Consider the following 144,179-nt stretch of genomic DNA (forward strand, 5'->3'; position numbering starts at 1 on the left):
TTGTACCATATTTATTCAACTATCTCTAGGGACTTGCCAAATGTATACCAAAATTTCTTGGTCTTACAAGAGAATCAAGTATACATTGCACTTAGAGACCAATATATTTAAATCAGATTTGGTGAGCTTAAATTTGACATAATTGTGTTTTCCTTAATTGTTTTTTTTTTCCCATATGGTATGATCATTGGCATCTGTCTTTGTTTTTAATCTGTTTAAAACTTCATTGGTATGGTCATATGAGGCAAGTAAATATTTTTTTCATGAGCCTATAAAACATCATTAGTTTATTTTTTCATCATGTCAGATTGGATAAGTATCTCTCAGTGCCTGCACATCTTCATGAGGCTTTTACTATTTATTTTGATTTAGACTAAACTAAAATGAAGACCTGTCCCAAAGCCCTGGGCTTTTTGACAGTCTTTAAAATACACAGTAATAAAATAGAATTAACAGGCTCCCTCAGTGATTTCCCGATGGCAATACACTGGTAACAGCAGAGAAACCACAAGATCATTAGTCCCTTCTGTTCTGCCCCAGCATTGCCACAGACACATCCTTTGCATCTCTCCCATCCCAAAATGCGAGGGCCAGAGGGCAATGGAGCAAGTAAGGATGGGATCCAATTGTCAAAATAATAACCTTGTCCATTCCCAAATGTCAAAGGGCAACATGAGTTTTGCAGGCTCATTCTGGACTTTGCAATTTTTGAGAAAAAAATATTTCCAGAATAGATAGTTTAGCATTTTATCCACACAGAGAATTAATATAGATTTGCTTCAGTAATGCAACCATTGTGTTGCTAATTCATTCTCTATTTTACAGAGTTAATGTCTCTGTGTAAACTACCCTGTTGTGAATTAACACCACCACAAAGTAGGCAGTTTACCCCAAATCTGAGGAGAGAAGGGTCTACACTGGGAGCATCAGGAAGCCCAGCACAGATCTGCCATAGATTAATTTTCCAGCTGATGAATCTTGAGTGCTTCAGTGCAAACAGTTCTGACTTGGACACTTTATAATAAATCTCATCTTTTGTCCATTTGAAATAACCTAAACCATTTCTCTCCAGCTTTATAAACTCATTGAAATAGACAAATTGTTTTCTTTGAATTTATTAAATGCCAGGAGAAGCAACAACAGAGGAAAACATTGTTCTGCATGGAAACATCTGCACAACTTTGCCTTTGTACACCCAGTTAATGCCACTATCATAGAGAGAAGAAAGCCACCACCAGAAGCACAGAAATTGTTTCTGCCGATGTAACCTGCACAAGAAACTCCAAAGAGTGCAGTAATGTGTCCACACTGAGCAAACCTGATATGAGATCTTAAAATGCATTGCCCCTGCAGTCTTTGCTAGCCAACACTTCACAGAAATAGGGAAATTTTCAGTTGCAAATAGGTTAAAGATTGATTTTTGTCTTTGAAAGCAACTGTTGTACCTATGAAAGAGGTGACTAACCTTGCCAGAGCAGCCTTCTGGACTGAATTGGACTGGTGATCTGCAGGCTTGAACCATTACAATTAGTGAGTCCTGAACAACAATAGTAATTGTAAGGGCTCGGTAGCTGCAGGACTGAGGCCACGGTTCTACAAATAAATGGGGTGCTGACAGAGAATGAGCAAATTAAGCAAGCAGAGTTAAATACTTTTACTCAAGTCATTTTTCTGTTCCACCCAGGTGATTCCTCCTTTTGCGTCCATGGCAAACACAACATCCTTTTTGGGTATGAGATGCACCTTGCTCACTTACATGCCTGCTCCTCCCTGTCCTCCAGCCTTCCTCACAGAGCCCACTGGAATGCTCTTTTACAGGAATTACGGTTTCTTCAGTGCAAAGATGACATATTCAGAAGAATCCAGAAATGAAATGAGGGTTCTCCCTCCTTACCCCAGCAGATCTTGAAGCCAGAGGGAAGACCCTCTATTTTATCTTCAGTGAAGTTAAGCAATACACATTAAAGATATCAACAGGTAAAGCAATTCAGTACAATCAAAATGCTTCACTCCTGCTACCATTGCTCTTGAAGTACAGAGAAACGGTGCTCTGGACACTATCATTACTTAACTAAGGAGGCTTAATAATTTAACAGTTAAACAGCCCCACTGCCAGCAGACAGCATCCTTGCCCGTGCAGGTTTTCCTCTTGTCCCCGTGCCACGCTGGAGGGGAGCGGGTCCCCACCGATATACAAGACAGAGATGGAGAGTTCACAGCTGGGGCAGCTGCCTCCTCATGAGAGCTGGGGAGGCCTAGGAGCTGTGGCACACTCTGTGGTGGGGAAGAGGCCTGAGAGTTCCTCCCCTGTGGTAAAATAAGGAGACCCCTGGGCTACCCTGCATTGCATTGGTGCCAGATGGTGGTGGATCAAGGAGCTGTAATGAGGTCTCCGTGGTTTCCCTTTTCCAGTATATTCCCCTTCTTTCTCCATAGCATCCCAAAAGTGAAAGTCAAGCACATGATCCACCGTCTCAGTTGGAAAAATGCCGGTATGCAACTTCAGTAAATATAACTCAGTGGTACCAATAAAATTGAAAACAGAGAAATGACATTAAAAGAAAGTATATTATTTTAAATTAAAAGAAAGTACATTATTTTAAATTACAATTTTTATATGTTCACTTTTATTGCCTCACTCTTTAAAATAAATCCAGGACCTGATTTACTTTAATAAAAGTTTAATTTCACATCTTGGTTTCAGTTGTGTACTCTTAATTTATTCTATGGCCAGCCTTCCAACAGGAAAAGAGCTAGAGCAGCTGTGGAGTTTTACAGGCAGGTTATACCCAAGTCACTGTAGTACAGTGGTTAAAAGCAAATTCAGTTGTAGCTTCCACTGCAGAGGAATGGTTTCTGTCTTTTGTCGTATGTATTGTTTTGAAAAAGTAGCAAAGATTGAAATGGAGCCATTCTTTACATCCAAAACTGTTAAGCAAGTGCATCGACATTTCTCAGTCACATTTCAAAGCCAACAGCAATGGCAGACAAATAGGGGTGTTTTAAAGCTCAAACCCAGAGTACATAATACACAAGTGACCCACAGCAGCACCAGAGAAGCCTCCTGCTTTCGGAAGCCCCAGCATACCAAGCATTTGGTATACCAAAATTTGAATTAAGCTTCTTTTAACTGAAAATTGTCAACTAATTTCAGAGCACAAAGGCAAATAACAATTACTCGCCTTGCTCCACAGCTGAGCAGTTGCTAACCTCAAGATCAGCCAACACACAAAAAAATGGATCCATTAGCAAAGTCAGGTTGGATATATGTGGGGTGACTGCTTATAAACAAGGGCAGAACATGACTTGAAGAAAGATTATCAGAAGCAACTAATATAACTACACGGAAGTGAAATTGCCTCTTTAAGCTACTGAGGATTCATAGGTCTCATATTTAAACCCTGCCTCGACACATCTGAAATGCAAGCAAAAGCCAAGAGATCCCCATGGACACACAGATGCACCTTGAGAGAGGCTGGACTCCACACAGCTATGCTCAGGGCTCCACATTTTCCCAGGGAGGACCTGGCAATCCCAGGCTGGAGCAAGGACTCCCCTCAGCCCCTCCCCAAGGGAGCACTTCATGCAGCTTCACTTTGGCCCAGTGAGGAAAGGCCTTTCTGCTCTGCTGCCACCTCCAAGCCCTTTGACCCTTTGACCACAGGGTCTCCTCAGGGCACCCTGTCCAGCCAAGGGCAGCCCACCATGCACTTCTCCCTCCCTGACCCTCACTGGCTCCAAGCCCCACGTTACTATCAGCAAGTGGCCAGGAGACAACAAAATCACCGGCATCCTCACAAGAATGCACTCTTACCTCAAGGAGGAGTGTCCTGCCAACCTCAGCCTGCTGTGGTCAGCAGCACTGCTCTGTGGAGCCCCTGCTCCAGGGGCTGCAGCTCCCCCCCTCACCACACACCTCAAGCAAAGACAACTCCCTTCCAAACACCCCTCCAACCTGCCATGGCTGGGGAAGAAGGAGCTCAGGTGAGGGCCAACCCCCACCTCCCACCTGGTGCACCAATCTCCCCCTCACTTGACACAGAAATACAGCTGAGACCTATTATTATCATTGGGGATGGGGGAGAAATAGGTGGTGTCAGAAATAGGTGAGGAAAGGGCCAAAGTCTTTCAAATGGGCAGCCGTAGGGCAGAAATTCCTGACCTCTTTCTCCTTTGTTTAACTATACTCTCTCCAGAGGTTAAGACCTATCCCTCAGTGGCTGCCAGGATAGGGGGGTGTGTGTGCCCACGTGTGATGTGACTGAGGCAGGTGACATTTGCTCAGGCAGGGCTGGAAATCACGTGAAGGACAAAGCTGCCTCTCTCAGGACCAGAATACACACAGCCAGGGCGGGAAAAATATATCTGGGATAAAATGGCAGGAGTTTGCAGATGCAAAGAATGAAAACAGCCCTTGTGAGACAGCTAAGCTCTTCATGTGTCAAACACCCACACAGCCCAGCCTGGCAGGAGACCAGCAAACCTCTGCCGTCTTGGCGTGCGACTCCCCAGCCAGCTTCATGAGAAGTCAGCACGCATAAACATCTTGTTTCTGAAGGGCTGATGTGCAAGCAATGAGCAAATCCCATCCTCCAGACTCACGGCAGAAGAGTAACATCACAGATATGACTTCAGATGCCAAATGTCAACATGGAACACACGGCTCTGCATGCATAGGGGAACAGATGCAAGCACAACTACTCCTGGACACTAGTCCCTGTGTTTATAAACCCGCTCAGCTCTCAGTTCAGGGAATCTGAATTCAACTCCAGGGGTGAGTACTTGTGCTCTGGCTGCTGACGGTCTTGCTCATTACCACAGTGTCTCTGCACTTGTGTAACTCATTACTAATGTATCATTCACAACAAGGTTCCCTATCCAACCACTCACAGCTGGTTTAGCTTTGCTGTGTCCTGACTGGTCTGCAGCTGTAGCATATCGGCACATGATTTTAAAACAAACAAAAGAAAACCAAAGCAACCCTTTTGCTCTTCTTTCTTCATTTTTTTTTGAAGGAGTGGATGAGAATCAGCCTATTCTTTCTGCAACAGCAGCAAGGATAATTTTGGTTTTAGTAATGTAAATCACGCAGTGATAGAGGTCAGGCGGAAGCACCCAAAACACTGTAGTACGGCTGTGCAGGCAGCCCAAAGACTCAGCTGTAAACACCTACTCAAGCCCAGATATGTAGTGGAGTCTTACATGAGCTACTGAAAAGAACAGGAAATAACATTATGTTTTATTTGTGTCTGCAGAGCAGCCCACAGCTCTACAAATGAAGAGATGGTGATTTCCTCTCATCAGCCTTAAAAAAGTACTAAATTGTAACCAAGGCAGCAGATTTGTTACCATCTGAAAGTTATCATTTCTCTATAGCAACCAGGTCCCTTCTGTCTGGCGGTTGCTGCCAGATGTTCATTTCATTGTAATTTAGCCATACACACAAGACACTGGCTTGCACTGCCCTTGTTCTGTTTTCCCTGTTAGCAATTCTCTTTGCTTCCTGGTCATGATTTCATTAGCAGTAAGTCATACAGCAGACAAGTGAAGTTGTGCAAAGCAGTTTTTATAAAGTGTGCTGATGGGCTGTGCTGCTTGCTGAAGCTTTGCAGATGGACAGCCTCCATGTCCTAGGTTGCAATGCTAACCTCTGCACTGGAGTAGGAGCCTTCTTGAAAGCTTTTTTTCCACTGCCCCTTGGGCAGCTGTCACTCATCTCCTCCATCTAAAGCAGTAAACCCTGCTTCCCCAGCCACACCCTGGATAACAACATGGACAGACTCCATGCTTGTAAAGCTAGAGCAACATCTTCTTCCAACATCTTTTGTCTTTGGCCTTCTCTCTCCCCAACCCCTTTTCACTGCTTGTTCTTGTTCCCTGCAGACTGTTTTTAATGCTATGCTTTAAAGGGATCTCACCTCTTAAGGAGAAGGCTGACAATTACAATCCATTTGAGACACTTCTGCATGTATAAACTGAGCTCTGATACCATCCCAAAGAAGCCAGCAGTTTCTATTCCTCATGTTCCTGCACTAGAATACGCTAACCTGTAAAGCTGAGCACAGCTTCAAATTTAGGCTTTACAAGCATGAACAGAGAAAGACAAATCCTTCATTTATTACTAAAATCCTAATTAAAAAAAAAAAGACTGGAAAAATAGTCTTGCCCTGTACTTCCAGAAGCAACAGTGCTAAGAAGATCAGTTTGCCTTATAGCTTACCAACTTATCAAAGTATTCCATTCAGCTCACCCACATCTTGCTTTCTAACATTAGCCAGATTTACTTTCCTTAATGACCAGCTTTTATGGCCTCATCTCTACATGTATTTACCCAGCTGCTCTGTATTTGCTAGGTGAGCATGTGTGTCACTTCATGTTTCAGAAGGGCTTTTAACCCTCGCCTCTGGGCAGTCAGGATTTCCTGCTCTGCAGCAGCAGGAACAAGGCGAGACAGGAAACACTGCCGGCTGCTGCCACAGGCTGGGAGGGAGAAAGGTCAGCGGCTGGGTTTGTGCCTTCTCATTATTCCCACATCCTCAGGATTGCGCCTAGTCAAGAACTGAGCTTAGCAAAGTGCCTTTTTATATTTTCAATATTTGCCAAACTTGAGTACACAACACCAGTGATATTCCTTGTCTTTGAACTTCTTTGAATACCTTATTGCTGAGACAGCACTGACTGATGCAACGGCAGTGCCGGATATCCACATGCTCAGAGTGTCTGTGTCACTCATGGGAATAGAGCCAAGCCCTTCCAGCTCCTGAAAGGGAGCAGCTTTATCATAGCCCTGTCTTGAGACCATCCATTTTATATTTTGCTATGTAGAAGTAATGTGGGAAGTCAGCCACTCAGACAAGCTACATGACATCGAACAGCAGAGTTGGGACAATCATTTGACATTCTTCCTCATTTAAAAATAGTTTTAAAATATTATTTTTAAACAAAAAACATTTTTCACCTATTTCCTACTTTGATCTGAAGTTCTAGAAGCATTGACTTGAACTTTACTTGATTACAGTCCCATCATCAAGTTTTGTTCATAATCTTTCTGCACACACACAACTCCATTGCTGTTTTATCCTTTAGAAGGCTGCCATGATACTTTATAGCACTACAACAAATACATTAATGTAGAAGCTGCTATGTCCCAATAAGGGGGTGGGACACTACTGCATACTACCATGAAGGTAGAAACAGGGAGACTGCTACTCAAATAAGGGGACCCCTGGTGGCCTAGTGGTTAGCATGCAGGACCCTCACCTCTGCGACCCAGGTTCGAATCCAGCCAGTCCCCGGGGCAGATGGAGCCCATTAGCCCTGTAAGGCCATCCATCTATGAGAAGGTCACTCTAAACAAACCTACGTCCTGAGGACCTCACTGCCATTGTCCAAGCTTGCTTGGCCCCGGCAGATGAACCTTAGGATTAAAGGGTGGGCTCAGTTCAGCGCAGGCTGTGTCTCACCTAAAAAATCCATTGCGCAGGCTGGAAAGGTAAAAAGACCTTTCCCCAAATCTTCGTTCGCGAAGACTGGCCATTATAGGCAAAGCTACTCAAATAGGAATGTTACACTGAAATTTATGAACAGCCAATTGAAATAAATTTAGCTTCATTCTGAATCAAAATGAAACATTCATAAAGTTTCCCATAAAAATATCAATGCTTTGTTTTTCCAAAGTGCAAAACCAAATTCATATATGAAACATTTCATAGCATTTTAGTAAAGGTATGTATTATTGCAACTTGTATTGGTAAAAACTGCAAGTAACAGTACAATTTAAAATATCATAGCCCCCCTATTTTTAAAAAGGAATATTCTTCTTTTAAAATTTATTTAAAAACTGACAGCACTACTATTTTTCAGAGACAGCATGGCAAACATCTTTGAGCAATACCGCCTCTGCCCTTTGAGCAGAGCAGACCTTAAAGATGAACATGAAAAAAGCAGCCACCTGCCAATTCTGGTCCCAATAGAGAGCCTAAAGAAACACATCGATTTATGGTAAAGGTAATATGAATTCAAAGTCAGTGCTGGGACTATAAGACCATAAACAGTGAAGCCTATAGTATTTACACAGCTGCAAGTTCAGATCCAACTTTTTATAAAATTTATGTATTACAAACAAAGAGAACACTTGTGGGGTCTGGCTGTCATCCTGAGACAAGTATATCATCATCTAAGGTCTTCAAATTGAGAATTGCTGGATCTAAGTAAAAATACTGCATTTTAATGCTGTTAATAGAAGGGAAACACAAATAAAATGCTTGGCTGTCAGGTAGTTTTCTCCCTCCTGTGAGCAAGCACACAAAAAAATTTGGATCATACTGAGAAATTGTGATAGTTCTACAAGGTGAACTCATCATTAGCTCTTCTGTCCCCTGCATACTATGACTTCTGCAGTTTTTGTGCAATATGTTTCAAGACTGAATTATGATGTTAAGACAAGACAGTTCAACAGCTCTTTCAGGCATTGTGGGATTTCAGCCATTCTGGCTTAAAAGGCATAAAGACTTTATAGCAATAATGCAGATAACGGAGAAATACTTCTGCTCACAATGGTGCATTAGTGCATGCAGAACTTTCAAGCAGATTCCAGGACCTTAACACGGAGGTTTTACGTAAGACATGAGCACAACAGCAAGAAATGAGATGCCTGTTGCAACAACTCAATACAACAGGTCTTTGAAATATGGGGAAGCTGAATAAGACAAGGTATGCTCCTGTGTTATATTAAAAGAACTTTCCAAGAGCAGTTGAATATGGTCACTGTGCTGCCCAAACAGGGAGTACTGAGGAGGTGAAATTTCTGAACCAAGTAGCCTTGGTGTTCAGGTGTGGTTTTGCCCTTCCTTCAGTGAAATTCTCTCACTTTCCTGTTTTGCAGATGGGACAAAAAAGCAGAGCTCCTATTAGCATACATTTACAAATTCAATCTCTTCTCTCTCTCTCCAAGTGCCAAAGCTTTCCTAATAGTTTTCCTTAGGTAAGAGTTCATCACCAAATTAAAGTGAAGCAATATGACAAGTTGGTAGAATGTATTTGTTTAGTTTCATCACAAAAACCACATACTTGTTGAGGCCAATTTTCTTTTTATTAATAATATAAGGTTCTGTAATCTCTTAACATTACAACTGAAGTTTTACAGTTAATCTCACACTAAAATGACAAACACTGTTTGGCTTTATTTGCAGAAAATTAAATTACAATCTTGATAAACATACAGTTCCAAGATTGAGAAGCAATTTGTGTTTTCTGGATTTCAGTGCTAATGTATCCCTGCCTTTGAGATTTGTTTCAGTTAATTAACATTGCTACGGAAGAACTATTTGGCCTGGCCTCTGTTCACAGCTGTAAGGCAAAGATGACATCTCTAACTTAACCAATATACTGTAAATCAAATCAAGACATGTTTTTCTTTGACTGCAAGATTTAGATCCTGGATCAACTTCTAACAGATTTGCTTCTTTCCCCTCAAAACTTTTATAAAGGTCTTTCTAATGTAAACATATTTTACAGTCAAGCCATAGTCAGTCTGCACCTTTCCTCCTTCAAAGGGAGAAGAAGCTATGTAATTGGAAGTAATTACAAGCTTAATTAAAACCGCTTGTAACTTACATATGGCCAAAATAGTCAAGCAAATGCAAAAGTCATGTGTTAGGCATCGACACCTCTGATCTGCATGGATCAAACTCCATCTCTGAACAGGCTGCAGCTATGGGAAGTGAAGTCTGTGGAAAGAACGTAGAGCTACAGAAGGAAGAGTGGTGGAAGACTGTAGTATCAGAGAAAGTAGGATTTCATTTAAATGGTGAATGATCTGTGTATATCTAGGCCTTCTGAAATTGCATTACATTTTTTTCTACTCTCACTAGGAATTTAAAAGTGAAGTTAAAGACAGTAATACATAAGTTTCAACTGTAGTTTCACTAAGCTCTGACTGGTTCATAAGACAGAGAAATACTCAGGAAGACAGTAATAGGGCAGCCAGTAGAAAAAAATATCCATTACATTTGTAGTTAATCTTTTTCTCAGAGCTATCCAGTGACAGTGCTTTGGGACCCTTATAGCCTGTTATTTCACTTTCCCATATGACAATTGACATACAGTAAAAATCTTTACTGCATTTTAAATCACTTCAGAAGTCATGTCTATTTAAAGGTTAGAGAGTATAAGGAGTTTTTACCTGTGTACATTCAATACAAAAAAGGGATGAGCAAACCATAGTGAGAAAATTAAAAAATGGGAAGGATATTGAAGAGCTGTGTTGTACTTTAGTCAAAATCTTAAGAGACCAGTATTAACTACGCTATGAGTACTTGTTCTAATTCTCTTTGTGCTGTCATTCTGCAAAAAAGCTTCACATACTTTCCTTCAAAATTAATTCTTCATAGTTAGACCTAAACTTTCACTGAGGCACATAAACACCCTTCATATTTACCAACTCCTAGAAAGGTCTCCACTTCAGAGAGATACAAGTCATCAGCAAGACACCAGCTGTGGCCCTGTGGTCACCACCGTGCAGCAGGTGAGATGAGGGAGCGCCCTGCACAAAAATGTGCAGATTCACTTTGCTGAGACACCTTTGTTTACTTAAGGAACACTTAACCACAGTGTGAAGGCTCAGTTTCCTGAAAGAGACTACACCTATTGTTTTGGTTACTGCTGAAATATGAACTCTGGGGGAGAGAAAAAATAATATATTTTTATGCTGAAATGTTGTGAGACAAAGAACATTCCAAATAAATGTAGCTGCATTGCAAGTATCACATGAACATTCTGCCTTATGACCTGCAGATCATAAAAAAGTTTAAATACCTTGACAGCATGCGTTTTTAAAGTGATGATTTGAGTGTTCATGTTTTTCAGTAATTTTAATTATAGCATTGAAATTAGTCTTTAAACAAGTTCAGAGTTGTCTGGTATGCAGTATTTTTTCAAGCACTTTAAACTCTTTTTGGTATATTACCAAAACTGAGAGCTAATTAGACAGTATTCTAAAATAGTTTAAAAACAAAAATGCAATTTATCTTTTTCTCCTCATTAAGGGCACTACCAATACAAAAGGTGTCCAAACTGACACTACAGAGCTGTGAAGCACTTGGCTAGAGAGACAGTGTCCTCAAAGGATAGTCTGTATTTCTTCTATCCTATGCATTTACATTAATTATCAAAAAGTTGGATAATTTGCTTTAAGAAAGAACCCACCTTAAAAATGGATCATGAGTACTGACAAATTCTTTTAGTTTATTTTACTGATTAATATTCAAGTTTCAATGTAAAAATGCTTACTCTCACATGATACTGATCAAGAAAATATTTAATTTTCATAAAGTTCAATGGACAATTAAAATTGTTGCTACTTGTGAAGTAAATAAATGATTCATAAAGGCCATAGGAAACTGTACAAAACTTAAATGGGAAATCTCACTTCCAGGATAACATTAGGTTGTTCACTTAAGTGTTTTATTAAACTGTTGAGACTGTTTCAAAAGACAGTGCTGGGCAGTTTCATTTGAATAGCCAAAACTTTTTTTTAGCTGATAAAGATATTTTGCATCTGTGCAAAACAAACAAAACAGGATCAAAAACCATACACACTAGGACTGAAGTACAGATGAACGCAAAATTTTGTTACAAACCTGTTTTCAACATACAGTGAGAAATGTCCATTGTACAAAACTTAGTGACTGACCTACAATTAATTTAAGATTATCCCAGCAATGCAAATACAACTCAGAACAGTTCAATTGTGTATAATTTTCAAGTAGTACTACAGTGAGAGACTACTGAGTTTTTAGTAATTTGACTTACACTGTCTCTTTGATCAAAGCCTACATTTGTACTCTAAGTATTTGCTGGTTACAAGTCTGTTACATACTTAATCCTTCAGTACAGTGAGGTACTCCTTGGTGTTCTCTCATCTGTCTCTTAGCAGCTTTCCTTTAGCAAGAGGCTGGGTTGAGCAGCTGCTTCTGTAGAAAAAACAGTTGTCAGTCTTTGTCCTCCTTGCAGGGGATTCTTTAAGTAAGAAACATCTGGCAGTATCCAGCATTGAAAATACTGTCAGCTGTGTTACACCAAACTTGGAAAATAAATTTGCATTTCCTGGTTGGTACTTCGTGCCCAGTGGGTTGTTTAAGAGCATTGTAAGTAAAAGTCCATAAACATTAACAGTGATGTTTACACTTTATTGGGGGAGGGGGAAGGGAGTAGCAAAAAATCAATGTAAGTTACTAGTTTTTAAAGTTTAATCTATGTTATATTTGATTACTGGGATATCAATACAATGAAAGTGGAGGAATTTCAACAGTAATTTTTAATTTTTAGTACATCATTTGTGCAGGGCTTTATAAAAGATTTTTGTTTCCAAAGATATTATTGGGGTCCACATATTCTTTAACAGATCTCAGCATTCCCAAGCCAACATCAGAGATGCTCTCCTTCATCCAGCGCTTCCGCAATTTGCCTACTGGAAAAACAAAAACAAAGTGTTTCAATATATGGCAGGATTCAAGGAGCCAATCAATCTTGCAAACATGAATGAATAAACACTGTGTGATAAATGCTTTTATTCAAAAATGAGAAATGTTTTGCTTTATTTGATTTATTGAGCCCACCAGACTATCAAGCTCATTAAGCTCAGCATACTCCCAGAGGAAGACTGTGTTCCACAGTCTACTTTCTTTAGAAACTATGAAATTTAGATGAAGCTTAGGCTGCAATCACATGTTCTATTAAGACAGGGAATCAGTATAAGTTTTAAAAAGCCATGAACTAATTTTAACTAGGAAACTGTAGAGGAGATTACTAAAAAGCAGAACCCCGCATTTCTTGATCTCTTTAAACTGAAAACAAAACTCAATAATCAAGCTTAAACCAGTATAGGTTTAAATAGCAAAAAATCGTTTCCTACAAAGGCTTAATATTTAATTCAAAAACTTCTGTGCTGGCTGGTAATTGCTCAATACCATTGCACAAGAGCTTAGTTTTTCATGTAAAAATATTCACTACTTATAACAAATAAAAAGCAAAGCTGAAACAGTCTTTTAAGAACTCCACTGAATTCTCACAATAGTCCTGTTAAATAGCCGAGTGTTCACATGCTAATTAACAAAATAGTCAACTCTGATTAGCAGATCATTCAAAACTAAGGACATTTTTTCATTAAACACAGTCTAGCATTTAACTTGTCAGCCTGAAACACAATTCATTTGTCAATACGATACAATATAGTAAAGGTTTGAGAGACAGAGGCTTTAAGAGTATCTGAAGCTAAATTCAAGCCATCTTTTGTGCCCTGTTTTCAGGGTAACCATCAAACTGTCATCAGAATAATGAATTACAGGGACACCTCTGGAGAACAGAGTATATTTGTTTATACCTTAAGGAATATGAGCCAGTCACAATGCCAACAGAAAAAGCAAATAATGTGAGACAGAATGAAATGTGCACTTTGCTAGAAAACAACTATTAGCTGCATGTGTGTCAAGAGCAAAGACCACAACTGAAGGACAAAAGAATTTGTTATGTGCTATATTTGTTATGTGCTAGGATCTGTGCTGTATTTTGTGGACCCAGCTCAGGAAAAAATCCCCATCTGTAAATATACTATCGCTACAATGTGACTGCCTGAGCAAGCTGATGTGGTTGAATTTTACCTCAGAAAATTTTAATACTTTACAAAAAAACCCACATCATGGATGTGGCTTGACCATCACCTTAAGTCACTCACACTGGCTTCTTACACAAGCAGCTGAAGAACAGTCATTACTATTCTCAACTGTTATCTGTAATATAGTTTCAGTGAATGTATTCTGTGGTTATGGATGTAATTGTCCTGAAAAGACTGCAAACAACTGCTCCAACAAGATGGAGCACATTAGAATCACAGCAGGATGCCCAACAGCTAGCATGCCTGCCTCTTTTACACCTCCAGTAATAATGTAATTCCACAAGGAACTGAACTACTGTCTGAGCAGCACCAAACAGTCGTTGCATATTTAATGAAGTCACTCACCAAGTGCTGGAAAACAGAAGGTGCTTGGAGTGCATCATTAGTTCTGTCAAAGTGATAATTTACACATCTATCTTGTCAAATTTTCTATGGTTTATACTTTTGAGATAATAAATCTAACATACATCTGATTAGTGAACTGGAAAGAAAAAAAGCTGTACTACAGTTACCAGCAGTCCTTCACAAACATGCTCAACGCAAAGATTTTAACCCTTTATAACAGCAAAGCTGATCCTCTGCTCCTACTGTTCATGTCAATAAGATATACATGCATTTTTCAACTACTCAAGTTTTCATATTAGAGTTAAAAAGTATTGAAGCAACCTCTCAGAACTCTAAGCTGGCCCATCAGACAAAACGGAAAGTAGACCAAGTGAAGGAAAGGCTCTACGCAGATGAGAGCAGCACTTAAAAAAGGCATTTATATATTGTTTCACTTCAGGTTAGTTCTGCACTATAAATATTCTGTTCCTCCTCCTCCACAGGACAATCCAATTAGCTTCAAGGATGAGAAGGGAAAAGGAGGAAGAAAATGCCATACTAGTAAAAGATGTTACTGTGAACATAAAAGTAATTCCAAGTGACCAAGTTGCTTACCTCCACTCCAAGGCTGGCCAAAGAAAAGCTTTGAGCCAAGGAAGCCTTAACTTCCCTAACAATAAGGTCTCAGTTAAACCTTATTTTATCACAGACTAGAGAAAGCCAACTTCCCACTTCTAGCCTAGAGAAAGTAGACTTTTAGTTTTAGCCCTATATGATGCCATTTATCTAGAACTGACATGAGACAGTGCACAGAACAAGAATTGATACAAGCATCTAGCACTTATAGGCTTTCAGCAAAATATGCTTTTCTCAATTAAAACATGAGATCCAAATCACTTGATTCTATAAGCTACATCATAAAATTATTAATAAGGTTCTCAAATCAGCATAACATTGTACAATCAATTTCTAGTAGCTTAGAAAGTTACTACTTGCCAACTCAGCTTCACACACCATTATGCACACAATCCTTGTTGCCCCAACTGGAAACAAATACAGCCCTCCCTTCTTGGATCTTCTCCTCTGGAGAGACTTAATCTTGCACCTGAAGGGAGGGTGTCAAGAGGATGGAGCCAGGCTTTTCTCAGTGGTGCCAAGCAATAGGGCAAGAGGCAATGGGCAGATACTGATGCACAGGAAGCTCCACCTGAACATGAAGAAGAACTTCTTTACTGTGTGGGTGACCATGCACTGGAACAGACTGACCAGAGAGGTTGCACAATCTCCCTCACTGAAAATATTCAAGAAGTCCTGTGATGCAATCCTGTGCAATGTGCTCTAGGATGACCCTGCTTGAGCAGTGAGAGTGGACCACTGTGGTCCCTTCCAACCTGACCCATTCTGTGATTCTGTGATTTTAATTATCCAATATGAAGTACAACAGAATTAGTTTTCAAGTTTTACAAGTGGCAGGTGGCCTGTTCCTGAGGTGTGCTGAGCAGTTGAATAGTGCCTTAAAAAATTCACTGCCAGGAAGCCAGAAATCTCCAATCTGAACTGCAGTCTATTACATACAGTACAAACACCCTGGCACGGCAGGGAGCCTACTTCACACAAGGTACTTAAGATCAGAAAGCCAAGAAGCTTGTTCAGTAGCAACTCTAGAGAGTCCAACACCAGTTTTATTTTTAAGTTTTACCTATCATTCTAGTCCACATATGAAAGAGAAACACGTGAATTGGCTAAGTAACTTTTTCCCAGCTCTGATACATGCTGGTCCAGCCCTTAGCTGGTTTCACTGGCAAAGTTGTTCAAGCTTCCATTGCTCTTTTCACTTGATCATTTTTGAAAATGCATCTGGATGGCTACAAAAGTCTGGCTGCTAAAATGGAGGTAGCAAAGAGCAGGCAATTGTTTTTCTCATTTTTGGAATATGAAGTACTAGGGCACACATGAACAGTCTTGTAAGGAAAGTTTTCATGTAGCTGACTGAGTCCAGGAATAAGTCTACACCCATGCAGAGTATAAATTTATAGCATTGTGTGGTCCCCGTGGAAATAGGCTCTAGTGGCACTGCACTTGGCTCTAGACTTCCTCTGCTCCAGCCCTTTCAACTTGAAGAGGCAGTTACTGCATAACAATAGCTTTGCAAAAGGAGCAGCAGTGACAGGTCCTAAGAAGGATGGGGCTCTCCAGCTGTTGCATGCTCTTCCTGAAGCTAGTAGTCTCTACAGGAAACAGCTCTCTGCTTTTAGAAATTAACACGTTGTTACTCTTCCAGGGAGAACTCTGCAGTATTGAGAAAGGTCAGTGCAGTAATGTAATGCATGGTAGCACTGGAGTATATTGGACCAGTGTACGTACGTCAAGTCTACTACATCAGTAACATCATCACCACATCATCTTGCACATTTTTGCTTGGTATCTTAGTTTAAATACTTTCAAGTTCTGTGTTGATGAGTCAGGAAGTTCTTTGCTTTTTCATTTTTTTGAAAAGGCACTGAAGATGACTATTTAGACTTTCAATAGACCAAGGAGGAAAATACAACTGTGTTATTATATTATTTCACATAAAGTTACTCCATGTCTAACAAATGTAACAGTTTCAACTCATTCTAATTAGTAGAGCAAGCTCTAGCATGATCAGTCTGCAGTGCTTAACCTAAGGGTAGAAATACTTTTCCTGTTTAGAAAAGAATGTGTTCAACTCCCCCCAAAAAGGAATTTTATAATTTCAGATTTTGTATAGTTTGTGTGGGTTAGTTACTGCAGTGTATAACTTAAGCCACAGCTTCTTATTGATGCCAAAGAACTGCAGTGTCAAACATGCACCTGAATGCAAATAAGGTGTAGGGTTGTTTGGTTTTTCCTTTGTTTTCTTTTCAGGGTTTTTGGGGTCTGTTTGGATTTCGTTGGGTTTTTTTTTAGTGTTGTGGGGTTTTTTTCCTTTTTTTTTTTTCCCCCTCTATAAACTGCCATTGATTCTATAGCTAAACCTATGCAGGGTGGACTACATGGTTAACCTTTACTCTAGTCAATCTGTCTGGAAAGGAGGAGAAAATTAGTTCCATTATGTTAAGTGGCTAAATGGGGCTATTTTCCTCCACCCCCCAGTCTGATAATTGTTTCCTTAAGTAACCACTTTTAATTTACACAGTCCCTGAAAGGGAATCAATGTATCATTAATTTTTACCCTGTTCTTTAGTTTTATAGGGGTCCTTAGCTTGGTAATACAAAAGGGATTGGGTCCAAATGCAACCATCTCCCTTCTGGTGCTGTACCCCAAAGGGGTTATAGTTGTGTTTATATACCAGTCATACCTACTCAGCATATGTTATTTCATACATACAAAACTAGGCATGTTTAATGAAACAGGAATTCAAGAATGAAAGGTGTGACATCATATGGGTGTTTTTAGGGCTTGCCATAAATGATTAGAGTAATTATTTATCTACACCTAAACTTGTATCTACAAGAAATTATCATTCGAAGTGGTGCTTTTTAAATGCTAACTTTCTAAACACTAACTGTGGCTCTCTAGCAACCCTTACTTACGTGACTCTCAAATCTGAAGATGTGCAGTGTCCAGAAAGGCAGAAGGATCAAAGCTGTGCTTGACAATGTCCACTATCCCTTTCTAAGTGTAGGACATAGGCCAGACAAGGTGAAAACCAAAATGGGGAGGAAGGAAGATATTTCCAAAGTTAAGTCCTTCTGAAGCTACTCTTTGTAAAGTTAAGAGCATCATGATCAGTACTCAACTGTGAATTGTAGCCACACGTCTACCTGTAGTTCGCCCTTCCCCAAATGTAAAGTAATGTAGAGCTTTACACAACCCAGACTGTCATATATGGCCACTTCTTCACTAAAGGAGTATATGAAGATTGACTTTAGCAGGCTTTGTATTTCCCATAGCCTCGAGTCCCAGACTACATCTGCTTTCTTTGATACACAAACCCAGAGCTAAAATAGCTCCATTTATCACAGTATGATTGTAGCCAGACAAACCAGCCTGTCTGTTTCCAGATAGTGAAAACAACTGTTATTAATCACAATTACAAGATAAATACCAAAAGGAATTGCACCAGTATTTTCTTATACCCCACACAATAGACCAGTCTTAGTGCTAAGAGTGACAAGGTCAGTAAATAAAACTAATACTATGAGGCTAATTCTCAGCAGCACATCTACTAAGCATTGGAAAAAATTAATCTTAGATATTGTACACAATGAACTGCCAGACAAAAACACTCAAGGCAGAAAATACTTATCAGTATCAGAGGCAGTCATGCATACAACAGGAGCATAAGAAGTCAAACAGAAATCCAGTTTTCCATAGCTGTGAAGTTATAAAGTTCAAGCGTGCGAGAATTTGGAAATGCTACATAGTATTTTTTTTTCTTGTTCAACACATGCTGTAAGCAAGGTTTTATATAGTGAGTGCAAATACATCCAAATGTGTGACAAGCTCCAGCTGCATGTGAGTTAGTGGATGAAACGCTAGTCACAGTAAAATACAGCTGCCACAGCAGGGAGAGCACAATAGCACATCAAGTGGGTAATTCCACATCACACGTGCGAGAACTGACAGGTCCACTACACCACCATATTAAAGATTTAATCAGAGGACAATAAGAGCATATCAAACAAAAAATACTGAAACTGTTTCCACTCGTTATCACCTACACATCCTGGTACTGCTAAAGCAGACTCCTTTGTGTGTTTCCATCACAAAGCAAGATGCCTGAAAACAGCCACACCTAAAAGTTTCAAGTCTAGGAAGTCACCAACGTTTTAAAGCACAGCTTCTGCCCTTCATATTTTTCCCCAAAGAGAGCTTTGAGAATTACAAAGGTTTTGTCTAGTTTTAAACCATACACTTCCTCTTTGCCCTTATATCTGTGGCCAGGCAATGCCCCAAGAGAACAGAGAGAAGAAACACAGCAAGTTAACCAGTTTCAAGAAGGCAGTGGCACAAATCAAACTGACCTCACAACAAGTCTTCCTGACATCCAAGGTTACAGCATTACAAAGGACACGTAGTCAAATTAGGCTATCAAAGTTTGTGGGAAAAGCATATGTAAAGCATCAAGTACATGAAGTATCACTTATACATGACTTTGATTCTTAAACTTAATATTGAAGCACAAAATACCTTGTGAAGACTCTAGCAACACAGGACAAGTAATCCCCAAACTCCACGAGAAGAAACTGAATAACTAGAACTTATCAGACAACAAGCCAGTAATATCAACACTTCCATAACATCAATTATGCAACAATGTTAGATTGCAACATAGCCCAGTTTAAAGTCACTATCTCTTTTATGCAAATACTTTGCCTAAGTGCTCTGGAATTTGGGCTAACAGCATTCACTGAGCCACAAGGGACTCTAAACTGTCTTAAAATTGCGGAACTTCCATTTGAAGTCTTTATAACTGAATATATATCTGCACAAAGATAAACATAAGTTGCTTAAGACAAACTGATCAAACTAGCAAAGGAGTAAGAAGTTTCTAGAAAGAATCCCAAGAGATGTCCTTCTCCCTTGATCCTCCCCCAGTAATTTCACTAAATGCCTGTGATATATTTTTCAAAGTTCTACTATAAACTATTTTATGTACTCACGAATATTTAGCAATATCAAGGAAACTAATATTATACTGAGAATATTACCTCCATGGTGATGTGAAAGACTTCCTCCATTGGCAAGTATTTCTTCTCTAGCAGCCCTCTAAAATTTGAAAGATATGGTATTTATTCAACAAATTTGCACAAGATGTTTTGATTTCATGAAATGTTTGCTATTGCAGTCATACGCACAGGTGTATGGAAAGTTTCAGAAGTAATTAGGGCACACAATACAGGCAAAGATCAAGTCTGCAAATAAATGTAAGTAAGAATTTTCTAAATACACGTTATCAAAGCCACAATATCTCAAGTTGCATCGCTTACAACAAACATATTACTCCCAAATAGAATATTCTGGATTGCTTTCCCATTGCTAAAACTAAAGTAGTCCAGTGGCTGGGATGCTCATTTGAAAGACAATTAAGTTTCAGCAAAGAAGCCTGAAAACAGGCTCACCAGAGTGATTCAAGATCCTTATTCAGATTAGAGTTTAAACTCAGATCTCCAAGATTCCAGTTGAGGCAGTAAGGTATTTTACAATTGACAACCCTTTCATGGGTGTAGTTTATGGCAGAAAACAAAATTTAGTTTTTTATTGTAAGAATTATACAAACACTTTAAAGTTCTAGAATCTTCTTTGCCATCCACCTCTGATTATGAATGGTTGCAGAGATCAGAAGCTGTAACAATGAAAGCCTTCCTAAGCACAAGCACTACGTTTTTTTCAAATAAGTGTACTTTTTTAGGAATAACATATATAACTGCACCTATGCAGTTAGAGATTTTTTCAGTCTGCCACAGAACACATATACTTGATCAACAAACTCACTTTATTAGGTTAAATTTAGTTACTATAATGGAAGACATGCATCCAGGTAATCACACTGCTAAATAATTCCAATAAAAAGTAGTATCTAGGTATTAGTAAAGTTTCATTAAATAAGCACTCAAGTATTACATTCTTCAGTGACCTACACGCAACAGCATGGGAGCCTCAGAACTTGTAGATAAAACTTTGCTTGCCAAATTCAAGAGAAATTTCTAAAGAATAAGCATGAGAAGAATGATATCCTAGTTATAAATATTGACTATTTCTCCACAGTCCTATTAGCAATTTTCTGGTGCTGAAGTTTGAGCATATGAAACAGAAAATAGGACAAAAAGCAGTTTGGCCATAGTCCTTCTAAGAATTTACATCTTCAAGCTAACAAGGATACTAGTTTCCCCTAACTAGGTAAGTATAACATTTCATCAGCCAAAGTGTCAAGCAGAGTTATTCCAGAGCTCTTTGGAAATGTTGAAGCAGCTTACAACTGGTCTAACGCACCAGACTTAGACCAGCACTTATCTGGGCCTAACAAAATAGCATGAGACACTCCCATTTCATTATGCTCTACATGCAGCACTATTAATAAAGTATGATCGTGGTAAGTTTTACCACGCATTTTACAGACTGAGTATTAAGAAAAAGAAGTAGCTTTGTAAATAATGGAAATAAGGAAGACTAGGTTCCCATGGATTTGGGTTTTAAGGTTTAAAGTTTCTGTCATGCAAGAAACTCCAGGTCAAGCTTTCCTATACTTCAGTCAGAAGTATTCATCTACTGATGCCTAAAATAGTCACTTGGTAGTCTTTTCTCTCCTTGATGTACTATTAGCATATACCTCTTTTCCTAGCTGCTAATGATCAAAGCTTTATGAACAGACTTTTAAGCTCTTTCCTGCAAAATTCCGTTAGCTTGGCCAATTGGTTCAGCATATATTACAGGACATCAGCTTCTCTCCTGTAACTACTGTTCTTTTATACATTACCTCAATTTGTTCATAGACATGAATAGGATCACTAATTCCTCTGTAGTTAAAGGCAAAGTAGAAGTAGACACATGCACCTGCATCATAAGTCTGTGTCACCCTGTTGAAGAGAACTGTATTACAAACAAAACTTTATGATATTAAGCCAATCACTATGTGACATTACACAATTTATCACGTCACTTATCTTATTCAAAAAGGTAGCATCTTTTTTTTTTTTTTTAACATTTTTACCCTTTTTGGTCATAATTCATGAGTTGACGCTCTTAAATCATTAAACTTGACTCTTGTACATATAAGCAAAAGTTTAATCAAGTACTACTAATCACTTGAATTCCCCATTCTACATGTAATCCACTTGCAGTTTCAAGAGGAAGGTCAAAATTACTAACATTTGTGATATCATTACTAGATCTACTTTACCTGCTAGCTAGCAAGTTTAATGACCTCTTCCTTAGTTCTCTTACTAATCAAAGATTCAAGAAAAATTGTTGAGATTGTTGGCTTACCTACAGGTGGAAAGAGGAGCAAACTGAACACCCTTTTCTTTGCATTCTCTTACTATCCTTTCCTTTACATTTCTACAAAGGTCCGAAACCCTGTAACAGAAAACACATTAAAACATAAAATTTTGATATGTGATTTTATACAACTTCTAGAAAAAAGAACCTCAGAAATCTTTTAAAAATCATAACCTAATACAACATAAGACTATCTTCTAAAGTCAGAATGAACTAGCTCTGTTCTAATAGTCCTCATGAAGACCACTGGTACTGCTTTTTCTGCACTTCTGAAGAGCAAGTTTACTTTGAAACAGAGTACCTAAAAGCTCTTTTTCATAACGAAGAGGTGGTAAAAGTGTTCCAAAAAAAGGAGGTTACCTACTTCTGTATGTTTTTACTAAGTTTCTTAGCAAAATAGCCTCAAATTTTTGGCAAAGTAGTTGACAAATACAGTAGAAAACTTGAGAACTCGGAGGCCTTTTAATGCTGCAAGGCCAAACCTGGAGATTCTTCAGCTGTACACTAGTCTGCCAGCTTGAAATGTTATAATTCTAATATGGCAATGAGCTATTAAACCTTGTCATAAGCCATACTTGTTCTGTTTTTTGGGTTTTTTTTGAAATCTTCTAGGACAGTCCCAGGTGCAACCAAAGATGCAACTAAAAGAAATCCCTGTTTTTCAAATCACCATTTCTTCAGTAATATGCTCTCCTCTCCCACAAAGGTCTGTAGTGGTATACTGTACAATTCAGATTAAGACATTTTTACACAGATTTAAAACTACTTTAAAGATTAACAGAATACAAGAGAAACTTAAATCACTTAATGAATAAGCAAGTCAGCTAAATATGTTATTCAAATATCTGCTACCTGTAAGGAACAAGTTAATCAGTATATGGAAAGTTACATGGGTCTTATGAGTCAAAGTAGAGAAAGGTTTTCAAAGCATTTCCTTTGGTGAGGATAATTTTAAATATTTTCTTATGTTTCAGATAAAAATAAGTTCTCTTCTGAAACAAGGGAGATGCAAAACAAATTGGTGACTAAGCAGTTAGCATGCTTCAAAATCTATAAAGCCAAACTAAAATGAAAACCACTTTTGCTTTAAAATTGCCCTAAAACTTCTTCCACTCACTTAATATAACTTTGCCAATTTTCAAACAGGGGTTGGAATTTATCACTGCCACTAAATTCAACAGCAAGGATACAGGCTTGCCAGTTTAAGTCATCAGACTTTGCACTGAATGCTGTAAAGCTTTGATTCAAATCACCTTAGATCCTGCTTAAGAGACTTCCAGCTTACCAAATGGACAGAAGCATCCAAACTGATTTTGTATATTAAACTCTGTTGCAGTCAAATGTTTCTCAACCACAGCTAACAGATAAAATAAGCTTAGGAAAAAGATCTTAATCTTGGGCAAAAGTTACCTTTTCAGTTTTTGTTTCCCTACGTTACTGGAGAAAGAAAAAGCTTATTTAAATACACTTAAAAGTTTTTTTTATCTTCACTACAGACTTCTCTGTTTGAAATATGCAGCTGATTCCACACACATGGCTGCTCATCACCCACTGCAGTTATTGTCACCAATGTGCAATTTCAATTGGCAAATTCAATGTGCAATTTCAAGTTCTAAATTTGTTACAATAAACTAACTTATGTAGAAATATTACTGAATGCTTGACACATTGCATTTACAAAATCCTGATAGGTAATTTACTAGCAACTTTAGCAAGGATGCATAGGTGCAAGACTTCAGGCACATCAGGGAGCATTAAATAGACACAAGGCCTAAACTAAGTATCTCCATGAGCAACCATGAGTTAGGAATAATTTGAATGAAATCAGGTTTTAAGAAATTCTAAAGAGTAATCACAGTTTACCTATCCCAAGGAACAGATGTCTCAAATGATTCTCCTATTATATAGTAATCCAGGCCCAAGTCCTAATAAATAGAGTGAGGAAATTATCAGTAACATTCAGCATCAACATCCAGTGTATGCAACACAGCTAACAATTGAACAACTTTTTAGTTTCTATGAGAAAAACAGAAATCCTAATTTAGCAAAACCACCCATCCCAGAGACGTAAGTTTATTATTATGGAAATAGGGAGGCTCTTTAAAGACAAAGACAACAAACATTTTGATGTCAAGGCTATAGTGAGGCAACTTGTCAGACTGTCAGTATGTCTACACTAATCAAATACTTGTACAACTACAGTATCAAGCCAAGAGCTTCACTGTGCTAACCATCATAACAGCTTCACTGTGCTAACCATTTCATAAGAAATATTTATTTAGAATGTAGTTACTATCTAGGTAGAATAAAGACAAATATCTTCCCATTTTACATACAGCCTGCTGCAATAGAGGGAAATTCAGTGATTTCTCCCTGACTATAAAAGACAAATAAAATCAAACACTTGGGATATGCATATTATTCTGAAAAATAAAAAATCTCAAATAGTAAGACTAACATTCATAAGAACAGCTGCAGCAGTTTAGATAAAAGGTCCATTATGTTGGAATTCTGATTCAAACCACAGTCATAAGCAGATCTCCTAAGAGTAAAAAGCCAAGTGAGCACATGAGTATTTCAAGTACTCTCCAAGACTGATTCCACTCAACCTGTGGATTCTTCAATCTAATTTTCTCTATCCTTTATGAGAAACTATTTCTTTAACAAGAATATAAATTAATATCTTCATGGTATTTTCTAGATGAAGTTCCATGAATAATCACTAATCAGAAATGGAAGATATATAACCTCTAGGAGAAGTCTGAGATATCATCCAAGGCAACCTGCACTTTGATTTCAGAGAAAGCATCTTCAAAAAGACATCTCTATATTTTGTTATAATAATTAACAGAAGTTTCAGCAGACAAACAAAAGCTGACCTACCCGAAGGTACGCGATGACAAATGTCAGCATGTATCCTCTCTGTCCATTATCTTCTCCTGCTGCCAAGCCACTGTAATTTACAAGAATTTAATTAACTTTACAGCAAAGTAGTCACCAGTTTACAAAAATAATTATAAAATAACTTTGATTATTAAACACTTGTGCTAGTTTAGCTGCCTAAGATGTGTTACAATAGTTGAAAATAGTAGGGTCTCTTCACTAAAAAACAGAACTTACTTCAGACCAGACTTTTAACTCTTTGCATTTGTCTTTTCATTCAATAACCAGAAGAGAGATGAACATAACAAAACATTTGATTAAATGTTATGTGATCTAAAATAACAGTCTTCAAAACTCACAAAAGAGCAGAGAAACACAAGCTAGTATATCCAGGATATTAATTTACAGGAACATGTGTAACTACATTTCTAAGCATGTTGTTGTGCACTTGTATGCTCCCAGGTCATGGGAGCAAGACTCCCGACTTAAGATCCCAAAAGTGTAAGAGATGTAAATGAATTAAAAAAAACCCCAAAACACAAAAGCCATAGCACTAAAGAAAAAGGAAGCCTTGCTTTCACTAGTCTATCAAGGATCATTATGAAAGCATTTGTTTTTAACTATTGGTTTCTAAGAATAAGAAAGTGCTATGTATCTTAATCAGTCTTTCTAGAAGCTCCCATAAATCCCAGAAAGGTGTGTGTGTGGGAAATCAGATATCCAGAAGGATAGACCATCCTGAAGAAGGATAGACACATTAGACTATAAAAGCCTTAAATGGTTTAGCATTTTAAACCAGGTTACACCATTAAACACTTAACTAATAGCCTTAACTAAGCAGCACAGACAGCACCATCTTCTAACAGATCTAATACAGACAAGTGTCCCTTATCAATACACCATCACCTTGAAATACCAAAATACAAAAGGATTCGTGGTTGAAGTGATAGAAAGAAAGCACAATGAAAACACAAATTTCAGAAAGGATAGCCTTGAAATGGATAAAACAATACTTATATGTACATTTGTATAGCTGAGACCAATATTAGCAAAAACTTTCTTAAAAATAAAAAGTACATTCTTGACAAATCACACTTTTGATGATGGTTTTCATCAATCATGCTTAATCAAAGCAGAAGGAAAGAAACTACCTGATCACTACTCAGCCTGCCACTTCAATGAGTGTTTTCTGTTCCTTTGTAAGGACACAAAACAGTCTATGGGACAGAAAGTCACTGCACTCCTTTAACCAAACAAGCTTCTTGTATTCATATGCTCACATCAATTCTGCAAAAATTTAATATTACCCTTATGATTTTGCCTCCCCCTTCTGTAGTCAAAATGTAGAGTCTAGTATTGCAAAACAAGCCACTTCCATGACAATAAGCAATTAAAAGGGCTAGTTTCCATTTTAATAACATCAATTCTATATTTAGTAAAATATTGTATTGCAATACACAAAGACCTGAAGTTTTACAGTACAGTTACCTAAGAGTTACTGCAAGCCTTATTTATCAAAGAGAACATTCAATAGCTAATTGATTGCTGCCACTTCAAACTAGTAAACTGAGAACATATCCATACGGTAATCACTACAAAAATACAGCAGACCTATTTCTTCCTGGAGAGTTAATTCCCAGCTTCACACTGAAAAAGTTCTTTGAAAAGCATACCCAAACTTGGTGGCAATATCATAGACTTGTTTTTCATGTTGAAGAACCTTCTCTCTGTCACCCTCAAAGAGCAAGGTAGCTACACACAGTATGTTGGGATCAAATCCTTTAAACTGCAAAGAGAGACAAACTTTGCATTATTCATAGTCTATGTGGTAGAATACAAGCAACAGTTTTTTAATTTCAAATACATGGCATGTGCCCTGGCCAGTAAGTGTTGCTGCAACAAAGAGGAAAGACTGGGAAAAAAAAAATCTTTCAAAAATTTACTCCCAAAACATTTAAGTTTTTCCTTTACAGGACACAAGCCAACTGAAATAACAGAAATTATCTGTCACCTTTTTCCTCCTGTTAAAAAGCAGGATAGACATAACAGCTGTCTACCTATGCTGTAAAAAACCCAGGTCTTAAATGTTTTGAGCAATAGAGACATTTATATTCTATCAACTATTCATGTATTAAAGCAGGAAGATGACTATGACCACCATAAATGTCACAGCTCTAAAAATAGTTGTATCAGCCGTGTGCCATAGAAAATCCCAGTACCCCAATAAAACATTCTGAAAACTACTGCAAAGCTGAATATACCTCACCAGGCAAAGGATCTGTCTTATGCACTAGTCCTACAAAAACAGCATAGCTAATAAACAGAAATACTTTTACTATAATGATAATAGACCTTTATTTCTGTCCTTGGAGTTTAAGATGCTATTTACAGTCCCTTCTTGTCCTAGAACCACTTGTATTACATTTAGTATGAATCCTTTCATCTATTCTGCCATCTTTTGGCTGTAATGCTCAGTTAACACCTTATAGTTGTCTTTAGGAGGCACTGGAGGAACTACAGTTCCTAGCAACACCTAGCATTCTTCTATCAGTGAACATTCCCAAATTCACAGATGAAATAAGATATAAGATGGATTTGAGTATATTGGTCCCAATAACACCTGCAATAGTAGTCTCAGGATCATTAAAATTATTCCTTTTGTCTACTGCTACCTCCCATCCCAGCTGGGAATTTCTCTTAAGTAGCAGTTGCTCATATGCACCAGGGGAGTGAGCCCTAACATAAGAGCCAAGGATTGGTCACCAGCCTGGGATCTATGCATCAGCATAACATAGCATTTCTCTTGTTGCTCCATAGTTTTTTTTCTCCTACAGAGCTGAAAGAATTGTAATTGGCATACAACATCCCTTTGTGATACAATATCCCAAGAAGCAGTGATGTTTGTTGCTGACTGCAGAAGCAGTAGATACTGCCGGCTTAGGATTGCTTCAACCTGACAACAATCTTGCTGCCAAAACCTTTACTACTTAAGACATTCCTGCACTACAGCTGGTCAGGGTGGAAGGCAAAATTTCTAGGCCATCTCAAAACCTAATAGGTATTCCCTAACAACAGAAGTCCCAAGACACGTGTTATTTCCCACTTCAGTAGTCCGAGAAAAAGCTGCAGAATCAACACTAGCCACTGTATTTCAAAAGTAGAGCCCGCTCTTTGAAGACACTTGGTATTATCATATCGCTTCATATGAATATCTCTTCATGTTATATGAATGGAATGTTTACCTCCTCTTATCTAACAGTCATTCAAATCCATGATAATGCTATTTTCTACATTTGAATACCCATATTTGCAGGAACTCTCTAGTTAGTTAATTTGGAGGAAAAATCAACATTAAGACAAATTATTTAATACAAAAGCCTAAGTGGTATCATTTTAGCACCAAATTCTAGGTTAAAAAGGGATGAATTCCAGAAAGACAAAAAGCCAATTGATATGGGCAAATCGAGACAAATATCTTGAGATTCTCACAAAATTCTATAGTTCATTGTTATAACATGGTAGATCATGCCTTGACAAAACCTGTGAAGTGAAAAATAAACTATAGTGTTAGCCCCACTCCATCAGTATTAACTGATGATCACTGGTCTGCAAGCTGGATAAATTGGTTCCAGTCTCCCACTGTCACCGATTTTCTGCCAAAGAAAGGCACACTAATCTCAGGTACAGGTATGACCAGTGACAACAGCTCTCATGTAATAACTCCTCAAACAGATAATCTCAGTTTGAATTAAACCACCTTTAGAACCTCAAGTTAATACATCTCACACTGCAGTATCAGTTACAACAAAGTCAGCTGCATTAGAAGCAGCTAGGCAAAAAATCTTGAATTTTATGAATAGCATGCAAAGTTTGAAACAGTATTAAACCCCCAAATTACCTTTGTGATGTAGAATTTTTTCAGTCCATCCAAAAATGATGTAAAAATGGAAGCAACTTGTGGTTTAAGAGCATGACCTTTGGCAAAAAGCAGAAAAAGGTGCATTAAGGCAAACAGTGCACTTAAGATTCCTACTTCAATGGGCAAATAGGAAATGGCTTGGTAGTCAAAATTGCTAGAATTGCTTGGAGCACTTTGATTATCAAAATCAAAGAGAATTCTCTTAATCATTTAGAAGATGATTTAGGAAAAGGTTTCATTACTTTTTTTGAAGACATATGTTCAACTGTGCACAAATATTTGACACTTTAATTAAGGCTGTCCCAGATTAGATTTCACAAGCCTATGGCACATGGAAAATTTTTAAAAGAGTACTTAATTAGTTTTTACATTGCAAAACTCAGCAAAAATCAGTAACCTTTTTTTAAAGTTATGCCAAAACCACTGAAACAAACAGCCAAAAATGGTTCAAGATAGAAGTTAAGCAACTTTTTCCTTAACAGTTATGTCACTTGTGTGAAGTTTTCTACATAAAGCTAGTAATTGCCTCCTTAATGACAAACGGGGAACTAAAACTACCAGGATATATAAATGGTGTCTTGGAGCCTGTTAAATTAACATCTCTGCCTCAGGACTGGGTTTAATTGAGATGAAAGTCTTTTACTGTTTGTTCCATTGTTTTCAGTCACAAACAACTTCTGAATTCCCATTACTGCTTCACTCTAGCAGCCTGGCATCTGGCCTACATGCTGTGAGCCCAATTCATAAAAAGTTATGCATCATTTACATGATACTTCCTTCTAAAATACTTCACAAAGTATTTCCTCCTGAATAACACTTGAACTTCAGCAACTGATTACTCCACTTTCCTCTTCAGTAAAGAGGAACTCTCTCTGCTGATACAAACCAAGGAATATACCTCCAAGCACACTTAACTAAGCACACAAAAAAGCACCAGATAATAAAAGGACATGAATTTGTTAAATCACAATCTAAAAAATTACTTAATAGTGACTACAAGAAAAATCTATATTGACACACCTGAAACTATGTTTAAAGCCTGTAATTGGTCAAATTGTGCTTCCCAATGAAAAAGAAAAAAAAGATGCATCTGCCTTCTGTTGGAAATGTCTGAGTGAAATAGCGTAACACAAAAGAGTGAGCAAAGCAAGCAGCAAGGCTTGCTGGGCTCTTGGGTCTAACAAATCCCCATTTCCTTGGTGAAAAACGAAATTCATCTTTCTCAACATCATCATATTAATACCACTTGAAGCTGAGATTCATTACTGAGGCTTCTGTCTAAAAGAAGTTTTGGAAATTCTGATTTGTTGAAGTGGTATTAAAATGGGGGGTTTCAAGATCAGTCACACTTCACATTTTCATCTTCTGAGTACAATCAAAATAGCATGGTCTCAGCAAGACCTTCAAGTTCTGCAAGCTATTAGCTTTTGGGTAGTGGAATTTAAGGTCGCCACAAGAGCATCTTGAGCCAGAACACATCTTTCGTCAAATTTACTAGAGTTAAAATAACAGCATTCCTAAGAAATGCTAAAAAATGATTGTTCTGCATGTCTGATATTGTCCTACTTAGGTGTTTGAACAACATGAAATTTCACAAAATCTTTGTCTTGAGTAATCTTCTAGTAGCTTCATTGACTTAAAGCCCACAGCTTAGTTGTATTCGCACACAATTACAGCATTTACTACATCAGAGCTTCTTTTGAAAACAGACAGCTCACTTTGGACAAGTATGTCATTGCTTCTCTCCCACCCAATCAAACATTGTCACATCAGAATATTTTCAAAAAACCTACTACTTCTAAGGAGTCTGTGTACCAATTGTGATGCTTTCACAAAATTTAAAGGCATCAACCCACTTACTTTCAAAGTAAGGTGCTGGCATTCTAATTTTTTTTCATATCCAACTTCTCATTAATACCCTTAGGAAGCTACTGTACTTCAAAACTATAATCTCTGCTCCTTTACAGCAAAATAGAGGAAGTGACTCCAGAATTTCAAACTCACCAGGAGACTATGTCAAGAAAGAAAACGTAGCAAAAAACCCATCTCATGTATTTATATGCAGATCATGGCTCTTTACTGACTCAACTAGTTGATACTGTTTCCCCAGGGACAAAGACAGGCTTCTGTTTTCTGAAACTACACATTATGGCACTATCCAGAGTTTGAACTTTGGATTCATTGCCTTCTTTATCTAGTTTTGATCAAAAGAATTATGACCCAAAACAGACTTAAGCTACTAAAAACCCCTTGGAAACAGACACTCTTCCAAGATGATCTACATACTTACCAAACTGAAACTGTGCGTTGTCGACAAGGCGAATTGATGCAGGAGCACATCTCTTGGAGGCAAAGTTAGGGGAATAAGAGGGAGAAAGAATAAAATGATTATTGGTTTTAAAATTCATTACAATAAAAATTTCACTTTAAAATAGCATATAAGAAAGCACACTTTGATACCAGAGACCTATGGCCATCATCATCATTGAAAAGGGGTGACTATAAGCTTGTTTTCGCTTGAATAGCAACACCTCTTAGGTATGGCTGGATGTAATGCATTGAGAATTTTCACTTTAACCTCAAGTCAATATAGCAACAGGAAAAAACTTTGACCTTCAAGTTCTGAGTGTTTTTCTAAATTGGCATACGAATTAAAGATACAATACTCGTTTAGTGTATTAAGCTTATGTTGCTGTGTAATCAGAGATACACATAAAATACAAATCCACCGGAAAAGTCTAATTGTTGAGGGTTAACCCTGGCATGCAGCTAAGTGCTACACAGCTGCTCACTTACCCCTCTCCTCAGTTGGATGGGGGAGAAAAATCAGAAGGGCAAAAGTGGGAAAATATGCAGGTTGAGATAAAGACAGCTGGGTAAGCAAAATGGGAAAAACCCCACAAAATTATAATGCAAAAAGCAATCAGTTACCACCAGCTGACCAATATTTAGCCAGTCTTCAAGCAATGGCAATCCCTGGGAAACTCCCCCCTCCAGTTCTACCTCTGATCATGATTTTTTATGGTATCTGCTTTTGGTCAATTTGGGTTGCTTGTCTCAACTGTTTTCCCTTCCAGCCTCCTGTCTGCTCCCAATATACTTGCTGGCGGGAAGAGTAAGAAACAGAGAAAGCCTTGATACTGTGTACACACTGTTCAGCAATAGCTAAAACACTGGAGTGGTTAACGCTCTACTGGTCACAAATACAAGAGCTAACACCACACAGGCTGCTATGAAGAAAGTTAAATCCATCTTGACTAGACCTAGTGCACTAATGCTCTGCCATCAGATTGCAATTAAAATCCATACCTGGGTCTAATCTAGATTCTGCACTGTGAAGAGATCAACAACAGTAAGAACAGCTGCCTTCAATCAGGTAAGCTTCATGCATATGCCTATATTGTATAATCTCTGATGGTTGTGTCCAGTCATACTGAAATGTATGACGAGAGGAATGTGACAAAGTCTCGATTTTAAGCTAGCTATCATTTAATCACATGGATATGGAAGTACTTATCTTTCACTTAATTTCACAAGTTCGCCCTTCATAATATCGTTAATATATCTTTGGTCACACAACAAGAAGAAGGAACATGAAGAACTAAGATACCTCACCAGGCAGGTTGACAGAAGGCTATATGAGCGGTTTTAAATGAGACCAACCCACCCACAACCTGCAGGTTGATTATTCTTACATTAAAGTGGACTGCTACATAAAAGAGACAGCTTTTCAGATAGCAATCATTGTAATATTTACTGAGATTGATGCAAGGGGCAACAGAAGAGAAGAATAAGTAGTTCAGGCTCAAATAAGCAGTGAAACAGCAGCAGCAGCAACAGAAGCTTAGAAATGGAGCAACATTAAGTGGCAAATCGTGCCTTTTTTTCCCCCTCTTCTAACTAAGACAGGGAAAAGACACTAGTTCCCTAATTGACTTTAAATGTTTATCAGCCATATGATTAAGCATTCCCGAAAAGTCTGCTTAGGTACCTTTAACAGGAAGGACAAGCACTAGCAGTAGAAGCACGACAGAAAAACTGGCAAGTGCTGCTGACTAGCATATACATGTCATTCACATACCAGTTTGAACATCTGGCTTGGAACATTAAGCCATTAATTTAGACCAATCACTGGAAAAAATGTAAAGCTGTGTTTAGTTTGGCATTAATTAAAACATTTCTGAAATTACTTCCCCAATTCGGGGTACATTCTACCATATATACAACTTGATATGTTTTGCACAGAGCAAAGAAAAGTTAGTCAGTGGAGAAAGAGGCTAGCCAGTGTAAGATCTGTTTGGAAGCACAGCCTGGAGAAAAAGTGTTACAGAATTTGGGTACCGTGTATGAGTTTTGCTACCTGAAACCACCTGACTACACTATTCTCTATCTAAATACTACAGTGTAAGCAGAACTGCACCTTGAAATATCCCCCTCACCTGAACATGTCACTGTGCTCCAGGAAGTGATTTCTAAACACAAGCCATATCCTTTCATTGCATTCCTTTTGTTCCATTGCCACTTCAGAGCCATAAATTTCACTGCCTTTTACCTGTATGCTGCAACTTAATCCCTTTAAATATTGGTCCCTTTTACACAGTCTTAATTAACCTGAGGGTAAGGTTCTCAGTTGAAGGAGATGCAAAGCCAAATTTTTTGTGCTGCAATATGCAAATGACTCCCACTGAAACAAGCCATTACAAGGCCTGTCCACATTTTGGCTCAGAATACCAAGCAAACTCATAAAATGCTCAATCCTCAACTGCATAATTTCCAAAAGCCTCATGTACCATACACTCTGTTTTCATATATGCTTACAAGATTCCTATATCAGATTCTTGGTTATCAAATGCCAGAAATACTAAAGCGTCAACACACCCCTACTGCTAGAATCCATGTCCTTGAGGGAAGTCAACATTCAGCTTTTCTTTACCTGCTTTGCCACTTCCCTTAAGCAGGCCACCCCTCGTTCAAAGTTGGGGAAGACCACAGAGCCATACTTCTGGTATTCAGGGACTGGACGAATCTTTATCGTAACTTCAGTAACCACTCCAAGAGTTCCTTCAGGAGAAAAGAAAAACTGAGCAAAATTTTGCAGGATGAACTTCTTGCAAGTTACCCAACTTAACAACTGCTTATCAGGATGCTATAAGTTAACATAAATCTGAAATCCCAAAAATTCAGTTTGCAGTAGTAGGGGATTTATTCCTGACTATCTACATGGTGAATTCTTACAAAAAATCCTCTAAATCATGATGTTTGTTACTAGACTTGTAGGCTAACTCCACAGGTCTGTTTAAAGCACTGTTAAAAGCTGCTAAACTTCACAGTCCTAATTAAGGTCTCAATGTATTATCCTAACACAAGAAATTCTGTCTGCACAATGCCACCCATCAACACACTGGAAGCCACAGCATTAAAGATGCTCAAACAATCAAGCCACTACAGAAGCTGAATTAAGATGCAGTAAGTGAAGATACTGTGTTTATACCTTCAGATCCCATAATGAAGTGATGGATATCAGGTCCCGTTGACATGCGAGGTACTTGACAGTTTTTTTCTACTATTCCTCTAGGAGTTACCATTTTTATATGAATCACCTGTTCAAACAATATGCAATGATTAGAAATACTAGCATTAAGCACAAAACATATTAAGCTTGATACAGTTCAGCTTTGCAGATTTTAGGCATTCTATAGGCAACCCCAAGAACTTTTGGGTAACCCAAGGATTTTTACCAACAATTATTTATAACACAGCATGGTTCCCCACACAACAGATCATTTCCAGTTCTTTGGCAAATCATATCAGCTGTTGGCTACATGCAGGCAACACCAGTTAAAACTGTTTTGCTTCTCTGTATAGACAGAACTTCAAAAATACCAGGATTTTAATGCAGAATATATATAGTACTTCAGAGAAAAAAAGTGAGGGTTTAAACTTTGCTTAAGTTTTGCTTTAGAACTGCTGCTTGTTCAGGCTAATATAATTCAGCCATTGATTGCTACAGAAATATTTCCATTAGGAGGAAAGACAGAAGTAAGCTTTGTGAAACAGATTATCAATATAAAATCTGTCATAAGACTGACACATATGTAGGGTGAGAAGGTTGTTTTTTAAAAAATATTTTTCAATATTTTTGCTTCCAGCTTTTTTCAGGCACATGTAATAGAGCCCAGATGTGGGGGCTTTTTAATCCTCTATTCAATTATTTTATACCAAGTGAGGGTGGGGTTTCAGCTTTGTTTTTTAGCGATGCCTTTAAATGAAGCAAAATTACTGAATTTCAACTAATGGCTTTAAAACTTTCAAGCACAGGTAGCTAAGTAATTTTCATTATATGCAATTTATGAACCATTGATTCTGCAGTAAGTAGATTTTAGGCAGCTTATATAACACACTGTTTCAAGATATAAAAGTTTCCTTGGAAGGTAAACACTTTCCTGAAACATTCTCACTGTGCCATTTTGAAACTCATGAACTGTTCTGAATCAATTTTCAATCCTCTTTCCTCCTAATGAAAATTTCAGAAGCTGTTTTAGCCTGAAGTTATGCTTCCATAATAGAAAAGCCCTTTGCTTCACAACTCCCAGTACAAGCCAAACTACACCATTCAGTAACACTTCAGGCAACAGGGGAACAATGACACCCTGTAAGTGCTACTAGTTTTAGTTCAGCCAGGTCTACTGAATAAAAACTGTGTAATTCCTGCCAAGCTCAGTCACTGACTGTGAAGTGTCACATCTGTGCACAGAACAAACAGGTCTGAACTATGAGCTGATGAAAAGGCCTGAGGTGACAGGGATACATTACCTAGAGTGTACTGCAGGAAAGGAGGAAAAAATTCACATGTGGAAGGGTTATTGTACAAACTACCAGAGAAAGCTGGAAGTTTTTGAAGAAAAAATGCAGGCAAAGTCTGAACAGTGATGATTTAGCTTCAATATCTTCAATATATTTATTATAACAGAAAAGGTGGACTTTAAAATCAAAAAGTGTGCTTAAAACCAAAAAAATTACCTAATATAAAGATGAACCATTTTGATGCTTAAAACAAATTCAAGAGTAGAATACAGCCATTCCCAGTGTATTGCTTCCTTCCTCTGGGTTCCTACAGACCGTGTGGTGGCATTAGATTTCACCACTGTGCATCCACATGGTCAATTAGATCAGCCTACTGATTTGAGAAAAACTACTAGCCTAGGGGGATCCAGAAAGGTGGAAAGAGCTAGCTTGCTGTCAGAGTTAGATAGTCCAACTAGACATCTTCAGGTACACACAACAGGTAGGAGAACACACGGGAATTCTGGAATCACCCCAAAAGCTTGACAGGATTGTTACACTGGATTAACAGAGAGCACAAACTGGTAGAAGACAGCACCAGAGTCAGGACGGGGTAACGATTCCTTAGGCTAGCCTGTGAGTACCCAAATGAAAATTACTTTTAGATCAGTGACAAGAATTATTACCATTAATACCAAAAGCAAGCAAAAAAGCATTTGTGTCAAGATTTGATGCCAAAACTGTATCACACAAAGAACCACAATTTACTCTTCCTTTCTTTTATTGTGAGTCATTATAAAAGTTAAATCTCTGAACAGAATAACTAGAAAAAGTATTAAAACTATTTACCAGATCTTCAATGTTTCCATAGATGTTTTTTTTCATGCCTGATGCTCGTGTTGCTACCCATCCTCCTAGTGAGCTGAACTCCATGGAGTCTGGTTCATGGCCTGTACAGAAGCCACTTTCAGCAAGCTAAAGAAAGGAAAAAACACATCCTACAGAGTCTGCATTGGCTTAGTACTCCAAAGTCAATACTCTGTATTTGTTTGGTTTGTTTTCCATTTTTTTTTAAAGTAAGTATTCTAATCACACACCAATTTATTCAAGCACAAGTTTTATCTTTGATATGTACATAAAATGCAAACAGATTTTAATTCTGCTGTGCACGCGCTGTGCCACATATCACCCTATAATACTCCTGCCCCATATTTTAAAGGACCTGTATTGTTCAAAAGAAGGTGCGAATTCAAATACATATGGAAAAAGTTATGACTAAGTAAGTGCCAACTTTGCACAAATGCTGCCAATAAATAAGACACTTAATCTCTTGTTCTTTCTGTCCTAATTTCTATGCAGCGGGTCTGCAGAAAATGCAAGTAAATTGCCTGAACTTAATTCTCTCAAGGAGAGATGTGTTTTAATACACAGCCATCTGGTTGGGCTTCCTGTATGCAACGTTGTCAACTATTTGTGATGCAGATCACACATTCCTGTACATTAAGTAATCACTCGTTTCTCATTTTTCTGTATTAACTTGGCTTTGCCATCTGCACAGCACCTGAGGTTGACTGGATGCCCCCAGAATTACAACACTAAAGCTGTCGGACAGCAAGAAGTAAAGACCAAGTAGACTCACATTAAGTGATAATTGCATTAATCCATTTGAGATAATCAATCTGCACTGACCAACTGATAACAATCATGTTGGACAGCTGTATTTAAGTATACCACATAATGTGGATCATGAACTATGTTCTATTGTACAAAGTGGTTCTAACTTAAAGACTGAAAGTCACTTCTGTGTACCGTCTATGGTGATTCATCTAGCTCATGGTTCTCTCTCATATTAGAGGAACTTGTGGCTTTATATGTTTACTGGACATATACTAGGGAAGGTTGGTTCATAACCAGTGCATGTAATTCTTACCACACCAGCTGCATGAAACACACAGGGATTAAGCTAGAATTCAAGGTTTTGGAAAAGATATGAGGAACACCTAAGAAAAATACGAAAAAATACTAGCCAGTTAACCAGTTGAAAATACCTGTTTCTCCAGATCTTGTCCAACAATGCCAGCTTCTACACAAGCAGTTAAGTTTTTCTCATCTATCCAGAGAATCCGATTCTGTTGAAAAGCCAATCAAAAGTAAGAACCAGTGTTCAAGATTTTTGTTTCTTTCCCTCCCTAATGTTAGGATCAACATGCTTGGTCATACAACTTACTACTAATACCACTCCAGTCATTACAGCAGTGGAAGCTGAGCCTCCTTACTCCCTCAAACAGATACACAACAGGTTTCAATTTAAAAAGTCACCAGTATAAGAGAGTAAGAGACTTATTAATCAATTTATACTAGGAACGTTTACAGAAACAAAGCAAAAAAGCCAGAAATAATTAAGTCAAAACTCTGAACAGGAGTTAAGCAATACAGCAATTTCCACAACTAACATGATTGAAGGTACCTGAATCTGACTGTCTGGACATTAGAATACACCAATAAATAGAGATTAAATAGAGTGCATTAAGTTATTCCAGTTCAGCTCTTGGATTTTGACACAGTACACCAGAATGCCACAGTAGGTACATACTTTAGAAGTTTAAGATACTTGGAAGGATTACATCATGTTACCTGACAAGACACTCACTGTCCCATCAGCATATTCTACTAAACAGGAAAAGTAGCAAACACTGCAAGTTACATGGTGCACTAAGCACAATTCTCCATGAGGACAATTCACATGAAGGAGAAACTTAATAAATATGGTTAAGGAACTTAACAAACATACTAAGGACACTACAGAAGTTTCTGCTTCCCCTCTTATTCTTTAGTACGCTTCTGGTGTACTTTGATAATTCTCTGTATTAATATTATATGGAAGCAGAACAACTGTAACTTCCCTCTGCCTTGATTTTTCAAATTAAAGAAATGTGGACATCTTGTAGTCTAACTTAAACTGGGCTTTAAAAAATTGTCTCCCCTTCATGAAGTATGGGCTAATTATTCAAAGGAAACTACTTCAGCTCATTCTAGACACCTTCAGTTTCAACATAAAATGTATAAATTATCTCAGATGCTTACACAAATCAGTTTTTATCTAATATAGACCCTACATATATATATATTAATATATATACACATATTAAAAAAGTAAAGTTCATGCAACCGTCTTAACTGCTCTGACATACACAGGTGTTAACTCTGACAATGCTTCTTTTCACCTTAATTTCCTTATTTTCCCTCTTCATTAATGTTTACAAGAATTGGCTGGCAGTCATTCAAGACGGTTGAAAAGTGGTCTATTTTCTAACTCAGTGCATACTTACATATCTAGCTGACAAAAAAACATGATACTAAGAATTGACAACATTTCCTTCCCACTCCGCAACAGAAGTCAAAGCTTTGGGCTATAAATCAATGAGTTCAAATGAAGGCCTGAGTCACTACTGTACTCTTTGGATTTCACTCCACACAGAAACCCAAAGAGCTTCCTTCAATATGCAACTAACACCTCTGCAGAAAATACCACTTTGTAGCTAGAAACAGAGAGAAACAAGTTTAACTGAAGGACCGCTGACTAAGTGGAGAAAATGGAGCCAAAACCCAGGTCTTACCTTCAAGGCTAAAAGAATTAAGCTCAGCAGGTATTTGGAGGCAGTAGAGCCTTACATCAAAGATAAAGAGCTCTTTCTGAAGCACCTCATTACCATGTAGCCATAAAGCTATCAGTTTAAAAGCATAAAGCTTCTTCATAATGGAAAGATGAAAACTAGCAATAAATTTTACAGAATTTCATTTCTAGACTGCCATAAAGCTATGAACTTCACGTTCTCAAGATGTTATCTCCACAAAAAAAACAGAGTTTTTTCTTGAAAGTTTATCGTTCAAGTTGATTTATAGATATTAGGTCACCTTACTAATCTCTGTTTTAAGTAATTTAAAGTCTGCAAAAACTAGTGAAATTTGCAATAGCAACTTCCTCTTAGCCTTTCATCTAACATCAGATGCAAGTTCCAATACAGAAGATGAGTGGCTTCCTCTGATTTTCACTTAAAGTTGCCATAAGAAGGCTTAGCAGTGACTTTTTTCTTATTAAATACATACAAGTCATATGAAGCAGTATAGGGCTAAGAACGGAAAAATATCACTTAAGCTGAAGGAGTATCAATTTAATCACGCATGGTACAGATTAATATTTCCATCCCTACTTTATTTTGGCAAAGAAAGAAATGTGATCACCAATGTAACTGTAGGATAATTTAAAAAAAATTAAAACAAAACATTAAGAGGGGCATACCATTTGTGATGTATCCAGCGAGATAATTGTTCTTTTTTCTTCTTCAGGACATTCAAGGGCACTGGAGACACTTGTCCCTCCTGCAAATATGGCAATGATATTGTGATCATAAAATTCTCAGGTAGCTTTTCTTCCAATACAATCCCTCTCTCCCTCCTTTCTGATATGGAACTTAATAAAGTAAGATCATTGAATGAACTGTTTGAGGCTAGTGATTAGCCTTTTAGGGCCGTCCCTTCTCCCAAACTAGGTTTCACAAAATCAAGGCAGCAGTGGAGCTGGATAATGCTTTAACAGCACTACGTAAAAAACCATAACATTCTGTGACCATCTCAGCTGCTTCTGTTAAGGTCAGCACAGCGTTTTAAAACAAGGAGGGATAAGAATTTACAAAGCCTTGAAGAAACAGGGAGCTATGGTTTCTATATAGTGTTTAGATACCACAACGGAAGCCACTACACTTCAATCTACAAAGCTGTCTTAAGAAGTCTACCTAACACAGGAATGTAATACTTATCTGAAAGTAAAAAATAAACCAAAAGGGTTTAAGTATAAAAAAAATGGATGAAGTCAAACGTCAGACTTCTCCAGTTTTCTAATGTATCTTTACAGGATGCCAAGAAGCCTTTCATTTCTCTAAGACTGCAAAAGCCATTGGAAAAGAGAGAACAGAATGCTAAGGAGACCTACAGCAGGCTACAAGAAGAACAGTCAATGGCAAGTACAGAGACAGTGCCAGCTAATAAAACACTCTTCAAGAGCAGTAAAGCCCATCACCTTTGTTTCCAGTGACATTTTCCTTAAATACCAACCCCTATTGTAATAACTTCACAAGCTGTTTACTATAAACAAATCTGGAAAACAACCTGAACACCTTTCTGTATCCTGGTCAGTGAACAAGAAATAGTCAATATTGCTGCTTTCAGCTATACCAGTTTACCAGTACCAAGGGTGCCTTTTAACAGTCTTGCATCTCTCCAGCTGCATCTGGCAAGGGTAAGCCTGTTTCATGGAGGAACCAGCTCCACAAATCTGGTATTGCCATCAAATGACCTGCTCATCCTCTCAAACAGTAAATATCCTTCCTACAAAGGCTATACTCCTACAGCATAAGCAAGTACCAAGTAAAACACACAGATTTATACCACAGATTGAAGAGTTTTTGACAAAAACCTTCCCACAGACTGAGCTCACGAAAGCCAACATCCCATGTTCCCTGAGCTCTATGTCAAAATGAGGTAGCTCACAACTCTACTTCAGCAGGCTTAGAGGAAAAAGCATCCACAATTAAAAACCTGAAGTCCTTCAGAAATTCTTTAGGCTGAGACAGACACAGATTATACAGGCCTTTACCTGTACTCTGTCTGTGGAACACTTCCTGAAAACCTCTTGCCATAGGAGTCTCTACCTTTCAAACTGAAAAATGTCTAAAGGGAAATTAGAATTATTTTGCAGTACAGTGTTTGACCACAATCCTCCCTGAAACTATGAGTTTCAACAGTACAACAAAAAAACCCTAATTTATACATGTTGTGGGAACAGAGCACAAGTAATGCATCCAAAACCATGGTAAATCTAATACAAATATTTGAATCTCCTGACTTCTAGGAAATGAAGATTTCCAAGGCACAGAGGGAGATTTCAGCTTCATATAGTCATTCCTCTTGTATATTCAATATTCAAGGCATTGACACACTTTTGATGACTTCCACTAAACATAGCTGCTTTTAATACCTCAAGATAATAAAAAAATTAAGACCACATTTAAAATATTACTAAAAAAATCTAACTATTGAATTATTGTTATACTGTATGACTAAGAACACATATTTAAATTGAAGTAGAATACATTTTCACTAGTGACCTTAAACAGATATGAGATTTCATAACACTTACCACCAAATGGTATTATGCAGAGATTGTGTTTGCAGGCTAATTCCACAATTTTAACTACGTCTTCATGGCAAACTAAAAAAGTCCAAAGAGTTAACAAAAACAGGAGTTGTGGTTAGTACTATTATTTGCTTATTACAAAATACCACGGTCTGAATAAGCGGCAATTCCTTTTCTGACACCAGGAAGGAAGGCATTTCAAAGTTAGGCACTAGATAAGAGCTGAGTTCAGAACTACAGGAGTTACAGAGTAAAGTGCAGACCTCAAACAATTCTACATTTGAAAAACTAACCACAGTCTTAGTGTCTTGCTCTACTCATGGATTGAGACCTCCTACAAATTCTCAGGGCCTGATGGGCTACCAAACAGTTAACAATTCATCAAATCAAGATTAGAGGTTTTATTGAAAATAGGCTGTCCAATTTATTTTAAGTGAGAAATAAGTCTCTTCTAAAAGCTGAACACCACATCTTTTTCTTCCTGGCTGACATTCAGTTTCAGAAGTGGAGCTGCTGGTGAAATTTAGTTCTTCAAAATGCATTCTGTACCTGGACAAAGAGGGAAGCAGAAATGCTTGCGCACAGACAAAGAAAAGGATCAAAAAAGAGATCAAATACAGTTTGTACATGAGTTTGTAGAAATAGCAGAGAATGAGCAGGACTAAATAAATGGTTTTCAAACTCTAGCTACTTTGCTCTTGCCATACAGAGCAGTTTTAAATAAAGTGGTTAATCATTTTGTTTCAGCTGCTTTTGGAGTTACACAAAACACAAGCTGTGGCAAGTACTGTTCATAGTCACCAGTGCTGTCATGCAAGTACCTGTTCTCAAGCAATGAATTGCATCTTACAGTGCTTCTTTGTACGCTTCCCGTATGTGATTTTTTCCTCTAAATAAAGGAGGTGAAACTGAGCTAGGATTAAGTTCTTAATAAGAATTTTTTGGGTAATGCAGTGCAGCTATCAAAGTTATAAAAGATAAGGAAAGAACTGGATTCATACAGCTGAACAGAAACTGACAGGTATTTAGATCAAATGACCTTTTGGTTCTCTACTAAAGAATGGCACATGAAGTAGTTCCTAGTGACCAGAGGCACATGATTGAAGTAAAAAAAGTATTTGTCTCTTTCTACTAGACAGAAACAAGCACATTTTCTGCTACAGATTATCTGCAACAGCATTATTTATTACTCTAATTAAAGTGAGTCTAGCCTATACTCAGATTGCACTGCTCTGTCTTCAAGTCAATGATCCTCTGTAAAGTGCTCTGATAGGAGTTTTTACTGAAGTACAGCATGTCATAAAACAAAGTTCTTTAACACAAACATTTCACTACCCTTCTACCATCATGTATGCCTTTAAAAATCAAAATTTGGATTGCCATTTAGACAATTACTCTTGGTGAACATACAAGTTCACATTACACTGTGGTTACTTAAGTCATGAATTCATCTGTTAACAGAAGCCTCAGCTATATTTACTAGTAAATTTGACTTCCCCACAAAATGATGGGATTTCACAGACAACCTGCAGTCCAGATGTTAAATAATCATGATTACCATTCATGAGAAAACTCCTTCAGTTTCTGTAAAGATGAGTAAAGTCAGTGAACCAAGAGACAGCTTCCCCATGATTACAAAGCACCAGACTTTAGTAAACAATGGCCTCCCAGATCAGAAGGGAGAATAAGACAATTAAAGCTTACCAGGCCATACAACTATATCAGGAATTCGCTTAAACATTCCTTCCCTGAGTACAAATATCTCATGTAGGCAGTGACCTGAAACACAAACAATAAGTTAACAAGTCCAAAGAAGGAAGAATCAAAAGCAGCACAGTTACCTAAATGAAGTTCTCTTACCATGAGCTCTGAATACCCTATCTTCTGCATCCTGGGAATATGAGATTTTAGTGGCTATAAGATCCTGAAGAAATTCTTCATTTACAATGGGTGGAGGTACATCGTTAACATTTAAGGATGCCTACAATACAAGAAAATAAGTTCATTAAAGATAGGTTCACTCTTACAGCATTTCTATACAACAGAAATAATAAAAACAGGCTAACACTGATACCCTAACACAACTATTCCAAATCAGAAAGAAATCATTTCTCCTCCAGATCTTCAACCACCAATCCAACTTATCCTACCCAGTACTCAGCTGACTATATGCACAAAAGAAGTTTTATTTCAGTAGCACACTCTTACCTTTCTTCCTCCTGACAAATTCGGAGAAACACACTAGCTTATGAGTGCATACTGAACAAAATACCTTTTTTAAGACTTCCCAAAACACTAACATACATACTAAAGCCACCACAACTCTGCAAATTCTTTTACTTAAGTGTTCAGTTTTCACTAACCCACTTTCCCATCTCCTGTCATGTACTGGAAGTTAAATCCGAATTGGACCAAAGCCTAATCAGAAATCCAGTGCAAGGCCCAACTAAGTTTGATATCAGACACAACTGATACCACATAACTGGCATGCTTTAAATAGACTTCACCCATAAAAGTTCATAAAATCCATGCTGAGTCACAAACATGCAGGTGTTTCCAGAAAGCCTCCAGGTAGAAGTCCTGATCAACACCATGGAAAAAAGTTTTTCTTTCAAAGAAGCTACACGGGACATTTTGACTTACCAACAGGCCTTGAATAAAGGTTCTGTAAGTCCAGGGGGAGAACCCCTGCTTAAGGTTTTCTAATGACCCAATCTCCCAGGTCCTTCCAAAAGATGTCTTGTCTAGCACTCTTATGGCTTCTCAAAGTGCAGACCTAGCCACTTAACTCTTTTCTGAAGTCCACTTCAGATTATTGGGGACATAAAAATGTAGCTCATGTGTCAACTTTTTAAACACACATAAAGAATTTACAGGATCTGGTTAAAAAAAAAAAAAAGTCTTTTCAGAAATTAACTGTAACACTTTTATGTGCTTTGAAGGTTCCAAAAAAGAAAAAAAAAATCCCATGGGTTTTTTTCTCCTTAAAAATGGAACAAATATGGGTAATCTCCCTAAAGGAATATATCTTCTATTACAAATGGCCTCTAATTAAAGAGTTCTTTAATTAGATAAAAAGTTTGTCTTATGACTAAAATCGAACTTCTTCACTTCAAGTCCTATTTCAAAAGAAAATGTTGGTCAAGAATCTTACTTCCTGTTAGCAAAGTCCCTCAAGTTTGAGAGCAGAAATCAAAGGTTTTTTACCACATCTCTTTAATTTTAAATACAGTTTCAAATATCTGGAGTTGCAGAGAAATTAGTTAAAAGAGTGCATTGCTTTCATTTCTCTCATGAGAACCTTGCTGGCAAATTAACTGACATCAACCCAAAGAGAGGAACGCGCTCATGCTTTTGTTATAGAGCTACCAGGAAAGACTACAGGCTGCCTAGGGATGCCATGAAGAGCTGGCTTACAGCCCTACCACCAAAAAGTATTTTGCAATGATGTTCCACACAGTCAAAGAATTTTTTTCTTTCCTGGAACAGAGTTTTGCCTCTTTGCTCTACATAACCTCCAGAACAGCTGATACTTTTTGCCAGTATGTGTCTTAAGATAAAATCTTAGAAGATAGTACCAGTTAACAAGCTAACAGCAAGGAAATTGGAGATTAGTAGTATCCCATATGTCACAACAGCAGCAGTCTATTCTGAATGGGTTGAGTCTCAAAGTTGTGAAAGCTGAAGAAGGAAAGATTTAAACTTCCACAGGAAAGTCTTCAGATAGTTAAAAGATCCATGGTGATGGAACTTGCCTACCAGTGTCCACCAACAAGGAACTATGTAAGGTTATGTAGAAATTAAGAGTACTCACAATAATAATTCAGAAAGAAACAGCTGCATGAGATGTTCATTACTAATAGCTAACATAATTTACAGGTTCAAAAGGATAGCCAAATGTTTGGTTTAGAATTTTCATATGGGACACATGATGTAACGAAAATAAAGTTTTAAGAAGGATTGGACTTTTGGAAGAGGATATGTGCCATCCTGACTTGCTTTAAGGCTAATGTTGTAGTTATTGAAATAAGGTGTCATACAGATGAGAAAAAGGCTTGCCTCCAGTATGTTCACCTTGTCACCTAAAGACACAGAAGCTGAAATTAAGTGTTGTTAGGTGAGAGGCACACCACCACCGAGAGATCATGATTTTAGCAGCCAGTTACAATAAGTACAAAGAAAGTCAGGTCTTAGATTGCTGCTCTTACTGTTCTGCTACTAATGTACATTCACACAATGCTTTTTGCTAGCCCAAAGAACAGAGCTTCAATAGAAACTTGGAAAATATGAAAAACAAACAAACAGGTACCAATTAAGACCTTTAAACCACTTTTAAGAAAAATCCTTGCTAGCTGTGCTTACATTTCATATTTTAAACTTTTGTTTCTTCACAGATTTCCTTAGACAGAACTATTTCCTATCATTTCAAGTTGAATGCTACGTGCTTGAAGATCTTTGTTCTCTATAAGTGGGACATAAACTACTTAAAGCTGTAACAATTCCTTGTAGATAGTTTTAAGTATCTTGATTTTTAACTCTTCCACAAGTTTTTTAATCCTTTAGTTTTTATCGTCAAGATTAAAAAGTTAATATTTATTTATAAAAATCTTATGCATAATGACAAACAAAAATACACCTTTATTTATTCTCACAGGAATGAGACATTTTAAGATTTGTGCACTGAAAGGCTAGACAAGAAGCCTATGTGAACTAGGCCTAAACTTCTGTCAGTGTTCAGTCTGGTCTGAAAAAAGAAAAAACATCAACAGCCCTGAGCGTGACATTACTGTTGTTAATTAAACAGAAAAGTCACATGCAACAGGGAACCCTCCAATCTTATAGGATAGAAGCAGGAAGAGAAAGAGAAAGACATATGAACCAAGAGGTCCCTTTCCTACTGCTTTTCCTATATCAGAGTTTCCTAATGCTTGGATGATAGTAGAAGGCAAACACCCTACATAGCATGACAAACTGAAACATAAACTAAGAGCTACAACAGACATGAAAATGAGGGACCTGTAGAAGTACTTGAGACTAACTGTGAGAAGTCTAGATAGATACTGGAGACTCCAAATAGTCCTGTTCTGTGTCAAGATAGTCAACCTGTTCCAGATCACAAGACCATCAGAACCAGAGGGGTACAACAAAACAAAAATGCATTCAACATTGCTGGCAGAAATCCCGTGAAGCTGGTTTGCAAAATGTACTATGGAATCAGGGCATTATTCAAAAATCTGTAGTTGTCCTTCAACTCTACTTTTTTCTATACTTTCTCTACACGTAGAAAGGGAACAACAGTTCTCAAGACCTCTGCTCACAGCAAGTTAAAGAAGCTGCCAGTTAAGACCAACTCTGGTCAACAAAAACACATCAAGAAGAATTTTTTCAAAATACATAGGCAGACGGAGATCCTGTAAGTCACAGCAGATGAAAGAATGTCTTTATGAATATTCAAGTTTTCAGGCCCTAGGAGGCTGCATTTTCTTTGAAGCAGGTAATCTTGAACTCAATCAAGAAATGGGTACAACTGTTACCCAAAGCAGCATTGCTACAGTCACAGAACAAGCACAGCCTGCTTCCAATACTGCTTAAGCAACTGTCTAGTTTCTAGGAACCTGAAGCTTCTAGGAACCTGAAGCTTCAAAGGAATTCTAACAAGAAGGGAATCAGGTCTCCTGACACTAACATAAGATACTCTTTCCAAAAAGAAAAATATGTATGATTTACAAAACCCAGAACATTCCCAATGTGTTATTTTTCAAAAAATATTCAGTTTGATCCTGAGTATTCTGGTAGCTGGTTTTCAGCACCCAGACATATAAAAAAGAATTACTGTCAAATAAGAACTTTGACACCTTTAATACACTGAAAACACATCACAATTTAACTTCCCTGTATCTTCTGTCTTTGTCATCATGAACAAAATTGATGTTGCATAAACAACTCCCTCTAGGCTAACAGTTTCTACAATCCGGAAATGCAAGTTACCAACAGGGACAAAAAACTTCTGCGTTGGAAACTTTAATTCCAATAAACGTGTTACCAGTAATCCTGAAACCACAAGTCATGCTAAGGCATGAAAGGTTCTACATATTAATTCTACATCAAGTATTTTTTTTTAAAACTTGGAGGTATTAATACACTATATTTAAATCAATTATGTGCAACAGCTGAATCATCTTTAACAGTGTGGTCTTGATTATCACCAAGACTAATGCCCAAAGGAACTGGTTCAGCTATTTACTTACTCTAGAGGTAGTTTTGTGCTCCAGACTTGCTCCAAAGGTTTTTTCTATCCATTCCTTAAAAGTTGGTAATATCATACCACCTAATCTGTACCTGAAAAGTCAATATTACATAGGGTCATTTAAAATTAAAATAATGTATGTCAGATACACTTCTTTCAATTCTATGTATGCACAAACAAGTTTTAAATCAAATTCTTTATCTACAAGCCTGCAAAGCTTCTGCACATTTACTTTTCAAGCAACTGCACATTTTATTGTATTTAACTGTTCTGTACTTCACACAGAATCAAATTGGTTGTCAGCATCTTAGGTATCACTTTTCTTTCAGAATTGTGGCATAAGGCTTTATGGATATCCCACCCCACCACTCTTAAGAAAGGTCTCTCCCTTTCAGTAGTGTAGAAAGCAGTGCCACAGTTTACATGCCATTTACGGAGAGAGGATGTGTGCACGGACACACTGCAATGTCAACAGCAGTCTCAGACACACAAACTCATTTCAGTATACCTTATGTTTTCAAGCAAAAAAAAAGAACCAGTATTAGAGAGTCCTCTCTTATCACCAAAATGTATCAGAATCCATCAAGCAATGTGAAATTATTTCCAGCACAAAGTCTATGGCAAGAGCTTAGCCATGTGACAAATGCAGATGTACAGACGAGAGACAGAGGAACTGCTTGTTGACCATAGGCACCACATGTGAAAACACGTAAGGGGACACACTTAAAACAGCTAGAAACTACTGCTATTAATTGTATACATATACACACTTTGTGCATATTTATGTATGCACAAGTATTCTCAGAGAAGAAAAAAAACATCTTTCTTTGGGATTAAGAGCTTTCAGCAGCTGAGAATCTTTACCATAGCTTTCACCTGGGTCACTGCATTAGGCCTAATGGGTCTTCCCTCTAAAATTATTCAGTCACTGTTAATCCCATCATGACCCTGTCCTTCATGGCTGATGCAACCAACTCTACAGCTGAGTTACCTATTACACAGAAAGATCAATTCCTTTTGTTTCCTTATCTCAACTACCCCTCAGCTCTTCTATTGACAAAAACCCCTACTCTATTCCTAGATATAAAAGGCCACAACCTTAACTCAAGCTAAACTGTTCAGCATGGAAGACGGGGTTCAGTCATTCCTCCTGTGACAGCTGTTACTGTTTCATCATACCCACATGAAAGTTACGTGAATTCTATGACAAGGAAATGAAATAAGCAATGAAAGTTTAATGCACTTGCATCAAGAATTTGCAACGAAGGTAGAGACCCAAGTCAGCTTGGTGTGTTTTCTTCTCCAGACCTACATTTTGGAGTTGCCAACCTATCACTATAGCTAGTTTGCAAGGGTAGTCTTAGTCACTTATTCAAAGGACAAACTAAAGCTATCAGAAACCCTGAAACTTTTAAGTCAAGACAGAGACAGAAGTCACAGCATAGAAGGAATTACTGAGTTTACTGCACAGAGTGCAGTGCATGATTGCTCAGGAAGCAAGCTCTGTATATATATGTTGATGGTGCAAGAAGCCCCCCAAAAGACCTTCTTCCCGCCACAGACACACTCCAAAAATAGGTTTAGTTGCTCAGACTAGCAAGTAACCTCTATCCCCAGCGAAATGGCAGTCTGTAATAAAAAGATCATTTGACACATGATAAATCAGTTTGTAGGGAAAGGCAACATGGCTTTCATAAATGGAAATCTTGTTTCACTAATCCTTGGAGTTCTATTAGGGTGTAAAAACAGAAAGTGAAAAAAGGGGATACAATGAACATGAAATTCCACATTCCTTTATACTTCCACAGGTGCTCACCCCAAAACTTATTTAAGAAAATACATTACTACAGTGCTGAAGAGGTTCTTCTCCAAGCTGAAAGATAAGATAAGGTTAAGCTAAGAAGGAAAAGGTATGGTTTATTGATCATTGGCCAAGACAGACTCAGGAGTGCAGTTTGCCACACACTGGTACTGGGACCAGCTCTACTTAATGCCTTCATCAGCAATCTGGATTCATCAGTGGACTCTCCAAACAGGTGTATAATGTTAAGCTCTTTTGGGGAGACAGATACTACACTGATAGGAACTCAGGATCTTAACAAACCAAAACAGACAAAAGAAGATGAAAGGTAAGGTAATTGCAAAAGCCAGAAAAAAAAAAAGGCATTATTTGGTAACTGGTAGTCAGTATAGAAAAAATCATGATATCTTCACTGACAACATACAACAGCAGCCAAGAGTGCTATGCATCAACTGGGCAGGCATAAGAAAGAAGACAGTTCCTCTCTTTTTGCTGCTCTGTAGAACATTGGTGTATCCTTGAGTTTTTGTCCCCATCTCCAGAAAGATTTAAAAAGATCTAATGAAGCTAGAGAGGGTGCAGAGAACAGCAACTGTAAAGATCAAGGAGCCTTACAAAGAGAGACTAAAGGGCCTGGGACTTAATATGGAGAGAAAGTGCAAGAGAGGATATGACTGAGTCTTATATAATCAATAACACAGTAGATAGGCTGAAGAACTATCATTCACCTACTCCTGCAACACAGTATGGGATACTTGGTTCAAAACACAAGTACTTTACAACTGCAACCTGGAACTTGCTGCCGTGAGATGCTGTACAGGAAGACAGTAGGAGCAGACTTGAGGTTATTAGACAAATTTATGGACAACAGATCTGTAAGTGGGTAGTGAAAGGACAAAGCATCTACAACACCTTTGCAGGTGCCTATTCTCCTATTTTCACTTCAAACACTCTCCTTTTGCCACTGTGACAAACTATTCTATAGAAACTATACTGGTGTGGCCCAACAAGGCATTTCTAATACTATGTCTCAGTTAGAGAGAGAAAATGTAGATGAGGGGAAAAAACCCACCATTCTCCTCCCATTCTAGAACAGCGACTGGTAGTCATCAGTCACACAGCGGTCAAGCAGCCTTGATGGTTTCTCCTTTATCTTTGTTTATTCTATGTAGTGTGCTTTGATTTTCTGTGCAGCATCTCCCTAAATATCACCCAGTAAACTGCCTAATAGAAGGCTTTGCATTTTAATTTGAGCCTGAAAATCAAGACATTAACAATTGAAGTGCTCAACATCCCCCTTAGGTTTCTGCAGCTTAGATGCAAGCTAGTTCATGCTAGTTTACACAAACGCAAAGACCAGGAGGGAATTTTTATGAAGGAGAGTACTTATTTCAAACTTATTTCTCTTCCCCCTTCTTTTTTTTTTACTCTTACGGAAAATGTATTTTTAAACCAGGAAAGAGACTGCAAGATTACTTTCCACTCAGGCAGAAAAAAAAACCAAAAAACAATAAGATGTCAAGTGACAGGTTTAAATTCCACTGGAACAAAATTAAGAGATCCCCAAGTAGACTTAATTTTAATGTCATTTCTCAAAAAAACATATTTCTCAGAAAAACAAGCTTACTGTACAAAGGGTCAGTGGGTAATTAATCAGAAGTGAAGCCACTACAGAACACTGAACCGAAGAGCAGTTTTTAAGTTCAGAGGATGAAGTAACTCCATATATAATGGTTAAGAAACCCAAAACAAATCAGAAGTTTAATAAACCAGCTAGTTGATGCTCAAGATATTCTCAAAACTGCACTGACCTGCTGTATGTTATCTAAAGCTTTAGAACATGGTGCAGATTCTCAGTCTGATTTAATTCTCTAAGAAAAGTTTAATGCACGAGTATATCAAGTTACAGAGAAGACTCACATCGATTTGTCTTTATAACACTTTTAATAAACCTTTTAATAAGCCACATATTCTATTTTATTACATTAGACTACTGTGTATAGACTTCAATAAACCTGTTAAATGCAGAACTAATAACCTATTCTGTGAGATGAAGCAACTTTTTTGCCTTCTTTGGATTAACTGTACTGTGCAGCTTTTAAACTCTTTTCAATAAAACGACTACTATAAGATACTTCAGTTACATAAATTTTCAACTTACCTTTTTCCTGTGAATTCTGCTTGACCCTTCTTATTGAAGATGAATTTGGAGTCATTATATCCCCATCCATTCCACTTCAAAAGTTCTTGCCTTAAAGGGAGAAAAATATGTGAGAATATTAGCATATTAGCATACTGCAGATCCAAAATGGTTTTAGAAAAAAGTTTTATCAGAGAGCAATTCAGGAAATTACGTACATACCAAAAGCACATAGCTTAGAGCTAGAAGAAATTCTGAAGCCACAACCATTACTTCTTCAGATTGCATCCTATGACTTGAAAGACCAGATGGTCTTTAAAAACCACCACCAGCTTAAGTGAATGCATACTGTATAGAATCATAGAATCATTAAGGTTGGAAAAGACCTCCAAGGTCATCAAGTCCAACCTCTAACCAAACACCACCAGGTCAACTAAACCATAGCACTCAATACCACATCCAGTCATTTCTTGAACACTTCCAGGGATGGTGCCTCCACCATCTCCCTGAGCAGCCTGTTTCAATGTCTGACTGTGCTTTCAGTGAAGAAATTCTCCATGATGTCCAATCTGAACCTCCTCTCACACATCTTGAGGCCAGTTCCTCTTGTCCTCTCACTTGTTGTCTGGGAGAAGAGGCTGACCCCCGCCTGGCTATAACCTCCTTTCAGGTAGCTGTAGAGAGTGATAAGGTCCCCCTAAGCCTCCTTTTCTCCAGGCTAAACACCCCCAGTTCCCTCAGCAGCTCCTCATATGACTTTCTCTCCAGAACCTTCACCAGTTCCACTGCCCTTCTCTGCACACACTCCAGCACCTCCCTGTCTTTTTCGCCGTGAGGGGCCCAGAAGTGGACATAGAACTTGAGGTGTGACTTCACCAGTGCTGAGTACAGGGGGACACTCACTTCCCTAGTCCTGCTGGCCACACTATTGCTGATACAGCCCAGGATGCCACTGGCCTTCTTGCCCACCTGGGCACGCTGCTGGCTCATGTTCGGCTGACTGTTGACCAGCACCTCCAGGTCCTTTTCCACTGGGCAGCTTTCCAGCCACTCTGCCCCAGCCTGTAGTGCTGCATGGGGTTGTTGTGACTGAATTCTTTTTCTTCTGTTTGTTTTTTTTTTCTTCTGGGTAGAGAGGAATAAACCACTGGTGACATGGTGATGTTCTCTAATTGGCAACAGTAATGTGTGAAAGATGCTTGTTTTTACGTCTATACATAAATACTAACACACAAATAGGTAACATCTAAATATTTACAGAATATAGAAGAAATTTAGCATTTATTTTCTAGACAGAGAATAACGATTTTAGTTGTTTAGTTGTACTGCAATCCTACAGCATTCTTAGCATTCAGTTGATGAGGCACTTTGCGATATATTTGGATTGAAAACATATTTTGGAAAGCCAAAACCAAACAAACCCCAAGAACTGCAGGAATAACATATCAAATACAATCTCAATATGATATTGTAAAAAAGCAAAAATATAAAAACCAAACCCACAACTGCCAAAATACAAGCAGAAAATTGAAAACACTGAAGCACAACCATATCAGAGGTTCTCAATTATGATGAAGTCATCAGAAGTATATCAGTGTATTTAAGACTTAAGAAATACACTAAGAATAATTACACATTAATCTAACTTTGCTTTAAAAGCTTGCCATTTATTTACATTACAAATGAAGTTACTAACCTAAAAACTGAATTTTAGTTAATACAAAATCTTCAGATAAAGAAGTCTGACAACAGATCATTTACTTCCCTCCCCTATATACAGTGAATGTAGCTTTTGCTCTTTGACTGTGTAATATAAGAGTAAGATGATCAGGAGTGACCATTTCAGAAAGACCTTGAGATTCAGAGAAAGCACTGCCTCAAGTCACTCCCAGCTCCAGCATTACACACAAGATAACTGTGTGATGATTTATTACCAAAGGCCTTCATTATAAAGGCAACATTAACACAGATGCTGACATACTGTCAGTGTTGTAATTAAATAGCCTTGGCTTAAATAAAATCCATTTTCTTCAAACTGCCTTCATGCAAGGTTTTAATTAATCAAATGGAAAAAAGGCCATGGTCATGTATTACAGTTGTTGGAATCAGACATTTCAACAAGCCTTAGACAAATCTAGCACTTAAAGCAAACTTTATCAGTTACTGAGTACTGAAGCTCTATACAGTTTTGTGAAATAGCCAGTCTATGTTGTTCTTCCATACTGAGGAATGGATTCTAAAATTTAAGCTAAAATTAACTGTTTGAGCAAACAGTTGTCCAGATACAGAAGCCCCTCTGGCTGCCTCATCTCTCAAAAGACTTGATCTTTACACATGTAAAGTTCACTCCAGAAAGGGCAAGGATCCACTCGTGTTCCACTGCCTGGGAATGCCTTGTGCTGTCTTGCTGACATGACAGATTATCAAAAAGGGTTCTTAAAGCATGTTATGCAGACTTATCTATTTTTACACTTATTTCTACATAGGTATATTTATAAATATTGCATATATTTATACCGAGTTCCACAAAGATACTAAGTCATACACAGTGGAGCTGTTCCCAGCTGAGAACAAGCTGACCCAGAATTGGTCAATTCAAGTGGCATTTATTTTATTTTTTTAAACTAAATGTTCCACTCAAATGCAGTCCTCCTGAAGGTAAGATTTCTCCCTCTGCTGACTAAACGTAGTATTTCTATATACCTGAACTCTGGAGTTGGTTGAATCCTGTAAAGTCAGACCAGACTTGACATTAATAAGCAAAATTTGAGGAAAGCTCGAACAGCTTTCCCCCTAATTTAGAGAGGGAAGTCCTCTTGCAAAGCAGTGCCAAAATAAATATGCCAAGTATGATGCCTGAAACAGGCTAGAGAAACTAGCTGCAAAGCTGAAGACACAAAAGGTCAGGCCCTAAAGAAACTGGTAACGTGAGATAACCTGTACATTATCAGTTTTGAAACTATCATTAGTCCTGCTGTCAGTAGAGATAGATACCTCCCAAAAAATTATGGGGAGGTACTATTAATTAAGGGACCAAAGACAGACCCAGATATGAGGTCTGCTAAGCTTCTGCTTAGCTGACTGCAATCCCGGTTGTTTGCCTTTTCTAAAGGCTTCATTTCCTAGGTTGGTGTTAAACTACCTGGCACTTTCATCAGGCTTTAAAATACAGAACAGAGTCTGAGTTTTAACTCCAAAGAGTTTATTTTCAGGTTGAACTATTTCTGAATAAAATAAGTGCACAAAGCTTTACTCTGCCAGACAACACAGCTCCTGTTATTGGTGTGATAAGAATAACTAAATTAAAATCAAAAATAATGGTTCGCATGTTTGTACAACAATAGCTGACTCTAAAACGTCTTGGCTACCTCATAATGCAAAGTCAGGAGATTCCACATCACCACACACAATGGGCAGTATTATATCTTGTGACAGGTAAACACCAGAACAAAAAGCTTATGCATTTAATTTTTATATTCAAAACTATACTGAGCAAGTCTGAGGTTTCTTTCTGGAGACAGGAAGGGCGGTTTCTGGAATGAGTCATCTTACATTTATTCTTTTGTTCCACCATACCAGAGTACTGTCAGTTTAAGAACTGTGGTTTGATTTACTTACTGCAGTTTCTAGCACTTCATGCATACACACCAAGAACAAGTCAGAGGAAATACTGCATGTGGCTCCCTAAAATAAAGAAGCCTAAAAAGGCCAGATTTTAAAAGAACGGCTGATCGGTCAGCTCTGATCTGTAACTGACACACCGCAGGAAGACAAAGCTGTTCAGATCTTCTTGCATGCCATTTGAAAGGTATGCTCTTCACAGGCAAGAGCTGGTGAACCTCAAGACTCAAGAGAATTACCTTCAGTACAAAGAAAAGCACAAGACATTCAGAGGAGATCTGCAGGCCTCCATGACTACTGAGGCAATATCAGTGTCATACTCATCTAATTCAAAGACTGACCTTTTTGGAAGAGTGTTACATATTAGTTGATGTATTATTCAGAAGAAGTGCAAGCAGCTCTGCAAGATGAAGCCAGGGGTGTAGGTTGCTCTTCCCTAGGTCTGTCTCACTACAACAGCTCCTTCAAGTAAGGCTGTAACACCCACCTGCTCTACATTTCTTTGTCTTTCCATCTCACATTTGGAAATTAAAACTGTAATTTGACAACATAATAAGAAACAGAAGGCAAGCAAGAAAACAAAGTTTTTAAATATTGTAACAGCACTCTTTCCTTGGCATTTTCATACTGCCCTTATTCAGTATTATTTATACAGTTGCCATTCCTTAGAAAATGCTTTTCACAGCCCAGCTCCAGTGTAGCACTCCCACTGCCCTCTAATGCCCTAGTGCAGCAATCAGAGCTGCCTGCCAGATTAGCATCGTGCATCATGTTTACCTTGGCTCTCAAGAGTGACCCAAGCTGCAACTGAGCAACACACATAGCCTTCTACATTTGCCAAATTTTTTATTCCCAGTATCTCATTGTTAAATTCATATTCCAGACAAATATAAAGGGCAGAAAAAACTGCTGAGCATCTGCAGACTTAAGCACACATTAAAAGCTTCCTCCATGTCCAAGTACTCAGTGTATCCAGGGCTGTCTCTGAGACCAAAGGACTTCAACACATGCTGATCTGCAACCGATACGTGCCATCATTATACTTAAACTCTTACAAATTATGTGTCTTCTAACACATGAATATTTTGTACCATCTGAAACATCTTGCTGTAATAGTTTCTATCCTCATTCTTCAAAAATTCAAGAACTTGATTGCTAAATGTTAAAGTAACAATGAAAGAAACCTAACCTGAACACCCTGCATAATATCTGAATGCTCTGAACAATATCTGAATACATCAAAACACGTTAGGAAGTTTCATGTTCCAGCCCGGAAAAAGAAAGATGCTCAGTTTGACATAGTCAAGTGACATGTTCACGCTACACATGTTGTATATGTAGCAAGATATAATTTACACTTCCCTCTGTTTTATTTCCCAAATTCCTTTCCAAGAATATATATATCAAAGACTCTCACCTACATTTGATATTATTCTTGTTTTAAACTAAATGTTACTCAGTATTGTACCCAAACCATCTTATTTAAAGACAACACCTTTCCTATTCAATACACTGGCTTCAACAAAATATCAAACTCACCAACTCTCTCATTTTTAATAGAAACATGGAATATTTTAGCCAGAGATAGTAAAAAATGACCAGTTCTTGCCTTCTAACTTAAAAGACAGAAATTCACTACTGAAATGTATGAAGTAGTATAAATCAAACCTTGCTTAACTTTTTTAATGTGTATATATTTTTATATAGACATACATGAAATTATATTGCCTGAGGGAGAAAACCTGAAAGAAAACAAGTTACCATGGAAACAGTGATGATAAGAGATTAACACAGCGTAACTAGTTTAAGTGAATTTAAACATTTCACTTTCATTACAATGCCCAACACTGAACTATTAGTTTGACTCAGTGCAATAAGGATTTTTACAGTCAGGGAGGCAGGAGGGTGTCCCCTGGCCCACCAGCTGAGCTAGTGCTCCTGAAGCATCCAGTCACACAGCTAGGCAGGAAGAAGCCTTCGGACCTTCACTATTTCAACACAACTGAACCTGCCAGCACGGTTCAAATCTCACATTTTTAGTGACCAGCACAGTGACAGGATGAAAAAGTTCTTGTCTCTCCCTAGGAAACTGAAGGACAAGCCCAGGGTCTCTCCACAGGTATCCAATGCTTCTTCAGAGAAGCACGATGAAACTGCAGTTCAACCCAGCTGGATAAATACAGCTTAGGCAGAGCAAAGTGAAGATGCTCACATCAGTTTCTTCAGGATAACCACCGACATTTTCAATTCAATCATCAGCGCATGCTCGGCATTAAAATCATATATACCTAAAATACTCACAGGCACTTCTGTTGCATGATGCAAAAACCAGCAGATTCTAGGAAATTAGTTTAAAATGGCAGTTTTAAGGGCTACCACATGGGCTTAAGCACCAGTATTTGCCTACTGTAACAAAGGTTTTAGAGTTCTTGCAAAACTCAGTGCATGAGTGCAGTAATGCCGAGGCAACATTATGGCGATAAGACATTAGCCAAAGAGCAACTTGTCAAAGCCCACCTCAGCCGGAGTTTGGGTCACCAACTCAGACCCCCAGCTGGAAATTCAGAATCCTTTCCACAGGTGATACCAGATCCCTCTCCCTCTCCTCTGGAGCACTCTCTCTGTTTGGATTATACAGTGACACTTCTCAACCAAGTAAGCAACACTACAGAGTGTTTCTGAAGCCAGTAGTAAATTAGTATCAGGTGTCTGGAATAAAGAAAGAGAATGCAACCCCAGGAATCCCTTCAAGAACTGCTTTGTGAAAGCATCATTTATCTGGAGAAGAATGCCATGCTGCAGGCAGAGGGTACCTACTATGTTTGTCATTCTTATACTTCTTCCTTCTTGGAGGATCTTCCCTGAAGCAAATCCAATATAATCATTTTCAAATCTGAAGTCAAATAACATCTGTTTTATAACCTTAGACACATTCAGGTTCTGTAGCCCACACTTTGAGATAAGATTCTGCAGCTGCACATACACCGATTAAGTTGTTATTCTGTTTGCTGAACATCCGATATGACAACACAAACCTGCATTGATATTTACAGTTTAAATCTACAGTAAGCAGCAAACACAGACAACAAGATTTTAGGCATAAGACTTCAGCGCTTAGGTACTCAAAAGCAGTGTGCTTTCTTTAAACTACTCTGACAAAACAAATGTTCACTTTCCTTACATTCATTCCTAGCCTTGACTATTTCATTACTCTTCATTTCACCACATTGTAATAAACAAAGCCCCAAGGAATAAGGAAATTGGTGTTTCTCTAGTGTTCTTTCATAGAAAGCTTAAGTCAATTAGGGAAAATTAAAGACTGAGGAAAACCAAGACATTATAACCACGCTTCTCAGCACACACTTAGCCAAATGATGATTCTTATGCAACAGAATACTTTACTAGAAGTTCCATCTATTCCACCTACTACTTCAGTTGACACTAGCTTCATTTTTATCTTTGAAGAAACTGCTCAACTACAAAAATGTGTACACATGGCTACTTCCAGGCAGTAAATGAATAAGCACTTAAAGATTTTTCAAACACCAGAGATCAGCTCTCTGAGAAGGATTTCCTGAAAACTTGCAAAACTAGGATATCTGCTTTGCTATCTTAAAAGAAACAACTTAATGAAGGAATCAATTGTCTGCCATTAATCTGCAAAAGCAAAATAAGTTCAGTTCCTGGACAACATTGTTTTACCTATTCCACAGAGGATTTTTTAGCATGCTCTGTAGCAAATATATGAGATAACTACCAAAGAAAACTTTCTGGCCTTCGCTATCAACCCTGAAGACCAATTCATTTTTAATACTCAACATTATTTGTTTTCTACAAAGAAGTACTCTAACAATTCAGGAAAGTCTAGTAGGCTGCAACTTCTTACACTACTGATCTCCTTACTTTACTTCAGCTCAAAGTAGCTTCTAGTCCAAGTAATTACTCTAGTCTATTGCATTAACAGATTATTCTAATTCTATTCAGTTTAAATAAACACATCAAGGCAAAGTAAACAACTATATATACACATTCATTTTCTTGTACATAACGGTTCAGATTTCAGTAGACATCAAGAAGCTGATCTAAAAAATTCTTTCAGGTTTCACCATAAACTGCTACTTGCTTTCATACAATAATCCATATTGAACTTTACATATTAAACATACTTTACACTTTTATTTAGGTTTTTTTTCTAATCAAACTTAACTAATGCATATATCCATTTTGGCTTACTTGGTATCAAATGACCTTACCATAAATATTGTATTACTTAAATTTTTACAGATTTCTTACATTTCATCTGCCTGACATGCTACTACTTGGACCTAGATGCCAGACAGGAATTGCTGTTGCATAGGAAGTCACATTTGCCATCAGATTATGACACTTTTTCATCAGAATAATGTCTCCATATGAGAATCTTTATCTGCTCCTCTATTTCAAGTATCAACCTCAACTAACAATTAACTGCTTTGATGCAATCACAGAACCTCCTGTGAACTGCCACACCTTCCCCAATGCAACAGGCTCTTTTGATTTCTTACTCTTCTAATTTCTTAAGACTCTGTAGTGGCACCAGCCCTTTCCTTCCTTGCCCTAAATTTCCACCACCTTAAGCTCAGAAATCAGCTATACCAGGATACAGTTCAGCATCAAGTGTTGCTTAAACACTGCTGTCTAAAGAGTTACGTCTTTATAATAAAGATGGGTGTGAATTTTGGGAGTAAGATATGAATGCTCTTTGATGTCACTTGTTAAATTCAAGTAGTACCAACTCTTTAGGAGTTAATTCATCTTTCTGCTTAATAAAGTCATAATCATTAGCAGGAACTACAGCAAGAACTGCAAGAGTCTATATGAAGGTATGGTGACATTAACACATTACCCTGAACAACCTGTGAACTTCATACACAGCAGTCAGCTGGCTATACCTTAGTTTACCCTGGATAACAGTATGCCCATAATAATTAAAAGATATTCATGAGCCTCTCTTCATCCCACAGGAAAGCAGCTTCTACACAAAGAGACAGGATAATCACGAGATCCTGTCCTGCTTTCTTTTGCTCCAGGGCAGAAAAAAATTTTATGCCTACAGGCTACTGAGTTAACATTTCAACTAAATCAATTATCTCTTTTAACAAAGACCAAATTATTTAAAGTTTGACTTGAATAAGTTATAACACAAGCTATTTTGACAAGATCAACATCAGTGAATGCTCCATTTCTGCGGCACCCTTACTTTCCAGCATACCTAACAGTTACTCTGGTACAACTGTGTTCTAGGGAGTTGTAGCACCTGTTTCCAAAACAGTACAAGTTGAACACTTCGTGTACATACAGTTATTTTGAAGATTAAATAAGTTTAACTCAAGTCTCACCAGCAAAGTGAGCTTACTAATAACCAGTCAACAGAAGTCAACAGCCTACCATGAAAGTTCAGAAAAAGTAATTTCAAGGAAGAGTTATTTTCCAGCTCAATTTTTTTAATAAGTGTTTCAGCATGCCTATTATCCTGTTAAGGCTTCAACACACATTGTGTAACTATGATCCCCATGTTTCACTGCATCACTCAATTAAAATATTAAATTCAAGCCAGGAATGCCACTACAAAGTAACATCTCTTTACCCTTATAGTACCTAAGGTTTCTCTCAAGAAGATACTCAGACAAGTAGATATTTGCTTGTCTTTTGAGGAATTTTCCCATCTCAATAATCATAATTTTAAAGATTATAATACACTTTCTACTTTTTAAACACATCAATTTGCAAATGTATTGTTCAGAGGCATTTTTATTTGGAAACAGGAACAGTTTGATGAGACCCACAGACTTTCAGTCAATTCCACATACTCTTCTTCCCCTTGCTGGTGACAAATAATGTCTGGATAAGATCCTTAGCACTTTGGTCTCTGAACTATCAACAAGAAAGCCATGTTACTAGAGGTCACTGTCTAGTGACTATTAGAAAAGCAGCCAGAAAAAAATGTCTGTGATCATGGACCTGAAGTACTACAAAGGGTTTTTTTCATCAAAGAAAGCCATCTACCTTGCAGAAGAAACGCAACATGACGAGAGTGCACCTAAATCTGCTAAAGTAGTGTCTGTAGCTTTGCCGCTATTTCAAACACTACAGGAAAGATGCAACAGGTGTAATGAACAAAAATTTTGCTTAAGGTACTTTTGGCTGTAGCTTTGCTAGGGAAACAAAATAATAGTTCAAAAGAGCTAGAAGAGCTGACTCAGCATGCAGAAGACTGCAAGAAAACAGCATCTGGATTTGGATGGTCCTAACACTGCTGATAAAAGCCATGCATTGCGTCTACATCAGTTATTTTTACTAGATTTTTCAATCAGCCTTCTAGGTCTCACAAACAAAAAACAACTCCAAATTAGCTGGTAGGCACTAGAACAGGACTCAGGTGTTCATCACTTGCCAAATCAGTGTAGGTAACAGAATTGTCTTTATCCCCCATCACTCCAAAACCTTGATATTATCCTCAAACACAAACTCAACCAAGATCCTCACATCTTAGCTATACTTAATGATCAGAATTTTCACATGAAACATCTTAAGCATATTTCAACCACATCTCAGATGTTCAGATGGAACCTCAAGACAGAGCTAAAACTCCCTTTTAGTTTTTCTTGTTTCTATACATAAAAAAGGGTAGGCTCTAAATACAAGACAGTTGTACCTATGGCACAGACCAAGCTTTCCAGCATCTCCCTTACACCCTCACAGCAAAGTATCCAGCAGTTGTACCATTTTGATCCTAAGTTCCTTGAAGCAACATAATTTTTATTCTGAGTAGAGTAAAACCAGTAATCCATTATGAACCTACAGAAAATCCTACTGAGGAGAGCAATGTCAATATCTTGTAGAAGTACAAGTGTTAAATTTCCTAAGTCTGTGTTTCCATGGAGAAAGAACCCTTCCTTCAGGTTACATGCATATTCACAAAAGCTTGCTTCTCCTGCTCTTCATGGATGCAATAACTGGCCATAGAAATTACACAATAATCAATTTAAAATAAATCTCTGAAAACTAGCTAAACTGATATTTTTTCAGAAACAGTGATTTCTTCCTAAATTCAAACCAAAGAAAAACTCAATATGGAAGACATTATCTTTGGAATGACCCATTTGTCCCAGTGAGCAGCACTGCAAGAGCAGAATTCCCCTCAGTGAGAATTAAAAGCTTTCAAAACTGTTCAGATTTGACTACATGTGCATGACATCTCAGTCCTATCAAAGCAGGCAGATTCTGCTTGTGGCCCTGGGCCACAGATGGCCTGTTAGAATAACTCAGGCTGTTTCTTGCTTTTTTCTTGACAAGGTTGAGAGCAAAGCATGGCCTGCATGGGTTTTCCTCAAAGGAGGAACAACTATCCTAATCAACTGCTTGCCCAATCTGCCCCTGGACAGTCCCCATGCACTAACATACTAGTCCCTGTCCACAGCTCAATGGAAAGCAATAGGTTGTGTACAACCTAAATCTTAAAATAAGATAGCAAGCCAATGCCTACATAGAAAATCCACATCTGAGAAATGGGGGGAAGAAAAACTAGTCACAAAATTAATACAAGTCCACCCCAACAGAAAGAGAGCCTCATAATAAGTTACATGAAATTATATCATGGTATTATAACTGTATCATTTAAAAACAATCTAGTAGAAAAATACATCCAAGAGCCAGTGAAACAGAGAATTAGAACTAGACCTAGAACAAACTAGGGAATTTGACTATGTCTTCTCTTGGTCTCACATGACCTCAGATTCCTTACTGCTCTGTATAGCAAAACCATGAAAAAGTAGTTCATGTGTTTAAAATTATTCATATCTAAGAAACTTTGACAGCACTCACATCAGCTGAAGGTTTCACATGCCTGAGAACAGGGTGGGACTGAGAGCCCATACACAGACCTTGCTCTTCACACGTGCTGCATTCCTCATTAGAGCAGCTTCAAAAGTATCTCATAAAAACAAAACTTCTCCATCACATCTTCAGTTATTAAGGTGACCATGACGACTTTCCATTTTAACACAAACCCACTTACTACAGAAGCAGATAAGGGGCTGAAGACCACCTACCTCCGGTTTCCACCAGTCCATACAGCGGTGAACAGCGTTAACACTTCACCCGCGACTGGGATCAGCCTCGTCCCCCCCGGCCGCCGCCCCGACCCATTCGAGCCCCGCTACCCCCGCACGGCCCACGCGGGGCCTCCCCGGGCCCCGCAGCCCGCGCCCGTCCCCGGGCGGGAGCGAGACCCCCGCCCGCAGCACGGGCTGCCCCGGTCCCGACCCGCACCCACCGCCGAGGGCCCCGGGAGCCCGCCTGGCCCGGCGCGGGGACCCCGCCCGCACCCACCGCTTCTTCGGGATGGAGCCGGAGGCCGGCCCGGCGGAGGCGCCCTGCGCCTTGCAGGGGCTCGGGGAGAGCGCTCCCCGCCCCGGGGCCCGCGGGGCGCCCCGCAGGTGCCCGGAGATGATGCGCAGCCGCCGCCGGGCGGAGGACGGGGAGCCGCCGCCGCCTCCCGCTGCCTCCCCGGCCGCGGCCGCCATCGCTTCCGTGTTGTGCCGCGACCGCCGCCGGGTGAGAGGGCGCGCGGGCGGAAGGCGCCGCCCGGCGCTCCCCGCGAGGGGCCCGGCGGGCACCGCCCGACGCGGCCGAGCCGGGCCGCGCGGGGTGAGCCAGCACCGGGCTGCTCCGGCACCGCTCCGCTCTGCCTCGCTGCCTTCCTTCGCTCCTCTTTTCCTGCCTTCCTCCGTATTGCTAGAGCTCCCTGCCTCAGCAGGGTAGGGCTTGCGTGAGGAAACCGGAGAGAGAGAGAGAGAGAAAAGGCGTTTGTTAGCGATATCTCACGTCTCGTGGGGTAATTACAGCCCCGCTAGATCGCTGAACACACCGGAGAGAACTCAAAGGTGTCCTTTAGAGACGAGGATTGCCTAAATTAATGATGAAATGCTAATTAATGGCAATAACATAGGTGGGTTACTTAAGAAATAGGTCGGTGAGGTGGCAGATAATCCTACAGGAGTTACAGATTTTATCGTAGCTGTTGACAGGGGCAGAAGGCCCTGCTGAGTGCAGGGCTGCTGAGCCAAGTGTCTCTGCCTGTATAACTTGCCTGCTCTTCCCACGCCATGGAGTCCTAGAAGGGATGCTCCAGGCTCCCGATGATCTGCTTCCCCCAGTAAACACACACCATGAAATGAATGCTGACTGACTGCTGGGAATATACCCCTTCTGTATCTGGGATAGCCATCACTGGGTCAATCATGTCAAAACCTCAATCCTGACTGTATTTGGGCCCTGTGGGAACATCTGGGATTCACCTTGTAGCATCACTTTGAAGAGGGAAAAGAATTGGGATTTAAGGGGAGATGCAGATTTCATGCTAGCCTCAGGTGCTGTCTGCTACTAGGAATTTGCCTTCATGCACCAGAGTGCTTTGGATTTCCACTCAGGAACAGATGTGGGAACTGGAAAAAATTTAAAGGAGAACAGATGATAAGAGGGGTTTTTTTTTCTATCAGGGAATGAAAAAAGGCTGAACAAACTGAATCCCTTAAAAAAGACCAAGGAAGATAGGTTATCAGTCTTCAAATATGTAAAAGACTGCTATGAAGTGAAAGGAAGCAATCAATCTGCCCTTCATGTCCCAGCTAGGTTAGTGAGAAATAATGAGCTCAAACTGCAAGATGTAACTTCAGTATTAGCATTAGAGTGCTTTCTAATGGCAGTGAAAATGAAAAGCTGTTGTAGTTTGCCTAAGTAGAGGCCAAGTTAGAAAGCGTTAAGAATAGACAACATACATCTATCAGAAATTATATCATTATAAGCAGTTCAGCTCAGGACACAGAGGTGGGCTAGATGACCTCAGATTAATTCCACCATTTTCTCTGTGACATGAAGTAGGTCCCACTGGTGAAGCCTACTCAGTTGTCACACAGGACCTACTTTCATGATCAGCTTTTGCAGCTGACTGGCACCAGCTAGCTTTTTGGAAGTCTTGAATGGAATGCTAGTATCTATGTGATGACTGATATTTTCATAATGACATTTTGTCAATAATTGCTGATTTATTTGTTCATTCCTTCCTCATACATTTGTTATGTATATGAAATAAAATCACATGAAAATTCATAAAGCTCTTACCCTCTTTTGAACCTTGATTAGGTACCTATTCCTCCCATGATACTTCAACACAATACCTTTCCTTTTGCTAAGCAACCAGCAGGAAGTTCTCCAGGGAGCAGTATGGAGTGCACAAGCAGTGAGACTTTGGTTCAGTTCCCTACCTTGCATGCAATATTTGTGCTTCTCGGAGTCATAGCTCCCCATATATAAACCAAGGATAACAGTATCTCCCTAGAGAGACTGATCTGAAAATACACTAAGGACTGTGTGACAATGTAGGACCAACTTCTGTAATGCCTACTGATAAAAAGCAGTACATAAAAGCCACCCAGGTGTTATTACTATTTGTTTTGCTTGTATTCTCACTGTTGTTAATTGATTTTATGCCCTTTGTATACTTTGACTAGAAAGTAGCTTGTAATTTTCCTAGGGCAGTGATTGCGCTAGTTGCAATGGGATCTCAGCCTTAGGTTAGGTTTTTGGTATTACTACAACATAAACAGCTGTTCTGGCAGTTTGTTAGTTTGGTTATGGAGTTAAATTTCCCCCCTGTGAATAATTCGTATACAACTTTCTGGATTAACTCATGCATATCCACATTTAGCTGTCTGATGCTGTGGAGGCAGTCTGCAGGGAACAAACACGGATCTCGACTGAGTTTCCATTCACACTGTTTACTGAAGTTCTGCATATAGCTGGGGGGACTTTAAGTCACAGTTATCTAAAACTTTCCACATTGCTGAATGCTGGCAAATAAATACTAAATCCATTACAGTGGGCTTCAAATTTTCCTAGAATGTTTCTTTGTATCACAATCACTTGTACAGAACAATAACGAGACCATTGCTCATTTATTTGATCCTAGTCATAGAGGTTCCCAGTGAAAAACTGAATTCAACTAATATCTGATAAGCAATATTTGTCACCACCTCACAACTTAATTTCAAAAAAGTTCCCAATTAATTTTTAGGTATGTGTGTGGGTGGAGATTTAACTGGGAATGGTGGAGACATGGTGGTATGGTTTGGAAACCATAGAGAGCCCTTGTCTTACGCAAAGCAAAGGTGACACCTTGTTTTTGCGCAAGAGGGGTCTTTTCTTACAGTAAGAATGCTGAGTTCCTATCAGCGCTCTGCATGCAATCCCTGGCTCCCTTGGAATGATGGCAATCTTCACAAAAAGCAGCAGTAACATAGTGTGCTCTTGCATTGTGAGGTTGCTGTTTCTAACTCTCCTGAAGTGAACCACTAGCATATTTTCAAAAAATATGTATAATTTAATCATATAAAGCCTGTCTCATAAGTAAGAGTGCTGAGAAGAAAACTTAGGAAACACAATTTTAAAAGTAATATGGTTGTGACACCAAAGAGAACGAGATGATGTCAGTAAAATTACCAGCAGATCTACAAGGTGGTAGTTGGAAGTATTCTACGCGTTGTTGAGCCAAAGCAGCAGCATTCGTCATTCCATGAGCTGTCCTTCCCACATACCCGAGTGCATCTGCATGAGTGAGATGCCAGATCAATGTAACACTCCTCATGTCATCAAAGACACTCATTTCCAGAATTCTTAACATTGGCATATTTAAGTAACATAGTTTAAAGACAATTTACAGTGTAATACAAAATAAAGTGGCCAGAGTACTTTAAACTTTCAGAGAGGTCTTCATAACAAGGTGTCTCAGAGCTCTATTATGCAGTGGCCCCATGGGAGACTACAGAGGAAACTTGCTGCTCAAGACAAACACTACACTCTTGCGCAACCCGTACACAGGTTGTGGAAAGAAAAGACTCTTCTGATAAATCTTGCCTTGAATGAAGTTCTGCAACAAATTTTGAGAATTACCTAATGTAGCCCTTGAGATGTAGGTATCAGATGTGGAAAATTAATTGATGGGATACAGCAACTTACAAGTGGCTGAAATAGCAACTGTACATGCATCTAGAAGAGAAGGTAGAGTACTGTGTTCAGCTTAAACTGTAAAAAGAATTTTGAAACATTTCAAAGAAATTTTATTGAAACATGAGAAAGTTCCCAGTTCCAGCGGAAGCTGGCAGGAATCGCAGTGCTGTAGTAAACACCTGTGCTTTTTCTTTACTGAGTAAGTAGCAGAAAAAAAGTTGTGGGATTTTTTTTGTTTATTTTTCACTTTACAGTAGCACAGCTTTGAGTTATAATTCTTGCTTTGCCTCACTGCTTCTGAGGGCAACAGAAGAACAGTATTGTATGACTAGCAATTGAGAAAATGAACATAAAAAATCCTTTGCTTCCTTGAAAAATGGAAAAGTAGAAACTATTTTTTTTCAAGACTCTTCACTGAGTTGCAAGGTTTAAACAGAAGGAAGCACCTGCTTGAATAAGGGGTGTTTCAGATGTTCTCGCTTTCTCCAGTTCAGCTGCTATTCAGATGTGATTGACACTAATGTATTAGCACACCTTTTTGCTCTGTACCCCTGAACAAAAACCCCACCTACAGAAGAGGTGGGGTTTTGGCTACCCTAGGTAAAGGATGGGCGTGGGACATCCACAGCTGAATCATGAACTCAGAAGAAGCTGTTTAGGCAACAAAAGGGGGGGAAGGCATAAGCCCTTTCAATAGCCTTTGGATTAGTCATTTTTTCACCAGAGGATAAAAAAAAAAAAGAAAGCCTACACACATTCATGAACATGTCATTCAACACCAAGTAATTCATGCTCTGGGAGGAGTTTTGTTGATATTTGAGTGGGCCAAGACGTTTTTCTGAAGTAGCCAGTTTCTCTAAGGCCTACTTAGGCATTGTGCCATTTTTATAGCATCAGACCATGGGGAAAAGGCACTGCATCCATCCATCAATTCATCCATACACTACCAGCTTATGAGCTCATCTTATAGGCAGCCTCAGTGCCATGCCACAGAAGAAGAAAGGCCCAGGTCTCAGAGCTTAGAGCTAGGGAGAAGCCTGCAGGACCTCAAGCCATTGGCAGGGATCAGCCAGGATTTGAAAGGTTACACAAGGATAGGAGTGAAACTAGGAAAAAGATGATAAAAGCCTTCAGAGCATGGATCATGACTGAAACTTCCTATTTAGAGATCTCCAACTAGAAGCTGACCTTTTTTACATGGAAAAGGTTAGTAGTTAGTGGGCAGCATGTTCTCTCTTTAAACATACAAAAACTGCAGATGTTTTTGAACATGGTGGTCAGCTCTGCCCTGTTAAAGAGAGAAAGTATAAAAGATGATCAACTATTTCAGCTTTCAGTCAATAAGGTAACCTGAACAGCTTAGAAAAGCGAGAGCTTAAAAGTGAGCCTGTAAACAAGAGCTGATCGCTGAGAATCAAGTATTAAGTCTTTGTCCATAATATATTTTAAAATGTATATAGACTCCTCTGTGAAACTGCTGTGACTTCACTAAGCTTTCCACTGGTGTCCCAAGGCAGAGCTATTAGTAATATATTGCTATTATCTATGTACTAGTAACTCCAGACCCGACTTTTCTGTATACCACATTTTGCATGAAAGAAAAATACTTACTAAATTGTTATCTGTATGCATGGATAAGTTTTTACATCTGTCAGTTCAAGGTTGGCCTTTGCAAACATAATGAGATGCACCTCTGTTAGTTTCTTCTGCTTACTTCTGGTAGTAAAACCAGTTATGCCCTGTCACTGGTAGCAAGTGGCAGATATGTTTATCAATGTACATATTTGCAGGTTCCCAATGAACTCATTTCACCTTCTTCATTCTACTGTAATGACAGTCCTGCTGCATCCAAATAATTGAAGAGAAGAAAAGCAAGCTTCTTAGAAAACTCTGCATAGAAATGTATATCCTTGCCCAGTTTCCACTCTTCTGCAACATATGTTGAAAGCCTGTCAAGAGAAAAACTTTCATATTTATTTACTGAGGCAATTCTGTAAAACCAAACATAGTTACCACATATGGCTTCTCACAGCGTGGTCAGTGAAATTAAGCATAATGTGACATTTACAGACAGCTTTCAAGGTGCATGTCCCACAGGAGCTCAAGTGTGGATTGCACACTCTTTTATAGTGCCCCAAGTCTTTCTCTCTTTCCTCTTTTTTAAGAGAGCTCTCAATTAAAGTGAAATGTAACTGCCCAGCCTGACAAGGGAGCTTCTGTAGAAACTATTTGCCTCTACACTTTCCAGCTCCTCTATACCTGCATTTTGTCTTGGTGACTTCATCTCATAACTATTCTCAGTTCTCTTCTTTTACTTTCAGAACCCCTGTGTTTTCATTCCAGCTTTATGCCCTCCTGTGGAAGAGTCTGGCAGGAAGTGTTGCAACACTGAAAATTCTCATTTGAGAAGGAGCGTTGCCTTTCTTAGCCCAGTTTATGAATTTATGAATAGAGTTGGTAGTTTCCTTTTGAGATATTTAATTCATATAATTATGTTACTCTCCTCATTTGGATAGTTACATATGGTTGGAAAGATTTCCTTCTATATTTTCCCAAAATACATCGCTTTAATAGCCAGCAGACAGTAGAGAAACATTCTGTGGGGAATTGAGGTAGAAGAAGCTGGATGTAGTAAACACTAATCAAGTTCAACAATTTGTGCTGATAATCCTATATCCTGGCAATCTCCTGTCCCCTGTGCTCTAATGTGTATGGAGTGTCAGATCAATTCAGGATCCTGCTAGGATCTCTATGTACATCCAATCCCCTGGGGAGATCTTAGAATCATAGAATCACAGAATAGTTGGGTTGAAAGGGACCTTAAAGGTCATCCAATTCCAAAACCCCTGCTGTGGGCAAGGACACCTTTCACTAGACCAGGCTGCTCAAAGCCCCATACAGCCTGGCCTTGAACACTTCCAGGGATGGGGCAGCTTCTCTGGGTAACCTGTTCCAGTATCTCACCAGCCTGATAAAAGAATTTCTTCCTAGTATTTAATCTAAACCTACTCTCTTTCATTTCAAAGCCATTACCCCTTGCCCTGTCACTACAAGCCCTTGAGAGAAGTCTCTCTCCATACTGGAAAATAGAATATATTATAGCATTTTGTTAAATAATCCAGTCTAATCATGTAGTTTGATGCACTAAAATTTTTACACTACAATTCTCTCAATCTGCTGCAATTTCTCTGAATTTAGAGGAGGAAGAAGAAATTACCTAATAATAGCATTTGCTTAATTCTATATTTTCCTTGTTTATGTCCCTAGACATATTTGTTGTAATAACCATTGTTACTACTAAGGGTATATAACATATAAACTGTATTGTGGAAGAGAATGCTGCATGTGTTTTACTTAGAAACTCAATCCTTGTATATCCTTTTGAGAAGATTATAGGTATGACAAGAGCTCTACAACTTCTGGGTGAGAACAGCATCTCAGGAGGAGGAGAAATACAAGGCTGTGAAGAGTGCTTGAATGCAGTTTAAGTCAGTTGGATTTTTACAAGCTTAACTAAAATATGAAAAAGGCATTGATGAACAGCCGAGTGTATTTGTCCAGTTCTTGACTGAATCTTATTACGGAGTTCTTTACTGCTAGAAAAGGACATTTATCAGATAACTTGGCAGAAATGTTTGACATATCTCAGTTAAAACTGTAACACTTCAGTGTTGTGGCTAACTCACAAGAACCCTTTCCTGGATCAGATAGCAAGGCAGCTTAACAAACAAATCAGCTATTGCAAATCCTTCCTCAGAGTTTAGTGAAAAGGAACAATTTCTTCTAGTGTTTATTACATTTTAAGACAATTCCCTAAGTATGCTCTGGGGAATACCAAGGTATGCAACATCAGACACAAAATTAAGCAATATAATTGTGTAAACACCATGTTTGGGAGAAGCAGAGTGTTTGAATAGACCATGCAAAAACTGTTCCCAAATGGACAAATAACTATGTGACTCTTTAAAATTAACAAAACACACCTTAAATATGCATTGTATTTGACTGAGGTATTTGATTCTACTTCTAGGGTCCCCTTCACAGTGCCATTGGTTTGGTCACTTTTCCATGTGAAACAATTTATTTTTCCTTTCTTAAAATGATAGATTTTTCATGATCTTGAGGGAACTAGATGTCAAAGCAGAACAAAATATCTACAGCTTAGATTAACTCTGTCTCAGTAATTGTTATATCATCTTATATTACTCCATAATTATCTCCCACGCAATAGTACTATTGTCCTGTAAAGGTAGCTAAAGGTAGTGGAAAGTTAAGATTTTATAACTAATAAGAGAGAATTTTATTAGACATCTGAATTTCCAGTGCTTCATGAAAATGAAAGGCAGTTTACAACTACTCTGAGGCATCTGCATTTGTTCTGATATGCAGGCACCCATATCCTTTTATAATTCAGATCCATAGTCTTTCAACACACAGCTAAGAGTGAAGACTATTGCTGTCATTTAAGGTCTGATGGGGAAATGGGTCATGATCAGTCCTGATGTCCTGCAGCAGATTTGCAGTTTATGCACTAAGCTACATATAGTCTTACCCAAACAGCCACTTTCTCCCAATTTCCTCTACTTCTATCTTTTTTCAGCCCCCTGGTGATATTCAGTCCCTTCTTAGGCTGTTCCCCCAAAGTTTCCTGCAATGCCATATTATTCCTTGTAGTTTGGCCCAAATTCCCTCTGCACTGACAAATCAGAAGCGCTTTCTGACAAACCAAGATGCTTTCCTTGTAAGTACTAAGGAGATAGAGTGGACTAACACAATTAATTTTTCAGAATGAAGACATTCAAGAATACATTCAAAGATGATGAGAAAAGATTAGATGAGAATCAGGCAGAGTGTAAACAAAAATGCATGGTGATACTGGGCATTTAATGGTCTCTTCCTGTGCTGTGCCAAGGGGGGATTGAGCACCCAATTACATGGCAAGACAATGGAGGCAAACTGAACATTCAGCAGTGGCTTTTTTGAGCTTGTGCCACAGAAAGCTTCAACAGGAGACTGCCAATGCCACGAACATAAGATTTTCTGTGTCCTTGTACCATGTTTGTGTTGTACCTCTGCTGTTCCTCAAGGAATAGAGAAACAGGAAGGAGGAATCACAGTCAGCAGAAGAGGAACCAGAGTCACAGAGCTGTGAACAGGGAACTTAACCACAGGCTGGTGAGCACCATCCACCGTGTGGTGTTGCACTGGTGGCCAGCCACAGCAGAAAGGGAGTGATTTAATGGTTTACATGTGGATAAATTATCATTATGCCAGTACTATACCATTTGCATTTTGTTTGGGGCAGAAGCACGCAGCTGACATACCTCATTCTCCTTTTCCTTGGAACTGAATCTAAGTTCTTCAGTTTTGCCCCTTCTGAGAAAGAAAAAACAGAAGGAAGAGACATACTGAAGTCTAAATAATGAGATCAGATAGTAAATCAAGGAGGTTTGAACAAATGTAGTTAATTCTGTCATTATGTGAAACAAAACAAATGTTGATTCAACTCTAATTTAGGCTGGGGCAGTCAGAGGCAGCTGAACAGAATATTTGTACGAGTAAAAGCAATATTTCTGCTCAGATGCAAATCTGTTGCAGTTTTTAAAACAGTTTTAGCACGAGAAATGCTGGTAAAAAGGGTTAATTTTCAGCATTTTTCAAATTACAGCACAGTATATTAAGAGAAATGAGTGGCAATTTATCTGAATATGCAAGGCTGTAAACTGGAGCAGTTCAGCAGCTGCTCCAGAGGCAGCTAAACTGTCTTTGTGAGGAGAGAGAGACCCTCCTGGAGAAGGGTAAAGTGGACAGTCATGAGTAGGAACCACTAAAAAGCAACCTTGCCTATAAGTAAGCAAGCACTGCTAGAACAGACCGAATAGTGGGAGTCACTAGCAGGCAACCTGACAGTTTCTCTCCCTTTCATTTTCAGATATATTGGGTATTTGTTGATTTTGACTTTTTAAAATGTTGTTTCCTTCTTGATGATGATGTGATTTGAATTCATCTGCATATTTGATTTTCTCCTTGTACAAGTTTAATTAAGTATATACAACTAAAGGCTGCCATCAGTTTATCCTGTGGAATTTGCACCAGCAGGACACCTTAAATGCTCCTACTGCTGCTGCCTTGCCAGACCTGAGGACTCCAGTCCCGGGCACTGTCAGGCCAATGCTGTTCACCAGTGCTTTGTTTCAATAGAGAAATGTGGCGCATAAAAGGGACAACAAAGGCAGCTCCTTTTTTGAAGAACACAAAATAGATTAAGCTGGTCTCAGCTGAAAAGGATGCCATCAATTTAGACAGCAGCCTGCTCTTTCAGCTGAAAACACGGGAAATGGAGCAGCACAAATGGGTGAACTGCTTGATTCTCCAAAATATTTGTGAGATAATTAATCTCTGCTGCTTGCTTTGTTTGATAGGGGACCAGCTTACTGCTCCATTACATGCAGTGATGTCACTGAGGAAGGTAGGCATTTTCAAATGAGAGAGAAACAGAATTTATTTTCTCTTTAACACAACGTTCTTTGTGTGTTGAGAAGTGAAAAAACAAGCTGTCCTTGTGTTCATGGCTCCTCGGCACTGCAGCACTGGAAGTTTAGAGGCAAAGGAACAGTTGTAAAACAGAAAGTGAGGGCAAAGAAAGCAGTGCCAGACTTTGATGGAGAAAGTACTACTGTAAATATACCTAATGACTAGGCATAAAAAGAGGTATTGAGTGATTCCTCATGCTCTTGTGAGCTGAAAGCAGCTTGGTGAGAAACCTCAGGGCAATCATTCCCAAGCTGGCTGGAACATCAAGTCTCTGGGATAATAGTGTTGGCTCCCCTGCTAGAGCACTCCCTCCTGGCCAATGTATGCATTAGTTGTAAGAGGGCAGTTAAGGAAATTAGTACAACCTTGTGACTGAAGGAAGAATAAACCCACGATAATAAATTCAGCAGAGGGATTGTCAGGACAATTGTCTTGCTGTGACAATGGTAGCACTTACCTTGGACATTTTGGTACAAGGCAGCTCGGACCAAGAGCATTAAAACTGCCTTACTCCTATTAGAATGCCAGCTCTCAGCTGAATTGGAGAGGGTGAGACTCCTGGTACACAGGAAAGTAAGAAAGACAGAGCTAAAATGCCTGTTTTTGAGTCCATAATTTGAGTTTTTCTCCTGTGTTTGAATTTTCCCTTAAATGGCTAGAGATCATTTCTGTCTTATTCCCCCAGAAAGTTGTTTAAACTCCTCATTTACTGCTCAGTACATCATTCAACCTCTCCAGCTCTCAGAGCAGAAAGCACTGGGTTTGGATCTTTAGTGGCTTTTACAGAAAGCTTTTTAGCAATTATTTTGTAGTCAACTAAAGTGTGTATTTATATATCAGCTGAGTATTTTCTAAACATTTTGTTATAGTGTCTAAACAGACTTCATTGCAGCTTCTAACCGGTTTCTAAAAAGCATTAAAAATTAAAAAGACAAAATTATTTGCCTGAAATTCATTTTCCTGGTGATACCATGTATCCCAGAATTGCCAAGTGTTCCCACCTTCCATAGCTCTTGCTTGACTTGTATGACACTGTTGGCTGTGTTAAAACAGTCACACTTAATCCTTGTCAATCTTACTTGAGTTTTCAGTCAGTTATGTTTTGACTGGATTAAAAGAAAATATTTCCAATTTTTTATTTTTTTGCCCTGTCAGCCTTTCATATCTCACACCATCTTACCTTGTGCTTGCTCCTAGGACTCTTCAAAATGTACTAAGTGATGGAGCAAGACTCTAGAGGCAGCAGCCCAGCTGCTCAAGCATCTCTCAGACTTCTGGAGTGCTGACTTGCGATGAGCTGATTTGATTCAGTCCCTCTGTAGCAAGTTTTGTTGCAGTGTCCTCAGCCCTGCAAATCCCTGCAGGTAGTCCCAGCACAGGCCAGACAGGGTCAGCTGTGGGTCCCAGAATCCTCACCTAATGCAGACATCCCTGCCTCATGTCCTGGAACACAGAGGCTGAAGCTGTACCCTGAAACCTGGCGACATCATCTCACTTGACCTACCACGTATAGGGACAGCAAAAATCTTACATAGACAGCATCTCTATGTGAAAGCCATTTCAAATTGCACAATACTGAGTTCTAATCTAAGGAGAGCTGGTAAACTAAGCAGGGTGGATTAACAAGGCATTTCCTGGTCTGACACAGCCTAAATGTGTCATTGGCAAAGGACTAGAATGTGCTGTTTGTGACCTTTGCTTCCAAATGCACCTAAGCACAGCCTTCCTTTTACCCAGCAGATGGCCAACTGTTCTTGCTAACACAAAATAAACCTAAGCAGAGGCTTTCTCACTATCATTTATAACCCTGCAGATGGACACTTTAAAGGAAAGGCAGCTTGGTTAAAACATAAACCAAAAACCTATGAAACTTTAAATTTAAGGCCTGTTATTTTGTGCTCTGTGGTGGATCTTCTTTTTATTCAGACAAGTATCCTTGAGTAGTAAAATACATGCAAGGCCTCTGGGGAAGTTTAGCCTGTGCTCCAGGGATATAGGGTAGTTTACTTCTACCAGGAGTGGCAAAGGCTGCAATAACAAAAGTGGTAGGCTTTGTATCCCTGAAAAGCTTAGAAATATTGAGCTTAATTACAGGAGAAAACATAAATAAATGCTTTGAAGTTTTGTTCAGTGAAACTCTATCTGCCATTCCCTGATGCTTTCCTTTCTCTGAAAGTTCTTTGATATTCCCAAGGGCACTGGTGGTTTAGCTAGACCCAGCTGTGCCCAGTGGTTGCAATTTTGCCTAGTGTCTGTGACTTTAGGTGGTCAGAGGATACCCCTAGATGGGAATGTGAAAGTCTAAACTTGAGCTAGTACTTTCTCCAAAATTTACATTCAGGATTAACCCAGCAGCTCAGACATGGTGCTGCTGTAACATACTGTAACTCATCCAGAGGGGATAGGTGCAACTCACGTGCTTAGAACTATCCCTAGTGGTTTGTCTCCCACCATTAACTTGTAGACAGTGGGTAGTTACCAGCATGGGCAGGCTGATGGACAGGCATCTTCTAGCATCAGTAAAGGTCCCACAATGACCAAATGAACTAGCTAATGGAAAACAAACGGGGGATGGAAACAACAAACTTTCATCCATTGCGAGGACATTATACAGTCTAACACAGTATGGGAACTGTTGGCAGATGTTCAAAAGCTGGAGCATGGGGTGATTGAGAGGCTTAGGCTGATCAGTCACAGGCTTTGTCAGCTGACATCTCCAGGAACTGAGGACACAAAAGACATCAGTTCTCGTCCCAGACCTGCTCTGTTTGCAGTACTTTTCCCTCTTCTGCTTTTGCTGTAACTATTACAAGCCAGTGTTATTCAATCAACAGAGAGGTACATGTACATCCCCTCAGAGGTTACAGTAGAACAGAGATTACAAAAAACAGTTTCCTGCTTTATTTTGCATAACTTCTATAATGATTTGAGTTACTGTTTTATTATTCCTCATATGTAGCCAGTTAGCTTTTTCTGTCTGAAAATCTCTTGGATAATAACACAGCGAAGAATGTAAATTAAGAAATTATCACTCTCTTCTAGAAAACTAAAAAAGCTGGCATGAATCTTAGGGGCAGATAAAGTAAATAAAATAGCATTAACAATCTTAGCAAAGCATTCCAGATTTTGAAATGACAAAGCCCTTTTTAAGTAAGCTTTTCTCATTACTTAAACATTGACTGCACTGTGTTGTGCAAACAGTTTTAGTGTTCTCCTCTTACTGAACAGGAGGTTATGCAACCAGACCGCAATACACACGTTACTTTCTGAAGACAAGTTTAAAAAGCAGTAAAGTATTATACAAGTATTGTTACAGAAGCAAAAGCCCTTTCAAATCATTCTAACTGCTCATTTCACAAGAAAGGGAGGTTGCTTAAACTCTGTGTCACGGTATATTATGCATGTAAGGCATTAAAAAATAACCTTGAGAGACAGAAGGCCTCCCTGCACCAGACAATAATGGGTGCCACAAGTGTTTGCCTTTCAGAGACGGCAAATAATACTGTAAGTTCATGTACAAAAGTATGTGCAAGTGAGCTAACAAATGCCAAACAGGTGGAAAGAAAAGTTTTTGGCATGGAAAGCAACTAACCTGAGGGAAACTTCTGAAAGAGTAAGGCCGAGTGTGCTTCTCTCCCCTGCTAATGTTCTCTGCCATTCTACCTTGGCATCTGTTACCTTGATTCCTGCCCTGCCCCAGGTGTCTCTAAGCTTAGTATTTGATTTTTGGCACCCTTTTCCCTATCTTGCTTATGCTTGTTTCAGGCAACAACAGCTGCGTGGAATAAATCCTTTGGAGTTTTATAGAGCCATTGTTCCTAACTCTGTTTGAGAGTGCTCCTACACATTTGCAATATTAAACAATCAAAGAAAGAAGCTAAAATTAATAAAAACATAATAAAAAGGCAAAGCTAAATACTGATATACAGTGAAAGCAATTGGAAGTATGCAGGTACAAAAATTCTTCTTTGATTATCATGTTAAGAAGGAATGATCATTTTCAGAGGAAGAACATGCAGTACTTATTTCATCCACCAAGATCAGCCATTGTTTGGGTTTTTTTTAATCCAATTTTGAATAAACACTGTGGACCAGAGATGTTAGATTCACTTTCTTCATTTTGCAGGTAAATGTCACTTTAGGTCCTCTTGCAAGCAAGTGACCAATCCTCTGGTGCGTGCTGGAACAGCCTCAGCAATGATCTAGTCTGTAGTTGCTCCAAAGGGAGAGATTCCAGCTAAAAAACCAAGTCCTCACTCTTTTCTATCATACCCCCTTTTTGCAGAGGAGAAGCCTTTGGCATACAACTCCTCTGGCAACTCCACGCCAGCTCAGAGGCTGCCTTGCAACAGAGCTATACCTTGGAGTCCATATTGGACCTTATTACTAGAAAAAAAAAAGATAATGTCTTGGCTATAGCAGAATTTTCTCTGTAGTATTTTTTTTTTTAATTATTATTAATTGGGTTACCCACAAATCACTAACTAAAAGGAATAAATTCTTAGAACAGATGAATTCAGAGTGACCAGTCAAACTTGCTATTTTAAATTTTATAAGAAAGACAAGAAAATGACAGAAAACATCTTTTGATAACCTTGCAGATTCCACTCATATAGCCAACTCCTATTTTGTGAAAAGCTGTATGTAGAGTGTGCATTTTTATATTATCTAGAACTTCAGAACACAAGATGGCAGTGTACATTCTAGTGATTCAGGCTTGGAGATGCTACTTAAACTGAGCACATAACATTTTATTCAGGCCTATATTAATCTGGTCATGTAATTTTGCTATGAGAGATAAACATAAAAGTATTTGTCAACAGCAGAAACAAATGCAATTTGCCAATAAATGAGTATTGCATGAATAAGTGTTAGGTAAAACTTAATTCAAGATTTTATTGTACACAACAACACTCTGGAGACATTAAAAGTCTCTTATGGAACTCCTGAATTGCAATAACAAGAGGGTATTCCTTTATGAAGGAATGGAAGTTGGCTCAGTTGTAAGAGCTTCTGAGCAAAATTGGCTGCTGGGGAAAAGCACATAAGAGAGCTGGCAGCCTGAAATATGTGAAAAGCTCAGGGCTCTCGGAGGGGTAGTGCAGACCACTGACGTGGAACAGGCTGAACAGTATCTAAAATTGAACAGGTGCCTTTCTGGGAAAAAACTAACACAGCAAACAACTGTTTGGCATGACAATTCAGAAAAAAAACGTCCACCGAGAGGCATCAAATTAGAGGATAGGTCTGTGGCTGAGTAGAAAATTGCTTAAAGAGCTACAAGGAGTTGGACCTTTCCATGTGTAATTTCTGAGAAAGTTCACTCAGAGCCTTCCTGGGTACCAGTGGGCAAAGAAAACTGCAGTCTCTTTTGTTGGGTTGAGTTGAATATTGGAATAGTAAGTGTAGCTGAAAAGTTGTCTGTCTTTCTGCTATTGGTTATGCAAACATGGCCTTGCTATATAGTAAAAATAGCCCTAGGAAAAATAGTAATATTTCAGAGTATAAAATAATCCTAGAAGTCATTATCCCTGTGGGGTGCCTAATGCTGACAGAATTCTAGGCAGTCCTGCTTTCTCCCTGGGGAACGTTCAGGTGACATTGCCTCCCTGTACCTAAGCTCATGGCACTAATGGGCAAGTCAGACTGACCCAGGAGATCAAAACTCAACATCAGGGTTCATAATTTCTGGATACAGCTCTTAATTTTATATAGTTATTTGGAATTAGATAATGAAAAAATATATATTTATCTCAGACAGGTGTGATAATAAGTAGTTTCTCTTTTTATCTCCAGAATGGGAATATTTTTCATCCTCTATTATACTGTGCAAAGGAGATCCTCACGGCAGTGTCAGTGGAGCATGACATATAGACCTTGACCAGTGTTTCTGATAGAAGGTGGAATTCTGAGAATCCTGGTCCCTGAGTCTACTTTTCTTGTAGTCATTAACTGTGTGAAAAAACATCGCCCTGTTCCCAACCCCTCAGTCGCAGTAGCTCCAGTGAAAAGTTGACAAATTTTTCATGGTGGTCCACTCCTGTCGTTACAATTGGATCAATTGCTGCTTGTTATTGCTTTATGTTCCCACGCATAAATCACTGGGTTAATACCAAGACTTCTTTTCCCTCTCTCTTTCTGAGTTTGCATAAGATTGAATTTGGCATTGATTCAAATCAAATAATTCAAATGCCTGGTATTTAAACTAAGGCTGGGTGTGGGTTCGTGACTAAAATAAAGTGTATTACCTAGCAGTTTCAGTCATTTGGTCTATTTGTCACAGTAGATTACAGAAAGTGTGGCATGCACAGAATTATGCATGCACTTTTCAACCATCTGAAATGGAGGATAAATTGAACATGTCATAGTTCTAGGACAGTAATTTATATTGAGTACAAGCTGGGAAGGGACCAGAGCCAAGACCTCAAATCTAAATTACCTTGAGTTCCAGGGAAACTTTAATCCAAATAAAAGCTTCAGAGCTGTTCATTATATAATTAAGTGAACCAACAAGAGACCTTGTCTCAGAACTCACCCCCAAACTAAAGAATTTACACCACACTTGAAGCTTTATAGCTAAATCCACAGATGCTCTATACTGACTATGATCACCAAAGTTCTCTGTATGAAATTATTGCCAACTGTCTGTTGTAACCACCCCATATATCTCTTTTGGCTTTGCATATATCCCTGTTCATCATAAATTAACTTTTCCAGTCCTGTAATAGTTCCTTACTGAGAGTATGTTATGAGAATTCACAAACACAAGGTTTTTCATACAGGGACTATCAAAGTTTATTCAATATTTCACTTGTAAAGTTTCCTCTTCCCTTTGGCTGTCCTGGAAATTACCTGCATTTCAGATTTCTGTGAATGCAGATAACACTAGTAATGTCCAGGGTTGAGAGGAGAAAGGAAGATATTTTCTTTTCTTTTCATGGTCCTCCCTACAGTCTGTTCCATCTTCTTTTGCCTCTAATCAAAACCCAGCTATTTGTTTTATGGCAGTAGTCAGCTCATATAAACATTAGTGAAATCCCTTCTTTAAGTAAAATAGTTCTTACTTTTCTATTCAGAATCATTCCTAATCCAATCCTCTTTTACCACGTATAACCAATTTCCCGCAAATCAAAATAATCTACCTTTTTTTTGCAAGAGAATGTAGCTGTAACAGCCCATCTCAAGACTAAGCCCTCCCTCCCCAGTGTTTCACAAAAGCACCTCTTTGACCTGACCCCACACAAATCAAAATTAATTTCTTTTCCATAGTCCAAAACAACTTCTTCTCCCCAAAATAAACTCTTCCCTTGACGTTAAATTGTAATGACCCTTGCAAATTCAGAAAGTCACAGTGCAGCAGAATGATAGTAGTCCTAGAGACACTTTAACCTTTTCATTTGCTGCAAGCATCGTCCCTCTGCCTGTCATCAACCGATAATGTAAAAGGTGAGGTCTGGACTATGGGGGGATGGAGCAGGAAATGTCAGCAGACTGGAGATTGCTACCTTGTGGCCCAGCAGAGGCACACAGGCTCCAGCTGGGGCTTCAGAGGTGTTCAGAGCAGGGAGTTACTGGGGAAAAGGATATTAGTGGTTATCACTACCACTGATGCGTGCCTCAAGCAAACACTGATGGTAATAATGAAAGCAAAATTTAAAATTGGCAAAAGTAGTACTCCTGTGAAACATGCTGGAAATGGTATCTTTGAAGCCAAGCACTTAGCAGGATTCAGGAAAAGGTTATACATACATATTCATACATTTGTGCAGGGAATTAGATTGGACCCGATAAAAATTCATAATGGATATAAATGTTCACAGTTCAAGGCATAAATCAACCACCAGCCTGAGGTTAGAAAATAACTTCCCCTACAGTCGGGCTGTTACATAATTATCCATTATAGTTGCAGAGGGGTGAAAGGAGGTTGAAGAATAGGGCAATTTTTTCAGAGACATCTGGGAATTACTATTGGAAGACAACTAATTTAGATTTTATCTGGTAGGGAAGTTCTTATTACATCAAACAATGTAATTTAGAATTAAAACGTGATTTATTTTGTATTTTTTTGCTATTAATGTAATCAAATTCATGCCTGGGGGTAACTACAGACCTTTCCATTATAAGCCAGCCAGAGTTAGTGAAATTCACTGTGTTGTGTTTTCTCGCTGAGTCTCCTTAAAAACAGCTTCAAATTTTGAAAAGAAGTCAGGCAGACTCCCAGGAATTAAGTTTGTCAAAGCTAGCCAACTAATACAGCCAAGTAACTGTCTATATTAGCAGAGAAAAAATTGCATGTATGAACTGCAGCAAAAATCTTGTTCTGAAAAGCTCTTATTTTTGTTAAGTTTGCATAATAACCTATTAAGACTTGCAGAGGTCCTGAACATCACTAATTATAGGATGGGGGCTACTCCAGGCTACTAGAGTTATCAACTCACCTAAGCAAAACATACACGTTCAGTGGACTTGTTTCCACCAAGCAACACACCTCCAGCTTTTGTTGCACTTGCAAACAGTCTGTGAGCTAATGTAACACACATTGCACACTAGGAAAAAAAAGCTTTTGTGACCTTGCAAACAGAGAGCTTGATTGAAAATCAGATTCTTAATCAAATTGATTAAGAAATTGCAAATGAATACAGGCAACCATTTATGTTTCCTGCACTGGTATAGTAGCTGCATTCTGCTATAGTTTCTGGAGCACGTGATACACTTACTGCAATTACTACAGCAATTATCATCACAATAGATGTGGGAAACTGAGAAACATCTATTAACCACATTTTCACAAGAAAAAGGAGTGGTTCTTGGCATCAGTCTCTCTTAAGCATAATTTCTGTTCCTGGTGAGCAGTACTAGAAACATTGCACAGTGATTGCTCAACATCTGGAAGGTTCTAGGGCTACAATCAACAAACACTAAGGTCTAATTAAAAAAATCTTACTTCGTAAACTTGAGTGATTTGTTCAGACAGATTTATAAAAGGAATGGCTGAAGACAGCAGATGTAGTATATTTTTTTAAAGGTTTCAAGTCATATTTTGTAAAGATTTAACTTGAAAAATTAATTCAAGCTGGCTTTGCTGGGGAAGCTGTGAGTTGCTGTGGACACCCGTCCCTTGACAGCAGGCAGTGACTGCCCAGCTCCGTGCCCAGTGCTGTCGGTGTTGGAGGCAGGATGCTTTGCAGGTTCTGGTTACCAGGCTGCTCTCGTGTAACACAGGGTCTGCAGAAGTAATGACACTGTTTTATGGCTTCCTAGGAACAAACAGGGCGTCTCCCTTAAGCACAATTACCTCTAAACAGTGGCAACGTTATCAGCCCTACAGCTGAATCCCAAACGACGATTGGGATTGGTTGGGGTGGGTCATGTTGGGACCATTTGACACCAGTCTTCTGCCAGGCACAAATGCGGTTCTGTCGTGCCTCCTGCTTCCTTATGTCCTGCTGCTGCTACTACTGACACACTGCCAACAGCAAGCCATTTCCCTGGGAAGCTCTCTCAGGCTGCTTACAGCCCAGCTGCCTCGTTCTGCCAGCTACCAAACTGCTGCTCCAGCTCCCATATAGGCTTCTCCCTCTCAAACATCCTTTACAGTATGCTGGAAACTCTGGTATATACTGGGAACCTCAATACAATGTTGCAAAGACATATGATATATTGAACTGTGAGGAGATGTTTGGGGTGTGATAGATATGGGTGTGAGGGCTGATTTTTTTTTAAATTATTTTCATTAGGATAATAAAGTAAATTTCAGAATGCTGCTGATATTTACAATTGTACATCTCAAAAAGCTGGAAATACCAATGAAAAAAGTATTATAGATGGGGTGTAAAGAAATGTTGCACTCAAAAGTAATGGTTTTGATCTAGAATAAGGCAAATTGATAAACAGTGAACAAATAATCCAAATAATACTTCTATGGAAGAAATAGCCTGAAAAGTATGAACTGGAAAAGAGAGTGATGGGATTGTCCTTCTCCTCCCCTGGCAACTAGATGGGGGATATGGCAAGGCAAAAGAGCAATGTCATTTTGGACTCCCCATGAGCTGTAACAGCATCAGGTTGAGTAATTTTTTTTTCATTTTGGCCTAAAATATTCAGTTCTGTCCAAAACACTGTTAAAAAGACAAAAAATAAATGAGAAGGAGTTCTGGAAAAAAGCCAGAAAAACAATCAGTGACTGGAGGTCAGATTTATTTGGAAATACGTGTATATGTTTAACTTGTCCAAAACTTTAAGGGTGAATAAGGGGAACTCGTAATGGATGACTTCTTCTGGAACAAGGTACTTAAAAATACAAAGTAGAGAAAAAGGGTTATCAGGTCATGGGCTGCCAGAGATAGCAACACTGCTTTGTTAGCTGCTGCTGCCGCTGAGCAGGTCCCAAAAGTGTGCATAAAAATGAGAGTTGCATTTATATTCCGAGAATCCAGCTTATGTTTTGTTTTCTCAGAAATTCACTCCCAGAGGTTTGTTTCTACCACATCTTTAGATAAAAAGTAAGGACATGGTCCAGAGCAGTGCTAAGGATCACAGCAACTGTTTGACATTGCTTTCTATTCAAATACAGTCGTTGTTCCTCCCTAGGCCTGTATGTTAGCCCTTCCTATCACACACCAATGGGGATAAGATGAGGAATGAGGCCAGTGGGTGGCAACACCATGTACATAATGATGTATTTAGAAGAGGAGAAAGAGATGCAAGATGGGGGGGAAAAAAAAGAAAAAAACCCCAGGCAAAATACCAACAGAAACATGAAGAATTCAGGGTTTCTGCATTGCTGACTCTTGCCTTCATACTGAGACATAGAGGATATGTTGACACTGGAAGCCAGGCTGTAAACTTGGCCAAGGTGTTGGCTCTGCTGCCTGGCCAGCAGTGAGGCTGCACAAGCATTCTGACACAGCCCGGGTGTCTGCCCTCCTGCCTGATCCCATCCTCACAACCCTGATCACTCCTGAAGTTAGCACCCCCCAGACAGATCAGGACAGAGCTAGCAGGCTGCCTGCATGACAGCCCTGTGATGGAGACGCAGAACATCCCACCCACGTGTATGAACTCTTGCAGAACTGTGTGAACAGACACAGCAGGTTGCTTGGATTTTAGACATGGTAAGGACAAACTGCCTGCTGCAAAATATATGGGGCATGACAGGAGGCTGAAGGAGTAAACAACATATTATATACTCATGTCATGGGACTACCAGGATGAAAATGTCAAAAAAAAAAAGAAGGCAAGAAAAAATAAGGGGCAGTAAAGCAGCCATCTTGTCCCATTCACTTTGAAAATCAGAACAGTAAGTAACTTGGGGTCTCCCCTGTTTAGCAAACACTTTCGTTACAGCAGAGGACATAGAGAATGAGGAGTTAGAAGATGAGGAAGGTATTTCCTAGAAGAGATTATGAATGTACCATAGATTAAATGCAGCTTCAGCTATGAGTTCTATTTGTATAGATACTGCTAAAATACTTTGATAGGACAGATATTCTACCCAATGCTTGTGCTATCTTGCATCAGAAAATGGAAGCCAAACAGACCTCAGTATTATTCTCGCTTTCATACTTTCTGGATTTTTTGGGGTATGGAAGGGGCAACAAAAAAAAAAATCCATGAACAATTATAGTGTGCATTTGAGAAATGTCTAGGCTGTTAGAGCTCCTGGGAATGCTTGAAAATTTAAAGGGAAAGACATGCAGGATCTGTGTCAGCTCACCTATGGCATAACTGTATTCCAACACTTAGAGGATGGTGGGGAGTTCAAGAGCATATCAAACATGGTGTTCTGCCAGGGGAGGTTTAGGTTAGACATTAGGAAGAAGTTCTTTACAGAGAGAGTGATTGGGCATTGGAATGGGCTGCCCAGGGAGGTGGTGGAGTCACCGTCCCTGGAGGTGTTTAAGAAGAGACTGGATGTAGCACTTAGTGCCATGGTCTAGTAAACAAGGTGGTGTTGGGTCAAAGGTTGGACTCGATGATCTCAGAGGTCTTTTCTATCCTGGTTGATTCTGTGATTCTAAAGCACATGATACACTTTAGACTCTGTAGTATGTTTATTTATAGTTAGTCTGGCTTCAGCAGAATCACAAAACTACATCTTTTAAAACTCTTCCCAATATATCCAGTGCAATGCAGGCTGCAAACATTTCTATTCGCACAATTTAACCTGTAATTTAAGTAGTTATATATACAGGGTCATTAATTCTGGAACAAGCTCTTTCATCTATTTTAAATTATTTTAATATTTAATTCTAGTTACTCTATTCTAGACTTATTCCAGACTTGTCTTGGTTCCAGAAGGTCATAGAAGTATCTTCCATCAGACATATAGATGTTGTAGTATGCCCTGGGTAAAACAAGATTTAGGATTCTAGTTGGGTTAGGAGCACAGCTCGTATCATTTATTATCTGCAGATGCCAGGACATTAAAACTTTCAATTGTTTTCCCACCAAATTGAAAGGCAGGTTGTTAATACAATTACCTCTGTATAATTGGAAACTAAATCAGTGATGACTGTGTGATTCGAATGCTACTTTAAATAATTTCACTTTTATGATGCTATTTTGTTGCACATGTTATCACCAAATAGCTTATTCATTTTCTTGACGACTGTGATTTGAGTTTGTGTCTTTCTCTGTGATGGTAGAACCACATTTTCAACCTTTCTAGTTTTCTGGGACACAGTGGGCATCACTTTTAAGTATTTAGGCTGACACACATTAACACTAGAAGTCCATAGTCCGTAGTGAGTGAATCAAGAGGGAAGGACTGGGTGGATTATAACTGCCCTCAAAAAAGAAGTAGGCACTAGAGGTCTTTGGCAAGGCCTTTAAAGGAAAGCAAGAATGTGGGGTAGACAAGCAACACAGAACTGTTGTGAAGAACTTCCCCTACTCCTTTCAGAAGAGCATCCCTAGTCACTGTCCGTTTGGTTTTGGTTTTAAATATTTAGACAGGTAATAAAGAAAAGGGTCACAGACTACTCACTCTGTCATGGTCTGTTTGAATCTCTCAAATTCACAGGACAATGTACTTTGCAAATTAAACTTTATTTTATAAGCTCATTAGGAAAGAGAGCAAACACAATGAAGAAGGCCTCAGTCCCCTTCATACAGCTTAGTCGAGTACATGAATTCACTAATTCATCACTTCAGTCATGAGGTTTCTAACCCACAAGTTCTCTAATTCATAACTTGCAATTCATTAACTTGTAATTCGTGCACATATGAGGAAAATATTTATCCAAGGGTGAGAGTGCTTATCCTTCCTCCTCTGTCACCATGCAAGCATTCCCTGTTATCACATGGGAGGCACAAACATCAGTGTTTTATCAACACTTTTTTCATCACAAATCCAAAGCATAGCACCATAAAAGCTACTGTGAAGAAAATAAACTCTACCCCAGCCAAAGCCAGTACAATCTCCACACCTTATTCCATAGCATTTGCATCCTGCTCAGATCCCACTCTATCCAACAGATCCTCATTAAGCACCTTCCCCTTTCTCATCCTTTGATGTAGACACAGATATAATTTCCTCGGTCTATGGACCACCCCTGTAAAATGTCCATAAAACGTTCATGAAATGCCCATTGAGTTCATTAGTCCAAGACGTTGGACTCCAGCTGTTCTGGTGGTCACTCAGGACAGGAGAGGTGGTGTGTTGTGTGGAATTACTGGGCACCAAAGCCAGCTCAGGTTGGGTCACTGCTGCACATGCACCACTTCTGGTAAGCCTTGTTCTCCACTGGTAGTGGTTCCTGCTATAGCAATCCTATAACATGCAACTCAGATCATAGTTTACAACAATTTAGAAGTATATACATTACAGTCTCTGTCTCTGGTTCCACAGAGACCACAGTATACCACAGTATACTCCTACCCTTGCCTCTGCTCCAGTGTGGACTTACTCATGGGCCACAGTCTCTTCAGGGGTGTACCTGCTGTGTTGTGGACTTATCCATGGCCCCAGATGCTTTGAGGTGTTTCTTCTCCAGTGTGTCCTTATCCCCAGGCCACAATCACCTCAGGCTACACGCTGCTGTGGTATAGACATATCCATGGCCACAGAAACATCTGCTCTAGCATGGTCTTATCCACAGCCATGAATACTACAGGTTGTCCTGCTCCTGCACTTATCCACAGGTCAAATCCCTTCAATTCAAAATGACACTGGAGCTGCAGCCTGTCCAGCCCAGCAGCACAGAAACAGCAGTGATGCCCAGGCCATGAACCAGCCCGGGCACATTGCCATGGCTGTTATCAAAATGCTCCCAGGCACAGCTGGGTAAGATGATAAGCCCTACAGCAAACAGCAAGAGCCAAAAAAAAAAGGCACTAACAAGCACTAGATTAATGCACAGCAGGGCAAGCCCCATGACAAGGACAGCACCTTGCAAATTAATAGCTAAATAGCACTAATGGATATAAATTCAGTCTAGCAAACTCCAACCAAACCTGTTGTTACCTCAAACCCTTTAAACCCCAAGTTGGGCACCAAAAAGGACTGTCAGGGTTTAACACTGGTGGGCAGCTCAGCCCCACACAGCCACATGTCCACTTACCCCCATTGGGATCAGGGAGGTAATTAGAAGGGTAAAAGTGAGAAAATTTGTGGGTTGAGATAAAGACATTTTAATAGGGAAAGCAAAAGCTGTGCACACAAACAAAGCAGAACAAGGAATTCATTCACTGCTTCCCATCGGCAGGCAGCCGTTCAGCCATCTTCAGGAAAGCCATGTTCCATTACATGTAATGGTGACTTGGGAAGAGAAACACCATCACTCCAAATGTTCTCCCTTCCTTCCTTCTTCTCCCAGCTCCATATGCCGAGCACAACATCATATGGTCTGGAATATCCCTGTGGTCAGTTGGGATCAACTGTCCAGCTGTGTCCCCTCCCAAGTCTTTGTGCACCCCCAGCCAGCTCCCTCTCAGGGCAGCCGGAGAAACAGAGAAGGCCACGACACTGTGCAAGCACTGCTCAGCAATAGCTAAAACATCCCTGTGTTATCTTTTATCTGTCTTAATCCATTGTTCTCAAGAATTTTTCAACTTGAAAGGAAATTAATTTCTGAGGTTAAGTCATTGAGCCAGAACAAGACAGACACTTTGACAACCATGCATTCAAAGCATATCAATGTCAGTTGATTCTACAGGATGAGACAAGTAGCAGCAGAAGATAAACTGTTCCTGATTCCTCTGAGTCAAATTTAAAATTGAACTTTCCTCAGAAAGATTAAGGGTCTATATTTTACTTGTTCATATTCATGTACAAAGTCTTACCGCTTCTTGTATTTCCACTGTTCCTGGGAATGAGATCATAACCAATACTTAACATCCAGGATGTGGGGAAAGGTTGTGGGTATTTGGTTACTAGTACTCTAGTACTAGAGACAGGGTTTTCTCCATGAAGAGAAAAAAGAACCAGTTACTGTACTTTAGACTGTATGTTAACCTCATCTAACTTTTAGATGGTAAGGGTTAGAGAAGATGAATTCCAGCCATCATGGATGAGAACATATCACCTTATGCCAACAACTAAGCAAGGATCTCTGGTCCATATTATGACTTTGAGATGTAAGGAAGGAACAGAGCTTGTGTCACATGTAATCCAGATTCTGGGGTGCTTGGTCTACATCTCCTGCAGAGCTCTCTGAAAAACAGAGGATGTCGCTTACCACTGAGTGAAAAATAAATTTTGTTTCACTAATTCCTTTCACCAGTGGTTTTCTAGTGATATCACAGGGATAAATTTTAAAATTAAATTCCTTATTAAAAATGTAACATCAAAGAGACTTTAGTCAAAATCCCAGATCCTCAGAGTCACTTCTCATTAGTCACTGGTTGAAAGTTCAAGAATTCAGTGACTGAAATTGACTTGGCAAGTCAGGACTTGTTTCTGACATTTTTCAGAAGCTGGAAAGTTGTTATTCCAACAGATATTTTCTTCTATTGCCCTTTTATTTGTACATATCCAAACTAGCGATGTTTTAAAAAAGTTTATTTTCAGCAGTAGGTGGCACTATGAAGTTTCATAATTATCCCAATATAAAATAAAATGCTAAGCACATACATTACTTTAAAAAAAACATGAAAATATATCAGAAAAAATTCTGATAATCAAATAAATACTTTTCTAAATATTACAATTAACAAAAAGTCTAAAGCAAGAATTAAAAGTTCTCTATACTCTTTGTAAAGTACCACTATGGGTTGTTCTTGAATATACTGTTTCACCTACTTTGAATTTCCTGAAAATTATATCTGTCTCATTTGCATATAAGCTTTAATATTGCAATAATGACTGTCAGTACATATAGACTAGGTATGTACGTTTTATAAGGTAAATGAATGTATACCAACAGGAATACAACAAATTGAAATGCATTTTGGATTTTTCTTGCTTGGTCAAAAGTTTATATTTACAAGCAGAGACTAAAGCATTACCTGTGGGGCCATATTCCTCTATGTGTATGATATGGAGATGTTACTATACCCCAAATAATCTCCAGGATTAGAAAGATGTTTCTTCAAACTTTTTCTTCAAAACGTTTTCTTAAAAACTTTACTACACAAAAATCTACAAAAGGCAACAAACAAACAAACCCGTGTTTTCAGGTATTTCAGGTTGTTTAATAAAAAAAATAACAATATTGCACAAGTATTGCAGGTACTTTGTTTCAGAAAGCTCTCAGCACAATACACCTTGTTCCTCAGTGGCGTAGGGCAGGAATAATGCAGTGAGATGCAGTATTTTTATTAAGCTGATTTTTGGATGACTGCCTTCTGATTAAAAATGAAGTGCTGGTCTGCCTGAGCAAAGGAAAGGAAAAAAGAAATTAAGCAAGGAACACAAATGAAATATATAGTCAATGTTCTCTTATCTGGCCTGACCAGGAAGTGTCCTTGCCTTTTTTTTTTTTCTCTCCAGGCTCCAAGGAAGCTACTTGGCTTCGCATACTATTTCTGCACTACGATAGAACCTAACACCTCAGATTCATGCTTGCTTTTATTTTGCTTTTTAATAAATAAAGCATGTAGAAAAGACGCTCTTATAGCTTCAGGACAATTTTTCAGGAACTGACATTGTGTATTACTCATTTTGTGCTAACGTGGTCTGCTTACTGTTTCTTTTATAATACTGAATAAGTCAAATGCTAGTACTTAATAAAAACATATTTTGCAAGGAGCTGGCAGCAAAAGGTTTTTTAACTTGTGACAGCCTGCTTCGGTTTCTCCAGAATCTCCAACAAGAGTCCTTTCAGTTGGGTTCACTTTTAGACCACAGAATAAACTGATACTACAAAAATAATACGCAGGAATATACTTTAAATTTTCCTGCTTGTTCGCCATTGCAAACGATTCATTGTCGCCATGCATTCTACCTCCATGGAATCAAAGCCATAACATCATAACAGCTACTTCAATATACCTATCTCATTCAGCACATCTTCTGCTTAGACCTCTGTAATATGTTTAGTGGCTCTGTGGAAGGCAAGTGCTCGCACTATATCTAGTACAGTTATCGTATATGCATATAAGAAATCTTAAATTTATTTTCCCCTCCAAGGGATATATCAATTTCATATAAATCTTTGGGTAGACATCCACCTCCAACATGAAGGTGTAAAGAATTTAATTATTAGAGATTTATCAAAGTTATACACTTGTGCAATTTTTTAAGTTATAAAATCACACTTTTGTACCTTGAAGGGCAAAACTGAAAATGAGATTTTCACTGCAGCTGTGTTTAAATTGCCAGGTGCACCAACAGCTGTGTTGTTGTGCATACCCGAAGCAGGCTCAGTGCACCAGCGTTAGAGACCTGCAAAGCACCTGCAAAGGAATAGGTAGTGTCCTAATTCCACTCTATTTGGCTCTATTAGATCTTTGAAAGTAGCCTCAAAAATGGGCTCAAGAAATGACCAAACGATCATCTGAAAGGTGTATATTGACATATACTGTCAGCCAGGCTACATACACAGTGGCAGTGGTCAGACCCTTTCAAAGCTGTATTCAGTGCACTGAATTGATTATATTGCTGCCTATATTTTCAAGGGGAATCCAGCTAGCTCTCTGAATAATGTCATTTACTAAATACCAACAGGTGCTTTAAGATAAGACACTCCAGTTATTTGGCAACTGACACCGGGGTAGGGATCCTGGCTTGTCCGCAATAAATCATCCCCCCCCTACTTTTAGGCGTGTTCTGGCACGTGCTTTCTATTACACCAGAGGAGTAGGACGTGTTGGTGGATGTGATGTGCTGTTAATACGTGTTGCATATTTAATAGCTGGAAAAGCCAAAAGGTTGACAAAACGTTATCAGGACCAGTGACATTGCCGCTCTGAGAGGGACCTCGCCCGGAGCTACCAATTCCGAAAACTCGTGTGTGCCGAGCCCCAGACCTCCTGATTTCTGTTTTGGCCGGTCCGGTGGCCCGCTCGGGTTCCCCGGCCCAGCGCACACGGGGCTGATCCCGGGGCTCTGCTGTCCCTCTGGGTCCTGCCGTCCCGGCAGTCCTCCTGCTCCAGCAACGAGCTCACCGAGCACGGGGCTCCCGCACCTACCGGGAACACCCCGAGCAGGGGCTGCCCGCGGGCCGCGGCACCGGGCTCGGGCGGCGGAGCTGAGCGCGGATGAACTTCCCGACGCCGCCGCCGCCGCTGCCGGGAAAGCCGCCGCCTCCGCGGGCCCCGCGGGCGCTGAGTGGCTGCGCGGCCGGGCCGGGGCGGAGCGGGGGGGGCGGCCGCCGGTCCGGCGCGGCCCCGTCCCCAAACAGCGCCGGAGCGAAGCGGCGGGCGGTGTCGGGCCAGCCACCGCCGCGCCGTGCCGGCCTCCCCGTGCGCCGCGGCCCCGCGCCATGGACATCGAGCCGCCGCCCACCGCACAGGTAAGGGCGGCCCGGGGATACCCCGGACCCGCCGCCCCCCGCGGGTAGCACAGCCCAGCCCCGCCGGTGCCGGCCGAGGGCGGGGCGCGCGTCACGCGCCCGGCGGAGCACGTGCGGCCGCCCCGCCCCCGCGGACGTGCTGAGTCACGGTAGGGGCGGGGCCGCCGCGGCCGGGCCGGGGTCAGCCAGGGCTGCCCGCAGCCTCGGGAGCGGAGGGGCCGGGAGGGCGAGACGGGCCGGAGCCGCCCCCGAGGGAGCAGCCGGGGCGGCGCCGGAGGGGCTGGCTGAACCGGGCGCAGCCGCGCGTCGCTGTCCCCGCGGGCCCGGGCGCTCCCGCTCCGCACTCGGGTGAGTTACGCGGGGTCCCGCTGCTGCAGCCCGGGCTCGTCCCGGGCTGTTGCACAACGACGCAGCGCCCTGGGACGGCTTCGGGTTCGGGTCAGCCCCGCACAGGCAGCCCGAGGAGCCCGGGCCGGGGGTCGGTGAGGGGCTGCGGCCGGTGCGCCCCTCGCACCTCCGGCCGCTGGGAACGCCCCTCCGGGGACTGGGCACAGCGGGGCGGGCCGGCCGTGGGCTCTGTCAGGGCACATCTCCTGGAGGCTCGGGAGTGTTAATGGTTTGTATTTAGTGGCTCAGAAAGCTTTTCTCTCGAAGCCCGGGGAAGTTCTGAACCGTTGTGTTGCAAACTAGTTGCACAAGAGCGGGGCGAATAACTGAAAACATAATCGAACTCCATTTTAATTTTATATAATCATGTTTTTTTTCGGCTTTTAAATGGAAACCTTATCAACAGTGTTAGCTTTAAAGAAGTAATACTTAAAACTTCATCTCGATCTGTTTTAATTCTTTTAATACTCCAAAACTAAGACTCTTGTGTTCTGATGATCTTCCAGTGTGGGTTGGTACAATATATTCTATGCCGTGGAGTTTCTTTTAACATTGTTCAGGTTATATAAGTGGGTATTTCCTACAGGTAATATCACTTTAGCAGTATTGGATATACTTTTTTCTGTTCAACGGACACAGTTCTTTTCCGTCTTAGGCTCTGCTTGGCCCATCTGTTTTTCTAGCTGTGTGTGGCACAGCCATGACCACTTTGCCTTCTTCTCGGTTTCTTGGAAAATACTGTAGCAAAAATCAGTTTCTTGGCCTGTGCTTTGTAAATACCCTGTGAATTTGGTTTTGCCTATATTATCGAGGCACTTCTGTTATCATTCCTGAGGGACCATTGACAGACCAATTCCTGTGTACCTGCTTTTCTACCTTCTTCCTCCATCAACTGTGACTTCTCTTCCCAAAACCTTACTTTTGTTACTCATTTGCCTGCTTTGTCAAACCCTTTCTACCAAGCCGTCTGTTGCAGTTTTCCTGAGTTCAGCAGCTGCTGGCTTCTTCTCTTACAGACCTAGCCTGTAAAGGCACTGTGTTCTTTAGATAGCAAATAATCATCATCTTTGACGTATAGTTTTAATTGTATTTATTAAATGGAAAAGTTATGTATCCTTTCCCATAAAATGTTCACTCACAATGAGCAACAGAGAGCACAGTCTTCATTTAGCCCCTCAGATTTTGCGAGCCAACAGATGGGGAAGGATTTGTGCGCTTGTGCAAGTACAGTACAAGCTCCTAGTTTCTATGTGCCTGGTAGCAATTCTCATAGCAGTAAAGGTGAGTGTGAAGGACTGGAACTGTTATAACTCCTTAACTAGAATGTAAAATCACCACCTTCTGCTACACACTTCTGTGGGAGTTAGCAGTGCTATTGCCTGCAATATTCTTGAAAAGATATTGCCTTATTGTACACCTCTGCCTGGAAATAGGATGCACCTCTGCATGCAGAGGTGAAATAAAATGTTGCCTATTACATGTGAGGAACATGGACTTCAAACCATCCAAAAAAAAAAAAGAGTGCAATGGAACCAGTGTCACAATGTTTCAAATCACACATGCAAAGGCAGGATGTAGTAGCTGTTCTCTTCAGTAAATTTGAAGTTATTGAAATGGTTGCTTGTAACCTTGTAAAAAAAAAAAAAGCTCAGCAAGTTCCTCTCTTACTAGGTTTTAAGCCTCACACCAATAAGAGAGGAAAAAGAATTCCCTTTCCAACACAGAAATGAAGTTGTGGGTTGCACTTAGGCTGAAGTAAGACTGATTGTGACAACTGGCAAAACAGACAATAACTGAGTGTCCGTGTAAGTGTATCTGTTAGGGTTTTTCTACCTAGAGAACTGTCCTGAAGAGTCTCCAGCTCAATTAAGTGTGATCTCTTCAGTGTAAAGGGCTCTAATGAGGAACTGCACATACTTTTTTTCTTGACATACTGCATTAGATTGTCAAGTGAGTAGATTTATTTTTTATTTCCCATAGCCTATCATTTCCACATGAGGTAGATTCTGCAGGCAAGTCAAAGAAGTACACCATTCAGGACTGGCAACAAGTTATTGCTTTTTGAGTTGGTTGGTTTTTTTGATAATGAGGTTTAATAACCTTGTTGAATAGGAATATCTGATCAAGGTATCTGTAAAAATATCTATTTATGTATCTATGTGGATAAATTTCAATATAAGAAAACATCCACATTTCTGAGCGTATTGTTATCTGTCAAAATGATGGATAAGTTTGGAGGAAGTAGTGAGAGAGTATCACAAGCACTTTCTTAAGTAAAAGTGATTTATTTTGACCCTCCCAATTTTTCTGTGTTCACCTTGTGATATCAAGCTGTACTGGTAGAGCTTTCTTTCCTTCAAAACTCACAAAAGAATATCTTTCGTTTAAGCCAGTGTTAGATATAATGCAATGTAGTATGTTTGGCCGAAATGAATGTAGTCTAGTAGGAGCTGATCATGTCAATCTATTCAGGAAAACAGCTAATTGGATGTTATTGTTAGTGTAGTAAATATCCATCATATGAATCCTGTTCTGTAGTTTCTCTTTCAAATGTGCTAAGAATTTACAGTTGTACTGGAAATCGATGGAAGTGCAAGTTAATTGTCTCAGAAAATCTGAGATTTGAAGAAGTTTGTTGTTAGCACTTGAAGTTGGAGAAGAGTTTGGCTTTGAAAATTTGTTGGGAAATGTTTGTAAGAGACTAAACTGTGACAAAAAAGAATATCCAGTGTAAGCAGAGGGCAGCTGGATGCTCTCTGTGCTTTAAAGAACTTGAGACATTTTTATAGCACTGTGTGGGTGGTTAGGAAAGTTTGTGTACACTTCCCAATAACGTTCATGAGCAAGAATAAATTTTGCCTTTGTCTCTTACTTTTTTCTTTTTCTTTTTTAATTAAAAAAATAGAGATGGTATAATAGTCATACTGAATAAGAATGCAACAGGTTATGTATAGTCCAGAAAGACGAGGAAATTACTGAAAAAGTGTCAGATTATTGTATCTATTGTTGCACCTGAATAGCCTTTTGTTTCTTTTACTTTCTTTACCTCTTAAATTTGCAAATCAGAAAAATACCTGTTTGATAGATATTGCTATTTCTGTGATCCTGACTGAAATGAATATAGCAATAGCATCTTGAACATACTTTGTTAAAAAAATCTGTGATATCTTTGTGGAACATGCTGGGCTTTGTGAGCGGATGTTGAGGAAAACTACAAGTGGAAAGACTTAAGTGAAATATTTGTTCTAAGTAAAATCAATTCATACTATTCTTTAGTTGAATTTTTCATATATAGTTGTAAAATTTTGTTATATTTTATCCTTTAATAGAACCAAGAAAACCCAAAACAGCAAAAGCTGTTGGAATTTATCATTGAACGTTTTTGCAATGCAGTAGACTTTTCAAGGAGAGTGAAAATAGTCAATTGCAGGTTCAAAAAAGGGTGAGCTTAGGGGAGAAAGAGGTAATACAGAAAGTTCAGCTGAAGATGCCAGTAAATGATGCCAGGTGTACCCATGCTTGTAACACTGGATGTGTGGTTCATCGGGAAGAAGGAATTAGATTGATTCTTGTATCTCGAACATTACTTTCTTTCCCCCCCCCCTTGCAATTATAAAGATACGCTTTAAAATGACTAAACCATTCACTAAAATTAGGCCGCTTTGTGTGATGTATTTGCAGTGATTGTCTTGGCTGAGGCTGGTGCGGTACAAGTCCAGGCAGTAACCTGTTGGGCATGAATTAAATATTAATCCCCTGCTGCTTGAGTTGGCAGTGCTTGAGTTGCAGCCAGCAAGAAGTCCTGCAAAGTCTCCAGGTTAATCACCTGGTTAAAGTTTGCCTTGGCCTCCATCTCATTCCAACCCTAAGTAACCTATTATTTTAATATAGCACATTCCTAGAGAACTTGAAAGAGTTTGAAGTCTGTTTAGTTTTCTGATACAGTATATTATACCAAAGTTAAACTTTGTGCCACAGAATACAGCTTTAGGTGAAGGGGAAAGAATATGACATAGTGATCAGATTAGTCCTTTTTCAGCAATAAACTAGTTTAATTGTTTTTGAAAACACTTCATCTGCTACCTATGCAGTCTTGTTATATAGACCAATGAAAAGTCATGGAGAAGGAGTTGGAAGTCATGGCTTTGAATTTGTGTTATCCAAGGGTGACTGATATACAATGAACTGAAATGCCGCTCAAGATTGTTCAACTGTAATAGTTTTATGGCATATTTGTTTTATTGAGGTAAACAATTAAACCAGCCGGTAAGAACTGAAGCCAGCAATGCTATCTGTGGTGGATAAAACTGCTGAAAAGCATGGAAGGCTTATCTGAAACAGATACTGGCAAATACATTTCAAGTAAAGATAGGCATTGTGTACTTTCAGCTTTCCTACCCCGTAACTGCCTTCTGTACGGGAAAAACAAGGCTAGTGACAGTCACGTTGGCAGCAGCAAGAAGTCAATTGCTCTTATAGCACTCAAGGTTTTCTAAACTATAAGAGCAGTATTACTGCTCTGTGAAGCAAGTGCAGGAACAGCTCTGTCTCTGGGTATTTTTTTGTTTCAGTGATTTTTATATATGTATTTCTTAGTTTTTCTTTACAACTTTTTAAAATAAGGAAATGAAAAAATACATTCCCTAGCAGATTGTCTTCGTTTAATATTAGTTTTACCTTGACATGCATATGTCAACATTTCAAATAGAAGCAAAGTGTCTATTTCAAATAGAAGCAGAGTTTCTCAGAACCATCCATTTAAATTAAATATTAATTTGGCACCATACATTTATCTTTACATGCTGTTGTTACAGACTGCTTGGTTACTCAAATTAATATTTAATTTAAAAGTGTTTAATTATTGCTTTCGAGAAGAGCATTTGTCTTCATCCTATGAAGGATCTTCTGTTATCTGTCTTTTGCCATTTTGAATTCTTGGTGAAGTATTTGCTCTGCTTTCTTTAACTGACACGTTGATTTTTTGAATGTTATGTGTCGATACATGGGCTTTGTGTTTGCCTTTTAATTTTTTTGTTAATATTCGCTCTAAAATAAACGTTTTGATACGTTGTTCACAGAGATCTTAGAAAGCTATTAGGAGATAATAAGAGTGCTAATTACTCAAGTTAACATTATTTTACCAGCAGAGTATAACTGCTGCTCAGTAGTATATTACTAAACCCTAGCACAAATATTCATTGGCAAAGCTCCAGTAGGATGGGTATAGCTAAGAAATAATACTTACGTGAGTGCAATTTATACACTACAGATCCACTTGAAGTTTTTCATTATGTCAGTTCAGATTTCTGATTTTGGCCTGATTAGTTGCAGTTTTTATACTGGGAAGAAGGAATATACAATAGTGTTTATTTTTAGCAAAGTTATTTTTAAGGTAAATGACTATTTACCTTACTGTAAATGACTATTAATTGACAGGTTAACGAAACCATTTCAAGAAGTATACCTTTGTTGTTAATGCTATTGCAGTACTGAGAGAGTTGACTCCACCCTACCTTGTACATGCCTTGCAGTCTTAAGACTTTTAGTCTCACTTCTGCAGTATTATTATGAGCAATTTTATTAAAAAAGAGAAGAGAAAGGAAAATAAAGTTCCTTTAAGATTGATGTTTCAGCAACAAGTTATGTAAGACCAGTTTGAAACCATCTCTTTAAAACCTTTTAAGGAAATATCTTCTGCTTTGCTATGAAATGTAAAGATGTCAACTTTTCCCTCCTTGTCCCCACCTCTCTCTTGCAGTTTCAAAGTTTTATTGCTGTTTGCTGTATTGATTTTATGTGCTGTCTCTTGTAATTATAACAAAAATTCCACTCCTGGAGACAGCTTGGAAAACAAAGTTTGTGTATTTGGGAAATTGACTCAGAAGGAGCTTGGTTGATAGCGTGCCTTTAAGAGCAGGTTTGTTTTATGATTAAGGGTGTGTCTATTTGCTGTGTTTGAAATTAATACCTACAAAATGTCGAAGCAGTGACTTTTCAACAGCTGAGTTATGTGAAAAGCTGCTGTGACTTTGATTTGCTTCCTGGTCAGGTCATGACCACCATTTAGTTGTAAAGAGCCAAGATAGAAAGATCCTGGGGGGTTTTGTTTGTTTGAACCCTTGTGGTAAAATTAATATCTTCCTACCCATTGCTGTAATTGGAGTGGAGCAATTCCTGTACTGCTTGGGCTGTTGGAAGATCCACATTTAGAATTCCCAGGCAGCACGTGGTCATTGCAGGTCTGCTCCCATGTAAGATGGCCAGTTCTTCTCTCTGCTCTGCAGCTGGGCATCTGTATGTGGACACTTGATCATTCCTTTTTTCTGCCCTTAGGAACTGTTTGTTTGGGTTATGTGCTGTTGGGTAAGAAGACTGAATTTTGTTATAAATCAGGGTATTTCCAGTTAGATTGCGTGCAGTTATGTGACCAGATGACACAATCATCTGGGTAGAAGAACAATGGGCAGGAGAGGGTGGCAGGGATGAGTGGGTGGCTCTGAAGGTTGGTGCAGCTCAGCTCAGATGAGTGAGCTTTTCAGATGCTTCATGGCCAGAAGGAGAACAGGGAGACTGTAGCAGCAGAGGTCATACAAGACGTGTCAGTACGAGTATTCCACCCCAGCTTGTTACACTAATGCTTGTCTTCACCACTATGACAGTAGTCACTGATAAGCCTGCACCAGTGCAGATAATACAGTCATTAAGTGCCCTTGAAACAAATGTACTGTAGACCCTGATGCAATCTGCTATGAATTATTTGACATGAGATGCATGGACATGTTTTCTGTTTTATAATACTGAATTATATTCACGCTTGGTTTTATTTTTTCTACTGTAGATGAATCTTCAGCAGATCTGTCTCAGCTGAAGAGTTTCTGGAAGATTGTCCCGCTGATATTTGTAAAATAAATCAAAAAAATCTGAGTAGACTTTGGAAGCAAGTAGGATTTAAGATACCTAAGGATGAAAATGGAAGTCAGTAAAAAATATAATGCTAGTAAAATAGCATAATATGAAAAACAGAACTTATATTTGAAACTAAACCGTGACTTCTAACAGCTGGTCTTCCAAATTATTTAAATTGAATTCTTTGGCTATGGAAATGCACATCATATTTATGTGTCTCATAGATGTGTAGGTTGTAACAGAGAATTACAGCACAGTGACTTCTGATACTGTGCTTTCTATTTTGGTTTTAGTATTTGAACTAGAATATTATCAGGTCAGTTCTTTAATTAGTATAAGTTGTTGTGACTGAGTGAAATGTTGTAGTGCCATGGAATGTTTTATGGCTTGATTTGTGATCCTTTATCATCTGCCACTTCAGGAATCTAGTCTGCACTGACCACTCTTGGGAATCCTTGCTCAGCTGATAAACAGTGTGCACATGTCTAGACATCTCTCAAAGTTTCTTTTCGTTGGCAAAATGAAGAATGGAAGCCACTTAAATAATGAAACAGTTGAGTGCTTTAAATTATTCTGAAAAACTGTTACTAAGGTCAGAGCCATAGGATTATTTTAAACTCAAAATGAAGCTTGGGATGAGAGTTTTTGGTAAAATGTGGACATATGTGGCAGAGATGATGAACAAGGTCTTATAAAATGCAACTAGTAATAACAATTAACAGTTCATAGCTGAGTCAATGGGCAGTGATTTACCCTAACAGGATCTGTCTTTCCGTGTCTGAATTAACTGTGTTATAGAGAAACTTTAGAATCTTGCAATTTTTTTACTGATAATTTGCTATAATCTCATTTTTTCCTAAGTATTTACTAATACTTAGTATTTTAGTATATTGGTCAATAGAAAACTGCATAAGATCCAAAGCTGATGTTTTCTTTGCATTCCATATTTTTCTTATTTTACAAGTGGTCTTAACATTTTTGCTCAACAAATTGTTTCTAATTATATCTGGAAAGCAAAATATTCTGTAATGCCTTCTACTAGAAAAATCAGCTATAAATGCTGATTTTAGAAATGATCTGCTAAATATAGTGTACTGTAATATACTTGCAAATTGGATGCCTTCCTCCCCCTCGTATTTAATATTATCATGCCTGCAGTATGTTTACTGCTTGTGGATGAGAAAGGTATATTTACATGCTTATTATTTGTGGCAAATAGTTGTGTTTTGGCTGTCACAGGTGCTGGTAAAGTGTATGAGGGGTCATATGTCAGGGAATGGCCTCTGCCTTGATTTCTTAGGTACATCTACCCACTTAATCAGAAGGCTGAGAGAGACATCCTTGTGATAATTGGGTGTGTGGGCTATGAGTGTCCTGTATACTCCAAGGGGACAGACACGGAAGAAGCCCCAAGGGAAATGGTGGGCAGTGGAGGCTTTTGATTTAGATGGAAGGACACAATTACTGGTAGTTGAGTTTTGCAGTTTCGTTGTTCTTTTGAGGATATTGACAATTACTTTGGTAAGAAGTATAAAACTCTGATTTATGCCTTGGAAGATGAATTAGATCCCTTTGCTTTCAGAATGTATAAATTTAAAAGTGAGGGCTGGTTTGCATCACACAGACAAAGCTTTAGTTTTGTACCCAGTTGTTGTTCAGTTCCTCAGTGGGTTTACCTTTTTTAAGTAAAAGCTGTCATTGTGTACAGAAATGATAACTTATATGTGGATGCCTGACACCTTGGCCCTTCTTGAACTTTCTGATTTAGTTGTTTAACTTTACAGGACCTTCACGTGGAAGAGCTTCCTGAAACCTTTGTGGGGGCTGATGACTTTTAGAGGCTTGCTTTTTGCTGAGAAATGTGTGAATTACAAGTGCTTAAGACAATGAGTAAAATCTACCCTTGCCTCATTGGAAAGACAACTCCCACATACGTAATGGTGTGGCTAGAGGAAGGGGAAAAGCTATACAAAGTCCTTTCATGCAAATTAAATAACGATTTCTGTGATGTTTCATGTCAATTTAGGGAGAGTGTTTTTGGTCATCAGTGCACAGATGAATGGTATTATTATTGACTGAAGCTTTTTTGTAGTATGTCACTAATGAAGGCTGTTCACGTTGTCAAATAAACCATCTAACCATAGATTACTTGTTTGGAAAGATACTGTCACCACAGTGAAAATGTGCCCCTGGGTCTCCCTTTCTCCAATCTGTTATGATCCTGTACTGCCCGGTGGTGAGCAGTTGAACAGCAATGTAATTTTGGCCTTATTTCTGGGTCAGGTTTTTTTCTCCCCTTTTAGAAACTAAATAATCTTTCTAATTGTATTAGAAGTTGAACACTTAAAAAAATTCACCCTGCTTATTTAGTCAGAACTATGCACTGACACTGAATTCCCAGCATTATCTATATGAATTATGTATGTGAAAAGAGCACATTAATTGCAAGACTGACTCACAAAGGTGTTTTAACAGCTGTGCCCCACAGACTGCAGTGGGAACTGAGTATCTACATACTCTGCCAGATGTGGGCACATCACAGATCTGCCCATATCTGGAGCAAACGCTATTCCCTGCAATATAACCGTATTCTTAAGTTTTTAGGCTTGAGATTGTGCTCTAGGCTGATTTGTGTGGAATTTCCTTGATGCAGCCTTACCAGGTAGATGTCTGTGCTTCTGAAGGAGGGCTGGTAGATGTGTGCTGGCAGGACATGTGGTGAACCTCATTGCTTTCTAACCCACCCAGACACTCTAGTTGCTTACTGCTCTAGTTTGTCCATGAACAACAAAAACAAAGTAAGTTGCTTGTGAGATCAGTGAGGTGGAACTTGTGGAAATGTGCTTCTTGTAGTCCTAGAGCACAGCAGTTTCCATGTCCAGGCTGTAATGACCCATCTGGTGCCTGTCCCTGTAACTTGCCCAGCCATCAGCAAAATGCCAGCTACAAATGGGGGCTTTACAGTAATATCCCAGTGTGGTGAAAATATGTGGTACAAGAAAGATTCTGAATAATCCTGGAGAATATTTTTACCCTCAATCAAATACACGGTTTTCATGTTTGGTTTGAAACGTGCTTTTCTAAAAAGTGTGAAATCAAAATAGTGGCTATAATAGGTTATAACCCAAGGTTAATACAACCTAATAAATGTCATTTGCAGTTTTGTTCGGTTCTTTCCTCTGTTCCTATGTTCATCTTTTCTTGCTTCCTGATTTGTTTCATTGGACATAGGAATGTGCTGTAATTTGACTGGATCGTGTTTCCCAGATGACTGAGCCATTATTATAAACAAGTCCTCTTGTGGATAAACTAATGAGTATCCTGTGGCAATGTCCACACAGAGGACATACCTGGCTGACTACTGCAGGATAGCTTGAAGATACTCATTTAACAGGTAACTGTTTTCTAAGTACTGTAGGTTCAATATAGAAAGTAAATTGGAACACAAAGGCTTTTGTATTCCTACAGTTAAAAGATCAGTATTCTACTTACATTATTTGTTTACATATAGGGATTTTTTATTGTATAAATGACGAAATTCAGTAAATGCCTATTGTATTATGATGCAGTTTTAACTTGGGAGGAAGAAAATCAAACACAGATAAAGCCATTAAGAAGTCTACTTCATTTCAGGAAAAGCTGGTCTATCTGAGATGGCTGCTATTTGAATCCTTTCAAAATGGAGTTATGTGGTGCAGCACATGGAGATTAGACAACAGCTAGAAAGTCAACTGCAACAGAATCACCCACTTTACTTGCTGAGGCAACACAGCAGTATTTTGTTGATGTATCAAGCATGTAAAAACAAATAGAGAGACTAACCCTCTCCTAGAAAACAATCCTGTATTTTTGCCAGCCTCCTAATTTCATTATGCAACTTGTGTAACAGATTGTAACTTGAATATATATTAACCTTGTTTGCTTATTGACTTAATAATTTTGTAATGCTGCTGATGCAAGATAGAGTAAAGAGTAAATAGCTCTGTTAAGCTGAAACAGAAAATCAGACTTTGAGTAGAAGGAACCACAACACTACAACCCAAATACACTGTGGAAAAGTGAAAATTGGATTACCAATTAAGACTGGAAAGGGAAGAACAGAACCCATCTAAGTGAAACAGCAAAGTTCTGAAAACATGTACGAGTCATTGCTTTGGATACTGATGTTCCAGAAGGCACTCCAGGATGTCAAGAGATTTAGGACTAAGTTTGAAGAAGTGACATGACACCCTCAGCCATTTTTGGCTTGTTCTTAGCAGTCAGGGTAGCACTTGAAAATATGGGCATAGTTCAATTTATTCAAGAAAAATTCATTGTCAGCAGCTCACCATGTTAGACCTTACCCTGTCTTTTCCTTTCAGCTGAAGCAGGGGAATTTGGAGCAAATACAATGCATGATAGATCTAATCCTCAATACTAGAGGATAACTTTGGAAAAATCGGGTATTAGACAAAGAAAATAAGTGCCAGTGTCAGAAATAAGATTTTGCTTTCTGTAAGCCATGCAGATGAGACAGTCTTTTTGGTTGGTTGGTTGGGGTTTTTTTTGGGGGGGGGTGATTTTTTTTTTTTTTTTTAAAATATTTTGAGGCAGGATGAGTCTTGGGCCCATTCAGCCCCTCTGTATTAAACTGTATTATTATTTTAAAGCTACCATCTATACTATGTATTGATTAAACAATTTAGAAAGCACAGATACTTCCAGAGTATCTGAGATTGTTTCATGTTCTGTCTTCTGCAAAAAGATCTGCAGCACTGAGCAAGAATCCCCTGATCGGTTGTACCATAAATGGTCACCTCAAGGCAGACCAGATGTGGTGGGAAAAGGATATATATATGTGTTTCTGACTCCAGAGATTAATGAGCTAGAGAGGAGAATGTCTCTCCTGCTGCTGTGCCCCAGGCTGGAAGGGAGTGCTGTGAGGCTCTTGCACACATTCCGTGTTTTAAGGAGTAGCAGGGAAGTAGGGATTGATTGATTTTGCAGAAAAAGAGAAAACTTGCCAAAGTGAAAAAGTAAACTGCTTTATGTCATTCCTTTTCTTTGCTGTCTTTCTAATGAAGGTGTTTTTCTCTACCTGCTATGGTCTCGCATTAGGATTTTGCAGCTTTTGGAATTGAAATAAAGTTAGTACATTAATGACCATAAACAGCCTACAACAGCTATTTTTTTCTTGCAGTTACAGTCTTTCTCATTTTATGTTCTTCAGGCTTAAAGAAACTTGTCTTTTCACTATTATTGGAGAAATATAAAAGGTATATGTTTTCCCTGGCAGTTTGGAAAGTTTGCTTGCCATAGGGTGTATGTAAGAAAACCATCTTGTTGAGAGCTTTACATACCTTACAGATGTAGCCTTTGTTGATACCATTCCTGGAAGGTGCTGCTTCAGGTGAAATACATAAGTCATCCACCTCTCAGAGGAGATGTTTCTGGTGTGAGGGTTGGGAGAGTGGGTGAGTAGTATCCAGAATTGTACTTCTAGCCAGGCAGAGCCTCTCCCCATTTTTGTCAGAGTAATGCCCAGACAAGGCTTGTAGTGAAGCTTTCTTAAGAATGCTGGACAATCCAGCCAAGGAATTTTTCCACTTATCTAATTTATAAGAGTAGATCCTGACAATTTGGCATTTATTAGGAGAGCATGCTGGAATACAGTGGGAGGTACAGTCTGAAATATGAGATGTATGTTAGGAGAAAATAGCAATTTGCCTACACACACTTAACATTTCAGGAACTGATCTTATCTGTCTCTCTTGAGGCAGCAGAATGTCCAAAGACACATGGTCAGCATAGACAGTATATTTTAACAGTCTTATTTATGTAGACGTGGAGTGGAAATTCTCTTGCAACATCAGTTCTTTAAAGCTAGGGCTTTTCAACTCTTTTAGAGTCCTTTCTTAGGTAAGTTAGCGTGCCAGGGCTTAAAAAGTGTTTCCTGATGCAGGCATCCAAAGACTTTAGGGCCAGGAAGGGCAAATGGGCATCAAGGAGCAGAAACAGGCTGGTGTAGTGTTAAAACATACTGGTTTAGTGTGAATCCAGTCACACCAATAGTAAGTGGCACAGGTATGAAAGACAGAAAAAAGACACCCCATTAAACCCAAAAGCACTGTGTTTGCTCCCTGATTGCCTGGAAGGTCTTGGTGAAGAATGTGGGACAGCAGACAGCTCCGCAGGGCAGTCGGGGATTTGACCTTGTGTATTCACAAATCACAGGTTGCTGTCACATGGCTTTGTTTTACAGCTGTCTGCTCTGTCACGCTTCCAAACCCTAAATTCAGGCACCTAAATTTGCTATGGTAACCCTCTGCCCTGCAGTGTAGATAACTTCTGCCATTCCCTTTTCTCCATTCTTCTCAATTGTTTTTAAAAAGTTTTGATGTTGGGCTAACTTCATCTGCTTTCTATGCTTTCTCTCAAGCATGAGACTTATGTGTCCAGGATTTTTTTCTGTAATTATAAGCTGTAATCAAGTAACTTGCCTTGAAAAAGATTTAGAAAACCAACCACTAGTTATGGTGATGACAGAGATCATCTGAAAACATTAAATGATTTGTAAATAATTCTTAAAAAATACTTGAACAAAATGGGTTCCTCCAGTGAATAATGAGGGGAAGACGTTCAGCTGTTGCTTCCACTGTGCTTTTCTTAAGTAGTGAGATGTGTCAAGCTCCTCTTGCACTTGCTTTATTACTTTATGGCCTCCTTTTCATTCTTGCCTTGGAGTATCTCAGGTCCTTGATCCTCACTTCGTACACCTTTTTTTTGAATAAAGCAAAAATGTAAGGTGCTTTTCGTTCATTCATTTGCTTTCTGGAAAACAAATAAGAATGGAAGGATATTTTGCCATGTCTGTTTCTGTAAGTAAGGTATGGGAGTGCTTTCCTGCTCCTCATGGGATGCTGGTCTGAGCTCCTTGCTGGATGCAATAGCCATTGTTTCTGTTCCTCTTTCACTGACTCACGCTGGCATGTGAAATCATCTGTCTCCTTGGGGTTAGATGCTAACGGATCACGGGAGAGGAAAATAAATCCTTGTCTAGTGAGAGGTTCTGCTAGTGTTATCCCAGTTTATATTGCAAAAGGCACGACTTTAAGAAGTGAATGCACAAACCCCACAATGTGCTCTGTATTAAAGGGATAGCTAGTAATGGGTTGAAGGTGCTGTCTGAGATAACAGATTGTTTCTCTGCTGACACTTGGGCTGCTGGATCGTTTCCATTCTACCAGTGCTACCTGTAAATGGATTGTATTCCAAACAACACCAAAACCAGTCAGATAAACGAGACAGGAATAAAACAAAAGATTAACATTTTGTTTAAAGCACAAAAGTCAGTCTATGGAAGTAACATGAAAACAGGGTCGCTTTCCTTTGTTTACCCTTCTGCAAATGTTTGCTTAGGAGCAATAAGAGTTAATTGTCAAACTTTACAATGTAGTCAGAGATTTTCTCATAAAATGTATAACAGACTCTGCCCAGATGGTAAATGCTGATATGTAAATCCAAAACATGAAAATTTCCATTGGGGGCCAGATGGTGGCTTAATGTGAATTGTTTAACATTTATGTTTATCTTATTAAAAGTGCCTTTATATGTCCAAACTAAGCTATCACTGTGATTGGAAGAGCATGTCACTAAATGAACAGAAAAATCAAACCATCAGTACAAGGCACCTCCTGCTTAAATGGATCATGGGAAAGCAAAGCATGTCATCTGTTGAAAAGTTCTTTTTCTGCCTACAAAGTTATGAAGAAAATATAACCAAAATTAAATCACTCTCTGCTTGGGGAAAATGTTAAACCCATATTATTTTCCCAGAAGTTAAAAATGTTGGACAACAGTTATACCCATGTTGAATACCGTAATGTATTTCCCCTCAGTGTAGGTGTTGGTGTTCAGCTCTAGAGGCGAGGGGGAAGCATTGTGGCTGCAATCCCTCCTGGGCGCAGGCCCTTCCTCCTCCAGGGGAGGCCTGGCTCGTCCTGCGGCCTCTTGGCTCTGCCAAAGCCATCGTTTCCTCTGATGCAATTCACGGAGTTGCACAACGGAGGAAAGAACAAGTGGGCGCTTGTGGAGTCTGTCACATGAGGCGGGTGCCTTTGCAGTAAATGTGTGATATTAAGGGAAGTGGTTAGCATGGCTCTGAAGGGCAGCAACAAGCCCTGGGTCAGATGAGTCTTTCACAGGACTCTCTGTGCACGTGTTCCAGTTTAGATGCCAATCTGTGCTCACTTGTCCCTTCAGATGAGTCTTTCTGAAAACAGCACATGTTGAGGCAACTAAAAATCAGCAGGTAGCTCTTGCACAGGCAAGAAGAAAAACACCTTTTAATAGCTTTAGTTTAAACACTCCAGACATCAAATACACAGTTACTTTTGGGATGCTTTCCCAGTAGAAGGGGAAAAATGCTTCAGTAATAAACTTAGAGTGCCCGCCTGTGTGGATACTTGTGTGTATGTGTGTGATGCTGTTCAACAATGCAGAGAAATAATTTAAAGAGGAAGGTTGTGGGGAGGCTGAAGGAACAGTATTGCAAAATGTTTGCTTTAGACTGAAAGTTTTTTTAAGAGTTCTTTGCCATTACCTTATGCTGGTGGTTGTGACTCACTCCTTAATGAATCACTGGTCAATGTTGACTCCGTTAACTTTGACCTGAGGCTTTGGACTAACGCCTAGAATATTTTTTTTCTTAAAAAGGGCAGTATTACTAAAAGCATTGGCTGAAATTATAGATAAGTGTTAAATGGCAGGTTAATATTTAAATCAGTGTGCTGTTTGATACTACGTATCAGCATACTGACCAGAAGAATGCTTCCTCCATGTAGCCTATTTAAGGCTGAGATGTAATTACTTGAATTGTTATTCAAAGTTAAGGCTAATATTGCTGTATTTATGTAGAACTTTTCAAATTGAAAATAGGAGGGCTCCTTTCCAATTACATGGTGATAATAAAAAAAACCCAACAGCAAACAATAAAACAACCCATGCTTTTGGTTTTTAGTGCCAGAAATACAACAACTAAATAGAATAAAAAAAGATGCTCCCAAGAAGCATCGCTCTCCAGGGTAGAGCACATCACTGTTTGGCAAAGCTCAGCCTTTTGCCAGAGATAAGACATTGGCCTAAATATGGTCCCTTGAAAAATAGTGACAGGAGCCAATCAATGCTGTCTAAGTTGTCAAACAACAGCTCAAGATCCTGACAATCCTGATAAGTACGGAAACATATTCATTCAAAAAAGAATCCTGCTTGCTGAATTGACTGCTACACACACACAGAGGCAGTGCTGTACAGCCACAGCAATTTCTTTGGTCAGCTGGTGTCTTTGGAGAGATCTCATCCCACAACTGAGGCAGCACCCAAAGCTACTTAACTTTGATAATGAATATTGCCAGTAGAATGGCTGAAAGAAGTAATAGCTGTGCCATAAGTTTTTGCACTAAGGCTACATGAATTTTCTTCTTAAGGAAAGTGTGTTTTGCCTTCTGTAGCTCTTTTTTTTCTGTTCACTTTTGTTTTACATGATTTAAACTGAAATTGAGCACCAATTCTGATATTTTTGTGCTGCAGTCTGTTACAACTCATGGAGGAAAACAGCTCTCTTAATTCACAGCTTTGTGCATTATACACACACATCTTTTGATTCACATTTTTAATGTTCCTTTGTAAATGAATAATTCAGAAGTGAGCCCTAAAATCCAGATCCTGCAGTTTTATCCAGAACATATTGCAAATGCTCAGAGACTAGGAAACAGTTTTGGATCTGCTGCTGCAGGAGACAGTGAGCAGCTGGTAAACTACTGGCCCTTAATGAAGCTATACCATATTGCAATATCTCCAATTACTGCAGAACTTAATTAGTTCTCATTTTACTCTGCCAATCTGGAAAGACCAAACGTTGTCTTGGGCAGCCACTGTAATTATTTCAGCTTCTTCATTGCTGGCCATTAAAGCTGAGTTTGGTCTCTCTCAGTAAGGTATATTAAATGGTTTTTTTTTAGATTTAGGAGTGCCTGCATTGTGTTACACCCATATATTTTATGTAACTACCCAATTTTATTAAAAAGTGATTTTTTTAGTTATTAATATAAGTCATTCCTGCCATATGTAAATATGAGTGCTAATGGTACAGAATTTTTAATAAAGAAATGAGAAAACTGAATTGGTTTGTTCAAATGTGGACTTGCCCTAAAGCTTTTTGCCATAACTGTTGTGTACAAGTGATTGTTTTGAATGGCAGCATGAGTTGGCATTCAGGTTATTTTGCTTCTTTATTTGAAAATAACCTTTAGAGATAATGGAATGTTTTAATTTGATATGATGGTAAAAAATTGTATCTTGGGTGTAGAGCTGCTAAGTGAATCAGAAAGGTTCTGTTTAAATGAAATGCACTGTTTGATGTATTATTTGTAGTGTGTTAGTCTGGTGAGGATGCCCAACACTGAACATTATTTTTATGTGCTGCCCCAAAGGGTAATTTTCAGCATAATGAAACATGACCTAAAATCCAAACTTCCAGGCACCAGATAAATGCTTGGCACTTACCATCTCAGAAATGTGGCTACCAAGTATTAAAATTCTGTATCAACAGACATACATATTGATAAGTTTTGAGTGTTATAAAGAAAATAGTCTAGACTTTAGCCCGTAAAAATATTGAATATTTGAACAGTAAAAAACCAAAACAGTCCACTAACCCCCTTGTCCCTCAGCCTCCAAAAAAAACCCTGATGCAATAAATTAAAAGTAATTGTAGCCAAAGCAAATAGTATTAACCTATTGCTTTTTCATAAATAGCAATTGAATTTGTCTTCTTAAACACTACAGGTGCAATGGGTAGCTGATTTCCAAGAAATTTAGGTCATTGTTAGCTGTCTGATAACAATGGACTCTGTAATGAACCAGAGGCCAACTGATTAACTATATTTGAAACCCTTTGAGCGCTGTTTATATTCAGCTACTCCAAACCAATCACATCTAGAACATCTAAGATTTAAATTACAATTTTTCAATAATAGTCTTAATAATTGTGTTTAGTGCTACAGTGATGTTACATCACTTGGTGTCTTTGAAACCACGTTATCCTCCAACTCTGAAGCTCTGTTCTGCTGATTTTTAAGGTTAATACCAGGATGGAACATAAATATTTTAAAATACATTTTGCAGTATGGCTATTTTAGTTACTTCAGAAAGCTGCCATCATGTTTTTAGTCAGCTTTTACAGTTTTACGAGATCATGTGAAAAAAAATTTACATGGTCAAACTTTTCAATTTCTCTTCTTTCCCCTAAAATGACTTTCTTAATGTGACACAATTCATTCTATAGCTTCATGTTTTCTATAAGTTAAAAAAGAATAATATATTTATCCTCTGGCTAGTTCCTGTAATACCTTACCAATTGTAATAAATTCTTGGTTTCCATGAGCCTGTGTGTGGGCCACAGAAACCAAACCATCAGTTCACACACTTCAGGAAGGTCCTATAGAGCCATATTTTATTTCAATAATTTTGTAGGATTAAGAGAATAGGACTCAGTTACATGAGTCTACCCATTTGACACAGAGGTTAGAAGCGTTGCTATTGTTCTAAACCAGTTCTGATGGGGAGGACACTTGCTTAAAAAAAGCATTTCTGTTACAGGACATGAACTTGATTGACATCCTTTGGAGGCAAGATATAGACCTCGGGGCAAGACGAGAAGTTTTTGATTTTAGTCAACGACAGAAGGAGTATGAGCTCGAAAAACAGAAGAAACTTGAAAAAGAAAGACAAGAACAGCTGCAAAAAGAGCAGGAGAAAGCCTTGCTGGCTCAGCTGGAATTAGACGAAGAGACAGGTGAATTTGTTCCTGTGCAGCCAGCCCAGTGCATTCAGTCAGAAAATACTGAGCCGCCAGTTGTTTTTTCACAGGTAAACTCCTATATGTGTTTGTGAGTGTGTTTAACCCTTTTTCCATTCACAGAAAGGCATAATACTAGTGGCTGCCTAAAATTAATTTGCATGTGTTACTGTAATGGAAGATTCTTCAGTTATTCAAAAATGCAGTGACCTTTTTTCATAACTTTCCTATTTAGACCACAGAGCCTTCAAAACCAGAAGCAGAGGCCTTGTCCTTTGATGACTGCATGCAGCTCTTGGCAGAAGCATTCCCATTTATAGATGAGAATGAGGTAAAAATGATCAATACAGCAATTTCATGGGTGGTCTTCTACAGGGTCAGTCTCATGTCTTTTCTGAGTGAAATTTGTCTTCAGCATAATACTAATTTGTGGTCTGATTGGAGTTTTCTCCTCAAGCTGGCTCCAGCTGGAATAAAGCAGTTTGGTAGGCTTGAACTAGTGCTGTGTTTGGAGGGAGTGGTGTGGTTGGTACTCCTGTGTTCCTCCCGCTTCCGAGTCCTGCAGCCAGGGCTCGGTCTGTCAGGCCAGCTGGTGCAGCCACACCAAGTACTGCACACAGCGGTCATGGGCTGCTCAGTTTCTGACAGTGAGCTCAGCACAGCTCTCTGGATTAGTGCCTTCAAGTTGATTTATTTCCATCTGCTGACCCAGACTATTTCATGTGTAAGGATAGGCCCTTCACCAGCCAGTTTCTAGATTTTTCCCCCTCCCCATTTCTTTCCTTAATATGAAAACATCTTTCGTGGGAATATTTTGATATTATCCTATTGTTTACAAAAAAAATGCTTTTCTTAGGAAATACCTGTCTGTTTGTTCTGCAGAAATGGTAAAACTCTAAAAACTAGATTTTTGATTTGGAAATGCAAATCTGTTTTTTTGAGTGGGGTTTTTGTGTGGTGGGTTTTTTTGTTATTGTTCTTTTGTTTGGCTTTTTAATTTTTATTTTATTTTATTTTATTACAGGTTTCTTCAGCTGCATTTCAGTCATTGGTTCCTGGTCAGATTGATAGCAACACAGCCTTGGTTTCCTCTGATCAGACTCAGCCACCTGAATCACCTGATCTAGTTCCACCCACTGATGCAGAGAATATGCAGAACATAGAGCAAGTCTGGGAAGAATTATTGTCCCTTCCAGAGTTACAGGTTAGTGTGATAAGCACCTGAAAAATGAAGCATAATATTTTGGAAGACTGTGGTATTTTGGAGAAGGCAGTACAATAGCATCTGAACAGATGGTGACTATGACTATTGTGTTGGATTCTACACCTATAGGGTGCCTATAACTCAATATAAGCTTTAACTTTTTCAAAAATAATATCTTGAAAAACCTGTAGAAAGAAGGAAATGAGTTGTTTATGGATAGGCCTTAATAAAACACACTCTAACTTCTCAAACAGAACTTCCTCATGTTTAGCAAGTCATTGTTTGCCTCTATATGCAACTTATTGCAGCGTTATTACATCGTTAAAATTTCAGCTGCTTAAAAATGGACACTTCTGAATTATAGATCTACAACAGGAATTGTTTTCACAAGCACTGTAATTTTTTTTTTTCAGTGTCTGATTGTGTGAATCATTTATGGTTACTTTTGCATTCACTTTTCATCTAAGGAAGAGGTTTTTTAAAGCTGATAATAGAACATGTATTTAGGTACATAGAAGAGTCAGGTATGTTTATATAAATGCTGCTTATATGCGTTCAGTAAGAGCTACTTATATAATGTACAAAATTTGATATTCCAAAGGAACAAAAAAGTCACTTTGCTAATACAGAGGATATGTAGGGGTTTTTTAATCCTATCCTTATATTTTTATTTATATTTTCTTTAGATTTGACTATAAATGAGAATAAATTTATTTTCAAATATGTTACTGTAGAATGTCACCACGCTCCAGCATTATGCTGCTCTACTTTATGCTGTCAATACCAGAGATGATTGCTAGGTGGAATGCCCATAAATCCAAATCATATTTCAAAAAAATAAAGTGAAAATTTGCAGGAATTGTGTTTTTTTCTGCCACTCTGCCTTTTCCCCTCACCTTTTTATATTTTTCAAATTTTTTTCTAGTTTCCTAGCCTTATTACTGTGGTAGGCTTAAAGGCCCCACATAAGTGGCAAAGGCAATTGGCTGTGAAGAGGGAGCAGTGATGGTGAAAAAACATTAAGAAACCAAAACAAAAGAATCTTGCAGTAATTCTGAATAGTAATTGAATAATTTTCTGGGGGAAAAAAGGTGAGATAATTAAATTGAGGGCATTGTCTTTTAGAAATTAAGTTTAGAGAAATAGAAAAACAGAGCGCTCACATTGAAAACCTTAGCTTAAGCCTTGAACAACCTCTGGTTAAATAATCAGTGGGTCCTGTTATTAAGAGAAACAGAATCATTTTGGTAATTGCCTAATTCCTTGGGGACAGCAGGCCTCCTTCTTTCAGCCTTAGTTAAGAAACTTCCACTCCATTGGAAAGAACGTTGATCTTGTAGCCAGTGAAAGCCCATCAGTGCAACAGTCTGATGCTCACACTGGTGTTAGCCAGCTTAACTAAAAGTATGTGAGGCAAGTTAATGTTTGCCAGGTTTCACATTAAGTACTCTTAGTTCACCAAGAATTACATTTCTCTGTGCTAAACAGCTGCTTCATTCAGTAAATCCTAAAAGAATCTTGGTTTTGAGGAAACATAAGATGAAACTAAGAGTCCTAAAAGTAATTGCTTGCTAGTAATGCTCATTAAGTCTCATTCAGGAATTTCACATTTACTGTACTCGTGCCGTTCCTAGCAGTGGTGCTTGTGAGAAGTTCAGACCGGGCAGCTCCAGGATCTGCACTAGCAATTACCAGAACAGGAGGTCTCCATGCATTTTCCCTAAAGCATTGGAATGGGTCTCTTCAGCAACTTGCTCTGAGTTTGAGATGTTCTACTCTCTTTATCTAAATAGATTTGTCCAGAACAAGTTGCTTTGTGCTCTTGTTTTGATATCTGTCGTCTTCCTAGATTGCCTCTCCATAGTACAAGTGTGCTGTAGTCATCTGGATTACAGCAGTGTTGTAATACCCCTTTTATGTGCATGCTGATTGCTAAAATATTTAATGTTTGGAGGTTATAGAAAACAAGTTTATCAATTGGAGATGTGTTTCTCAACTTCTCCCTTGCATTTCCCATCTAGTGTCTTAACATTGAAAATGATAACCTGGCTGAGGTGAGCACAATCACCAGCCCTGCAACCAAGCCAGCAGAGACGCACAACAGCTGTCATTACTGCAGCTCATTACGCGTGATGAAAAAGGATGTTAACTGCGGTCCTGATTTCCTGGATAGTATTGAGGGCCCCTTTTCCAGCATTTTGCCACCAGAAGACACCAGCCAGCTGAGTGTGAACTCTTTAAATGACACGTCCCCTTCAAACTCTGATTTCTGTGAGGATTTCTACACCACCTTTGTTGATACAAAAGCGAACGGTGACGCAGCAACAACAAACACTATCAGTCAATCCCTCGTGGAGGTTCTGAGTGAACCTATTGATCTTTCTTACTTCTCACTGTGTAAAGCTTTTAATGGCAACCTCTCAGGGACTGGACCAGAATGTAATGACTCTGACTCTGGTATTTCACTGAATGCAAGTTCTAGTATAGCATCGCCTGAACACTCTGTGGAATCATCTGCCTATGGAGATAAGACTTTGGGTTGTAGTGATTCTGAAATGGAAGACATGGATAGTGCTCCTGGAAGTGTGCTGCAGAGCAATGCTAGTGTGCACTCTATGCAATTCCAGGATCAAGTGTTTTCTCCCATGGGGCCAAACACTCAAACACCAAGTTTGCCATGTACAAAGACACCAAAGAAAGAACCCCCTGCTGCTCCCGGCTACCCCGAAGCTCCGTTCACAAAAGATAAACCTTCAAGTCGCCTTGAAGCTCATCTCACAAGAGATGAGCAAAGAGCAAAAGCTCTGCAGATCCCTTTTCCTGTTGAAAAAATTATCAATCTCCCTGTTGAGGACTTCAATGAAATGATGTCTAAGGAGCAGTTCAATGAAGCCCAGCTCACCCTTATTCGAGATATACGGAGGAGAGGCAAGAACAAAGTGGCTGCTCAAAATTGCCGTAAAAGAAAACTGGAAAATATAGTGGAACTGACACAAGACTTGACTCACCTAAAAGACGAGAAAGAGAAATTGCTTAAGGAAAAAGGAGAGCATGACAGGAGCCTCCGTCAAATAAAAAAGCAACTAACCACCTTATACCTCGAGGTCTTCAGCATGCTACGTGATGAGGATGGAAAGCCTTACTCTCCTAGTGAATATTCACTGCAGCAAACTACAGATGGCAATGTCTTTCTTGTTCCTAAGAGCAAGAAGTCAGGGACTAAACTTTGAAGGGCAGTACAGCTGGCTACTGTTCTTTACTATTTTTGTATCATTATCCTGATAGTTTTTACTGTGAGGTGGAATGCAGAATTAGGTAATATTTTTCAAGTCTATGCAATGATAATTTTAAAGTTGTTAATTAGTTTATGGAAGATGCAAGTGGAAAATTAATAGTGTAATGCAGATGGATGTATGCAAAATTTGTAATCTCACTTTTATAACAGATGTTTCCTTCTTATAGCACCACTTTGACTAGTTTCCGTATATATGTAAATATTTAAAGATGCCATATTTATATACTGTTCCTATCTATTGTTATATTCATAGATTTATTTGATATATATAAATGATTTTAGCCTTCTAAATATAATTTCTTGCAAGACAAACAGGTTGGCTTCTGATACTTTTTTATAAATATGCAATAGTGTGTTTCCCATTTTTCTTACACATTTATACTTGCTTTATATTTAATATATTATTTCAATTTAGTATAAAAGTTGACACAGTGTTTGATTTTGCTTTATCAGTTCATTAAACTTTTTAAACTCTACTTCATGCACATTTATTTCCCTAAAGAAGAGAAATCCTCATTAGTTTTCCAAGGCTAAGCCTTCAGATATGCACAATAACCAATTGCAGAGCCTTGTCAGCATTACTAATGCTTCATTCAACGTAATTTAAACTGTCATTTGGAAAGATCATATAACACAAAGTTTCAAGTCTCTGCTAAGTTTACATTTTTGTTTTTCTCTTCGAACACTACTTAAATTTGTGAGATCTTCCCTCTAAAGGCATTTAAAATCTGTTAAGACATTGTCAGCATTATGCCTTTTTCCAACTAAAATTTCTGTACATTTTAGAGTAATTCTTCTAGAAATACACTCTTGTGTCTCTGATCAACAAGCATCACTTGTCCCTGCTGTTACTTTGGTGCTTAAGGAAAACAGCATACTAGCTGTCAGCCAACTGCACTGTTTGGAATCTGTGCTCTATGAACTGAAAAGTGTTGTGGAGTTTAAATTATGATTTATAAAAGAATAAAAATTGGGCAAACAAATAGCATTGTTTTGTTTACTCTTGAAAGGAACTCACTGCACTTAATCATTGTGGATTTTTTCAGTACAAAAAATGCATGATTTGTAAGACACATTGATTGTGAACATTAAAAACCATATCTTCTTACAAAACTTCTAAAAGGCATGCTTAATCTGAAGCAAATTTTTTCCTGCTACTTATGCTCTATATCATTTTAGGAGTATTTTGCTTATTGCAGTATTTTACATGACTTAATTTAAGTAATCATAAAACCCAAGTTGTTTTGCAAGACCTCATGGCACATCTGTTAAAAAGAAGGACATGGAGATGCTGAGAAAGGGTAGAGTAGGATCCACAAAAATTGTTTACTACTACTATAGGAAAGTTTAAAGAGAGACATCACATTAGGAATCCAGCCTTCCATTAGCTCATTATTCACAAAGTTAGAGTAATGCTAAGTAAAATGATACAGTTGCTGGTGAGTTTAGTCTTGAGATTTTTATTTCCCAGACATTTTAACTGTGCTGGATTTGCATATCCATCAGAAAGCATCACATGACTGCACACAAAAGCTCAAGGAACAATTTTAGATTATCCCAATTCCATACTATATAATTTTTTTTTTAACCTTCTGAGTGTCCTCAACCCCCTGGGCAATTAGGAAGTACAGAAAGCCATAGTCCTGACAAGTATTATTGTGCCACAGGATGCTGTGGAAGGGCTCCTGTTTTCCAACTCTTCTATGCTGTTCGCTGCTTTCATGCAACTCCTCAGCGACTCCAAGCCCTCTCACCTCAACAGCAGTACTAGTTTGCAGCCAACAATTAAGTAGTTTTGTTTTTCACTGGATGCACAGAATTTCAGATGCCCTTTTATTGTCGGGCTGGTCCCAGTAGCATCACTCAGTGTAACTTCACAATCAGCTTTTATTTTTATTACCCCACAACCTTTGTCACCTTGTCATTCATCTTCCTGTCAACTCATTTACTGATTCTGAATAGCAGAGGACTCCCCAGTACCTGGTGCAAACACACACACACTCACACTATCCCTCTGTGGTGCAGTCTTGGCTGAGTGGAGCAAGAGTAGGAAAAGCAGAGCAGTAACAGCTTCCCCACAGAGGTGGGTTTGCTTCGAGGCAGTGTAACACCAGGAACCATGATCTTATTAACTATATCTGAAAAGGCACATGTACTGCCAAGTGCTAGTACCAGAAGAAAGCTTTTAGTACTTAAACCTAGGACTATCAGATGTTCCAGCCCTTCCTACCTCAAAAGAAAAGTAACATAAAGGTTTCATAGAAGTTCTCATACTGTGTTCCTTGCTGCAAACTTTCAAGTGAGGCTCTGCCCCACAAAATGTATTTGACACTGCAGATATGGTGAAGTCATGAAAAAAATTCATCTGAGATTTGCAGCATCCCTGCAGTGATAGGGGCCATGCCTGTTACAGCAAGTACTAAGATATGCAGTTTTGCAGAAGACATTAGGAAATGCAAATGGTGACCCAGCTTGCACCTCGAGGCTGCTTACCTTGGTTATACTGACCTTCCTTGTCAACTGTATGCCAGGCCATCCCCCTGCCCAGTCCTTACGTGCTCTGAACACAGGAACACTCCTCTGCTTGGAGCAAACAGTAACAATGGTTGATAACTTGGGAGGCTCGATTTTATGGAGAAAGCAGATTTATTTGCTCTAGATAGGGCAGCCAGGCACCAGCTAAAATCAAAGCTACTGCAGCAGTGAGCAGTGACACTTTTCCTTCTGCTGTTATTTAAATATGCCTCTTGACTTTGCCACCAGCACTGCTCAGGAAGAAAATCACCCCTAACAGTTGCCAAACCTGGGTGAGCACTAGAGGAATACCAGACACTGCTGCCACAAAGCATATTTGAGGATGGCTGTTTTAGAGCATAGGCATTAAGGAGAAAGCTCACTGAGCCTTGGCCCGGACAGTCTTTCAACACTGATATGCAGTAACTAATACACAGGCAGATCTGATGGCAAAGCAGAAAGAACCTAAAGAGCTCCTGGGTTCCGCTTGCCACTAATTAGGCTATCAAATGTCTGACAGAGAAAATGTTCTAACTACAATATAAATACTTTAATTACAAAGTGGCTATAAAACAGACCCTTGCCCTGCACTTCAGTTTCTTCCTTAATTTGTTCACTAATGTGAGAACCAAAGCCAAACACCAACCTTACAACCTTCACAGGGGCTATTGCATTTGTACTACCCATATGTGTACAATATAATACAAGGATAGCATTACTAAGACAAAAAGTGCAACAACAAAAAACCTGCAGTTAATGCACACACCTTGTTTGAATTTCACCAGGCAAAGAATCAGGCTAAAGGAACTCAAGACTGTGACAACTTGCATTCCATCTAAACCAGTATTCACATCATGAACACAGTGAATGCTGTACTCACATTGAAGCATCCAACATTAATGAAAAAATTCCACATCACTCATGTATGTAAAAACTTCATAGTGCAAACTATAACCTTTATTATTATTACTGAGGTACAGAGTATATTCCCAAACCTGAGAGTGGCTAGAGACACTGACAAGTCTAAAGCATCACAATGCTGACCTTATATGCTGACAATTTTCCACATGGAGACCATTTATTTCTTGATCAAAACATCAATTTTTAAAACTGTTAAAAGTAAAGCTGTAAAGATGGGCTGAACCAAGGTTTTCTGACTTGCAGTCCCCAAGTTGGAAAGATGATCCTGTAAGAAAACGTGTTGCAGTAATTCAAGACCGCTTTGTGTTCATCACAGCACTAAAAAAAGGTGATGGCAACGCATTTTAGATTGTAAGTCATTTGACAATATACACTTTATTCTGATACAAAATTGAAATATTTTAAACAAATTTCAATCCATTATGGACTATACTGAAATTTTTAATTTCTATGCTATTTTAACTTGTTTAACCACAAGTTCTGAGATTCCAGCACACTAGCACCATTGCTCTTGAAGTCTTTGCCAGTTATTATACCATTTTATTCTGTTTCCAGTCTTGCGATATTATCTTCTACATGAAGGCCATTTTTCTTCTACTTGGAGATACTTGGATTACTTTAGTTCAGGAAAAAGCTAATAGATAGAGATGGCAACCTGTAGCACCCACAGCAGAAAAAGAATCATCCATCAGATATCTGCATTTCAGTGATACTCAAGATCCTACATGCTCCACACAATTTAAGATACAGGCACTTGTCAGAGACCACAGACTGATTTTTAAGAGAACATTCCACCCCAGTGCAGACAGCATATGAAAACATGTTAATGTCTTAAACACAGGAACCAAAGACAGCACATCAGTACATCACACAATCAATGCTTGAAAGACTAGGAGCTTTAGATATTAAAAGGATATAAAAGTTAAGATGCTGTGTTCAATTTCCATGTTATGTAATAACATACTTATCACATCTGCATTAATCTGGCCTCCTTTTGGGGAAACCCTCCTTACTACCTGGAAGTACCATTTTTCTTTTCAAATAAACTTCTGTACAACTGCAGCTTAGGGACTAGTGCTTCATTAACTTTGCATCTTTAGGTCTCCATCTTTCTTTACAGCTGCTATTTTCAACAGCAGCCAGTAAAGAAAAAAGGTGGCCATAAAATAACGTCTCAACTCTTCGAAGTGCCTCTTAGACAAAGCTACACTTGACCAAGTAGTCCCTTCAAGAATGTGTTTATCTTTGACAAAGTTATTTCTGAACAAATTAGGGTACAAATAATTGGACCTAAGCCAATTAGTCTAGTAAGAGTGTTTCAAAGTGTGAAAATAATTCTAACAATGAATATTTAATTCTTTATGTGGTGCAAAAAGACCTGTCCAGGGCACAAAACCAGTCTGCAGCAATGTGGAATCCTCTAATGTTAAAGAAAGGTAGAATTCTGCTGTATACACAGGCTAGTAGTAGAATGCAAACTAGAAAATTTTTGTTAAAAATTACTTCTGTTAAAACAATCTTAAGATACTTGCAAGCACAACAGCATTTGCCCTCATCCGAGTAATCGTGAAACACTAATGCTGTTCCCTGTTACCCATTGCTACACAAATGCCTGGGGGAAGCTCTGCCTAGCAGAGGAAAATCACAGGTTTTCAACTTCCAGGTGTAAGCAAGCAAGCTTGTCACCTCTGCAACAAGCTGACTGGCATAATACACTATGACTGTGACTGTACTGCTGCAGTTTCAGATTTTGGCTCAACCTTGGCTAAGCAAAAACTTTTGTCAATGTTTTCTAAAAAAAATATATACAGTCATTGGGAGATTTTCCATTAAGTAGCTCCTGACTTTGTGAAAATCTCTGTAAATAACTTCCATATTAACTTTTAATTTTACATTACAAAGTCATGAACTGCTTTCTGGAAGTTTACGGATGGCAGACAGAAAGTTTAAATACTTGAATCAGTTTGTGAATATGCCTCAGCCTCTGATAAACTGAAATGCAGATTCCATTTGACTATTTTCAGAAAAACTGAAGAATAGCCAACACTAAAATAGAAATTGACTTCATAAAAATGATGCACAGGCTCAGAAATGTATCAGGAAGTTTAAAAAGATGCTGGACTGCTATATGAAAGGACCTGTAACGATCAAAGATGCAGAAAAGGAAATAATACATGTTCCAAGAGCTAAGAACCAATGTGCATAAAATCCAATTCCAGGAGTTTTCACCTGTACAAAAGCTGTTGGGGATTCAGGGTATCATGTGACAGTACTGGCCTCCATTTAACCACCCTGTCCGAAAGCACACAAAATCTGAAACGGAGCTCTTTGATTTGTACAGGTACATACAACCCCACCTGGTAAGCCAAGCTCCACTCACTAGGAGGGAAGTCCCAGCTCCTGAAGGGTGCAGAATGAGTGCAGCAGTAGGTCACGCGCTGCTGAGAACTGAAGAACTGCTTCAGCGTTGCCACCTTTCTGGGCTTCTGGGGGCTCTTTCCATTACATGGCACTGAACAATTTCCCCCCACCCCCGACCCCAGCAAACCCCCTACAGTAATCAAAGTGCCTATTTCAAAACATTTACAACTTGTCTTGTTGATCTGGAACACACAGCAATTTTGTATCTGCCAGGAACAGAAGATTCTTGGATAGGAACCGGATGACATATACTGGAATACTTGCTCCTTACTACTTATGGCTTTCCTTGATATTAAAAGGCTGGCAAAGGAAAGCCTAGAAGGAAAGAAGGGTTAAACAGATGTTTTACTATACACTACAAATCTTACCCAGTCAGAAACCTTCAATTGAAGAGCATGTGCAAGACATTCCCCATTTTGTCAAGCAGCAGCTTCTCATTCAACCTGAAAATTAAAGAAATTACTCTTACCTTGTTTAAAAACCTCCCACTACTCTTTATAATTCATGAAAAATTTTAAAGGCAAACCTTACCTATGCTCATTGCCCTTCCTTTCAGGTCTAAATGCTAGACCTATTGATTTTGAGTCAACTCAAGTAGCTATCACTCAAGGAGGTTCCAAAAGGTGAAGAACTCTTGCTAGACTTTCTTCGATATTTCAGCTGTGATAAGCAGATTTAACTAGCCTTGGGAAAGCTGCTCACTATCAGCACAGTATCTTATGCCTTCACTTTTCTGGAAGTTGAAGCTGTTGCTCCTGCTGCCTTGTCATTCTTTTATTAGGCTGACTTCTCCATACTCAATAGGCTGCTGAAGTCCTGTCTTACGAGTCTCCTTAGCAATGTATGGATCAAAGAAGTACATCCTAGGTTCTGAAAAGCTGGTGAATCACTGTCCTCAGGGCTTACACTTTTCCACATCACAAACAACAGCTAAGCTACCCCACCCACCTACAAAGCGGTCACTTACATCCATCTCTTAAAAGGTTGCATACAGATCTTGTTCATAAAGTTTATTATGACACTATTTTTCAAAGTTAACATTGTTGTCACAGTACAGCTACAAGAGGCCCTGTTAAAAAGAACACTGTCAATACATTCTAAAAAAATTTAGAAATACCAGATCAATTGTTAGAAGGGACATCAACCCCATCCTCCAGTTGTCCCTGCAATCAGTTGCAGACCCCAGGTGCAAGTCTACACATCTTCTAGAGCATAGTAACATACAAAGCAAGTCGGTAGTTTGGTGTCTCACTCCCTAGTGAGTTGTGGTTTACTTTCCCATGTTTTCAAACTCCAAATGGGTTGTTTAGAAAATGCCTTTATTGAAGTACAGCCTCCCCCCCCACCCCAAGCCCAAATGAATATGTACAACAGAAGTGTTCACTAAACCACCAATTCTTGCTTTAACTTTTGAGATCTTTTAAAACTCCACAGAAAATAAGCAGCAGACTTTGAAATCCATTTTGGAGTCTACCATCTTGACACTGGTTCCTTGTTTTAGTGTACTGCAGTCTAAATACACTCCAATAACAGTGTTTAAATAACATATGTTTAATTTTTTTTTCAAACAACACACTCATTTTTCTACCACTTCTTAAAAATTATAATTCATTATTAATATGACTGATTATGCCTTGAGCCATTTCATACATCTTTGCAGATTCATTCCTATACTGGAATTGCATTTACCTTATACTGCACATTGACCCAGAAGTGAAACAGGTGTGAGTAATTCCAGTACATATTGCCAAGTGTCTGAGTATTTCTTTTATTGACTGGGTCCCTACTCTTCTGAGTCTGAATTGACAGCAAGCACTGGCCTGGCAATAGTCAAAAGAATTCACATCAGATGAGGACAGGACAGACTGCAGTGCCTTAATTTGGAGGTCAGAAGTGAGAATGGAGTACCATTTCTAGCCATATGCGCTGGTAACATTTGCTACTCCAGTGCACCAAATCCAGTCGCAGCACACTATCACTCTACCTGTGGGAACTTGAGACTGTACCATTCTACATTGTGGGAAGTGTTTCTAATCGGAAAAATACAACTAGATGGTGTTTTATTTTTGAGCTCTTAGCTGAGCACAGACATCTGCAAGGGGAACAGCTTACAAGCTATACTACTTCAGAGCCCACGGGGAATGGGCTTTTGGAACGCATTACCTGGGACTGTCAGTGATTACACCTGTGCTACCCTTGGCTCCCAGTCAGAAGAATGTGTCCAGAAAATTGCCTAGGGTGCATGCAAGAAAGTATATAGCCATTAAATTATTGAGGAACATATCTATTACTCTCACTATGACGCCTCATTTAATTGAAACAGTGCAGTCTGGTGTGAGGGAGAAGGAAATGGGGACAAAGGAAGGGGATGAAAATTCCAAGCCACCCTCCCCAAAGTATAGTTTTATTGAAACAGATTCATTGTATATCTCAAGGAAACAGGCACTTGATTCCCCCCACCTTAACTTCTCGGGAATTACAATAAATATAAAGGTAAAAAGCAAGTTTCTTTTTCTCTTAACCCAAGACTTAAACAACTTCAGTTATCCCTTATGCATCTCAAATGAGACGGGAGACAGCTTTCATGTGTCTAAAGTTGGTCTTGTTAAAATATTTATCATGCCTTATTTTCTTGAAGCGCTAGTACTAATACAGAACTACAAATTAAAAAAATATGCACAAACCAAAAAGTAATTTTAAATTTTCATTAAGGTAAAGCTTAGTTCTATGATTCACAAACACTAATTTGAGTAACTCAATCCTAGTTATACATCTAAACAAACTATAATGCAACATACAGATGTTTTCCCTCTGTATGCCTATGTAAGTCATGTCAATGACAGTTACGTATATACACTGAGACTAGACCCTTAAGACTGCAAATCAATAGGTGTTTCTATTGTTAACTTTAAATTAATACAAAATAGTAATTGAGAAATGCATTAATCTTCTCTATTAACTAACAAGGAAACACCCTAAACTACATTTTATTTCTGTTATAGTTCTCTGTACTAAATGTGGAAAAACTGAACTACACAAATATTGAAAAGTTAAAAAATCATTGATTTGTTTATTCCTGGTACCACTACCACAATTTACAGGGCAATATACCTGATGTAATGGGAAAATAAAAAGAAAAAAGAAAGACAAAGCTACAACAGAGAAAGACCTCAGGAATGTACATCTAATCGACACTACATTGCATTAATCAATAGCTGCACTTTTTGCAAACTGTGGCTATGACAGTCCTGATCAAGAAGGGTTTCCTGTTTAAGCTGCAGTAACTTTTCTGACTATGGATCATCGTTCCTTCTGTGGCAGATTTTACAGTTCCTCTAATTCATTTGGGACGACTGTCTCAAAGTAACCTGCAGCTTTCCTGACAACTCCTCGCTCTCTCTCCTGCTAAGAACTGTAGCCTGTTGAATACAGGATAAGAAAATTATTACTCTCAGTGAACAGTTGCACATTATTAATCATCATTATAAATATGCATTACACCTACCCTTTTTCTGGTAGCATTTTTAGAATCTTCTACCACCATAGCCCCCACTTCCACTTCCAGATCCATAACCACCTACAAAAATAGGATGTATATTGAAATACAAGAATAACAAGGGATTTTAACTCAAAAAACATGCTCTATACAAAATCATGCTTACCACCATAGGGACTGCCTGAACTTCTGCCACCAAAGCTACCACCACCTTTCATGGGACCATAGTTAGACTGCTGTTGTCCACTGTAATTGCCAAAATCATTGTAGTTTCCACTTCCACCATAATTACCTAAAACAAACACAAATTTATAAAGTCATGTGTGATCAACTCTTAGGGCACGAAGCTTGCAAATTACGATATCCAATGTGAAAGTAATAGTTTAAAACTATTTAAAATGAAGTTCAAGCATTTTGCATGCTACCTCTATGCAGAATGTATGAGTAACAGAAAACTCTCAACATTGGAAAATTTATTAATGTGAGTAGGCAATTTGATGTTAACACAATTTAAGGCCCTTAAAGTAAGAAAAGCACATGAGTTTCACCATCATTTTTCCACTGCCCAACACTTTGCATATATGACAATAATGTAAATTACATACTAATTATTTGCTCCAAAAAGTGATAGAAGTGTAACGGGCATGCTGCAAACGTACATCAGAAAGTATAATAAAGTATGCAGCAGCTTTTGCAGCTTGACTTCCCAAATTTGGGGCAAACAATAAAAAAAGCTTATAAAAACTTATATTCACAGTCCTTGGAAAGGAGGATGTGATCTACATGATGTGAACTGGTATTTGAGGAAAATAGCATATTTAAAATGGTCAAAATGTTAAACACTCTACCTCCACACACAGAACTATAGCTGAAACTTTTTGAAAAATACATCCCAGGCAACATAATGTTATAGCATATCAAAGCTGATCCACACTGAAAAGAACTCTCCTTATGCAACATGGCATTCTATGTTAAAACCTACTAGTACAACTTATTTTATACATGTTCCAGCATCATATTTCAGGCATTGTAAAATGAGACCTGACTAAAAAAAAAAAATATGTATGTCTAATTAAAGTTGGCATCTTACCACCACCAAAATTTCCTCCTTCATTGTAGCCATCATATCCTCCTCCGCCACCTCCATATCCACCACCTGGGTTTCCATATCCTGGTCCTCCACCACCACCATAACCTCCTCTGCTGCCATAGCCAGGACCACCTCCATAGTTGCCACCTTTGAATAAAAAAGTCAAACTAAACACACCAAAGCCAAATACTGGTAAGGAAAGGTCCATTTAACAAAAAACCCCAAACCAACACAATTGCCCAATAAAAATGTCCCACAGCATTTTCCCTTTATCATACTCATTGTGGTTGCAAAATTTATCTTAAGCTATTTAACTGAACCCCCCCCCCCCCGTTTATAAAATCAGGACCCAAGTAATCACATACTCGTCCCTTTCTGACTATTGAAGATTGCCCTTTTTGGCTTTTTAGTAATGTACACATTTCTCTTCAGATGCATTCTAGATACTCATCGAAACTCCATAATGAAAAAGATACTACTGAGCCATGAAAAGTCTTACAGTTGATTGAAAACATTTCTGGTATGATAGCTGGTCCTGGCCATTGCTTTGTTCAGTTTTAGTCTTTTCAACTGACAGCAGAATCTTCATTTAGTTCTCAATAATCTTTAACAGCTGTCTCATGACCTCATAATATGAGATTATTTAAAGGGTAATACAAAGGAGTATTTTTTTCCATTATTTTGTGGGGAAAACAAAAAAACCACTAATTCTTCACAGCTCTACAATGTAGACATTTAACTTCCATTATAACTATTATCACATTATCACCAAAGCAGATTTTGTTTTGAAGGTGAATGCAAGACTTACAGCTTGTTCTAACAGTGTGGGGGAAAAGAAAGTGAACAATACACTTACCATCACCAAATCCATTGTATCCGTCACCACCCCCAAAGCTTCCTCTGCTCCCACCACCGCCACCACCACCCCCATAGCCTCCTAGAACACAAAACAGATGAGAATGTTTTCCTGAACACACGTGTTAAATGTTTAAGCCAACTGACACAGGAAATAAAAAAAACCAAACACACCAGAAATCACATTCTGTATAAATATTCCAGTCATTTACCTCTCCCACCAAAGTTTCCTCCTCGGCCAAAGTTCCCTCCACCGCCTCCAAAGTTTCCACGGCCCATGAAGTTGCCGGAGCCACCCCCACGGCCTACAAAATATTTCACTTGAATTACATTAATTGAAAGCCCGTTACATAAAATAACTATGCACAACTACAACTCACCTCTCTGAGAGCTAGCAGTCTGCATCTCTTGTTTTGAGAGTGCTTTTTTCACTTCACAGTTATGTCCATTTATAGTATGATATTTCTGAACTACAGAAAATTGTGAAACAGCAAAGTTAGAAAATCGCATCACAGTAATATGCTGTAAAACTCTCACAGACAGCTACTGTAAGGCATGAGCACCACTTTTAAAAGGAAAATGAAACTGACCCCATCTCTTACAACAGTAAAGCAGTTGACTATGCAAACACCTCATTCCACACGTTGCTGTTCTGAAGTCTTACATTAACACTTATCCCGCAAAAGTAGTATTCACTAAAGAGTTACATACCAACAATTTTATCAACTGTATCATGATCATCAAAAGTTACAAAAGCGAAGCCTCTTTTCTTTCCACTCTGCCTGTCTTCCATGACTTCTATGGTTTCAATCTTGCCATATTTTTCAAAGTACTCCCTTAAATTATATTCTTCTGTATCTTCTTTAATTCCACCAACAAATATTTTCTTTACTGTGAGATGTGCCCCAGGCTTTACAGAATCCTGAAATGCCAAAAATGACATTCAATGCTTTACATTATTAGGTAAATATCAGGAAAAAAGGTTAACTGAAACACTGACTCACCTCCCTCGAAACTGCTCTCTTTGGTTCAACCACGCGCCCATCAACCTTATGTGGTCGAGCACTCATGGCAGCATCCACCTCCTCCACACAAGAGTAAGTCACAAAGCCAAAGCCTCTGGAACGTTTTGTCTGGGGGTCTCTCATCACCTGCAAGAACATAGAAGGTATCTGCATCTCTGTCCTAGATGAAGTACCTATACCCTTTCAAAACCACCAACTATTATTAGACACTTTACCACACAGTCCGTGAGTGTGCCCCATTTTTCAAAGTGCTCTCTCAAGCTATCATCTGTTGTTTCAAAGCTCAGACCTCCAATGAACAGCTTTCGCAACTGCTCTGGCTCCTTCGGCTCATGGCCCTACAAAATCAAAAATCAAAAACATATTTTGAATACAAATCACAGAATTAAAATTTCACAGAATTACAAAAATTATCTGTGCACATTATACCTACAAATAGGTGGAATACATTTACATAAAAACAATGACTTCTAATGGGTATAGACAGCAGCATAGTAAACAATTAATGAGGTGTGATTTTAATTAAAACACTAACTAACTAACAACGTAAAGAGTGCTCAAATGCAAACAGTAAAAGAATTTCAATATGCTAAATAACTTGGTCGCTCCCCACCCCCTGGAAGTGCATTCATTCTAGGCCTATCTTTGAGTTGCAGATTGCTCTGTAGGGACTAGCGATGAAGCACTGCTGGATAAAGTTCTAACACTTCATGAAGCATAATCACAAAGAACTATAAAAAATTTAAGGATGCAGAAATGAGTTTATTTGAAGTTTTTGACAACATTGCCCATATATGACCAGTCACATTTTAAAATGAAGTTTCAGAGTCCAGTTTTCTATAGAATGATTAAAGTGGGCTTACAAGTACAATTGTGTTTCTGCTTTCAGTGCTGCATTTTTTTTAGCAGGCAGGGAATCTCCCCATACCTTTGACAGGAGTTTATGAAATATTATTTTAAAACTTTCTCCCACTGTAAGGGAAGTCTTACCAAAAGGCAACCAGATTAAAACCTTGTTTTGCAATCATGAACTTCTGTGCAAGTGAAACACTCCACAAGGTACTGGCCAGCTATACTATGTATGACTTCAGTTCTGCAGCACAAATGCGCAACAAGCTTCACTGTTTCTGCTGCAGTGCGCTGAACCAGTAGATGCAGCATTACTGTGAGAGGTGAACAGCATAAAACCAGCCACAGACTCCTACATGTAGACATCTTGCTTCAAACCTGAGGTGCTTTTATCTCTGCTAAGGTGGTAGGGATAGCCAGGAAAGCATCCCTTTGAGTGAGATTTTCTGATTTGCACAGTGTTTTAGGAAACTGTTGGTTTATAACGTTCAGATTGTACTACAGGAAACAACACCTACAATCATGAAAAACTGACTGAGAAGCAAATCCCTGCTCTCATACCTGCTAAACTTTGAGAGAAACAGCCCCAGCATTCTCAATTATAGTTTCCTATTTATGGCCTTGTTACTGCAGGAACATTATATAAATGATTAACAGCCAGTGATCTTAGGACTACAAAGTTAAGCTTCTTTTCTATGGTCTTCTAAGTGGTCTGGACTACAAAAGTATAATAAATAAAATCTCCCTTCTAACTACACACAAACTTAAAATTTTATAGGGTAACACATCTACTGCATACGGAAACTGCTTTAGGACAAGTGTTGTTTTCTGTTGTTTTTTTTTAAATCTACAGACAATATGTAATTTTTACCTGGGTCATGTTAAAACTGGGAACACTGAGTGTTTCAAAGTCTCTTACATATATTAAAGGAAATTTATTTTGTGAAACTGCAGAGTTCAGACTCCTCCAAAACAAAAAACCTATATAAGGAAAAACTAGACAAACTTTTTACAGTTCTCTAATATCCCTGAAGGTTTTCAGCTAACAACTCAGACTGCTTTTACCTTAAAAGAATGACCACACAACTTTTCAGGTCACTCCTGAAAGGAAAAGTGAAGTCCTTCTCAGCTTATTGTTATTATGTGCACATGAACTGCTGTTCTCATACAGGAGGAAGAACACCTGCTGTTATAGCTTCTCTCTTTCATTAGAAAAAAATTATCCTCAAGACACATCTATGTTATAGGAACTCTACACAAAAATAAAAGGCAGCATTTTCTTAGGGAATTAGTTTTTTTCCAGGCAGTTTGTTCTCACTGGGGTTTTCAGTGCTGTCCTATATGACAAGACGCTGTTTTCTCAGTCGTTCTGCTGGTGGTTACTCATAGCAGCAGTCTCTCCTGAGCAGCAAACACTGTGCAACATCTCTCTCCCTTCCTCCTTAGTGTAACTACCACACTGCTCCAACAAAATCAGCAGGCTGCCTCCTACTCAGCTGACACCGCAGGCCAGCACGCCATTTTGCAGCTCTCCTCTGGTCGGGGGCGGGGAGTTTAGGCTGTAAGAAAGCCCAGCCTGCATTTAGCTTGCATTTAGCCGGCAAGACGCTGTTTCTCCCCCGGAACTGTTTAAGGGGCTTCCAAATACATTAATAGGCTCTGATGAGGCGGTAAACTTTCTTTCCTGTCTCGATTACTGCCTTCCTCCCTAAAGCCAATGCCCTGCGCAGCCCCGACCGCCTCCATTTTGTGAGCGGCCGCGTCTCCACCGCCGTCAATATGGAGCCGGGGGCGGGGCCGCGCCATCAGATCCCAGCGCCGCAGTGGCGCCATGGGCGGGGCCCGCCGGCCCGGCAGGAGGGCAGGGACAGGCCGGCGCTGAGGGGACTGCGCGGCCCCCTCTGCTCACCTCCTCCCGCCAGCAACGTCGAAACACTGGTTCCTAGGTCCTACCTAGACCCCCAAACGCTCAGCACAATCTAACTGTACCTCTCATCAGAGGGGAAGAAAAGATGGCAGCTAGAATCCCCTGGGATTCCTGCAAAAAATCCTAATCTTTGAAGAAATCCCGACACCTTTTGACAATGCTCCTGCAGATACATACTGCCTCTATCCCGAGGCTGCTATCAACTGAAATTTCCTATGGCAGGGGTTTTGAATAATCAGCCTTTTGGAGCTGCAGTACTTCTCTCTAGAGGCACAGGTTTCAGGTGGAGCCCTCCCATGCATTATACCTCTACGAACAGCACCAGGTGTCCACAAAATGCCTGGCACCACACCTAAGGGCAGCTGAGGCTAAATGTGAGACCATCCTGTCCCCCAGGCAGTAGAATCCTAGACTGTCTTCTGAAACGGGAAAGCTGACAGGCAACTGTGGCCTCAGCACCTTTCTCTGTGAAACAGTTTCTCTACAAACTATAGGTTTTAAAATCATTCCAGGGCAAGCTACTTTTGTGAACTACAAGAGCTTTAGTATGCAGCTGAGCAACCCCAGTTACACTCTATCCAAAGTCCAAATCAGTGAGAGAGTTTCAACATTCCTTCCAGAAGGACTTTACACACACACTACCAGAGGCATGCAACTCTAACAAGGTTTGCTCTTAACCCAAGTGTAGAGGCCCTCCCACATTGCAGTAGTATATCATTCCAGAAAAAAGTTGGTTTCAACTAGCTATTCAGGCATCCTGAAAAAATGATGTTAGAAAGCAAGCAAATCCAAATAAACAATCAGAAAATGCCTCAGTTATAAACTATATAGAGATATTTAACACCCTTTTTGCTGATCTTAAAATTACCTTCTGAAGGGTATCAAGAACTTCACCCCCCTCCCATTTCCACACCCTGCCCCAAAGTAACTAGCTCCCATCCTCCCAGAAACAGCCCCAACATCTTCTCTATACTACGCACCTTATTCAGTCTACGGTATTTCTGCTAGAAGCAAAAGAAAACAGTTATTTTTACTTAGTACAGCTCGCTTTCATTTGCAGTGACTATCAGGCAACCATTTTTTCATTAAAAAAAAAAGAAAAAAAGAAAAAAGGAACCTGTCTTCATTCCCACTAAAAACAGGACTTTGAAGATATGAAGTAATCAAGTTCCTGCTGATACTCTGAGGATGCATGAATTTTTCAATAATTACACCTTGCTTTAATCAGAAACATATATTTAATTGGTTTTGTCTTAACAGAAAACTAGAAAAGCAAAATCTCCCCGTTATGCTTAACACCCCACCCCTTAAAACTGTAAGCAATAAACTGCAATTTAAAGTTACTCTGCTAACACGGGGATGAAGAAGGTAGAAAAAAAAAAGCCATTTATTAATATATCAGATAGAAATTAGTAACTTGGGTTTTTTTTCTTTTTTTTCCCTTAAAACTTCTTTTTTTAAATAAAAAACAATCTTCTCACCTGTGAGGATCGTCTTCCTTTCCTCTTGTAGTCTTCCACCTCTCTCTCTTCCTTAATAGCAGCCATTTTGGAAGGGTACTCTAACTCAGCCTTTCTTTTAGATCTAGGAAACCTAGAAAACAGGTTGGATAAGTCAGCACTTACCCCAATTCCTGTGACACAGGGCCTTCTCTGGCTGAAATGCAGAGGTGTGGCTTTACAGGAGGAAACGGGTAAAAGCAGAAAAAAAATCCAAGTATTTAAAAGGGTAAAAATCCTCAGTCTATTTGCTGATGATTATGAAGAGCTGCAGAAGGAACATCTGCTATCCTAGTAAAGCTCGTTTTACAACTGTTGGAATACCCAGGTACAATGCTAAAATCTGCAGAAAACCTGTATCTATTACTGTCTTACATAACTATCACGGACACAACTGATACAGGGCAAGCAAATGCCACCTCTGATACCCAAACCCACTATATAAATTCTACGTCTCTGGATTTTAAACCCCAAAACACTTAACATTTTGCAAATAGTGCTAGTAAGAACTATCTGATGGTAACCTATTGTAATCAGCAATGCAGCATTGTGGAACACTAAAGGATGTCTTACAATGTCTTCTGTACTGAAAAGCATTTTCCACTATCAGCAGTGGAATTTACTGATTCTCTCTTGCAACATCAGGAATTTTAACATCTGATCCTCAGCAATATGTAGCACTAGACATTTGCATTACTTTTGCTTCCAAATTACCTATTTGATTACTGTACTATGTAAAGTTATGTAAGTATCATTACAAAAATTACATCTTTTACAAGATAAACCTCAGTGGATGAACCCATACCTACACATTTAAACAAAAAAAATGTTCCCTATAGCCTTTATTCTTTAAAATTTTTTGAGATCTTGAAGTTACTTGCCTTAGTATTAGTGCACTGGTATCTGACCACAATTCATCACTACTTTGGATGTTTCCTGAAACTTTATTACAGTCACCAAAATGCAATACTGTACATTTTATAACATACTTCAGTAAAACTATTCTTGTGCTGTATTAAAATCACAGGTATTTACAAGATTAGGTGTGTTTCTGTGGGGGTTGTTTGTTTGGGTTGGGGGGTTTTTTAAGTTTTCTTCATGCAAATACTGCATCCGGAAAGGCAGGCAGGTCTCTACTAATGACCAATATGTGCTGTTATTCATAGTGGAAATTATTGTTGAATATAATTCCTGCTAAAAGCTGTTAAAATACAGCTTTAAATTAAACTCAACTGTGAAATCTTGAGTATCATCATTTAACGCATTAACAATTTTAAAGGTTTTATTAAGTAACATTGAAGTGTTTGTATTATCTTTAATTCCTCTCTACACAATATTAAACCTCCTCTTGAAATCCTTTAAATCAAACAGCAGTTTGACTTAGGAGGTATTAGGATATTAAGTGCTTCAACTGAGCTGTTCAGTTCTTGAAGTCATACACGACAGGTATGAAATAGACCATTAACAGTTTAAAGGCTTTTTATAAACTGGTTGTATGGCAAAATACAGCTTCGGGAATTGTTAGGAGGAAAGGGATAAACCTATTTAAATACTTTTTGTAAGTAATGGAAAGTATGCAATCCCTCTCTAATTTTGTCACCTGCTGCTTCCCCCAGTGAGGCTCAGTGCTGGCCAACATTAAGCTCCCGGGCACGGTCTCTGCAGGCCATGACGGTCAGAACAGTATTGTCTCCTTGCTAATGCCACACCACCAGCTCGGCTGCAACACAGCTATCGCTAAACGCTTGTTAAACTAGCATTGAACAGTAATATACTGCAACTTCACTACAGAATTGAAAGTAGTCTCAGAGCAAATCTCTTAGCTTATAATGAGAAAAACTCACTAGGAAACGTCTCACTACTCAAAGGAACTTACAATGCTGCTGTATCTCTTACAGGAGACAAGAAGCTAATAGAGGCAAAACAGACATTCCCAAGATGGAGGTTTCCCTGTCCAATCAGAGAATACTATGGAGATGTATCAGTCTTTTCTGTAAATAGCTAAAGTCGGACCTAAAGTGCACACACTTAGTATACTGTACTAAACCTAAAAGTTAAAGCGGGAAAACAATTATTTTCAGCTTTAGGTGTGTTGGTAGTTTATTCCCAATGCCAACAGGAATGTCCACCTGGGAAAAAAACTGCCAAGATAAAAACTTAGTATTTTATGTGACTGATTTTCAAGCTTTACAGAAGCATGTTCAAATGCTTTGAATACATCAACCCCTCCAGTTAAACCCTGAAGCTGCTAAAACAATTGCTTACATGGAAAAGTTATTTTTAGCTGTTTTGCTAAGGGATCCAGTTTCTTCTCTGCTTTTAATGTAGGAACAGTAGTTGATGTAGATCACTAGTGTGATCTCTTGTTTTCTGATCTTAATTTTATAGGGTTTCATCTTGCAATGAAGGGAATAAACACCACACAGAAGAATCTGCACTATTCTTCTCACCACACTGGGAAATACTTGAGAAAAAACCCTTAGGTTTCGAGGAAAGAAAAGCAAAGGGGGAAGATAATGACCGTTTCCCTCCAGGTAGGGCAGGGATGATTGCTTCAGTCTGCATTTGATTTCGGCTTCAATAAAGTTCAGGATATCTGAACCAAGGTTTCTATCGGGCTGCCTCTTCGTGCTGCACACCAAGATCATGGCTGGATGCCACCGAATGTCGTGACTTTTGTGTATGTGTGGTTGGGGAAGTGGAGAAAGGGAAGAGAGCTCTGTACTTTGCCTTCCCCCACCTCTCCGGGTTCGCTACACGTGTTAACTCCCCCTAGAAAAGGGTGAGGGATATTAGGGAGGTGTCGCAACGTGCATCAGCATTCCTCTACGAGAAGCAGCGTACTGCACTAAACGATCTTAACGCTTTAAAAGTCTGTTCTGAGGAAAGTGAGTGTGGAAAAAATATCCCTGGCGCACTGCTCCGGGTAACTTACGTAGGGGGAGGGGAGAACACAGGGAGGGCAGAACAATGACACAGGCACGTGCGGGGCTCGCCTCTCCCTAATCCTGCCTGAATCCGCACCCAGGTGTTTCAGTGTGCCCAGGACTGCTGCGGAGGACTCTGCTACCCACAGCCCTGCCCCAGGCCGAGGGCCGGGCCGCTCTCACCCACACGCCGGAGCGCCGCAAAATGGCGGCCGCAGCTCGCGGGGCCGCGCGGCGGAAGCGCCGCTCTCCCGCTCCCTCCCTTTTCCTGCCCGCGCCATTGCGGAATAAAGCGCCGTGTCGCCGGGGAAAGCGGGTTTGGAGCGCGCGAGGAACGCTACAAGGAGGCGGTGGCCACGGGAACCGCGAGGGGCTCCGTGAGGTGCTCCCCACCCTCGCTCCGCGCCCTCCCGCCCGCCTGCGCCCGGGGGTTCGGGCAGAGATCGAGCTGCTCCGGCTCCGCGCGACGAGCCGCCTGGCCAGGCCTGGCCTCGCCTCCCCTTCGACCCCCGCCTTGGCCGAGCCCGGCGAGGCCCACTCCCCGTTACCTCCATTTTGTGCCCGGACTTGCCTCGCGCAGCGCCAATATGGAGCCGAGCGGGAAAGGGAGGAGGGCGCGGGGGGGGTGTCACGTGGCGGGAAGGCGGGCTCGGGCCGCGCGCGCGCGCTCCGGCCATTAACGTTTTTCTTCTCAGGGCCCGCCGCCCCTCTCCCCCGCCCGCGCGCCCCGCCGGGGAGCAGGAAAGGGCAGGGACCGAGGGAAGGTGAGGAGAGGAAAGATGGGGAGAGGGGTCGAGAAGCGAGAAAAGATAAGATATCACCGTGCCGGGCGTTCAGCGAAAGCGCCTTCTCGCCCCCGTCGGTCCCACGCCGGCCGCTGGCCCCGCGCACGAACCTCCGCCCGCTGTGGGGGTGGCGGCGCCGGCGCAGCCGCGACTGGCGCGCGGGGCGGCTCCGCCCCCCGGACGTGGCCCCGCCCTGCGGGTGGTGCGGCGGCTGCAGGGCGGTGTCCGCGCCTCTGAGGGCTCCGCGCGGAGGGGGCGGTGCGGAGGCTTGGAGTGTTTTGTGCGAAAGAGAAGGAAGGAGGCGATGCGGTGTTTACGGGGGACTTCCTCAGAAGTATCAGAATGTGCCTGAGGCGCCCAGGACCTTCCAGGAGAAGTTTTTTTCCACGTATTGTTTTTATTCTGGAGATGCTGCAAGGACGCAGCTAAAGATTGGCTCTTCAGCGCTTGTTCGGCGCTCACCCTTTGAACTGGTCTTCCGGATGAATAGCAAAACGAATCAATAAGTTTCACGAACTTTTCCATGCAGACATATTACCTGTACCTTTTAATGGCGTTTTTCATCATAAACTAGCATGAAGAGTTCAAAAGAGGGTATTCTGCAAGAATTTTGTGTAGAATAAAGCACAGTTAAGCACATACATTAAAAAATGTTCCTTATCTGAAAAATTATGTCAGAAGAAGCAGCATTATAAAAACCTACCATTAAAGTCAACATTTCTTTAGTCTTGGTTATCTCTATCCTCTCACAGTATCAGTAAGTATTTTAGTATGATGACCTAACCTAAGCAGGAGGAGTTGGCACTTAGCCACTTCAAAAATATCTTTATGCTGTGTAAAGGAGTAAACCAGTTTATGTGGTTTTACTGAATCACTGGAAGTTTAGTGTTAGCTGCTAATTTAATTTCTTTATTTTACCCTGCAGTTTCTAGAAAAAAAAAAAGACAAGACCCAAACCCCCCAAAACCTGAGTTTCAGACTGGCATCTTTTATTTATGCAAAGGTTTAAAAACCTGTTTGGTTAACTAAAGAGAATTTTCCTAATACATAGAGAAAGTCCCAATAGGTCTAGAAATGTTCTCACTGCTATCGTGTGCAGAAGTTGAAACGAGTTTTTAGGTCATTCCTGCATCTCTGTGAGAAGGTAGATGCCTTTATAGAAAGTAAAACTCATTGAAAATCTCAGCAGTCTCCAGATATTCTTTGCACTGAGGCCAAACCCACAATTTCTCATCTTCCTTCTCTCAATCAAGTAAACCACTCAATTTCATTTTTTATTTAAAATAAAATGCTTCATGTATGTTCTTTATTCTCTTGCCCATTACCCACAGGGTGAGAGTATCAAGAGACAGACAGTGGTGCTGGCTAAATACATCTGTTAGTTTCAAAGGTTACTGTAGTTTACATGGGAGCTGCCTTCCTGATTTTGAAGAATTTCACACCTTTATTAGTTTGTCATTCGTTTTGCATTTAACTGTTACTTATGAAGGCTGATTGTCTTTGAGTTTCATTTGGTTGCACAGCCATAGGCAGATCACATTTGAATTCTACAGTTTCAGTTCATGATCGCCCTCCCCTATGTGTAATCAACTGTACAGAATGTAATAATTTTATAATACTGTGCTCACTGCACTGACATAAAAGACAAACCAGTAAATGAAGAAGATGCACATTTTACAAAGATTCACAGTGGCAAATGAAAAGTATCCACAAGTTTGAGGGCTTAGATAAAAAAAATAATTTTGATTTTAGACAAACAATTTTCTGCTAGTAAAGTGTTTTCAGGTTGGTTATCAGGTTATCTAGTAGAATGTTGCTTACCATTTTGGGTCACCCATTTCCATAAGTGAAAATGTAGCATTTAAAACACCTGTATCTATTCTGGCTGATGTAGTTTCATAGTCAGATGAAGTTTCACATTATCTAACAGATGTGGTATTGGTCATCTATGCACGTGGCTGACATGCTTTTCTTTTTACTAGCAGTGTTTGCAAACATGTAGTCTCCTCTCTGTAAGCCAAGGAAGCAGTAGTGTGTATCTAGTTCAAAAAAAACCCACCAAAAAAAAAACAGCGAGAAAGGCTTTTTGCTTTTATATATTTCTGTGGCTGAAATGTCAGTTTCTCTTCATTGTCCTTTTTTATTGTGGGTTTGTTGGAGGTTTTTATTGCTTGATTCTTATACAACATTTGTTTCTGAAGTGAATCCTTGCATAGGTAAATATTGTTAGTGAAATTGTCTGAAGTGTTTTTTAGTGTTACACAGAGTTTAAGATGTGAATATGAAATTGCTCTTGAACTCTAGTCTCTAGAATAGTAATGTTAATTGAGCCAATTCACTGAAATAAATGTTTTTTTTCTGTAAACCTCTGGGATTACAGAAAAAATGGACTCATTATTAATTAAATGTTAGTATTGTCATGATAGTTTTGCAAATGTAGTTGATTTGGATATATTTAAGTTTCATACTTTAAGAAGGATGCAGACTACAATTTTGATAAGAAGGCCTGAGTGCTATAAAGCAAAGCATTTGCATGAGCTTCAGGACAAACATTTGTTTAACATTGAGTTCTTTTTCTGGGTTATAGAAATACGGTATATTTAAACATAGGCAAGTGTTACTGCAGACACTTGACTATTGTGCAAGCTTCCTTGCACAATAAGACAACAAGACTGCAGCTTCTGCTATCTTCTTCATTTGGAAACAATTGTTCTCGTCTCTGAATTTGATTTAAATTACTGAGCTTTGCTGAAAAAAAGACAGGATAATAAATTAATGTAAAGTCTTGTAACATTTATGCAATTCTTGTATGCAGTGTAGGGTGCATGGAAACCTTTTACTTCATTAATTAAAAAATACATAGAGTTAATAAACTAATTATTTGTAGTACAATTATGCTACAGTATTTGCTCTATTTCAGTAATTGTTAATAATACTCTTTATATATATGTACAGAAATATACATGTACATATATACAGACATATATGTATACATACATATATTTGTATACACACACACACACTCCAGAAACAACAAATCCTAAAGGCCCTTTCCACTACAGATTGTGCCAATCAAATGTCTCGTGCCCCAGAACTCTGGCAGTCTCTGCAGGTCTTAGTTGCTGTGATTTGAGAAAGCTTTCTGTCTGTTTTTTTTTCCTGTGGAAGTTATTCAATGCATGCAGACACGTCAGCTGCTTCAATGTGAACTCTCCTATTTTAATTTTAATAATTGATAAGGGGTGTTTGAAGTAGTATGTCAATGAGCTAGTTAGAACAGAAAACACACATACGTATCTACCAGCCTAGTACAGGTTTAGTAATCTCCAGCAAATATTTTGGAAATAGCACCAAACTCTTGTGACTCCATCTCTCAGAGACCTTGGAGCAATTTACATGACTTCTGTTCTTTAAGAGCTATATCTGAGAGCTGCGATCCAGAAAATGAGAGAGATCAAACAATTTTGAGCATCTCAATTAAAAATACTTTTAAAATGCTTTCCCTTTGTATATTTCAGTTTCATTCAGGGTCACAGGATTAATTCTTTCTACAAAGAATATAAAATGTTTATTTTTTACAATATTTTACATTTTTACCAGACATGTAATATGGAAAATAATCCTGCATTTTGGACTGCTATAAATATGAATAGTTTCCTAAACACTTCTTTTTCCCTTTTGTTCTGCTCTTCTTTGTATGCTAATTAAATCTGAACTTATTGGACTCTCTTTTATTCCATAATCTGCTTTGTCTATGTTGTATCTGAATTTTTTTTTTTTAATTTTATTTTCTTGAACCCTTCTGACAAAAATGAAAGGAAGAAGTGTGCATTAGCAACGATACTAGGATGAACCAAACAACAAAGCCACTAGCAGTGAAGGAAAAATAGCTTGCTGAGATACCATTATAACACAGCTGGCTCTGTAACTTTGTGCCCAAGATTTTCACATTTACTGTCTATGTCTTAGGATGGGGAAATTCTGTTACTAGCAGAATTATGCCCTAGACAAAGTGTAAAGGTGCCATGTTTAAGTGTCAACAGTCATATTTAAGGAGCTTACTTCAGATAAAGAATTCTGTGTCTAACATTCTATGCTGTGTGATTTAGAAAAGGCTCTACGGTAAATTTGGGTAATTTTTTTCATAAAAGCAATATTCTTTGTTTATGCTAGAAATTTTTTTGTTAGCAAACACATTTTCTTTAAATAGATCAAACAGAAAGGAGTTTATGTATTGCTGGGGGGAAAAAGAATGTGATTTACAGTTGAAAACTCCAGGTAAAATGAAGTTTAATATGTTACGTTTGAGATGCCAGTGCATGAGGAGTCAGCTGTTCTGAAATTTGCATAATATGAAATGTAGAAGAAAGAAGAAAAATGGAGGATGTAGCAGGCAATATCTTCTGTTCTTGAAATCAAAATTGTAAAAAATAATATATAATTATGCTTGATCGTGGTGTTCATTCTTTGTTACTAAGATTTGCAAAACACTAATTAGAGGTAATTGTACAACTAACTAAACAGTAAGAATTATTTGATACATTTCATGAAGGCGAGGAGGTGGATTTCCTGCTTGCGTACGTATCTGTGCAAGAGAGTAAAGCAGAGGAAATAAATCTTGTTCTTCCCTTGACTGCAATGCAGATCTGGCTCTGGGAGGGGTTTTCGTACCCGCACGGCTCGAACACATGGTCTGTGCTCAGCCAATCGTTCGCTTCACATCTGGCACTGGATTTGTGTGGCTCAGAATGGCTCTCCGACCGCTAAACAAGAAAACCTCTTGCTTTTTTTTCTCCCCTAAATTGAATTTGCACACAATCTTCAGACTGTGATTTATATCAAACATAGTTTTAACTGTTTATCTGGTATACACTGTAGCTACCCTAACAATTACTTTGCCAACACCTGTCACAGCCAGGATTTTTTAAAAACACAGCTACGTAGATGATCCTTTTCCTGACTTGCTCTCCGTGCTATGCTCTAAGCTGCTAGGATCATGCTATTTGGTGGCATACTATGTTTTAGTCTCTTTGTAAATTGTACTCCACTTTTTAGTATTACACCCCCTCGCAACTCAGGTATTTCAAAATGCATTGAGTTGATTTTTTACATGATTATTTTCTGGTCTGTTGCTGGTGAGAAACAGTTTATTCTTTTTATAACATGTATTTGAGATTTTTAGATTACTGTGACATAAGGACATATGTACATGTCTTTATATATGGCATGAAATATGTGAATAAGACTATGTCTTTCAAAAACTGCCAAAATAAATTTAAAATTCAAGAGGGTAATACCACATACGCTAATGATTGCATTTGGAACAGGTATTAGAAATTTGGAATTAGGGTATATCTGTTTTTAAAAAATTGAGTCTTCATAATACATTCCATACAAGTTTGGGTTTTTTTCCCAACATAGAGATTTTGTATTTAGTTAGAAATAGATATCACTAAATACAAAATATTAAGCCCTAAAATATGAGAGACTGTAGTTTAAACCCATATCGTAAGGATTATATTAGTTTCTGCCAAGTATCTTATAGTTTTTTCTCCCTGCTTTTAAAATGATTGTACTGACCAATACCAGGAATTCAGTGGAGATGCTGGACAAACAGAGTAACACTGCAGAAAATGTCAAGAACCAATCTACTCATTGTGGCTGATTAAATCACTTAATTAAGAGAAATATATTGAAACTGCAGAGAGAATATAGCCAAAGGTGAGGAAACTGCAGCTGATAGTTAGTAATTTGTACATTTAGAGACCTCAAGTGTACGAGCTGATGTATTCCATGGAAAATTGTGTTATTAGTTTAAAAAAATGCCCTGTAATGCTAGAATATTTGCCAGGGAAATGGCTGCACATACTTGTTCGCCAAATATTGTAGGTCATGTACAATAAACACAGTTTAAAAATGCTGAGTAGCGGAAATATTTATGGCAATATATAACCCGATTCCATTTCTGCCTTCAGGACAGACATGGTTTGAATTCATTGGACGTATTATTAATCGTCTTCTATGTGTTAATAAGAGGATGGTAATATAGGCAGATAGATTATGCAAGAGAAATCTCACATAAAGTCAATGATCTAATTTAAAAAAAAGTATGAATGTTTAACTTTCAAACAAGTTACTTTGTATAAATGAGAACAATTCAGATTTTCAATGTTGCTAATTTACTTTTGGAAAAATGACAAAAAAGTATTTTTTGTGCAGTTTCCCCTGAAACTTGTCACTCGGTGAAATGTAATGTTTGCAACTATAACATTGGAGTTGTTTCATCTGCATTTAACATGTATTTCATCAATCTACATTATCCAGATGTCAGAGGACTTGGTTACAAGACCTTGTGCCAGATATACTTAAAACATAGTTTGATTTTGTGGTTCTTAAGGGATTTAATAAACTGTCTAGCAATGTGCCCAATGTGTAGAAAAAATTCTGGATAAATGCTCTAGAATTGTGAAATCAGATTCTTTTCTGATGTCTGATTCTTGCTTGTGCTTTATGTTGGCTGAGGATGAGGCCTGCAGTCTAAGGAGACACAAGTAATTTACAGATATTGTCCATTCTCATACTCTTTCTGGGTGCCATTTCTGAGGCTTGTTAGTAAAAACATGCAGATAAATGGATCTGTTTGCCTCACTTCAGTGGGGCCACCTCAAAGAAGTATCACCTGGGAATCTGTGACTTCAGAGTTTCTCTAAGTTTGGTCAACAGACACTTGCTGTTGAATTTGTTCAATTTTCAAGTCTATCAGTACATAAGATTTTATTTAAAAATAAAGGTGCTTATAACATATAAATATAGAAAACACGCAGCTTGCTCTTTCTGTCAGTTAAAATTGCCATTTTTATCTAAGCAAGAATTAGCTGCTTTTTTATCCTCTCATATGGGCATGTGCTAACCCTCTAGTACACCTGTTGCTTTTACCTCCAACTTGTGAAGTTAGCTATGGGATTAAATTAATTAGTTATTTTTGCTTGTATTCTGTAGTCCAGTGCCCAAACAAAGCCTCTGTCTCGTGTTTTTTTTTTAGATTAACAACCTTGCAAGAGTTTCAGAAAGCACACTGATGCAATTATTTAGCACATCCCAGTGGAAAATTAGGACTACTGTATCAGACCTGGAGCAGCAAGGCAATATTCCAAACTGACTGCTGGAAACCACAAATCTTGACCATTATTGCAAAACTTGTGATGGGAACACAAAGAAGAG

At 39.0% G+C, this 144,179-nt stretch overlaps 3 protein-coding genes across 22 annotated transcripts; 1 reads left to right on the top strand and 2 right to left on the bottom strand.

Annotated features, from left to right (window-relative positions):
• Window positions 1-9,069: 9,069 nt before the first annotated feature.
• Window positions 9,070-64,110, bottom strand: AGPS (alkylglycerone phosphate synthase). Of its 2 annotated transcripts, XM_027678469.1 has the most exons (21): window positions 63,917-64,110; window positions 51,947-52,036; window positions 47,986-48,076; window positions 43,598-43,718; window positions 43,442-43,516; window positions 41,741-41,812; window positions 39,845-39,924; window positions 37,593-37,673; window positions 36,394-36,519; window positions 34,253-34,361; window positions 33,695-33,822; window positions 31,052-31,103; window positions 28,741-28,817; window positions 26,516-26,628; window positions 24,843-24,912; window positions 23,823-23,884; window positions 21,948-22,037; window positions 21,439-21,538; window positions 20,603-20,668; window positions 19,673-19,730; window positions 9,070-12,469 (listed from the first exon to the last, which is right to left on the bottom strand). In XM_027678469.1, exons 1-21 carry the CDS (start codon window positions 64,108-64,110, stop codon window positions 12,348-12,350), a joined length of 1,977 nt encoding a protein of 658 aa, XP_027534270.1. In that variant the 3' UTR covers window positions 9,070-12,347. The 2 variants fall into 2 exon arrangements, with proteins under 2 accessions (XP_027534270.1, XP_027534271.1); XM_027678470.1 differs by lacking the exon at window positions 20,603-20,668.
• A 28,848-nt stretch (window positions 64,111-92,958) lies between these two features.
• On the top strand, window positions 92,959-117,757 carry NFE2L2 (nuclear factor, erythroid 2 like 2). Of its 8 annotated transcripts, none has more exons than XM_027678471.1 (5): window positions 92,959-93,021; window positions 111,952-112,221; window positions 112,386-112,481; window positions 113,175-113,354; window positions 115,376-117,757. In XM_027678471.1, exons 1-5 carry the CDS (start codon window positions 92,992-92,994, stop codon window positions 116,582-116,584), a joined length of 1,785 nt encoding a protein of 594 aa, XP_027534272.1. In that variant the 5' UTR covers window positions 92,959-92,991; the 3' UTR covers window positions 116,585-117,757. The 8 variants fall into 8 exon arrangements, with proteins under 8 accessions (XP_027534272.1, XP_027534275.1, XP_027534274.1 ...); XM_027678474.1 differs by lacking the exon at window positions 92,959-93,021 and adding an exon at window positions 93,284-93,369; XM_027678473.1 differs by lacking the exon at window positions 92,959-93,021 and adding an exon at window positions 93,616-93,637.
• A 2,330-nt stretch (window positions 117,758-120,087) lies between these two features.
• HNRNPA3 (heterogeneous nuclear ribonucleoprotein A3) lies at window positions 120,088-137,127 on the bottom strand. 12 transcript variants are annotated; one of them, XR_003533494.1, is made up of 15 exons: window positions 136,995-137,119; window positions 133,229-133,340; window positions 132,728-132,751; window positions 129,187-129,309; window positions 128,951-129,097; window positions 128,658-128,868; window positions 128,327-128,416; window positions 128,159-128,266; window positions 127,948-128,028; window positions 127,092-127,238; window positions 126,168-126,293; window positions 126,011-126,082; window positions 124,669-124,738; window positions 122,874-122,948; window positions 120,088-120,349 (listed from the first exon to the last, which is right to left on the bottom strand). XR_003533494.1 is itself a non-coding variant. In XM_027678483.1 (13 exons), the coding sequence occupies exons 2-12, from the start codon at window positions 133,292-133,294 to the stop codon at window positions 126,030-126,032; spliced, it is 1,176 nt and encodes a 391-aa protein (XP_027534284.1). In that variant the 5' UTR covers window positions 133,295-133,340; window positions 136,995-137,119; the 3' UTR covers window positions 123,495-124,738; window positions 126,011-126,029. The 12 variants fall into 12 exon arrangements, 8 of the variants coding, with proteins under 8 accessions (XP_027534284.1, XP_027534285.1, XP_027534286.1 ...); XR_003533493.1 differs by having other exon boundaries at window positions 120,099-120,739; XR_003533492.1 differs by lacking the exon at window positions 124,669-124,738.
• Between the last annotated feature and the right edge of the window lie 7,052 nt (window positions 137,128-144,179).

The sequence above is a fragment of the Neopelma chrysocephalum genome, unplaced genomic scaffold (genome assembly GCF_003984885.1).
Source record: "Neopelma chrysocephalum unplaced genomic scaffold, ASM398488v2 Primary Assembly neopelma1_44, whole genome shotgun sequence".
In the NCBI taxonomy this organism is placed as follows: domain Eukaryota; kingdom Metazoa; phylum Chordata; class Aves; order Passeriformes; family Pipridae; genus Neopelma; species Neopelma chrysocephalum.

Bases quoted from the DNA above. Each gene is read 5' to 3' on its own strand.
- AGPS (XM_027678469.1), bottom strand. From the start codon at position 64,110: ATGGCGGCCGCGGCCGGGGAGGCAGCGGGAGGCGGCGGCGGCTCCCCG. The intron at 22,038-23,822 runs GTAAACTGTGAT...TTTCTGTTACAG, and splicing joins ACATCTGTTCCTTGGGATAG to GGTTTCGGACCTTTGTAGAA. The intron at 20,669-21,438 runs GTAATGTATAAA...CTTATTCTTTAG, and splicing joins ATGTCTATGAACAAATTGAG to AAATTTCTCTTGAATTTGGC.
- NFE2L2 (XM_027678471.1), top strand. From the start codon at position 92,992: ATGGACATCGAGCCGCCGCCCACCGCACAG. The intron at 93,022-111,951 runs GTAAGGGCGGCC...TTTCTGTTACAG, and splicing joins AGCCGCCGCCCACCGCACAG to GACATGAACTTGATTGACAT. The intron at 112,222-112,385 runs GTAAACTCCTAT...TTTCCTATTTAG, and splicing joins CGCCAGTTGTTTTTTCACAG to ACCACAGAGCCTTCAAAACC.
- HNRNPA3 (XM_027678483.1), bottom strand. From the start codon at position 133,294: ATGGCTGCTATTAAGGAAGAGAGAGAGGTGGAAGACTACAAGAGGAAA. The intron at 127,239-127,947 runs GTAAGTGTATTG...TTTTATTCAAAG, and splicing joins ATACAATGGATTTGGTGATG to GTGGCAACTATGGAGGTGGT. The intron at 126,294-127,091 runs GTAAGATGCCAA...TGTTTGTTTTAG, and splicing joins AGGAGGAAATTTTGGTGGTG to GTAATTATGGTGGAAGTGGA.